At 44.7% G+C, this 142,852-nt stretch overlaps 4 protein-coding genes across 6 annotated transcripts in view; 2 read left to right on the top strand and 2 right to left on the bottom strand.

Moving 5' to 3' along the window:
* Positions 1–28,945, top strand: part of EPHA1 (EPH receptor A1) — a gene marked incomplete at both ends in the record, with an annotated part of 32,854 nt that extends 3,909 nt beyond the window's left edge. Inside the window, 16 exons of the mRNA XM_084225422.1 lie at positions 10,911–11,186; positions 12,829–13,219; positions 17,855–18,010; positions 18,916–19,248; positions 20,440–20,564; positions 20,667–20,826; positions 23,293–23,389; positions 24,170–24,225; positions 24,502–24,624; positions 24,728–24,913; positions 25,317–25,378; positions 25,761–25,970; positions 26,560–26,709; positions 27,357–27,550; positions 27,851–28,006; positions 28,867–28,945. Coding sequence (XP_084081548.1) covers positions 10,911–11,186; positions 12,829–13,219; positions 17,855–18,010; positions 18,916–19,248; positions 20,440–20,564; positions 20,667–20,826; positions 23,293–23,389; positions 24,170–24,225; positions 24,502–24,624; positions 24,728–24,913; positions 25,317–25,378; positions 25,761–25,970; positions 26,560–26,709; positions 27,357–27,550; positions 27,851–28,006; positions 28,867–28,945 — 2,754 coding nt within the window. The remainder of the gene's footprint in view (positions 1–10,910; positions 11,187–12,828; positions 13,220–17,854; positions 18,011–18,915; positions 19,249–20,439; positions 20,565–20,666; positions 20,827–23,292; positions 23,390–24,169; positions 24,226–24,501; positions 24,625–24,727; positions 24,914–25,316; positions 25,379–25,760; positions 25,971–26,559; positions 26,710–27,356; positions 27,551–27,850; positions 28,007–28,866) is intronic.
* Positions 28,946–33,382: 4,437 nt separating this feature from the next.
* Positions 33,383–45,753, bottom strand: ZYX (zyxin). Of its 3 annotated transcripts, none has more exons than XM_084226667.1 (10): positions 45,639–45,753; positions 42,106–42,363; positions 38,272–38,471; positions 37,192–37,284; positions 36,383–36,889; positions 35,934–36,075; positions 35,680–35,849; positions 35,346–35,524; positions 34,965–35,085; positions 33,383–34,568 (listed from the first exon to the last, which is right to left on the bottom strand). In XM_084226667.1, the coding sequence occupies exons 2-10, from the start codon at positions 42,350–42,352 to the stop codon at positions 34,458–34,460; spliced, it is 1,770 nt and encodes a 589-aa protein (XP_084082793.1). In that variant the 5' UTR covers positions 42,353–42,363; positions 45,639–45,753; the 3' UTR covers positions 33,383–34,457. The 3 variants fall into 3 exon arrangements, with proteins under 3 accessions (XP_084082793.1, XP_084082792.1, XP_084082794.1); XM_084226666.1 differs by lacking the exon at positions 45,639–45,753 and adding an exon at positions 42,826–42,922; XM_084226668.1 differs by lacking the exons at positions 37,192–37,284; positions 45,639–45,753 and adding an exon at positions 42,826–42,922.
* A 34,523-nt stretch (positions 45,754–80,276) lies between these two features.
* FAM131B (family with sequence similarity 131 member B) lies at positions 80,277–86,587 on the top strand (the record flags this gene model as incomplete). The annotated part of the gene is made up of 6 exons (XM_084226498.1): positions 80,277–80,381; positions 81,790–81,825; positions 84,293–84,386; positions 84,979–85,176; positions 85,497–85,640; positions 86,043–86,587. Exons 1-6 carry the CDS (start codon positions 80,328–80,330, stop codon positions 86,585–86,587), a joined length of 1,071 nt encoding a protein of 356 aa, XP_084082624.1. The 5' UTR covers positions 80,277–80,327.
* Positions 86,588–101,195: 14,608 nt separating this feature from the next.
* CLCN1 (chloride voltage-gated channel 1) lies at positions 101,196–136,617 on the bottom strand (the record flags this gene model as incomplete). The annotated part of the gene is made up of 23 exons (XM_084200945.1): positions 101,196–101,591; positions 102,083–102,169; positions 104,076–104,180; positions 104,806–104,844; positions 105,622–105,704; positions 107,120–107,225; positions 107,346–107,560; positions 108,063–108,196; positions 108,887–109,100; positions 109,226–109,336; positions 110,656–110,725; positions 112,153–112,302; positions 112,755–112,839; positions 114,134–114,235; positions 116,670–116,754; positions 120,170–120,295; positions 123,016–123,094; positions 126,559–126,636; positions 127,415–127,548; positions 127,652–127,780; positions 129,270–129,401; positions 129,911–130,064; positions 136,429–136,617. 23 exons carry the CDS (start codon positions 136,615–136,617, stop codon positions 101,196–101,198), a joined length of 3,003 nt encoding a protein of 1,000 aa, XP_084057071.1.
* Between the last annotated feature and the right edge of the window lie 6,235 nt (positions 136,618–142,852).

The following is a 142,852-nucleotide window of genomic DNA, read 5'->3' as shown; positions in this document are numbered from 1 at the left end:
AGCTATTTCGTATGAAGCATAGTGGGGTAGTCCCTCTGGTGTCACAACCTACATCAGTGAAGGTGGTTTCCTCTGTAGCAGCGGTGCTGTGGGAGTGGTGGAAGGAAGGCACAAAGAAAAGGGAATTTAGGGACTATGCTGTGGTAGTCAGCTCGTATGTTAATGCACAGTTTCAGTTCCTCATCCGTGCTCTTGTGTTTGTAGCAAGTCCCAAGCTTCCAGTGGAGAGTCCTCACCCTTCCTGCTCTAAAGTAGACCTGGATAGAGCCTGTTCCTTACTAATTTCCGTAACTTTCCTCTGTAATGTGCTGTGGCTGGTTTAAATCCACCCCAGCCTCCTCCTACTTCCCGGCAGCATTGCTGGGTGAAGTAGAGCCAGACAGTGAGGTTCTCCTGTACTGGCATAACTGCATTTGTTTCATTAGTAAAGCTGTTTTGGTTATTATTAGTAGTATTATTACACCCTGCTCAAAACAGGTGCCCTAGTGAGACATACATGTAGATCATGTTTTGCCCATTGTTCCTTTTGTTGTCTCAACTCTCTGTGTGGTAATTTTACCCCAATTCTAGGCTCCAGGCATGTTCAGGATAAAGTTTGCTTCTTGAAGAGATTGAACAAAACAACTGAAAAGTGTGTTCTGAAACCAAAATCTGATAGAAAATAAAACCTTTATTACAGAACATCTGAGTGTTGCACAGTAAGTTCAGAGCAGTGTGAGGAGTTGGCAAATCCTTCTGCTTGTGCTATTTGCTTTTTAAAATATGTATATTCACAATGTAATTGTAACTGAGAATTGTTGAAAATTATGGGGAACATGGCCTGAGAGAAATCAAAACTAACAGATTAGTATATGGATGTCTGATAAAACAACAGAGGATGAAGAATAGATCCATTGACTTCTCATGAGCAAGTCTTTTGAGGAGATTTGTCTAGTTACATCATTTCCCAGTTACTGTTAGGTGGAAGTCCGACAAATTGCCACAAGCAAAAACGGAACAATGGCTGATTCTCTTGTAGTGAGAACTTTGAACAGGTGTTTCTGAAAGCATTCCTTCAAAATGAAGAATTAAGTATATTCAAAAAAGAACGGAAATTAATTCAGAACATTTTTTGACAAAAAAGGGCCAAGATTAGTACTGAATAATCTGACTAGGTTGATTAGTAACAGGCTGGAAACGTCTGAGCTGTGTTGCACACAGAGCTGAAGGGTGTACTTCATGTAACACTGCTACTTGTACCTAACCTCAGATGCCGGAGATCTCCCATCAGTGAGCTGGATTTGTGTCAATATACTTATCGCACAGAGGAGGAATTTGCTGTGGGGAATTTTCATGCTTTATATGGACAAGGCCCCCGAGGCATAGCCCACAAGAGGCTGGCTAAGTCTGTGGAGGCAGAACTACACCTTTGTTTTCTCCTCACTTGCAGCCAATGACAGAGGATGAAGTGGCTTGCCAGGTGTGGTTGTTTCATGGTCAGACCGTGGCTGTATCCAGGGCAGACAATGCTCAGCCTGAGAACACCACTCAGTTTTGGGCTGCGCTTCTGTAGTTCAGAACTTCTGCACCACATTGGCCAGCATCTTACCTAAGCTTCAGGGTAGTCTTTGAGTGAAAGTCTCTGTACTTTAAGTAAAGTGTCTGTAGAGTTTTGTTTGTTAAAAGGTTTGTGCTAGCTTGCTTTGTAGTAGCTATTTAGAAAGGGTTTCATTCACTTCAGGCTACTATTGGAAACTAGGCTTTTAAAGAGGCAGACCGTAGTTCCTACAACCCCCTTTTATCTACCTTACCACCCACCACCCCCCTCCTCTAACATATTCCTTGATAATTCTTTTTTGGCTTTGAAGTTCTGCCACAGCAACACCAGGTGGGCATAGAGAGGTGTGTTACAGTACTAGTGGTAGATTTCCACCTTTTAACATACATTAGAGAGCCAATGATGGCCACTTTGAAGGTGTCAGGAGTACAGAATTTGCTTGCTCTCACATTTCTTTAAGACTCCTCATACTGCACAAACAGCCTAGCTACCTGAACTGGTTTCAGATACCACTGAAACTTCAAAAAGGACCTCTCAAATCCAATCATGAACAAATTCACTTATCAGGCATAGTGGCACTGCTTCTTGGCAGTTTGTAAAATGACATTATAAAAAGTTATTAATCACTAATTTGCTTTCAAATATAATTGCATCAGCTGTGAACAGATTGTGATGAGGAACAATGCTTTCCTCTTGCCTTTTGCTTTTAATAGACAAGGTCCTAAGCCACCCCAGCCGGGCTTTGAAGTCAGCCTTGTTCTGAGCAGGGGATTGGAGTAGAGAACCAAAGGTCCTTTCCCGCCTAAATCTTTGCTTTTGTGTGATAATTTAGAATTGTTTGTTCATTAGAATTCTGAGCTTGAATTTTTAGCTGAGGCACAAAAGGTCCTCATGATTTTATGTTTTGATTTTTTTTCATTATTTTATGTAATATCTATTCCTATAGATTTTCTGTATCAGTTTATGTATGTCTACAATACAACATACTGAGCAATCCAATATTTATCTTTAATGTTGTGATTATCTCACTCCCAGCTTGTGGGGCTATCTTGAAATTTTCCTTTTATCCACAATTTCCAATTTTTGTCTATGTGACTAGTATTTGCATAATCCAGTCATACTCCCATGAGTACATGTGAGTACTTAAGTTCCAAGCCATTTGTGCTGGAGAATGCTGCACACTGGGCTTCTCAATATGACTTTCTCTCTATATATTGTTGAATGAATTGTAAATTAAACATTTTTTTTAGCTACTACATTTTCTTGGGAGATGTGCTTTCACCAGTCTTTGCTTTTAAAAGGGTCCTTTTTCATAGTGACTTCATTTTTAACTTGGATGTATGTTATTTCAGGAATCACATGAACTCCACTGCTGCCAAATTGTGCCATATTTATTACATATTAAAAGTTTGGAAAGGCTTAGTTCTCAGCTGGTAGCTGCTTTGTGGAGCTTATTTTTCCCAACTTATATTCCTGCTTGGATCATAGCATTATTAAAGCTTACCAATGACTTTCTTAGTCTCCTTTCCAGGCTGCTATTGTTGTCGGTCTTTTATTCACAGTGAGGAGGAGGACATAATTGTTTTCCTGCCTATTCCATACTCTTGCTCATTTCCACACATACTTCAAAGCATTGCTATCAGTTTCAAGCTTTCTTTGAGTTTCCCAGTGTGCACGGCACTTGATCTGCTCAGCTTTCCTAAAGTCTACTTTCAAACAAGACTAAGATGGGCATGTAATGCCAGTGGCCTAAGTGGCATTAGTATCCCAAAGGCTACCAATGAATAGCCACTAACTACAACTACTGTGGCTCCAAAACCACTTGACAGCTTTGGAAATTATGTGATGATTTTGTTCAGGAGCAAGAGTTCTGAGTTCTGCACCTCATATTCCATGGAAAGTTTAATTATGACCACAGCAGTTGCCAAAGCTATGTGAATACAATTTGATTAAGCCAAAAAAATTAGATCTTTTTTTTTTTTTTTTTTAATGCTGTTGCTGTCCTATTAAAGTCCAGGCATAGTTGAAACTCTACACTGATAAATTTTTAGGTAATATACTAGATCAAGTACCTGTGACCTGTCAGCAACTTCTGTATCACTGACCACACAACATTTGCATGCCTTCAGGTTCTAGCAAGGTGAGGTTGTGTTCCACCAGACTCAGCGGTCCCAGATTTCAGTATCAGCTGATGGTTGTTTTCTGTTCCACCACTTCTTGGTCTGACAGATAGTCCTGGTCACGAAGGAAATAGTGCTATGGGGCACACAGCCTTCAACCTGCAAGCAAGTCCAGCACAGCACTCCTATCTCATTAAACCTGGGCAGCTCACTGAGTCAGACTCAATGATCACTTAGTCAGACTTGACGATCTCTTACTCAGATAGTCTTGCTTGGAAGAGTCTCAGCCAGTCAGCTTTTTGTAGCATCCAAAGGTCGTGTGAAAAACAGCCATCAGAAAAGCTCTTCTGTGCACGTCTTCCCACAACTGTTGTTCATGCATGTCCTTTAGGAGCTAACTCAGAGGAGTGCCATCACCTCTGAAGCTGGAGTAGAGTAGCAGTGTACACTTCACTGCTCTCAGTTAAGTATCAGGCAGAGGGGATTAGCTCCCCTGAGTGAACAGGATCTGTATAGAAATAAGGGAAATATGCTTAGGAAAGTCAACAACTACCTGGAAATGGGAACAGCTGTGGCTTCAGGGTTGTATCCTGACATGACCTGCTGCTGTTGATCTGTGGACTGGTGGAGAGATATTTGCTGATGAAATCCTGTTAATTGAAAATTAGTTAATTTGTGTCAATTTGGGAGACAAGGGAAAAAAATTGTTATGCATATCCAGGTATGCTTTACTCAGAAGTGTGAGAAGAGGGAATACAAACCAGTGAGATGAGAACGAGTGAAGTGTAAATTAATAGCTATAGGGAAGGCGAGATTGCATGAGCCACCAGCTAGGCAGTCTAGGAAGGAGTCGCTGCCAGAGACCCAAGTAACAGTCTTGGCCAGTGCACTCAGTGTTGTGACCTGAAGGGCAGAAAAGAGCACATTGTGAACTGAAGATGCTGTACAGCCATGACATTCATCACCACGGCCGCTCAGGCACTGGGTGGTGACAGCCCTGTTGCCTGGCAGCTTCAGAAAGCTGCTTCACTCTTTTATAGCTGTTGAATGAGTGGACAAGGTTCACTGAACTTCCTCATGTCAACACAAAAGCAGCACAAGTCAGCTGGAGCTTGGAGATTACCCTGCCTATTGCATGGTCCTCCAAGAAGACTAACAGGCTATTTAAAATAATAATAATATTAAAACCCAACCAACCAAACAAACAGAAAACCCAAACAAAACAACTTCTATTATAATACCAACTAAAATACTGGTGAGTTCGCAGGCAAGCAATTAGAAAGAAAAGGCTTTACATCTTTGTTGCCTGTTGTCTCCTCCAAGGATGAACCTATGCTTTGAACTGTGATTCTCACTATCTCAGAGGCAGATCTGCAGAAAAATATTCCCATGATTTATTTCTCAAAAGGTTATTTCCATTGTTTCCAAGGCCTAGTTTCTGGCTTCTCTTTGCTTGACCTGAATATTGCCAGCTCCTCACATGACTTTCAGGCTCCCATCTCCTGCAGCTTCTTTTCTCCAGGCAGGTTTGATTATCACCATCAAGGCATAATTACCCCATCCCTGTGTGGGATTCCACCTGATCCATCTTTAAAGGAACTTATACAAACAGAGCAACTATTGCCCATCACCATCAGACTAATTTCCAGCTTCTCTGTAAACACTAGAAGTACACTTGACACACCATACAAAACCACAGCTCACAATATAAAGCCCTTTACCTTGAAAAAATTTTTAAAAAGTCACTTCCATTTACAATGGATTCTATGCAATGTAATGCAAAAATAACATGAGAGCTAACATTTGTTTTATTGGTTATGTGGCTTTAGCCATGAATTCTGAACTCTTAAGACGCACAATCTGATTTTTCACTCCTGTCCTTTTTGTAGTTATTGGTACTGTTAGTGAGTGGTAGTAGAGAGAAGTGTTCCAAACCAGCTAGGTGAAATGTTGGACTAGAGTATCATTATCACTCATCTAGCACCATCTGTTTTGACCAGAACTGTTTTCATGCAAGACCTTAATGTGGTCAGGCAGTTCAGAGAATGAGCAGACAGCAGAACCTGGGTTTGATAAACAGGTTCTGTAATCAATGCACTGGCGTTTGGTGTCCCACATGAACATCTTATCTTCCCTTAAGAGCATGAGTACCAGTTAAATTGAAAGCACATGGGTGGGATGGAGACCTATGTGCTAGTGCCCTAAAGAGCGAGTAATTACATAATGGAGTTGCTCCTCCCTGAAAATAACCAACGGATCATTGTGGGGAAAAAATATATCATCCCACCCATAAAGATACTGTAGATAAGTAAACATCTCTTCTGTGTTCAGTTGTGTCAAAGGCTCCACGATGATGTGATGAAATTAAAATTGCCTGACCATAGCCAAATGATCAAAGAAATAAGAGCTGCCTCAGCTGTTCTCAGATTTAAAGTTACAGGACTCATGAAGTGTCTAGATGTCACCACGCTTCTTTCATCATCATCATCATCATCTAAATTGTCTTCCACACCAGCAAAAGAACTTCAAAGAGTATTGAGAAACTTTCAGTAAAGGGTCATAGAAGCTTCAATTCTAGAATACACCACTGTGGTGATGCTATTTTTGGTTGGCCGGTCCAGCTTGCCTCCTGACAAATTTTTGTCAGATGTATTTCAACTGAAGAGAAGCTCTTCGCTGTATTAAAACAGGTGCCAGCAAGGTGCCTCTCTTGTCACCGGCTTTCCTCTGAGGAAACTGCACTATGATTGTAGCACAGCTGTAATTACCTTCAATGCTGAATCTGTTCCAGGAAGGTTTTTTGGTCATGGTAGCATGCAAATGCTATACTATACAAAAATCAAGACACTCCACAGGCAAGATTGCAGCCAGGGAAAGGGAATAAAAACTGTTCACATGTGGCACATGTTTTCCTAGGTGGTTTCAGGCTTGCCACACCAGTGATGTATTGTTGCTGAAAAAGGTTGCTGTTTTGGGACCTTGCAATTTTTCTTCAGGAAGAGATTTAATGGCCTCTCAATTCTGTCGAAAATTAAATTAGATTGAGACACACTTACTATGCACAGGTACACTGTAGCTGGCTTTATTAACTCAGCTGGTCTTTTCGTCTTAGTGAAATTTTCTAACCCAAAGTTAAACAAGTCATTAGATTTCAGCACATGAACTCTTTGACTTTTCCAGTAGGAATTCTTATTAACTTTTCCAGTGGTGACATGCATCTTGGTTTAGTAACTTTAAGCCTACTGGCTAGGCTTGCCTAGCTTTTGCTTCTGTAAGTCTTAAAAGTATCACTGTGCCTTTCCTTGGGGGGCTGCAGATCACAGATTGGAACTCACTGTGCTGAGGTAATGTGAAAGCAAATGAGATAGAGGTCACAGCAGGCAGGAAGGCTCTTTTTTGAAAGGAGACAGGGCAAGTTCCTGGCAAGCTGGAGATGGAGACAGTATTCTTACTGCGAGTCACAAGCTCTTATGACTCCAGTCTCAGCCTACAATTTGCAATACTGTCACAGTCTGCTGCCTCTGCCTCTGGTAGCCTACCTCTCCATTAGCAGGGATGAAATTTGTATTTGTCAACATTAAAAGCTTGTTTCCTTCCTTTTTTTCCCTATTAAAAAAGGCTAAAACCAAAAGAGACCCCTTCATTGATGCCTGCAAAGCCTGAGACAATGGCTCCAAGGCATGCAAACTGTTTCTTATACCTGATGGTAAATCCTAGGAAGAGTAGCCCACAGATGGATGAAGGAATCACTGCTTGTCCTAAATAGGATCCTTGACACAAACCTAATCTAGAGAAGGCTTATTATACAGAAAAAGCAGAGTAAGTATTTTGTAGGCTCCAGAGCCTCAAACTGTATAATCATTTCAGAGTCAATAAAGGCAGATATTAAAAGGCACATACCTTATCTTATCTTATCTTTGGATTTTTACTCACATGGCAGACCAAACCAATACTGTTTACTACAAATATCTATTGCTGCCCTTCCAGGTTGTCATTGAAGTCATTCTGAACTGCCTTTATATAGACAACTTTCTTCATATGGAATCAAACCAATATGAGGAAAGTTGCTTCTCTTTTTTCCTTTTTTCTGAACTTGCAGTGTTTTGAGGTTATTGACACAGTACCTTTGCTTTGAGGTTGTTTTTCACTTGACTTTAATTGCTGTGCTGGAATAATTTTGCTCTTTATTACACCACCACACCAAGATTTTCAAGAACAAACCTCTGGAAGTAGGTGCCTGTGTTAGTATATGGGTTTCTGAGAAGCACAGGAAACCCATCTGTTCTCAAATTCAATGGCTACGAACTTAGACGTTTTAGGAAGCCAAGCTACTAACCTATGGCACTCTCCTGAATGCATTGGCATTTGTTTTCTTAGCAACTTTTAAAGAATTTTGAAATATTTTAAGAGTTTGAAGACTAGTTTAAGGACAGTTTAGACTCTAACTTAAAAAATAAGAGTTTAAAAGACATTTTAAAGAATAACATGCAAAGACTTTAGGAACTCTTTAGCTTGCTTGGAGCAGGGAATTGGGCTAGATCTTCAAGGGTCCTTTCCAGCCTAAATCTTTCTATGACTCTGACTCTTATGAGAAAGTTTTCTCTCACATCAAAAAACCACAAATTCACTCACTGCTAAAATAAGGTAATCTGACAAACACTGTTCTCCATTTCTAGAAGAATGTTACCTATTCTATGGCCAACTGGAATAAGGCAACAGGTGTCTGAAACGCAGTGGGTAAAAAGTTATATTATCAAAGGAGGTTGATTAAATGTCATTGGCAGACAAACTGCAGAGGCAAGTAATTAATATTGATTGAGCCAGACTTTACCACACATGTTTATTAAGAACATTACATTAAAAGTCAGAGGCATACATTTTGATTTTGCAGCAGATTCTTTGAGGATGGGAGACAGTTGCCTGGCAACTTCTGGTCTCATCACCCTTTCATTAAATGTTGTATGTAACAGTTTTCCTCTACTACTTTGAATTTAAAAGCTTCACTGAATAATGAAAAGAAGTCAGAAGCATATTTAACAATAGTTCTGTATTGTTAGCATAAATAATATCCTCATTTTACTTCCTTTACCCATCAGCAGTAGAGTCTAGAAAAAACATGTCTGACTCCCTTGTTATTTCTTTGCACCACACTGCATATGAAACTGTGCAATTGTCAGTGCCAAGCATCTTTGCCCTGAAGAACTGAGTCTGGAAGAAGCTGGGCTGAGATGAGCTAAGAAATACAGGAGTTAGCAGTTGGATTTTTTTCCAGCAGTATAGTTTAAAGGAATTTTTTTTTGTTGTTGCTAGAGTTGTCACCACTGAAAATGAAACTTTGGTCCTGTATCATGTAAGTTTTGAAAATGTATTTCCTTGACAGGCACCCCAACAGCTCATGTCTTTCAGTGAGACATGCAAAAACCACTTTCTGGTGACACTTGTCTGTGGTACTGCCTTGGGATAAACTGCTAATGGAAAGTTGTCTAACTCTCAGCCTCCAAATGCAATTATGCTTTTCCCAGGCAGACACACATTTAAAAATGCTTCTAAAAGCCAGTCCTAACACTGGCAGTGTATGAAAGCCAGTTTGCTCTTATTCTCCTTCCTAACTTCTTTTCTTTTACTTCAGTCTATTTCAGGATGCATTGTAAATTCAGTTCTGTAACATTTTCCGGAAGGTTTTCAGTTAAAGTGATTGTCCCTTCTGCTTGATCAATTGGGATTGATCCATCAGTCTCTTTCTTTGTTTTGCTATCATAAATCCTTTGACCTTCAGTGAGTGAAATAAGTGTAAATCCTGTGTGCTGCAGGTCTATGCCAGCTGGATCAGATTAAGAGGGTGGGGTAACACTAGGGATTAATTATGTGGAGAAAAAAGGGAACAAGAAGGGACACATAGATACCATCCCCAGAACTTCTTGGGAGGAGACTGCTAGTATGCACTTAGGCAAAAGGCTGAAATCATGCAGAGAGGAGCTTGTGTTATCAGCAGGACCTGCTAGTTTGGAGAAGGCTCTCCAATACTTTTCAGAGTGGGGCTGTGTAGGAGGTATGCTCTAAGTCATAGCATTAAAGCAGAGCCTCTTTGGCACTCTGTGGGTCCATCTCTTGTATTCCACTAGTGGAGTGACCTGGTCTGTGGGTGAGTACAGGAGGTGGTGGTGCTGAAGAAATGTGTGAATCTCATGCTCAGCCCATGAGATTTGACAAGTCTGGAGTAACACAGGCCTTGTTTAAATTGCATCTTAACCTGGGGTGCGATTTAAAACCAAGATGCTTAAACTTGTGCCAGTACTTATGTGGGCACTTGCTTCAATTTAATTTGATTAAACATTTAAAGCATAATGAGAAAGGCAGTCTTAGCATTGGAGGAAAAAGGATGTAAGTTATTTTCCCTGTGGACAAGACCTTGCTTTCCAGATTTTCAGTTCTCATATGTGAATTACTCAAAAGAGAATGTTCTTTGACCTATGGTAAGGAAATAAAAACTAAAGCCACCTAAAATTTGGCAAAAGCAAATGTTAAAATCAGTATCAAACTTTATTAGATTCATGCAAATAGCATTAGTAAGGTCATATAACCAGCTGGGCCCGTGTCCTCCTCTTGGCCATTATTTGCCTGGGGAAGATGCAGAACCTTAATGCAATATGAAGTTCAGGAAAATCAACTGAGTTTTAATAGTTAAATTAGGTTTTGCAAAATATCCCACTTAAAGAAGCGTGAACTCCAAGTTAATGAGTGCTTGCTCTAGAACAGTCTTTCTGCAATTTACCTTACCATTATTATGCCAGGCCATCTTTTCTCTCACCCCCAAATACTGTGCATTATTTCTAGGGGCAGATAATAATCCTGGTCTGGTAGGTCCTACTGTACACCCTGGATGTAAACTGTGGCAGAGAGGAGTGGCCAATACATGGAAGTAGTGGGTCTTTTTCTCAATCTCCAAGATAAGGCAGTGCATGAAAGAAGTAAACTGGAACCAAGGTAGGATGAAGGGGATGTACAAAGGTCTATGTAAGTCAGATCCTAATTGCAGGATCCTCTTTGCTCCCTATGTACAGAGTTTAGGCAGCCAAGGGGCTCTAGACCAGATGCAGCTTTTGCTGAGTGTATGAGACTTTTCAGCTGGTGAGACTTTGAGCCCCGAACCCTATGCGAGAACTGATTTTTAGGCAAGATTTTGTCATACTTGAAGCGAAACTTATTTCCCACACCTGTCTAACAGTATGTGTTTTCTTCTCCCCTGGGAGCAGTGGAGTGAAGTGCAGCAGATGATAAATGGTACCCCGATCTACATGTACCAGGATTGCAGTGTGCTTTCCGAGGGTGACACTGATCACTGGCTTCGCACCAACTGGATTTATCGGGGTGAGGCAGCCTCGCGCGTTTATGTGGAGCTAAAGTTTACTGTGAGGGACTGCAAGAGCTTCAAAGGTGAAGTGGTGACCTGCAAAGAGACCTTCAATCTCTATTACATGGAGTCTGAACAAGATGTTGGGATCCAGTTTCGCCGCCCACTGTTCACCAAGGTCTGTATTGCTGGGGGTGAAGACTGAGTCATATCTTTCAGCTTAAACTTGTCATATCTTTCAGCTTAAGCTAGGTGTGTCTTGCTGGCTGGGACAGGCCAGGAGAACCAGCATGTGGGGAAGGGCAGGGATAGTAAGTGTTGTCCTTAGAGTAAACTTTACCCCCAGTGCCCTCTGTGATGCTCAGAGCAGTCTTTGCCACAGGAGGCATAGGAGGTTTCAAATGAGATCAGACCTGTGTTCTGCGTAACCTCTTATTTAACCAGACACCATGTAGGTAAGGATTCTAAAGGATTGTGACAGGGCTGGATGGTTAAACCAATTTTTAGAAATAATAAAGCAGAGACCAAAGGAATTTTACTTGCTTTAGGGAATAAAACAAGATTAGACCAAGCAGAGAACAGAATCCAGTTCGGGTCTCAGTGGTCCTGATTATTTACTCTGATTGCCATGAGGTTTAGGGTCTTGTGTCATACATCTAGAGGTGATGGCTTGCTACAGTGAAGTTCTCCCTGGTGTGAAGGTATTTAGCACTGCTGTATTCCTCAACGTTGTGATCTCTTGCCATAGAAACATTGGAATTGCAGAATAAAGAACCTCTGCTTTTTTTCCAGAGGAAATTCTCTAAGCCAATTCTGTTCTAATAGAAGCCACAGACCTGAATTATTTGACTGCCCTTTCCTTTGCAGTTTGAATGGGATGTGATGGAAACAAAGAGTAATAAAGGCCACCACAGGCAGAGCAGAACTCTGGTAACTGATTCCCCTCCCTCCCCAGTGCTCCTCCACCTCCCCTGCAGCCTACAACGTGAATTTGTGCGATACCTCCACAATTCCTAAACATGCCTTATGATCCCTGCCAAACGCAGCTGCTCTACAGAGCCTTTCATCTCCAATCCAACTACAAGGAGTGGGTGGTGTCGTACAATGGGAAGGGGCCTGCGGAGGAGAGGATCAGTTATCAGGCTCTCCCACCAAGAAGAAAGGCCGCCCCACCTGCAGTCCAGCTCTTCCATGTCACAGGGTGTCACAGAGGCCTTTCCCATTTGCTCAAGCATGGAAAATATCCTCACTCACTCATTCACTCTTACCCTTTGTTTGAAGAGGCAGTGGGAATGCAAAAGCACGGGAGCATTTTTCACCCAAGTACCTACAGTGCTGAAATATGCTGAGTGCTGCGCAAGGAGCACCTTACAGTAGATTATCTGAACAGCAGACACTACAGCCTAAAAACAAGTGGCTGTAATTTCCTGGTTGGTTTCAAAGCACAGCTCTTGAGTAGTGTTGTGGATTTACTGCATGCAATTTGCAAACAAAGAAAATTATGACAGAAAAGGGGCAGTTCTTGAAGACCTCTGACTTCAGAGACTCACAACACCGGGTACTGTAGAAGACCAGTGAATGACTACAAAGCAGTTGAAGGAGATGATGGATGGAAAGTACAGAGGCAGGAAAATATGCCCACCCCATTTTTAACACCTCTTCCAAGCACAAAGAAAGCATGCAATACAGTGGCATTAGAAGCAGTTGACCAGACAGCCCCTAAAAGTCCTTAATATAAAAGAGGCCTGGGAGGAATGGGTATCTCAGCTGCTGTGGCCTGTTCAGATGGTAAAGCTGTTGTCTTTCTCTTTTTCACGTAGCTCAACACTGTGGCAGCAGACCGGAGTTTCACAAGCAGGGACATCGAGTCGGGGGCCATGCAGCTGAACACAGAAGTGTGCCCCATTGGGAAGCTCTCTCGCCGGGGCTTCTACCTGGCCTTCCAGAACTCTGGGGCTTGCGTAGCGATGGTGTCTGTCCGAGTGTACTACAAGACTTGCCCGGAGGCGGTGCGGGGCCTGGCTCGCTTTCCAGAGACGCTGGCAGGGTCAGAGGGGCTGACAGAAGTGCCTGGGGTCTGCGTGGAGGACGCAGCTGAAGAAGTGGGCTCTCCCCCCAGGATGCACTGCAGCACTGACGGGGAGTGGCTGGTACCAGTGGGCCGATGCCTTTGTGCTGTGGGGTTTGAGGAAGTCGATGGGAGCTGCGTAGGTGAGTATGCAGACACTAGCTGTAGGCCATGGGAGAGGTTCCAGAAAGCTAGAGATCAGAGTATCTGTAAGCAGAGAGTGGGATCAGGAGAGTAAGTGTGGTCTACCTCTCTCTTGCCTACCCTCTGTATCTTATATCTTTCCTTCTCCTTAGCTTCTCTTTTTCAGTTGTGATTTTTCTCCTCATGTGTCAGGTGTAAGACCTGCACACACCTCTCCACTCCCTCTTGGGCTTCAGCCAGGACCTTTCAGCTCTGGAGCTAGTTTCTGCGAGCTGTAACTGTGTGATTGACACTGACTCACTCAACAACTGGTTCTCAACCCTTGAACAGCAGCCTTGTTCTCTCAGGGCAGATGGGTCAGACACACAGAGCAGGGTATTTGTCCCGTGACTAGAAAGTTGAGAGGCAGAGGGGACAGGTTTCTCCTCTGTCCCTCGTTCTTCTTGGACTGGGATGGCTCTTCTGCCATGGGAAATCATGTAAAGCGTATTGCACAATAGCGTGGTGCCTGCTCTTCTGAAGAAGAGCAATTAGCAAGCAAAAGAGTCACCAGGGTGCTGGAGTCACAGCAAGCAAGGGTTGTTGGAGTAAGAAGTGCAGGGCTCTCCCTTGGCTGCAGAGGAGACAAGATTCAGCTTCTTAAGGCAACTTAGTTTGACACGTGTGGTGTTTTGGGGGATATGTATTACTGCAGGGAGAGAGGTAAAAGACAGCAGATCTCCGCTCTTGTTGCCAGAGCTGCGTGGCACAAGGCTAAGGCCATAGGGATCCACGCAGTGCTCACAGATTCAGCAGGTGCCCCGTGTCTCTGCTTTGCTCTGCTACAGGGAGCTGGTGTCTATGAATCCCTGCTGCTCGCTGCTCGTTTTGCTTGGGGAGCTGGAGAAGGTTGAAGCACAAGATCCCCGGCCTCCTCCAGCAATCCCCTCTCCTCGCACAGCCCAGCCAGTTTTTCCACTTAGGTGCTACAGAGCTCTCCCCGCCCTCCTGAGAGCACTCCTCTGGGAAGGGGCAGGGAAGCTGTCATGTCTGGACAAGCCTCGACTGCTATCGCAGCACAGGTTCATTCTACATCTGTGCTTTCATCCCACTCCGCCCAAGTACAGCTGCAGCCAGAAGTATGTTTTGCAGGATTAGTAGGGACTGGGGAGGTCTCCCAGGAGACGAAGGGAAGAGGGGAGAACCTGGCAGGAGTAGGGAGAGGTACTTCATGACCAGAATAGTATCTTATTGGAGCATCAGGGGAGAAGGTGAATGCAGGGGAAATATCTTAGGATCTGCTCCCTCAGCAGAAAATACCAGACTGTGCAATTGACTGGGAGTAATCTAGCTCAGGATAAGGACTGAAATCACAGCTTTTACTTTGTACTCAGAACAGAGGAGGACTTCTTCAGACCTGTAAAGTGTGACAGGATGGAAGACCTGGCAGCGTCATTTTGATTCTGAGTTTTGCCTGGAGTAGGAGCAAAAAAAAGGGGAAAGCTGCACCTTTGCCTTTTAACAGGAAAATGAACCTGACCTCTGTTACCAGAGACAACAGAAAGCCAGAGAATCAGGTCCTTACCTAGTTGCCTCAATCTCTCAGTGAATTCCCAGCTGTATAAAGCTCTGCTGGGTGCAGAATGGCTCAGCCACCTCACAGTCCCAGAAAAGCTGTGCCTGCCCCACAGCATTCAGACTTTGCTGCCCATAAACCCAGAGCTCGTGATTAACTTCCTCAACTGTGTAATTTGCTGTGCCCCGGCCTGTGCTCCGGCTCCTTGCGGGGCTCTGCAGGGCAGCAGGTGAGCCGAGCTCCCTGGCAGCCCCGCTCTGGTGCCTGCAGCCTTCCCGGCCTGGCTGGCAGACTCAGGAGGGGCACCTGCAGGAATAAGGAATGAAGGAATAAGGAATGAAGGAAGCGCCCCAGCCCTCCTCTCTGCCCTCTGGTGCTCGGTGAGCAGGCCCTTTCCCAGACTCGTTTTTCCCATCGTGCCGCCCGGAGCGGGTGCCCAAGGCCCGGGGAGACCAGCGGGGCTGGGCGGGGGCCGAGGCTGCTGGCTGTGCGCCCGCCTCCCCCGCCCCCGGGCCGGCCGCGGGCAGCCGCCCCTCCACCTCCGCACCCGCGGGGCAGGGCGGGGGGATCCGGGAGCACCGGCAGGCCCCTCCGCACCGCCGGCCCCAGCGCCGGGCCGGGCCGGGGCCGATCCGCGCCGCCCCGGGGCGGGGCCGGGCCGGGCTCCGCGGGCCGCTGCCGCCCCCTGCCGGCCGCCGCCGCCAGCCCGTGTCCCCGCTGCTGCCCTCGCCTCCTGGATCTGTCCCTGCCAGCCGAGTGCCCCTCCGTGCAGCTCCCGCCTTGCGGCCTCTCTGCCAGGCTGAGGGCTCCCGGCAAGGCTTCTCCCGCCTGGAGGGGCTCGGCACCGCCGGTGGCACAGCAGGCGTGGGCGGTGGGCTGCAGGGCTGCAGGGCCCACCGCCACAGAGACGCTCCTGGGGTTACCTGTTCTGGAACACGAGTCTTATGAGGAGCGGCTGGAGGAGCTGGGGGTGTTGAGCACAGAGGCTCAGGGGACACCTTATCCCTCTCTGCAAACACCTGAAAGGAGGGTGTAGCCAGGCGGGGATCAGTCTCTTCTCCCAGGCAAGTAGTGACAGGACAAGAGGACATAGTCTTTATCTGGTTTGGGTTCGACATTAGGAAGAATTTCTTCACAGAAGGGGTGATTAGACATTGGAATGGGCTGCCCGTGGAGGTGGTGGAGTCACCGTCCCTGTAGTTAAGAAAAGACTGAGTGTGGCACTTAGTGCTGTGGTTGCAATGGTAGTGTTCAGTCACTTGCACTTGATGATCTCAGAGATCTTTTCCAGCCTAATTGATTCTGTGATTCTTGCAAAGGTTCTCAACCTCAAATTTCTATAATTTACTTGCGGACTGTCTCAGCCTGATAAGAGTATATGTATATTGTGTCATATCTGTGGCAAGTAGTATTATACAGGCAACATCAGAACCTCTGTGTTGTACATGAATGTGGCCATGCACTTCCTTTGTTTTTCACGTCAAAGCCCTCCTGGCCCAAACTGATCCAATGTCAGAAACTATCAAATCTTATGCTGGAGCAAAGGGGCAGGAGGCCTCAAAACTTTCATCTTCAGTCCAGCATGTAGAAGTGTTCTCAGTTGTGAGCAGCCTGAAGATCAAAGTAACTTTTACTGCCTGTTTCTCAAAGGGATTATTTGATCTGGAGTATAAATGGAATCTCTTTGGGCTGTGACAATCAATACTTGAGCCTTGTAATTATTTTCAATGGCCCTTGCAATCATTAATCACATAGTTGCATGATTGTATCTCAGAATGATAGATTTTCCTGAGTGGTTCTGTCATTTCCCGGCATCAGAAGGTGCTGGTTGCTCCTACTTGTGATTATTTCTCTTTTCTGGGCTCTTCAAGAATCCCTTCTGCAGACTAATGATGAGTAGTCTTGTTTGGCCTGTGTTAGTGGAAAGTTTTCAAGGTCCCTCAGATGTTCCTCTTTGTCACATAGGAGGAATGGCTGGGTTGGTTTTTTTGTCTTCTGGATAAAGAATCCTTTCCTATGCTCCACCACAGTAAGCCTTTTGTGTGAAGCTGCTGAACAGATGGTTTTCTCCATTGAGATCTCCTGAGGATTACACAGGACATTGTTGCTTTTATAGTAATATATAAAAAGGGTCATTCCCTCAATGTGCAAGTTAAATGCAAAGTGGTAGCACTGGCAGAAAATTAGTGTATGCATTTCTCAACCATCTGATTAGCAATAGGTTTGTTGTTTCTTTAGCTAAAGAAGTTTTGATTCATTTAGCACAGGCTGGCAAACCATTAAATTCACAGGTTGTCTTAAGCCCCATCACTGATTTTCTCCTCCCTGCTACACAACTGAAGAAGTGAAGCATTGACCTTGAGACAGCTGGTAAGCTGACCAGTGCTTCTGTGCATTGAATCAGTAGTAACACAGCAAAACCAGGTAGTCAGATGTTTTATTGAGAGAGTGTGGCTGCTCACTCTGGTAGGACTGGAAGTAGAAAACATGTGACACCTATTCTCTTGCAGTCTGTGTTGGCTCCATAGCCAGTTCCACTCAATGCTGTGAGGTGAACTGAAAGCTTCCTAGATATTCCCCAGGGCCCTGCCAGGTGATGCTCTGGTACAACACTTGAAATCAGCAAAGATGCTTCTGCCAAAAAGCCTACTGGCTACCTCATATGGAGTCAGCAAGCAGAAGGCTCTTAGGAGTGCAAGGATTTGTAGCTACTCTTTATGGTTCTTATTTGTGGTGTGGAAAGCTTGAAGGACAAGGTGAGGACCAGTCTGGCTTTACATTGGAGGAAGATTCTGAGGTTGACTGGATTCCGTATTCATACAGCCTCTGTGAGGAATTAGATCTACTTTTTCAGTCTGAAAGTCCTGTCATAATACTGATGCTACCTTGAATTGCCTCTTCTCTCTGTCTGCTCTGACATGATTGATCTAGGTGACTGCCAGATGTCGAGGTGTTCCTTCCAACCTAAATATTTCTGTGAACTAAAAAAATGGAGGCAGATAAAGGAGTGTTCAAGAAGTTTTTTGTTGATCTGGGTTGATTGATTATGTTATGTTGGCTTATGTTTGTCCTTCCACAGCCTGCCAGCGAGGGTTCTACCGCCACTCCCTGGATGCTAAACGCTGCCTAAAGTGTCCCCCCAACAGCTTGTCCAACGAGTCAGGGGCTACATCTTGTCCCTGCAATGCAGGCTTCTACCGAGCACCTTCGGAGGGCCAGAACATTGCTTGCACCCGTGAGTTTCACACAGAAAGAAAGAACAATATCCAAACAGGCTGAGGGATGACCTTATTGAGAGCATCACCACAGAGAGGAACTTGGGGGTACTGCTGGACGTGAGCTGGCAGTGTGAGCTTGCAGCCCAGAAAGCCAAGCGTATCTTGGACTGCATCAAAAGCATGTGGCCAGAAGGGTGAGGGAGGGGATTCTCTTCCTCCACTCTGTCTCGTGAGACCTCATCTGGAGGGCTACATCCAGGTCTGGGGCACCCAGTACAAAAGAGACTGGGACCTATTGGATCCAGTCCAGAGGAGGGCCCTGAAAATGATTGTAGGGATGGAACACCTCTCTTATGAGGAAAGGTTGAGAGAGTTGGGGTTGTTCAGCCTGAGAAGAGAAAGCTTTGGAGACATCATCTTGTGGCCTTTCACTACTTAATGGAGCCTGCAAGAAAGATGAAGGAAAGGTTTTTATACCAAGGCCTGTAGTGACAGCACAAGGGACAAAGGTTTTAAACTGAAAGAGGGTAGATTTAGACAGGACATATGGAAGAAATTTTTTATGAAGAGGGTAATGAGACACTGGGACAGGTTGTGGGTGCCCTATCCCTAGAAGTATTCATGGCCAGGTTGGATGGGGCTTGGAGGAACCTGGTCTAGTGAAAGGTGAAACCCTCCCATGGTGGGAGGGTTGGAACTAGAAGATCTTTAAGGTCTCATCCATCCCAAACCATTCTGTGATTCCACGAACAATAATACGGGGGAGAAAACAAAAGGTTGGAAAATGGGGATGAGAGATCAGAGAGGGATAGGCTGGCGGGGAGAGAGGGCTCCATTTGAAATGCATCAGCAGAAGGGAAGCTGTTGCAGAACTTTGGGCATTAACAGCTGGATCTAACACTTCCTTCTGTGCTCCCTGTAGGCCCACCCTCAGCTCCCCGCAATGTCAGCTTCTCCCTCCTTGGCACCCAGCTGAGTCTGTGGTGGCAGCCGCCCAGTGACCACGGCGGGAGGAAGGACCTGACTTACACAGTCTTCTGCCAGCGCTGCCATTTCCTGTCCTGCGAGCCCTGCGAGGCTGCCGTGGTGTTCTCCCCCAGTGCCTCTGGTCTCACGAAACCTGCAGTGGACGTGGATGGCCTAGAAGCTTACACCAATTACACATTCACTGTGGAAGCCCATAATGGTGTCTCAGGAATGGGACCTGCTCCACAGAGAACTGCTCCAGCTGTCTGGGTCTCAGTTGGACATGCAGGTTAGCAGAAGCAGAGAGAATTTCTTCCTGCTCATCACGAAAAGGAAGAGGAATCTCTGTGAATATTTAAGCTTTCTCCATCTTCTTCTTCTGCCTGACACACGTGTTGGTATGGTACAATAAGGATTCTAAAGTGCCTCTGGAATGTAAAGTCCATTAGTCATATTCCTTGCAAATCAATGTAGCAGAAATCATTATCCACCAAGAGCTATGAATCCATCAAGAACTTAACAGAGGTGAGGAGGATGAAGCCCTCCCTGTCACACAGTCCAAGTATTGTTACCTGTGTGACAGGAAGAATGAAGGCTGTGTCATAAAATATTTCCCGTGACTCAGATATTGCAAAACACCAAACACAACTGAAACCCTGGTGTAACTGGAAAATAAAAGGTTTTGAAAGCATGGAGGGATGAGGATGTTAAACCTTGACACATTTCTGTAGGTTAGCTTCAATCTGGCTAGTTTGGCTGTCCTGTAAATACTTTCCAGAGCACCATGAAATGTGATTATAGAAAGGCGACATCATGGTGCTCAACAGCCCTTGGTGCATTCCCCAGGTTCTAATTTAGTAACAAAATATGACTTTTCTTCCTGATGCTATGCGGGGGCAGCACAACTCTGAGCTAGAAAAGCAGAGCTACTTTTGGCTTGCCTCATCACTTCCTGATGATGATGAAGGACAAGGAGAGAACCAGGCTTAACTCCTCAGTCCTTGCAGACTCTTGAGAATTATCTTTTTATTCATGAGCAGCATGCATTTGCAGTCAGCTGAGAGATTTTGAGCATTGAGTTTCACTCTACCCTTATGCAACGCAGCTGCATTCATAAATCATTACGTAGGAGAGTTGTGCTACTTCTGCTGTAGGAGCATAAAATCCTAACATTTTTATTTCAAATTGGACACTTTCAGTGCAGTCCTGGGATAAATGTAATTTCTTGGAAGATGGATTTTGTTTTGAGGGCCAAACACAGATATGCTTCCACTGTTTGGGCAGAAGCACACTATTCGCAGAAAGCAATTAATTACAACCAGAGACCTCCCTCTCCTTCCACCACACAAGAGAAAAATGACAGTGGCAATGAGACTCAGTTCCAGTTGCATTGTATGACTAGAGCTTCTGGTGGAGAGATGACATAGTTTGCAATTTGTTTGTACTTCTCCCTCATGTTCTCTATTCTCTCCCACTGCAGCTCCAGTGACAGTATCCCAGTTTATTCTGACACAGAGAGATGACAGCAGCCTTTCTGTTTCTTGGCTTGCCCCACGGCAACGCAGCCGGACCTCAGTGGAGTATGAGGTCATGTTCTTTGAGAAGGTAAGGCCTGCCTGATTTGCTCTTCCCCCTTTCACCCAAAGGGTTGGAAGTATCCTCTTGTTCAGCATGCATTTGTTACTTGATCCTGTTTGGTTCCTGCAGGGGGAGGAGGCACGTTACACAGTGAAGCACCTCCTTGAGCCGAATGTCACTCTGCGAGACCTGCAGCCCGACACAGCCTACCTGCTCCGTGTGAGATCCATCACACCCCTGGGGCCTGGACCCTACTCCCCAGAGCAGGAATTTCGCACCCTTCCACCAGGTAAAGGACAAGCACTGGTATCTCATCTGAGAGAAACTCACTTCCCTATCAGATTGTATATTCTCATGGTTCATGGATCTCTTTTTGTGTTCTGCTGCCTGTAAGGCAAGACACCACTCTCCTGAGTTCCTTGTCCCCAGAGTTAAGCCTGTTGCTTTGTAAAGACAAAAGACATTTTTCTTGCTTCCTCGTGGTCTTATAAAATTTGCTTGCGCTTTCCCCTTTAGACCTGATCAGCCTCAGTTTATTGTGCTGTACTGGCACAACACTTAACCAGACCTTTATTTAGTTTTTGAAAGACATTTTAATTTTGGCTAAGTTTGAGTGCTGGTCAAATGATTACCATATGTCTCCTTTTGTGTGCCAGTTACTAGTGAAAAGGAGAACTCAGAGGACCTCAGCACTAATTTTTCCAGCTTTATCAGTTCCACTGTATGTAGTCCAGTTCCTGAATGTAGCTCTGCCCAAATAGATGGTATGTGCCACTGAAAAAAGTTCTTCACCAAAGTACAATGTGCAGAAGGCCAAGCTATCAGGGCCACAAGAAGACCTTTCTCCTGTGTCAAAGAATATCTTACATAGGCCTGACGTCCAACCTCCTCTTTCCCTGGGTCACCCAGAAGCGTCCCCTTAATCTAAAGTTTTCTGTAGTGGAATTTGCTCACTCTTCATTCCACAGACTCCTATTTGACCCTATGGATAACTTTAGAAATACATGTATTGAAGTGCTGCATTTGATAGACTAATTTTATTGTAATGAAATAAGGACATGAGGAAGAGAGCTAAGGCATACCTTGATGTAACTAAATAGTTAAATTAACAGTGTAAAAGCTGATAAGGAGTTGGGATACCATTGCTGGAATATAAAGGTTGGGCCCTTTTAGGCACCAGGAGTTTTTGGTAAAATCTTCATGAAGTCACAGTGACAAATGATGATAACAAAAATGATGTTTAACCAGTTAAATAATGTACTACACAGGCCCTGTGAAAACCCTACCCTGTAAATTATCAAGCAAAACTGTTTTGATTAAGAAAATACTTTCATCAATATTATGCTTTATTTCAAATGAAAATTGATCACCTTATCATGTCAAGACAAAGGCATTTTGAATATGAAAGGGGTTAAAAAGAAGTGCCTGCAAGGTTTCATTTGATGAGAGTTCTTGTTTGATAATACTAGGAGCATTTTTTAGCTATTACAGTCTATGAATATTAGTGTAGCAAGATTTGCAAGAAGTGGCAATTTTGTATTTAAATCTGAATTTGATAATTTTGATCCTTTAAATTCCTGCAGAATTCCTGTGTATCTAAATGCTTCTCCATTTCATTAATAAAGATACTATTTCACCTTCCAAATCTTAGCTTTTTGATTTTAACAAAACAAGTACATTAGCTCTGTCTCTTGATTTCTGCTTAAGTAAACTAATGATTTTTAACAATTTTAGTGGGATGAGTCAGAGAAAGAATGACTAGTGTGTTAATTAGGCTTTATGGATGCTGGCCATTCAACTAGATGTTAGGAAACACTTCCCCACACAGGTCGGTGTATCATTTGTTCCTTGCTTTAAAGTCTTCTAATTTATTTTAAAAAATTATTTGGGGATTTTCTTTCTTCCAGATGTTTCCCGAGTCTCTTTTGGGAAAATATTAAAAATATGTAGGTTCTCATTACTTCTCCATTAATGCATTTCAAGTTCTTAATTTTGTTTTTTTAAATTATGGGAAATAAGTTTTAAAAAGACCGGCAGAGGTAATGTAGCATTTTCTCTGATGAATTCAAATGTACTTTGTGGAAATGCCTAGCTTTAGCTTGAGAACCTAAATGGAAGGAGACAGCCTGTGTTATGTGAACACTCTCTCAAAGCTATCCAATCACAGAATGAAACCACCTGATGCTCAGTTTTGAGAAAATAGGAATATGATAGACTGCAAGGTTGTAAGTCAGTACTTGTTTCAGGAGTCCTAAGCAGTGAGGGGCTTATGATAGGGTAATTAGGCAAGGGACCAGCTCCAGATATTGATGGGAGGGGAGCATACAATTAATTTCATAAACAAGAAGAGAGTCACTTTAGACTGTTGGGGAAAATCATGTCTTTGCTTTGCCATAGTATAATCAGGTACTCAGCTGGAAGAAGGGCCTGATCCAAACAGATTGTTGGAGAGGACTGGGGGGGAAGGAATGTCTGTTCTTCACTTTTGAAAGTGTCATGGAATTTAAGTTGGAAATCAGACATAGGGATAAATCGCTCAACTGGAAGACCAAGACTGTAGATAAGAGTCAACCAGGTAACCAGCAGAAGGTGCTCCATGCACATGAATAACAGTGTGATAGGCCTTCCATTTGGTGGCTCTGCTGCCTGCAAGACAAGGGGCTGTAACTTGCCCAATGCCACTAGCTGGTGGTATGTTCCAAACAAATACATATTGGTCTTTTAAGTGATATGGCCTCTCTCTTTGTTTCTGCAGACACGGGAGCTCTGTCTGGTGGAGTCATAGTCTCTATTATCTTTGGAGTTCTCCTATTTATTGGTCTAGTTGTGGGATTTCTCATGTTTCGGCGAAAGTAAGTATTGAATTTTGGTATTGAAAAAGGTATAGATGTAGGAATAGCTGAGCTATGGGAGCTTGAGAAAGGGAGACCTCTACCTATACAATATCTCACAGGATATTGTATAGGTAGAGGTTAGTTAGACAAGAAAAACACCACCATGCTGCAGCATGATGGAAAGGGTCTCAGTAAATAATTTAGATTAGCAGGAGTGGAGGGATTGATATTGTAAGATAATGTTTGCTGTTGGGAGCAGAGGAATATGTTGTGATTTCTCAGTTTTGTTGTAATACAGCAGTATGATATTGTTGTCATGACAGAGGAATACAACCATGGTTATGGTACAGTTATTTCTATAGCTGCTGATCAGTTCAGTGGTAATATATGTATCCAGTAATTTCAAATCATTTTCCATATACCATTACTGTTGGGGTCCTCTACCCACATACAGAATTCTACTTTCCTTCTCAATGTCAGAAAGGCTGCTGTTGCTTGGTTTTAAGATGAGATATTCTACTGAAAGTGTACAGAAAACATGAAATAAACAGAGATTCATCTGTAACTCAGCACAAAACTCCCTCTATGAAAACAAAGCTCTATTTCTAAATGTTAATGAAGCATCATATTTTATTGCCAGCTGTACTGTTCCAAGTAGGTGTAGTGTCTGGTCCCACTTTGCTCTGTGCTACCCTGAACTCTGTTCCTAACCAACTAGGGCAGACACCTTGGAACTCTTGCTTTTCCCTTTGCTGTCTGCTGACCATTTTATTTTCATGACTCTTTTTGATGTTCCAGGAGGGCTCGTCGGAGACACGCACGGCCGGATTACAGTACTTCGGGCTTTGAGCGAGGTGAGGGTCAAAGGGGTAATAAAACTGGGGGGAAGCCTAGAATGTGTTGGAAGGAATGGAAAGAAACATTAGTTTGAAACCAGGCACTGACATGGCTTTTCTGATGTAGTTTGCCTCTTCCTACAACAGTTCTAATCTTCAACCTAGGTTTGGTAGATTTTTTTAGTGCCATTGTCAGAAGCCCATGGATTCACTTCTGCTTTTGTAGTTATGCTTTAAAAAGGTTGTCCAAAGAGTTGACAAGTTAATTTGCTCTTTTGTTTTCCTTTATCACAGAGAAGGTCTGGTTGAAACCCTATGTAGACCTGCAACCATATGATGACCCCAGCAGAGGGGTGCTGGAATTCACAAAGGAACTGGATGTCTCTTGCGTCACTATGGAGAATGTGATTGGAGAAGGTGAGTTACTTATTGCTCTCCTTGCCTTTCAGTTTCCCCACACTGTTGATTTGCTGCATATCCTCAAGTTCATCTGTGTCATTTTGCCTCTGGTTGTCTTCAGGGGAGTTTGGGGAGGTCTATCGTGGGTCCCTGCGACTCCCGGGGAAAGAACGTATTGTGGTTGCTATCAAGACTCTGAAGTCAACATATTCAGACTCACAGTGGTGGAACTTTCTGCGTGAGGCAACAATTATGGGGCAGTTCAATCACCCGAACATTGTGCGTCTGGAGGGAGTTGTTACCAAAAGTAAGTAAGAGTGTGTGGGAGAGAGTCCTGGGATGAGAGCAGAAACTGGCACATTTCTCATGCCTTTCTTAGAGAGTTTGTTCTGGAGAAGGCAGGCATTGTCATGTCAGAGAATGAGGAAAGGAGAGGTATGGATTTCCAACAGAGTCCTGAGGCACTGTTAGGAGAGGTCTTTTAGGGCTGGTGAGTAGATGAGAAGTCTGGATAGTGAGGGGTGCTGCAGGCTCATATGTGCATTACAAGGAGGAGTACAAGATCATTGGGAGATGTGTAAGGAGAAGGGGCAGCCAGCTGTGGAGTGTTAGCTGGGTGGGATATGGTTCTCTGTATTGGGGGATATGGAGAGCATTGAAAGGTATGAGTAGAATTTGAAAAAGGCTGAAACCTTCTTGTCTTCCTCAAGGGAGGCCAATGATGATCATCACTGAGTATATGGAAAATGGAGCACTGGATACCTTCCTCCGGGTGAGAAAGTCAAATCTGTAACAGGCTTGTGTACTGCCAGAACTTGCACTTGTCCTGGGTTTAGGACCCTAAAATAAGACTAGAAGTAAGATCCAGACATCCGCTTACTTTCTGCTTACTGACATTTCCAGTGTCAGCAGCAGAAGCTTAATGCCATCCAGTTTGTTCAGTGACGAGAGTGACGTCTTTGATAGTTGAAATGCAACTGCTTAATGATGGCTGGAGACCAGCAGCAGTCCCTTAGTGAGGACCTGTTGGGGCCTTTGGGCTGCAGCATTGCCTTTTTGCTTGCTCACCACTGCCCACTTTTGTATGTTGATAAGGTCACTGACTAGAAACCAAGCGGATTGATGTCACTTCTCTCACTTCTTCTTCCATGCAGGAGAATGAGGAAAAATTTAGCCCTGTGCAGCTTGTGAGCATGCTGCAGGGAATAGCCTCTGGCATGACCTACCTTTCAGAACACAATTACGTGCACCGGGATCTGGCTGCTCGCAACATCCTGGTAACACGCAGTCTCCAATGCAAGGTGTCTGACTTCGGTCTCTCCCGAATTTTGGAGAATGATGCAGAGGGAACCTATGAAACCAAGGTAATGCAAATCCAGTCTTTCAGCCTTGTCAATTAACTGTAGGCTCTGAGGAAAATCTGTAGTAAAATTGCAAGTCGTGCTGTGGATGGTTCAGAAGGTGGTGCTTTTGTCCCTGGAGTCCAGGTTGATTTTGTTTGCTAAGAAATTCAGAGGGACTGTGGTGTTAAAATGAGAAGCAAAATAAGAGGTCTGATCTCTTTGACTCAGTTACTAAATGACTCAGTTACTAGCTTTGAAGATAGCCTTGCTGTGATCAGAGTTTTGGACTAGAGTCATCTCCATGTCTCTTTCGATGAAAGTTCCAGTAATTCTAATGTGTGATGTCCTTCAAAGCAGGGCTGTGACTGGTGTCAGGCTCTTACTCCCACAGCAGAGATTTTGTGTACTGTTCAACTGAACAGAGGGCTTAAACTCATTTACTTTCCAAGAATATTTCTCTCCTTTTGAGAAATTTCCCTGGGGTGGTTACATGTCACTTCAAATAAAGTGGGCTCAATCTCGGAACCACTTTGTAAGGTCCTTGCATGAAAACACTGGAGAAATACAACTTGATATATGCTGGATACACCATGTTTCTGCTGTTTTACAGGGTGGTAAGATTCCTATCCGATGGACAGCCCCAGAAGCCATTGCTCATCGCATTTTCACCTCAGCCAGTGATGTCTGGAGCTTTGGAATTGTCATGTGGGAGGTGCTGTCATTTGGTGACAAGCCATATGGGCACATGACCAATCAAGAGGTAACAGCCATTGAGTTCAAGAGCTGATTTAAAAGATAAATGAGGCATGAGGGAAAAAACTTTTGTAGATCTACCTCAGCCTGCAGTCTCAAATTTCTTTTGAACGCTTAACTACTGTGTTTCCCTCCCTGCCTAAAATCAGTGCCGCCAAGTCAAGGGCGATAAGTATTGAGGTGTCTACAGCAAGAAGCCAAATTAAAGAGTGTTTAAGTCAGCCATGGCATTTGGATCTGGGGATACTTTGTTTTCTCCTTCCTCTGGCTCTGGTGCATTATGTCTGGTCTTATTCTAGGCTCAGCACATGCTGTTCAAATTATTCCTCAGAGTCTGGTTCCTCTTCTCTCACTGTGCCAGGACCATTTGGTTCTCGCTTTTCCTCACTTCTCATGAACATGTCCTGGGTGGCAAATGGGAGCTAAACTAGTAAAGGACTGAAAACACATGCATATGCCACTTAAGTTTTTGGCATCCCTTAGGTGTTTTGGTCCTGTGCCATGCTGCCCAAACCCTGTGTCATACGTGTGTAATCTACACCAACCCCTCCCTGACTGCACATTGTGAAGTGGGGAATGGCTGCTCCCAGAAGTCTCTGGCTTCTCTTTTGCACTCTCTGCTCTTGGCCAGATTTCTCTGTGTCCTTTGTGCAGGTGATGAAAAGCTTAGAGGATGGGTACCGGCTCCCCCCGCCTGTGGATTGCCCATCTATCCTCTACGAACTCATGAAGAGTTGCTGGTCACACGATCGGATGAGGCGGCCTCATTTTCAGGAAATCCGGGCACAGCTGCAACATTTCATCTCAAGTCCCCAGCTCCTCCGGCCTGTTGCAGACTTTGATCCCAGGTAAGCAGGCAGTCACCGGAGGAGGAGGGGTTAACTGGGACACTTCACCTCTCTGTCCCCAGCAGGAGGAGAGGCAGTAAGAGCCATGCAGACTGGAAAGATGCACCTTGAGAGCTCCGTGTGTAGAAGATAGTGGCCATCTCTGTCTCCTGGTGACAGAGGGCAGAGCCTCACTGTGCAGAGGGCAGATTAGTTGGCTCAGCCCTGGCAGAGGGTGCTTGCTTCCCCTTTGGTTGCTGTCTCCCAGTGCTGTCCATTTCAGGTGGCTGCCTGGCTTACGAAGGGTTTCTGTGTCCCTAGGGTAACACTCCGTCTCCCCAGCTGCAGTGGATCTGATGGGATCCCCTACCGGTCCATCCCCGAGTGGCTGGAATCCATTCGCATGAAGCGCTACATCTCCAACTTCCGCACTGCCGGCCTGGACACCATGGAGTCCATTCTGGAGCTCACTGCTGAGTAAGTGCAAGCCAGGCTCCCACAGGGACCTCAGGCTGGCTGAGTTGCTGTGCTCATCCCTGTGCGATCTCAACAGGCACTCATATTTACTTGGAGGGCTTCTCTCCTTCCTTCTCCGTGCAGTTAAATGGAAGTGGACTGGCTTCTTGACCTAAAAGGGAAGAATCAGCCCAGAACTGGGAGCAGCCCAAACTGTGAGACTAATTCCCCAACTATCATGTCCATGCTTGAGGCTCTTCAGGAGTCTTCAGCTGCTCTGAACTCACATGAGACACAAACAGCAAAGGGAAAGAAAAGATGGTCAACAGATCTCTAACTTGACCGTCTCCCCACTCTCTCAGGACTTTGTAGGATAACTTCCTTGCCACAAACTCCATATAGACAGTAATATCCCCCCCACTCCATCAGCCAGGCACTGTTGTGTCATAGAGCAAATCTTTCTGGGCTCCTCAGAAGGACTCAGAACACAGCTGTGTTATTTTGTCAGGGATGTTCAGCCAGCTCCAACCAGGGCAGTTACATGAAACAAATTAGCAGGCACAGACCTGCTGATGAAGGGTTGAGACATGGCCCCTATCACAGAGCTGATTTAATCACAAGTCCTGATTTACTGGGAGCACAGGCCTAGCCACAAGGTAGAAGAGGTCAGTTGACTGGGTAGGCAGAGGTAGCCAGGGAAGGGCAGGAATATCTAGGAGTTTCTTCCATCTAGGGAAAAGGTAGGTGCACTAGGAGGCACTGAGGAAAAGGAAGTTTTCTGAGCTAATGCTGAGTAACTGTTTCTGCCCTTACCCACACCCTTGTCCCTAAGGAACAAGAATATCAATTCATTTTTTCCTTTATTTTTGCATTTCCTTCAGGGACTTGAAACAGATGGGAGTGTCACTTCCAGGCCACCAGAAGAGGATCTTGTGCAGCATCCAAGGCTTTAAGGAGTGATCAGTCGTTGCATTCTTAAGCTTGAAAAATGCCCATCCTTACCAGATATCACTTGGAATCATTCCTATGGCAATTGCTTCCAAATGAGTGACTGGACAAGCAAAGCAAAACAACCAGAACTGAAAAAGCTCGTGAGGCAACACCACCTGCTCTCATTTCTGTTCCCCCTTGCTTTAGCTCTACAGCAGCCATCAGTATGTTTCAGAGCACTGGTCTGAGAAAATATTCTGTTTTCTGCAGTCCACTTTGTGCAGCGCTAAGTAGGCCCTGTAGTCCTCATACTGGACTTTCAGACCCTCAGTATATCACATGAAACGCAAAGTGGGTGGAGGGTGGAGGATAATGTTTTAAGATTGGAGATGAGGGTTCAAGATAGACTGGGACATTCAGGGAGCAGGCACAAGAATACAGACAGGTAGAGAGAGACAGGGCTCATTCACTCCTTGGCATACATTCCTTCTCACTTCAGCACCCTTCTTTCTTATTTTGCATCAGGAACAAACTATTCAGTCTTCACAAGGCTGCTGGTAAGGCATATATATTTTTAAATGCAGCTGTTCTTGCCTGAACACCACCCTGTGGTGTACTTCTTTCTTTGGAGGAGAAACTGGGAGTAGAAGCACACCCCGCTGTAACTTGTGCGATCACATCACCTCAGCATGTTGCTGTTTTGCACATGTACACTTCATTGGGGAGATTTACATCTCTCCAAACTGCTTAATACCTTCTCTTATGCTGTGGACAGAAAAGCCTATACATATCCATTTTTCTCTGCCCCTTTTTAAAAGAGACACTAGTCTTGTTTGGCTGGAATAGGGTATTTGTAACAGAAAAATGTGTAGGTGGTCTGTCTTACTCCTTCTCTGTGGAGGAAATGTTATTATTTATCAGATCTCAAGACAGTTATAGTCTGTAAATAATATTTTGTAAATAAACCTGTGGCAGAGCAGGCTGTGTTGGAATTCTTTGGCTTATTTCAAATGTGATTGAGACCTTTAGCATACATATCATGAGTCCCAGCAGGGTCCTTACATCCATCTTGTTTCAGCCAATGGTCTTTGTCCACTTAACTGCAGATGTAACATGGAAGTGCAATTGCATTAGGATTAAAGGACACCTTTGCAGCTGATCACTTCAGATTTTTTTTTAAACCCATTTGCAGGCATATCTATCTAACATCCGAGTCCATTGTTCTACAGATCCTGTGATCATTCCTAAATCATAAATATTAGCATCTAGTGCTGTGTTTGATGAAAGACGTGTGAGTAGTATTTCTTTCTCCTGCAGACTAGACTGTCCAGGAGAAAGTCTCAGGAACATCAGTGAGAATTTTTCTTTCTCCCACTCGGGAAGAGTAGCTACCTCAAGATTTATTTTTCAAGTCTAGGTTGGTGAAGGTGAGTGCTACACATTCAGCAATTTGACTTGCTAGAGATTACAGTGTTTCCATAACTGTATAATGCTCTAAATTCTTAAGGCTATAAATTAACACTGCTGCTTCTGGGAAGGCCTTGCTTAACCATAGATGACAGGAGGGCTGAGAAGCAGAGATCCAAAGAACTGCAACCTGATGCAAGAAAGCTGGTTTCTATTCAACACAGACCATGGCTACCCAAGTCACTGTAACTATAGCAAGAGAGAGAGCTGAAAAACAAAGCTCTGAGTTTTTAGTGTATCAATCTTAGCAACAGGTGTCTTAACCATGAAGTACAGGTAGCCAGTAAAATTGCCACCTGGCAGATACCCAAGGTAGCAGATAAGCCCTGATGAGGCTGACACAAGACTATGAGCTTGTGTCACGCACATGTAAACTTTGGCTTTTCACTGCAGGTGATAGGGAAGTGGGAGTGAGTGACTGATCCATCAGATATTTGTGCTGCCACACAGAGGCACCTTAACAGAGGGGAGAAATGAGAAGAGAGGAGATTCAGGAAGCTGAACCAAGGGAAAGGCAGAGCCTCACGACTGGGGAGAAATAGTCACAGGTGCCAGTACAAGCTGGGGACTAGAAGGCAACTTTGGAAGAAAGGACTTGCTGGTCCTTGTGAAGAGAAAGTTGCACCTGAGCCCTTTAGCAAAAGAAGACAACAGTACCTGGGCTGCATTTCAGCAAATGCATCACCAGTAACTGGAAAGAGGCCATTATTCCTCTTTATTTAAGCATTGGTGAGACACCTGAAGTGTTGTGTCCAATTCTGAGGTTCCCAGTACAAAAAAAAGGATATAAACTTAATGGAGCTAGTCCAGTGAAAGGCCACTGTGGTTTTGAAGGGATTAGAGCATCTGTCATGCAAAGAGAGGCTGAGAAAGCTGAAAGCTGCTCAGCCTCAAGAGAAGAATGTTTGGGTGGCTTTTATCATTGTCTATAAATACCTGATGGGAGTAAAAAAGGAGCCAGACATTCCCCAGTGGTATCCAGTGAAAGAAGCAGCTGTGAGAACACACCAAAATGCAGCACATTCTGTTTGAAGGTGAGAAAAACTTACAGTGAGTTGTTAACACTGGAACAGATTATCCAGGTCTCATCCTTTAAGGTATTAAAAAGCAACCTGCTGTGGTTGACCCTGCTCTGAGCAGGGAGGTCCCCTCCAACTTCAAGTGTTCGGAGCTGCTGAATCAGCTGGCCTGGTAGAGAAAAGGCTGTTCAGTTCCATGTCCTCAGGGTACAGCCAGCAGCAAGCCTGAGCACGTATTCCCAATAGGCACTCATGCACAGAAAATCCCCGAGTCTATAATGTGTGCACGTCTATAAACGCGCACACCGTTCATGACTGGCCGGAGGCAGAGAGCAGAGCAGACATGCAAGCACAGCACAAACAGCCTAATCCTCTTCCCAGCTCTGGCTGATCAGGATGAACCTGTTAGAGGGAAACATATACATGTACACAATGGATCCCTCTAGTGCCCAAGACCAGCCATCCTGCAGCTGGCTCCAAGCCCTGGAGCCTGAGCTGCTCTCCTCAGTTGCTGGCACCAGGTTACACAAATCCTCAAGGCCTGCAGCCCTGCTGCAGTGGTGGGCGTGCACACACACACCCTGGAGCCCTCCAGGAGTTAGCTTCAGCCATTGGCTCTACCCAGCAGCTGGCTCCAGGATTCCCTGGTCTCCCAGTGTCCTCACACTCAGATGCAAACTCACTCTTTCAGCTGGTCTCCAGACTCACGAGTGGCTCCTGAGAGCTTGAGCAGCTCACTCCCACAGGTCTTCACAGCATTTAGCCAGCCATGCCATGTCCTGGCTCTCAAATCTCTTACCTTGCTCACCAGCTACTCTGACTTGATTTTGCTGGCAATAACAGAAGGACATACACACTCACACAGTATGCATGCACTCAGGTCTGTCCAGTTGCTGACATTCAGATCCATTTGCACTGAACAGATTCCACGCAAAGAACAGCAACAAAATAAAAGCTACTACGAAGGCAGGACAGATCGCACTGATGACACACAGGGCATGGCCAGACAAGTGTACTGTGTACGTGCAGCCACCTCCTTCTGCGCCTTCTTCCTGTCAGTTTTTCCCCATGGCACTTCCCATCCTTGATCACTCCTGTTTCCTGCCTTTGATCTCCCCCCCTACACATCCCATGCCCTCAGAGGGGAAACTTCCCTTTAACCCACAAGGTAATCATTCCCATTGACTCCACTGGCCTGGTCTCCTACCCAGACACCAAGGCTATGGTCCTCCGATAGTTCTGGGAGGAGCAGAATTACTGCTTCTCTATCCCAGCATTGTTCTTCCCTGCACTCCTTGGTGTTTGTGGGCACAAACTTTTAATAACATGGTCCAGAAACAGCCTCTCACAACAATGCCTACAAACTAGCAACGACTACAGTAAGAAAAATAAATGGATGATTTTTTCTCTACTCATTCTATAGAAAGCCTCGAGACATTTACTGGATCAATTTGCAAGGAGTCATTAAAGATTTTCCCCAAACTGGCAAGAGATCAAGAGTAGGTTTCAGGTCTCTGAAGTGCAGAAACATTGGTTCTTACCACAAAGAGAAGTTTCACCTGCAGTGACTGTCACAGTACCATTGCTTAGAACCATAAACATCAAGCACACTTTCTGAAAAGCAAGAGTTAGGGGCAAAGCAAACAAAGTGTGCACTTTTATTACAATCCACTTCCATTTCCCTGGAATATCCACCTCTGAGTGATATGGAAAGCAGACTACAACATTGCTGTATGGAACTGCAGTCTTGCACTGTTTTAAACAAGAGCTACTCTTCAGGCACAGAAAAATAGAAGTCTGGAAAGGAGACTAAGAGGTAGAGAGAGAAAGGCCATGTTCAGACTCCTGCTCTCTGGAGGCTGGGTGGAATAGCCTTATATACATTTGGCAATGTATAAAAAAGCTGTGCAAAGGCAGTTCTAGTGCCAAAGACAGCAACTCTCATGGGTGGCTGAACAAACACAGCAGACACAGGTTAATGGAAAAAACCCACACATTTTATTGAATGCAAACAGTGGTTGGACAGTGTTGTTATTCAAAATGCTTGTTCAGTTTGAGACAGTTTCTAGTCCAGGAAATGGGGCTCGGTGCAGTAACGCTCAGAGCCAGACAGTACATTGCAATTACACCGCAGCTTTCACTGACAGCCGTGAAAGAAACCCTACTGGAACAGGAGACATTCCTCAGTCTGCTGAATCCTCATCCACGCACTGAGACGCCTCCTCACCATGTGCTGCCCGTCCTTCTGACGGCCTCTATTTGTAAACATGCATTCTTTGGACCGCTTTGCTACTCTGGTTCCCAGCCTGGCTGTCCAGAAACCACACTGGGAAACAATTCATTTTGGGAAGGGGAAGAAGATTTTTTTTTTAAAATAAAGTTTCCAAACTCAGAAACAGAGTAGTATTTCAAACACTGCCAGTTTAATCTGGCTAAGGGAAAAAAAGACAAGACAGTTAATCAGTAAAATCCATTAGAGACAGAAAAGCTATAGCAGGTTAGCTTTTTCCAGCAACAGTAACAGATTCCCACTACTTTATGCCTCCACACTCTAACCCAGGTGAGGGAGCAGGCAGAGGAAGACATCCTGATAATGAGGTGTCACAAGATATAAAATAAAAGAAGTGCTGCCGAGAGGCAGGCTTCCACCTTCTCAAGTTAAATCATCGTTCTTGGCTCCATGGAACTGAAGAATGCTCTCAGCCCTTCCCAGCACCTGCCACCAGGCTCTTCTTGCTTCTTCCACCAGGCGGTGGTGGAGGTCTGATCTTTCTCCTCCAGAGTCTTGAGGGAACAGTGATTTTGCACTCACCTTGATCACAGCCCCCAGCCTGGAATACGCTGTGGCCAGGAAGCGGTGGCAGGAGAAGAGGTCCTTTCTTGGTGGGTGTGCAGAGTGAAGTCTAGGAGCAGTGAATCCTACATGAGTGAAAAACTGTGCTGGCATAGTCTCCATTGGTAGCAGTCTGCCTTGTCAGGCAGAGGGGTAGGACAATTGCAGGGAGGGGAGGAGTACTGAGTGCGGGGGTCTCGAGGGAATGCCCCCTCCGAGCTCCTCAGCGCGCTGTTTTAGCGCGGACGGTGTGACACTTGATACACAGCACGTGCCCATCCAGAGGAAAGCACCCATTCTCATCTGCTTCAATGGACAAGGGCTTCCCACAGTCCTAAACAGGAAAAGAGGGAGCTCAGTGATGGCCAAGAACAGGGTAAAGGCATTCAAGGACATAAGAAATGCCCCCTCAGGGTCAGGACAATCGCTCACAGCCCACTGCTCTGTCCCTTGGTGGTGCTAATGGGGGATGCTGTTTTGAGGGGAGAGCAATCCCAGCAAGTTCCCCTCCTAAAAACAGCTGATGCACTGAGGTGTTAGAGAATACAACAACCCTGCATAGCCCCTGTGTTCATGCCTGTGAACGTCAAATCTTTTTCTGAACGTACTTCAAAAACACTCTAGATTAATTCAAAACAACTTCAATGTCTGGTCAGCACAGACAACATAGGTGCCCAGTTGCTGGTGATAGGCACAGGAGACACGGAAGAAGTGGGGCCACCAGGCTTACCTCACACTTGTAACATTTCATGTGGAAATTTTTTTCCAGCGCAACAACACGCACGGTCTCATCCTTTCCAGGCTCTGGCATGATAGGTTCACTACAGACTGAGCAGCGTGGAGCATACTTCCTGCAACACAGAACCATGAAGGAGACCATGACCACCATGGGGACATTCAAGGGAGGCATCTCAGTGCTGTTCAGTGGCATTAGCAGCAGAGGAATAATAAACATCTAGGTGGAAACACATCTTCATACTTTGCTGACTCATTTTTAACTTCATGTCTGACAGACGACATGGGCAACCCAAGCCCATGCTGCAGCAAAGAGAAGCAGGTGTGAGGGAATCTGCCCTCTCTCACACACCACATGCAGGTGCTCTCTCCATACCTGTGGTAGTCATCCACACAGTGAGGCTGGTTGGACTGGTCCACAATGAAAGAGGTCCCCTCCAGGGGCGTGTGGCACATCACGCAGGTGAAGCACTGGGGATGGTATGAGTTACCAGTGGCCTTCAGCATCCGGTCTGTGATGGTCTGCTTGCAGACACTGCACTTTTCCAAGGTGCTCTGAGCCCAAAGAAAACAAGTAAGACACATTAATCCAATCTCCCACCCCTGAGGCTACACCACAGAAAGCAAAGATGGAAGGAGGAAGGGAAAGCAAGCGAGAACAACCACAGTGAGCTCAGTTCTCTCCAGCAGCTTTCACCCCAGTGACTCACAGCATAGCAGTCCTCGCAGAAGGGCTTCTCATCCACATTGTAGAACTGCTGCCCCTGCAGCTGCTTCTCACATTTGAAGCAGGTGAAGCATTCCACGTGGAAGAGGCGGTCCAGGGCCCTCACAGCTGGCTGGGTTCGTGACAGGGGCTTCCGGCAGAAGCCACAGAGCTCTGTCAATGGAAGGGGAAAGGGATCAGGAGAGATGAAAACCCATCACAGTCTTGATCCTCCTGCCGTCCATTGAAAGCACGCACCAGAAGTTGCAGCTTCTGCTGGGGGTGGATGCTCCATATCCTTCATTAGTTTCTGCGTCAACTTCTCCAGCTCTTCTACCTCCTTCATTGTCAGACAGGAATTCCCCCTAGGTGGATCTGCACTGGAACCTGTGGGTCTATGCTGCAGGAAGAGGAAACATTAAATCCCAAAGACAGAGTCCCTCCCACCTTGTCACTAACTAACCTACTTCCCTAGCCTTTGCAGGTCCTCTCTGTTCATCTCTAGGAACAATCTGCCACCCACTGTGCCTGAGTCTTCCCACCTTCACAAGAAGTCCTACCCCTCTGCACTACAATCTCTATTGTTACATCTCTCCTTCAGATGGATAACAGCCTCCCATAGCCTGGGGCAGACCCACCCTCATCCTCCCAATTTCACTCCCAGTGTGCCCATCCAAAGACAGCCATCCCAGGGCTCCTTCCCTCACCGTGTCTCTTGCAGCAGCAGGTTGTTCTGTTGGGCGCGGCTTCTCCTGCACTTGGGGTCTTTCCTTCTGCTGGGCATAGGTGAAATTGGGGGGCTGTGGTCGAGAGGAGAGGCCTGAAGGTGAAGGGGCTGTGAACTGAGTCTGAAGGGAGGTAGGGTATCTTGTAGAATTTGAGGGAGCCATTGGAACACTGTCACCTGATTTGGACACAGACTTAGGAGAGCCAGCAACAGGAGATGGGGTGAATTTAGGGGTAGGCTGAGCAGAAGGGAGAGAGGGGGGTGGAGGGACTGCTGCTTGGGGATCCTTGCGTTGCTGTGGAGCAGCCCATGGGGTTGGGGTGGGGTTCAAATCCACCCCAGGGGGCTTGAAAGATGAGCTTCCACTTGGCTTTGGCGTGAACTTGGAAGGAAAGGAATGAGGAGCATCTTTGGGTGCAGATGGTATTTCCACAGGGGCTTTTGGGGCCAATGGTTTCTCCAGAGAACCTGTAGATCCCGGAGTTATCTGTAAAGAGAAGCAGCAGAGAGAAAACAGGCAGGTATCAGCAAGGCGGAAGAGAAGATATGCCATCTATAGCCGTGAATCAGCCAGCAGCTATCCCAGACCCAGAACACAAGGGGTTTCCACGCTGTGACACGTTTAGCAGTACTGACAAGTTGTAAAGATCCATGTTTTCCAGTCCTTCATCGACACTTCCGTGCTATGGTTTATCCACATACTTTAATCTTCAGTAGCACCCTTCTCAGTACCTCTGCTCAGCAAACCAGTCACCTCCTCTTCCACCTGCAACACTCTGGACAGCTCACCCGGGATTTGAAGGGGTCATTCTTCTCCATGTCATCCAACATTACAGACAGTGACTCAATCTCAAGATCAACGCTGCTCATCTTGCCACGTACCTACACGGCCATCCATGAGGAAAAAGGGAGCAGAGCATGTTACAGGAGCAGCCACAGAAATGGGTGAATCATTCCCTTACAATAGCTTATTTTGGTACTTTCAACTGTGGTACAGATCTGCTCCTTGCTTTGAATGGATAAAAAGCTGGTGAGGATGAACAGGACACAGTCTCAAAGGTTTACAAACAGTGGGAAAACGCACAGCCCAAGGAAGCTCTTAGACAGATTTAGGTGGGAAAAGACATCTGGATGCCTGTCCAACACTCTGCTCACAGCAGGGCTAATTCCCAAGCAACACCAGGCTGCTCAAGGCCCCATGCAGATGATTTCAAAACATTCCCAATGATGCAGGTTCCACAGTCTTCCTAGGCACACGTGCCAGCAATGAGCCACCCTTGGAGTGAAACAGGTTTTCTTCTGTCCAAGGGGAACTTCCCTTGCCACAACTTCTGTCCATTGTCCCTTGTTGTGCCCGAGTAAGAAGAATCTGTCTTCTCTCCAGCCCTCCTTCAGGTATTGCAGACTCCAGTCAGATCCCTGCCTTGGCAGCCTTTTCTGCTCCAACCCCCAAAGGCTGCTGTGACCTTTCACTGGATTGCATCTCATTCAGTATTCCAGAGGGGTTATAGATCGAAGAGCCTGACTGGATGCAGTCCTCCAAGATGCAGCCTCACTAGCACAGAAGGGAGGAGTATCCACTGTCCTTGTCCTCCTCTCCCAGGTGCAGCCCAGCCTGTGGCTGGCCTTCACTGCCACAAGGGAGCATTGCTGGCTCGCATTCAACTCTCTGTCCACCAGGAACCCTGGGTCCTTGCCCACAGAGCTGCAGCCCAGCCAGCTGACCCTAACCTGCGCTGGTCCAGTGGCTGGTAGCATTTCCTGCCTTCCCAGGTTCTCAGGGCTTCCTGCTGCTGCGCTCAGACAGTAGCAAGAAGACAGAGCATCACACACAAACCCAGACACCACACTTCCTTGGACCTCACTCACCTGTGGGGCAGGAACCTTGCTCACAGGTCCTTCATCGAACATTGGTGGAGGAGGAGGAGGAGGTGGAGAAGGAGGAGAAGGAAAAGCTTCATCTGGGGCTGGTGGAAAAGGTTCTTCAAAGGGTGGTGGGGGTGGTGGAAATGCACAGTTTGAGAAGCTTGCATCCTCCCCAGGTGGAGGAGGAGGTGGCAGAGGCAGGTCTGTGGGGAAGAATGAGAATAAGAGCAACTTCAGATCATTTCTTACTCATAGCCAGAAGGGTTCCTGAAGGTATTGCAGCAAGCAGGATCACAGAATCACAGAGTGGTTTGGGACTGAAGAGACCTTAAAGAATATCTAGTTTGAACCTCACTGCTATGGAAAAGGATGCCACTCACTAGATCAGGATGCTCAGGGCCCCATCCAGTGCTTGAACACTTGCAGAAATGGGGCATCCATACCTCTCTGGGCAACCTGCTCCAGTGCCTCATCACCCTCTGAGTAAAGAATTTCTTCCTGACATCTAATCTAAACCAGCCCTCTTTTAGTTTAAAACCCTTGTCCTTTTACTATCTGAACACAAAATCTCCATCTCCCTCTTTTTTATAACCCCCTTAAGACAGCAGAAGGACATAGTAAGTTCTCCCCAGAGCTTTCTCTTCTCTAGGCTTACAAACCTCAGCTCTCCCAGCCTATCTTCCTAAAAGAGGTGCTCCCATCCTTGGATCAGCTTTGTGGTCTCCTCTGGATTCACTCCAACAAGTCCACGTCTTTCTTGTGCAGAGGACCCCAGAGCCAGATGCAGCATTCCATGTGGGGTCTCACAAGAGTGGAGCAGAGAGGCAGAATCCCTCCCCCATCTGCTGGTCGCACCCTTTTCAATGCAGCTCAGGATTCCATCAGCCTTCTGGGCAGCGAGTGCACACTGGTTTCCCTGTACTCAGGGGATCTCAGCACCCATCAAGGACAACTGAACTCCACAGGCTGTTTTTCACCTTGTCCAAGGCCTTTCATAATCATTTAATCTGTCCTCAGTAGCTGCTGCTACTAGTCACTGGGCAGAGTTGTTGTATTTTTGGGAAACATATCTCGCTATGCTCTTTGTCTCATTCCTTCCTCATTTGTCTCATTTTGCATCTTGTCTCATTCCTTGGTCCCCAGCACACTCTTCTCTTGCCAGTAGCTGGGCTCAGATTATTGAACACAGGGTAGCATACATGGAATGCCAGTGGACAACCCAGGACTCTGGAGAGCCTGTTCCCACAAAAATAAGCTGGCATCTCATAGCAGCATAGTAAACACTACAAGAAACAAGTGGGGGGAAAAAAGCAAGCTGGACCAATTACCCCTCATGTGTATAAAGAATCTTTGAAATGTCTTTGTTTTTCTGGGGGGTAAAACCAGCTTTGATTTTTGAGGCCAGTATGTCTTCAAACTCAATATACATTATGACATGAGAAATTTTCTAAAACCCTTTTAAGCAGGCTGAAAGGCACCAGAGCACTTCAGTTTTCTAGAAAACCCCACTGGCTTGCACCTATTCATATTTGCCAAAGATGACCAACAGGCAAAACCAACCATCCTCTACTACAACCTGGACATATAAATGGGAATCCTCTTCCCTTCACCATGTAGGGAAGAAAGCATCCTCATATCAACCACACAGCAAAGAACATTGAAGATGAGGAGGTGTAACTTCCACTTGCCTTCTTCCAGACACCCACCTCTCTTCCCAGCTAGCCCCAATGAGCAGTAGGGTGAAAGACCAAACTTTTCACTGCAGCTATTCCAAGTGCAACTTTAACAGCAGTAATCAAATTGTCTCATCTTTATATCCAGCTGTTGTCAACAGGCTTTATAAGGACTTCTCGTCTGTAACCTAAGGGAGACGATACTGCCCTTTTAGAAAACGAAAGCCAAAATCTTATTAGCCTGTGGAATGCATAAACTGCCCTGGTATGCAACACCTCTTCCAAGCAAGCCTTCTTGTGCTGCAGAAATTCTGCTGGGGGAAGGAAGTAATACTAATTTTTTTTTCTTTGAAATTACAGTTTGGGACCAAGCATGTACATGCTTGCCTTTTGGTTTATCGAAACCATAAGAAACAAAACCCTGATCTGCTGCCACATTGTTTCACATGCACTAAAAGCCTGTTTTATGAATTATTCACAGGACAAGAAAGTTGCCCACAAAGTTGTTACACCAGATTTACAGAATAATCAATACTAAATATAACATTCCTACAGCCATCCTGTCATTTAAGACAAACAGTCCAACTGCTACAGCTCTGTATCATACTACATTTTGTTTGGGGAGTGCAAAGAAAGGCACAGAAGGACTGAAGATATGCACCAGAGGAGGATCAAATCAGATGCATTTCTCTCATGACTGAGTTTTGGTGGCTCATCTGTACTTCAGCTGTCTTGCTGGCAGCCCTTACCCAGTGATGACACAGCAGCTTATGACAAATGGTTCTTCTGCTAGTTTTTCTGTCTAGTTACTCCATAATGCCCACTTTAACAACAGGGGAAGCAGAGCAAGCAGCACCTAACACTCCACTCATGCTGTATATCGAAAAATAATTTTTAACATCCATCTGTCCACTTCAGGCAGTATTTGCCTCAGTTTGAGACCTTCTGACAGACACATCCCTAATCCAGACACCTACAGCAGAAAATGACAGGTCCCACGACGGGACCTTGGTTTCCACAGACACAAGATTCCAGCCAACAACATACAAGAAATAGGTCATTACACTTAGCTGGTACAATTTCAGGAGGCAGAAGCGGCAGCATGTCCTTGTGACTTCAGAAATGGGAAAAATGGCTTAATCATTTTTCACCTCTAAGCACAGTCTTTCTACCATCAGGTCAGCTGCCCACTAACTTAGCACACTAGCCTGGAAAAATCAGTGTTGCAAGTCTCTGCTGAACAGTGAAAGAAAATAAATTTAAACCAGCAGCTAGCATTCTCTGAACATTGTGTGTCCTGACTGAGGCACACCCTTTTACTTGACAGAGCCTTGGGGAAATAGGCAGTATCAAGCATTAGCCAAGGGTCCCTACAGAAATTTTTGGTGGTCCCATGCTGATCAAGTGTTCAAACTACAGAGTAACACAACAATCCTAAAGGACATAAAACCAACCAAGCAACAAAACACTGAAGGAAAAAAACCACTCCACCACTGCAGGAAACAAAAAAAGGCCACACAAAAAAAGAAAGAAAGAAGTAATAAAACCACAGCGAAACAAGAAGTCCCTTAACACAGGAAAACCCAACCCAAACCACTAGGAAAAAGTACCAACTGCAGAAGCCATACAAACTAAACTCTAAGTCTCACTTCCTGTTTATCATCACTGCCACTATTTCTTCACGCAATTATTTCTCCCTTCTCTTTTCCAGCATCAAAAGTGGCAATTGCAGAGTCCACAAGAAGGATAGTCAGAGATAACCAACTTGAGCTGGGACCAATCAATAAGAAGGAGAAAAGAGTGATTCATCACTACCAGGGTCAACGTCTCTGCAACATACTTGCTCTCAGACACGCTGGCCAAAAACTGACTGCCATTACACAACTGTGCACCCAGGGAATACTGTGAAAATTCCACTGCATTCCTCCAGCATCAGTGCAGCGCAGGATAGCCTCCCCCCTCCTTTCCTAATGGAGACACTATGTACTTGGAGATCTCTTTCCAATCCATTTATCTCGTTATGGAACCTGCTAGCCTCTACAGCAAGAATATCCACCACTTATAGCAGTTATGCCCCTGTTCTCATCTTCAACCCAGCTACAAACCTCCCACCCTGAGAAGTCAGAAATGCATATTCACATCTGCCATGCCAGCCTCGACCTACCTTCTGCCAGCAGGGACACGGGTGGCAATGGAATCTCCCCCACCTTCCCTATCTGAGCACGCTGGGCACCAGGACCAGGAGGTGGAGGCAGCGACTCTGACGCACCCCCAGCCTTGAAGGGGTTCACCTTGGGCTTAGGAGCAACCACAGGTGCAAACTTCTTCTGTGGGTTGTAGAAGGAAGGGGTAGAAATGTTGATGCTGACTGTGGACGTCATGCGGGTCCCTGGGGCTCCTGGGGAGGCCATCTTCTCAGCACCTAGCAGGAGAGAAGAGGGAGGAAACCTACATGAAGTCATCCTCGGGCCAGAGTGGGAATTAACGGAGAAGAGTATGTGAAACAAAGGGATAGAGGAATTTAACTCAGGCCAGAGGCCGAGGTGCCTGAGCAGTGCGCTTACAAGACCAGCACAGGAAAAAAGGAAGAACAGAAACTGGAGGCAGCACGAATGAGCCATGACACTTCACCATTTCAACTCAGAATGGCATTAACCACGAATGGGTTCTGGCAACAGAGAAAACCCAGATTTCCACTGCACTGTAGCCCTGCACCTGTGGCGACCCGAAGGACGGTGATCCGCCGCGCCCCAAAGGATGCCCCCAGAAGTGGAATCAGCATTTCCTCTCCCCCTTCACCCGATAACGCCGGCCGGTTCCTCTCGGGCTCAGCCTGTGACAGCGCCAGAAATGCCCCTTCTCCCCGGCACCCCGCACCCTTTACCTCCGGGCCCCTCCATGCCGCCGGAGCCCGCACGGCCGGGCGGGAGAGGCTCTCCCGGAGCTGGGCGATGCCAGCCCGCGTCTCCTGCCTGCCCCGGCCGGGCTCCGCCGCCCGCTCCGCTCCGCCCCCGCCAGGAAGCGCTCCCCGGATGCCGCCGCCCCCCGCCCGCCCGCGGGCTGCGAGGGCCCCGCCAACGCGGGATGCCCGGCCGGGCCGGCTGGGCGGGCAGCGGAGCATCCCTAGCACTGTCCCGGTCCGGCGATCCAGGCCAGCAAGCTCCCCCGTGCTAGAAGCCTCCATGGAGCCAGACGCTTTGTTGTAAAGCCTGGCATGCCCACGGCCCTTCTAACACCCCAGCACAATAGGGCTGCCGTCAGCACAGGGGCGCCGTGCCAGCTTTCCGCGTTGGCATGTCCGAATCAGCGCCCCTCCGCTGCCGGCCTCTGCCACGGACAATAACAGCTGCTGCCACAGACAGCCCTGGTGCCACAAACATCCGCCCAGCCCCGATAACCCCGGCTGCTGCTGAGAACTGCCTGCCCCATTGTGAGCGCTCCCACGGCTCCGTGCAGTGGCACGACACAGCAGCAACCTGTCCCGGCCTCCCCGGGTCAACAGCATGTGGCAACACAGACAAAGTCCGTGCTGCTGAACTTTTCCTTCCCTTTGTGCGGTGCTGATAAGATGCATACACTTGGACAACTCTTCTGGGAGTTTCAAAAGGAGAATGAGGCTGCAACAATAAGCAGCAGCCAAAAAGCTGTGCTGAGCATTCCCCCTGGATTCAGAATTGGAAAGGGCCAAGGCAGAAGAGTAATTAGCAAGGTCTGTCCTCATTCCTCCAAACTTTTAGAGGTCAACAGACTTGCCAGTCAGAAGGGACTGACCAACTCCCTCCATTCTGCACCAAGTTGCCACCAAGCTTCAGAAGCTGTTAAAAACACCTCCAGCCTTTTTTTAGAGACTTTTGCCTCCTTCTCCATTACTTCACTAGGGTGTCATGAACCACTTGGCAGTAGCTCTACCAGATTTGACACGATTATGAGCAGAACAGTACAGTGACAATGTCACTTCTAATCACAGGGTTAGTCCACACAGTCCAGGGACATTAGCTGCTTTACAAAAAAACCCACTGGCTTTGCAACCAGCAGCTGCCATCTCCCTGAACCCAAAGCAGCCCATTTCCCAGTAGGCTGTGTCGCACTTAGGGCACTTGCTGCTCAGGGCTGTCTCCACCCAGCAGCTGTCCCTGCTCATCCTCACTGCTGGTTATCAGTCCACCCACACACAGACCAAACCGGCTGAGAAAGCCTGGCCTTGCAGAGAGTCCCCCCCTCCGGCCCCGGGGTGCTGCCAATGCCATCCAAGCCTTAGCAGAACCACACAGCTCACACGGGTCCTGTGGCGCAGTTAGTGAGAGCTGTGGGAAAGGGAGTGTCACGCCAAGAGAACTAATCTCAAATCTTTCTCATCCTCACATTTACCCCGAGGGAAGAGATTTTTCTACCTGCTCTAACAGCATTTAGGATGACTCAAGTGGAGCTATGAAGAAAGATGCCCCCAAAGGCCACAGTCAGGATACCTAAGTTGACTCATACACCGTTTCTTTCTGAGAGCAAGAAGAAGTAGGAGGACAGAACCAAGGGACACCTCCTTTAGCAAGAAGGTCAATTCCCAGCTCTCATGGTGGGTCTGCCATCTGTTATACATCGAGACAGCTTTCACTTCTTTGATGCCGTGACACCACTCTCAACAGCTCTGCTCCTTTCCTGGGGTAGCAAAAGCAGGAGGAACCTGAAGAAGCAGACAGTCAAGTGACATTTTTCACTTCTGTTGGTAAAGGCAGTTTGGCAGCAACCACGCTGGGAGCCTACAGCTCCACACATCACATCTGTACTTCCCCATCGGCCAACTTCCTCCCAACTGAGGAGAGCCAGAGGCGAACAAAAAAACCAAAAACAACCAAAAAAACTCCACCAAAACAACAACAACAACAACAAAAATCCCCACAAACAAACAAGAATACTAAGAACGGATTAAACTGATTCAGGAATTATGCTGCTTTTCATCCAGAAAGTTCTCCCAGCCTGCCCCAAAGTTACAAAGCTTCAAAGAGAGCAAAGTCTATCAGCTATGCAAGCTGCAAGGTAAAGCCTCAGAGCAACCGGGCTGGGGGAGGGGGTTACTCGGAGCTACTAACTTCTCTCACAGATGCTGGGCTTGTCTCCTCCCTAGGCAAGGGAGGGAAGAAAAACAGGGAAGGAAAAAAAAAAAAAGCTATGCAAACATATTCAAAACGTTAGAAAGTTCTACGACTTTGCAAGTACTTTCTCAGGGCACTCCCAGGGAGCCAGAAACTCATAAATTAGGCAAATTGCATGCACAAAGGGCCCCAGATTCCTCTCTCGAGCACATCTGGAAAAAGGCTCGCGAGGTGTCTCGGTCATCCAAGCTCACACAAAAGAGAGCTTGTCCCGAGCAGAGCCCGGCAGCACCCCCTCCTTCTCCCCCGCTGCTGCCGGGGCTGTGCGGGAGCGCTGAGTCGCCTCCATTCCACCGGCACGGAAGAAAACTCACCACACACACACACACAGAGACACACACACACAGACACACACACAGACACAGACGAACCTGCTTTTTTTTGTGTGGAGGGCCAAGCACCACCTCCCCCCCGAGCCAGCACCGAGAGCGAAGGGCTGTGTCCGAGGCGCAGAGCCGTGCGGGAGGGAGCAGCAGGAACCCGCACCCCTCCCCGCCACCCCCGGGGAGAAGCCAAGGGCTTTGTCACCAAGCCGAGCGAAGAGACTCACCTCAGGGGGAGCGGGAAGTGCAGCCCCGGCAGTGGCGGGGCTGTCAGGGCCGGGCTGCTCGGCCGCCCCGGCCCGCCCGCCGGGAGCAGCAGCAGCAGCAGCGAGAGGCGGAGGAGCTGCCGAGCCCCGGCGCTTCCTCCCAACTCGCGAAAAAAGCCTCGCCCAGGCAAAGTTGTTTGACCATAAAAGGCTCGAGGCCGCGGCACAGCTGAGCTCACTCGCTGGGGAATGTGGCAATGAGGTAACGGGGGCCGGGGCTTGCCGGGGCAGCGGCCCCGGGCCCTGGCGGCGGGGAGGGGGCGAGCGCTCTGCCCGCCGACGAGACGCGTCCGTCGGGGCTTTCCCCGGGGCCCGGCTCGCTGCCCGCCCCCGCACGGAGAGCCCCGCTCCTCCCGCCTCGCTAACCTTGGAGCTGCCCCCAGCCCGCGATTTCACTTCCAGTCGCTGAGCTGGATTTTCGGAAGGAATGCGGCGGCTCTGGTGAGTCAGGGTCCCTGCTGGCCTCCTCCCCGGCCGAGCCAGCTGTGAGAGCATCTGACTCACGCTGCCCCGATCTGCCAGAAATTAAAGCAAACATCAGATGACTCCACCGTGCAGAAAAGCGACTTGTTCTCCTCGTACTGGCTGCAAGGCAAACACTATTAGCTGGTTTATATCAAACACTATCCACATGAATTGCTTTGTTGGATTGCCAGTGCTGCACATCGGTTTTATTTTTATCCCAGTGCTCGCTTGGGGCTCAGCCCGCTGTAGAACAGGGGCAGCCTGACCCAGCCCAACACAACGTAATTTTCAACCCCAGCCTTTGCTGGGGTTCTTCTTGCTTCAGAGCCTCTCACGAAGGAGGAACACCAATAAAGATATTTCCTGTGCTTTGTGCAATCATGGCATTTGACTTTGGAATCTGGCCTTAATTTCGGGGTTAATACCCGTACTGTTGCAAGTTCCCTGGAGAATTACTGTATTTGGTAATGCTCAGGGGACTTGGGGCTCGTCTGCTCCAAGGACTTAACCTATCAACACAGGTACCTTTCAGTACTGATAATTTACTTGCAGGTTGAGTGAGTCTGCCACAAACCACACCAGTGACACTCCCAGTCTGCGCTGCTGCAGAACTCTCACATTAGAGAGCTATGCGAAGAGATTCGTCCAAGGTTTAAATCCAGTGTAAACAAATCTTTAATTTTACACGTAAAGTTCGTACAAAGAGGTTGTATCTTTTATTTAACCAGGTGATACAATTGGAAAAAGTCTCTCAGGTTTTTCAGTGTTGCATACCATTTGAAAATGCCACCCATAGCAGTGCCCAGCACTGAGCATCTCACTCCTTACACAGCTGCAACCATTGAACCACTGATCTCTAGCTCTTATTTTTTAGAGATATATAGGTCTTCTGTGGCTGCTAAATAATCCTGTTTACTGCTGCTTTTGTAGGCATGGCACCAGTTCTGTTATCTCCCATGATTAATACACCAAGTAATTATGTAGGATAAAGAATGTATCTCTGTGATGGGTCTTCTAGCACTGTCGCTTTTCTGCTGCAGACAACCTTCCCTCTTGTTCAGGTAAAGATGTCAGTGCAGAGCTAAAAAGAATTCACTGCGTAATTGTGAACCAAATTCTGGAACATCACAACACGCCCTACACAATGAGCCTGACGTCAGAGAACTCTGCCACTGTTCCCTGGGCTAGCTCTGACTTCAGAGAAAACAAAGAATGTCTCAGACTGAGATTAAAAAAGTGCTGAGTGAATATAAAAAAAAAAAAATCTATGCTTTCGTACTTTCTGGTCACATTCCCATAAATCCAGATACCTGCTTTTTCTTACCAGTGTGTTGATGTTAAAAGCTCATGAAGGCAGATCAAGGGAAGTGGGAATAAGAAAAAGAAAAGCAGCCCTCTTAGACATTTTGTATGAACTCCTATGAGGAAACAAATGCAAAACATGTGTTTTCCAGGCTGCATGTGTGAAAGCTAGAATCCTCAAATCAGAATACATCAGAATACACAGGGGGAAACTAATCTGATTTTGTGCCTTAAATTCACACAGTGAATTTAAAGTTTGTGCTTTTGTAATTGGAAATGAAGATTAACTAACTTCCCTGTTAGTTCTCATTCCTCCAGAAAGAAAATAACAATCTCCTTATGCTAGCAGTCTTCCCTCATGCAATTATTGACTTGAAAGAATAGGCATTTTTCTGCTGCAAATGAAATGAGGCACACAGTTGTATTCACATTCATTAGCTGAAGCAAAATCCTAGTCCTGAAGAGGCATTTAGCTACCTGGGTACAGAGATGGATCAGCAGGTATACTTGGCTTGTGGCAGACCTTGTTATTTCTGGAATTAGCAGCCATCCTCTGCATTAGTCGCTTTGGCTCCTCCATGCCATGAATAAAAGTGATCTGGTGTTTTGGAGTGTATTATGGAGTGAATGCTACTGTCACCAGGGGTGAAGTGACAGCCCACTACAAAGCAGGTGTTGGAGGGATTTGGAACACGCAGTTCTGGCTGGGTGCTTCTTTTGAGGCCAGTGACAGGAAGCAAGCCCTGCTACTGGCCATCAAATCAAAGCTTAGAAATGCCCAGAGTTCAAGGCAGCCATCTCAGGAGGACTAAGCTTTAATGGAGACAGTTGCAGAGAATCTTTGCTGGCAATTCAGTCACGTAACACAATGAGTAAATAAAGAATGAGACCACACAGGCGTGGTGTGGCAAATTCATGTACTGCACTGGGACGAAGTATGTGCTAGCGCCCATAAAATGAAAATAAAAATAGATGTAAGAGGAAAAAATAAGTCCTTTAATGCAAAAGGAAGAATTATTTGCAAGAACACTATTGGAGAATTAAACTTATCGGGCAGAAAAATCTTTTTTGATAGCCAGGTATGGCTTAGGTAGCTGCAGATGGGAACCTTTGTGTTCAAGGTCAGAGGAAAGCAATCTGGAATCTGGACAGGGTGCTTTACTTCTGTTAGAAATGCAAAATGTCTGCATCTGTATAATTTCCACCCATATCAACAGATCAATTAGTGCCATTTTATCTCAGCGTGAGTTAGTTAGCAGTTAGTGACGCCACGCAGGAGCCCATGCTTTTCCTAAGCAACGAAAAGTTCTGACTCATATCTGTGTGGAATCTCTGATGCTTCTTTAATCACATAACTTCTGTTTAGTCTAACCACGTTTTATTGATTAATGTTAAATTGCTACTTAATCAGCTTTCCCCATGCTGCATTAAATGCTACGTCTGGGCCAACTGGAAGGGTTGGGAATATATAATGGATCTGCTTTGGTTTCCAGGACAGATAGTTGGGTCTGCACTGTCCAGGGCAGGGCCAGCTGCAGCAGATTGCCTGCCTCCAGATGTTACAGCTGGGTGATCTTAGAGTTCTTTTCTGAGCTGAACAATTCTATCATTCTGTGTAATTCACCCTGGTAGGAGGTCTCCTGGGATCTGCTCTGCTCCCACGGCACAGCCTATCCTGGCGTGCTCCTCGCTCCCTGCCTCGAGCAGGGTGTTCTCTGTGTGAAAGACAACAAGTGGCCCAGATTCCCCCTGCCAGGCTGCTGCTCACACCCCTCGTGGAGGCCATGACGTGTGCAGGGCTGTCTTTTTCCTGACCAAACAGCAGTTCCAAGTTGGAGTGCCTCAGTGCCATTGTGGGCTGCGTGTTGACAGCTGGGTGCCACACACAGAGCTGTGCTGGGGACACCAGAGCCTCATGAGGCAGCAGTCCTGACAAGCCTCGTCATCTCCCTGCCTCTGTGCAACTGCAGGAACACTGTGTGCAAAGGCCATGAGTGCTGGAGACATCCCTGGATGACCAGGGACCCAGGACATACAGCTAGAGCATCTCTCTTCAGAACGGGGTCTGCTGTGCAAGGCTCACATCAGGAGTGCGTGTCCCCAAGAAGGGGAGCTGCTCAGCAGCTGCAGAGAGCCTCTGTGATCTCTCAGAAGGGCCACTGTGGGTGCTCAAATCCCACTGGAAAGGTGCTGCATGGTGCACACACACTTCAAAAGGCATTCCACCCACACACACAGTTAGATTGTCCTGACTGAAACACCAGAATAGGCCAAAAGCTGTAAACAGGAAAAAAACCCCTCAAACCCTTGCTGTCTTGTGAAACACTTTTTTAGTGGGGTAAATCAGCCATATACACATAAGAGGGAGCAAAATATCCCTGTGGTATGACCTTGGTCATGCCAGGATATGTCTGGCCATCGGAGCAGCCAGGAGAACAGGGGGCTGGGGTGATGTCTGTCCGGGGAAGAAGCTCCATTTCCAGCAAAGCTAGCAGGTCTTTCCTAGACAGAGCCATGACAGGGGCCCTGGGGCAGGAGGGGCAGCTCCCAGATGAGTTACCACTGCTGTTTCCTTATCTCCTTCCACCAAAATTTCCTGCTGTTTCTCAGCAGGCAGTGGCCTGCAATTCTGTGGCTCCCGGGGCTGGCTCACTGGCAGGCTTCCTTCCCCTCACACCGCCTCCCACACCTCCTGCTCTCCGCTGCTGGGCTCTGTGCCCAAAGAAAAAGAGATGCAAGCAGGTTGTCCCAATGGATATCTCTTCCCTCAGGTGCTGCATGACCTGTTCTGCAGCTCTGGAAGGCTGTGAGATGGCTCCTGGGGCATGCCCGTGTGTGTGGCTGAGCGTGGATGGCCGCCAGAGCCCATTCTGCTCGGAAAGCTGCCATTTCCACATTCCAAGGCATCCTTGCCATTTCCTCAGCTGTGTGCCCCACCCCTTGCCACCAGCAAGACAAGCAGTGACGTATTTGGCTGTTCTGTGGCAAATATTGCTGCTTGTCAGAACTGTCAAAAAACACATCTGTCAGCCTGCTAATTAAAGAGTTCCTGTGTGTGCTGCAAGCCTCTTTCCACCCAAGTACCACGCTCCCATGGTACAAGTCTCCTTCCTTCACTAAGGTAGAGCTGTAAGCGTGGCACAAACAACCCGTGCTCCTTCCTACAAACGAGTTTCATCAGATGGAGGTACTCCTGGGTGTTGCATCCTGGTGGATTTAGACAAAAAATCCCAGGAGTAATTCCGGAGTGTGTCTGTGTCAGGGGGAGGGTGCTGTTTCCTGGGAAAAGGGCTCTTTCCCCCCATCCTCCCTGTGACAAATCTGAGACACAAAAGCAGGTTCTCAACTCTTGATCTCTACTGAGCCTCCTCCCATGTGGTGCAGTAGAAAGTCCTGTTGTGGCTTCCCAGGGCAGCACCTGGTACAGCTGCTGGCTACTGGAGGGAGAGAGATGCCAAGCTACAGTCCCAGTAGCATTAACCTGGGACAAAATCCCGGTCCCTCCAGTCTGTCCCAGTGCTACAGTTTTCTTTCATAAGAACTGAGCTAGCCAAATAAGCAGGGACAGGCTCTGGAGAGTGCTGACTTCAAAAACTGACTCCAAAACTCTGTGTTTTGAAGTGTGCCTACAAAGATGTGTCATGTGTTTGCCAGGACATGCTGGACTTGAGAGCACATGAGGAATGCACTAGCAGATTGCTCTGGTGAGGAAAAATGAAGCTTGATATAGTCCCTGCCTGCATTATGGTACAGGGTGTGGATCCTGCAGCAAACCAGCCTCTCATAAAACCAAGTAATTATTTAACTCCAGACTGGAGTCCTGGCAAAATCTAGTGTGTACACAGTGTAGCTGATCACGGAACCAAGGCCCTGGAGCAAGGCAACAGACCAACCAACCAGACAATACAGGCATATGGTCCAACAGTCTGCTTGCAAAAATAGTAATAATAATAACAAAAGCCAAATGTTATCCACGAGCTGCACAGTAAAACACCACTTGAGTACAGCTTTGAGAGGTGCAGCCCCTCAAGCCCATGCCTTCCAGTTATCCAAAAGCAAAAGGTGTGGGGCTATATGAAGTTTCCTGCAGTTCCCAGGTTTAGTGCATGTGGGTACTAGTGCCTTTGCTAGTTAATTTACTGATGGTATGAATAGAAGGATGAGCAGACAAAAATATTTGATTATTTCATGGGGTTTTCAGGAAAATTAGCAGAGCCTTCCAGTGCATTTACTGTCCTTCCAGAGGCAGCTAGGAGTCTGGGACAAGTGACAATGTATGGGAGAGAGCTGTTTTTTTCCAAGCAGAATATGATTTTCGGTAGGTTGAAAATATAAAGTGCAAGAGGCCTTTCTAAAGATCTGTGCTAAGTTCCTGTAAAGTGATCGAGCACGGTATGAAAGCCACTGACTGGAGGATAGGGTGGTAGCAGTGCCAGTGGCCAGCAGCTAATCCAAGTGATACTGAGAGATCAGCAGCCACAGCTATTGCTCAAAAGGCAGGAGAGGTCCTCAAAAAGTGTTTCATCTTTTTACTGAGTCACTGACCATTTGCAGGTACTCTGGTGGAGGTGCATTTCCTTCTATGAAGGCGTTCTTCAGTTGCTTTGGTGAAGGTCAATATGATGACCACGGTACTTGGCAAACCCGACCCTTTGCTTTCATGGCTCATGAAAAAAGTCATCTGGAACCTTTAACCTTATCCAAAACACTTGAGTTTCCCTACAGACCACTTTAGATGTGCATTTGGCCAGAGGCAATCTACATTTAGGCTTCATCTGCAAACGTACTTCTTCCCTGGGATTCTTGAGTCCCAGGTAATGTCTGTGACAGTGCTGGCTAAAGGCTGGGAGCAGCAAGTAGTGAAAGATGCCTGGAAACTAAGCCAGCAGAATCTCACCAAGGTGCTAATGAAAACAGGCTCAGGTTATGAGGAGAGCCCTACCAAACATTTTCTGCAGTGACTGATGGTTTCAGAGACAGTGTTAGACTTGCTGCTGCCAGAGGAAATGAACGGGATGTTTACAAAGCTATTTTAGTGTTGCTTTTCCTGGGCTTCCCACCAACAGCTTTCTTTCCAACACCTTGGTACATAGTGTTCAATGCCATGAGAAGAATTACTGAGCCCTACCAGCACTAATCCTTTTGCTCCCTGTTTATTTAACCTTTGCGGCTATGTTTTCCAAAAACTCTGTCCTCCCAAGGTGGTCATCAAGCCTCTATCTTTAAGAATATTTAAAAAAAAGAGAGACCTGGTAAAAAGGAGGGCTATATTTGGTTTAGAAGTAAAAGAGAAAATACTGTGAATTTGTGTAAGAGTGTGTCAAATCTGAAGCAGTGCAAGAGCCATATATTACATCCAGTCAATGTACAGACAAGCATTGCAGCCTCGGCTTTAACACCCTGAAAGGGAAGGAGCTGCCTTAGTTCCACTTGTCACTCGCTTTGGACACGTTGGACAGCCTGCATTTCTCCAATGCAGAAAAACAGCTCCTATTTTCTCCTGATCCAAGAAAGAGGAAATCTGCAGAGAGGTCCAAATTTAAACGCACATATGGGATACTGCCTCCCTCTGAAGTTTCAGGAGGAGGCATTCCACAGGGGCTAGACTACACACTGCCAGAGAGTCTTCTTGAGGAAGGAGACTGGGAAAGGTAGAGGGTACAGTTCATCTGTGAAGAATATGATGAAGATCTGCTTGATACTGTTCATTGCCTCTAACTTCTTAGATGATATCACTGCAGACAGATATCAGCCCTTTGGTGCCAAAAGCCCAAATTCAGCTTAATGACCTTAGCTTGCAGTCAAGATTAGAGGGACACTAAATTGTAGACTTTTTTACTCTTTAATGTTGCATATTCTCAGGCCCCTGGCTTGGTTTTGAGGCTGGAATGACTCCCTCATTAGGCTCAGAATTCATTTTGTCTTTCAGTCTACACTGATGAGAAGCCTACAGTATGCTGCATCCTGCTTTGCTGTCTTAGCAGATTATACCAGAGTCCAACAGTCTCCACTTGTGTTTGCTTTTGACTCAGAAATTGTTGTTCTCCAAATCCCTGCACCTCCAAGCAAGGAATGGAATTTCAAGTTACATAGTTGGTGCCTGAAGAATTCCACTCTCCTAAACATAGCAATTATTTATGTGACTCCAGGGACCATGAGAACAGAACTCTCCTCATCTACAATAATTTCAACTCTTTCTCCCAGCTGACAGTAAACTGAGGAAGAAGTGGTAAATATAAAAATATGATGTTATCTTACCTATTGCAGATTAAAGTGAATTTTGGGGAGATAGAAAGGAAAAGCAGCCTTCTGTGAGAGCAGATAAAAGTTAAGAGGCTTTGCCTTAGCCCTGTATTGACACGTAGCACCTGCACAGACTGTGTGGTGCAACAATAAACATTATAATTCCAAGATTTTCTAGTAGCCATCTCTTGAATTGCATTGGTGGATTTCTTTCAAGAATCAGCTATGATCCCAGCAAGTCTGAGGATGGCATGCTCTTTCCTGAGCTGCTTCTGATAGGTGATGCCTCCTTGCCAGAAGTGCCATCAGGAAGTCAAGCGTTACAAGGCAGTAAGAAGAAAAAGCAGTGAGGCAGCTTCTTCTGAGACCCTGTTCCTCAAATTTCAGTGGAGAACACAGAAAGCAGCAAGGTCCAAATGTACTTATCAAGGTGGCTGCCAGCAGGTAAAAACATCAGACTCAGAAGACTTGTAAACAGATGGGAATGGAAAGGTCACCTCCAAATAAGCACAGAGGGAAGCATCCTGGATCCCACCATATTCCTTATGGACTGCAGCACAGCAGAGCAGGTAGATGTATTCACATCTTCCAGAAACAGCAGCAGGCCTGACTTGATTCCAAAAATAGTTTGAGTCAATGTTGATTTGCCAGAGCCTACTCACAACAGCTGTGTGCTCTATGCTACAGAGTAATTTCTGGAGATTTTTTTTTTTTAAATAGGAGGGCCATTCTGCCAGTGCATGAGTGAACAGTTAAAGTCGATATTTTGCTTCAGGATACATAATACTGTCATTATTCCAGACATTAAAATTCGGCAGCGAGGACAAAATCAGTAGCTTTTAAAATAAGAAGTACTTTTCTTTGTTCAGACTTGCTTTAACAGTTTGGGGTATTTTTGTATGTTTTTATTAAGATCTGTAAAATTACAAAACCACATTGCAGAAAGAAACTCCCCACCTTATTTTTAAAGCAGTTAGTATCCACAGTTTTTCTGAGCTTCTAGGCCCCCATCTCCAATATATCAAAGGGAGAGAGTGAGGAGATGACAACTGATATTTTGTAAGGCTAAAAATATTGTGCCTTTTTACATAACACTGGGAATTTAAAAAGCACATTAACTGCTTGCAGATTATTTTTAAAAATGCAGTTTGAGCAACACCACTAGTATAGATTCAACTGACATTTAGGAGAAGGAGTTTCACTGCTGGGAAATGAGACATTCAGTAGAGGATGAAGTAAATGTTTAAAAAAAGGCAAAAATAAGACTCAGACTGCACCAAAGATATTTTCACCCTAATATACATCTCATGTCATTGGGGGTGTCTCTTTTCTGAATATCAAGTAGCCTTTTCGACCTTCCAAAGCAACCTCCCCAGACCTCCCCTCTTGTCACTACCTACCTGATGATGAGGAGCCTTCACAGGCTCAGTGTCACTGCCAGATGTTCTACAAATTCCTTTTTTACACTCCTGGAAGTTCCTTTCTTTTCTCCTCCTCACTCACTGGCATCTGCTGAGCCCTTCCTGGCAGGCAGGGAGGGGGTAAGAGTCCCTTATCTGAACTCACTGATCTTCCCATTTCACTTGCTGCTGGAAAAGCCCCAGGCCATGGCAGAAGAAACTGGAATTTCAGAGCCTGGCCCAGCCTACCTCCAGTCTCACTCTGTGTGAGCAGGCACTTAGCTGGCTCAGACACAAGGTGAGGACACACGAGGATGCAGAATGGATTTATGAAAGATCCTTGCCAGGAGGGGGTTGCTGAGTGGGTGAAGTTTGTGACAGATGAGGCAGCCTAGACGTGCTAGTTGAGAGTGCTGGGTCTCCTGCTGGAGTAGCAGGTGATGCATGGTCACATGCAGTAGGTCACTGTGCTACCAAGGCGTGGGGGAGATGCTACCAGAGCAAGCTGCACCACCACAGCTCCAGATGGTAAGTTCCTGTCCTCTGTCTTCCATAAAGCCTTGAAATGGGAACTGTACAAAAACGAGATCTTAATATATCTAGAACTCAGCATGACACTTCTGCATGACTCTGCATAAAAACCGAAAAGGGATGAAGATGCTGAGAGAATATCACACTTCCTAAAAACCTGCAAACCAGTACTGTTGTTCTGAAAAACCACAAAGCTCCAAAATCTGGAGAAAAACTAATGGAAGGCAAATATCAAGGTAAGGTGAGAAAAAAATGGTGAACATTTATTGAACATTTATTTCTGTACCAATACTTCAAACCCAGGTGTTACACAGAAAGCTGATTGCATTTTAATAAAATACTGCCAAATTAAGCAAGGTCACACAAGGGGATCTTTGCAGCAAAGCACGCATGTGAGTCCTGTCTGTTGTTAAGTTACAGGTGGCCCACTCCTTGGCAGGGCTTTATGAGTTGGGAAGACAAACCTCCCCACTGCAGAAATTCTAATTTGTTTCAGAATTTTTTAAATTTCACCTTGTGTTGAAATAAGTGTATTTTTAAGGTATCTTGTGAACATCAAAGTATTTAATTCCTCTGGGTAAGACTGTCCTTAATATGGGACACTCTGCCAAATGTTCAGTTTCCAATAGAAGATGCCATGATGTCCCAAGAATGTGTCTCTACTGTGGCAGCATAGGCCACTTTGAGAATTCATCATGAAGAGGAGAAAATATTTTATGGTGAAAGAGGAGAAAATAATGGTGCTCACCATTTCATCTCTTCAGCAATATGGGATAAAATACCCAGGAGGAGTTTTTGATAAATGCACTGTTGAGGGTGTGGACTGATTAGTTCTATCTCAGCACTGAACTAATATGCTCCCCTACAGTTTTTTATGGTCTCTGGGTGCAGGAGGAACAAGATCAAGTTTGCTGGGGTGTGAGTGTAGGTAAGCATGAGCTTATATCACAATATGCAATGCAAACATATCCTACCTCTCTCCACCTGTTATCCCTTCAGTTGATTCACACAGCCTCAAATATTTTCCCAGCTTGAAAGGACCCAGCCTTTCACTTACGTGAGACAAGTTGCACCACTTTCAGGATCTGAACAACATTGGCACTGCTTTTTTTCCTTCTTTAAAACCTCATAAAAAACCTTTCTGTTTGTCTTCTGCAGCAAAGGAGCTCTGAAGAAAGAAGAACTGCATGAGTCATTTTGCTATCTCATTTCCTTTTCGCTCCACACGAAAATCCTATCAGTAGCTAATACAGCTTGATGCAGAATTAACTCTTATGGCATCTACTACATTACCTCCATGAAGCAATTTCTGAGATCTCTGCCAGAAGTAGCTTTTACTGGGGAATCCAAACTGCCAGTGGCAGGAGGCCAGCAGCGAAGCATACTGGAGCAACAGCCCCTGCAGGACGATTCCTGCCTCTATAGATCTGATACAGATACTATTTTTGTAAACATCTCCTACTCATGAACTTCATAGGCCTCTGCATATTTTCCACAGCTGAAGACACATTTTGCAAGAAGCATGTAGGAAGTTTCTCCATGTCTTCTGTGATAGTAGCTGGTCACAAGGTATTACATAAGGGTTTTAAAAAGGATCAGAGAAGAAGGTGGACATTCATTTTCCAGAGTCTTTTCATGGGACGATAGACATGGTTGCCAATGACACCTCTGAGGACACAACAGGCAAAAGGAAGATATTTTGCATTATTTGGTGCTTGGCGATGTTTGCTTGAAAGTGGGACATTAGTTGGCAAGATATATATTGTTTTTTCTTTTCATTTTAGCTGGTTTTAGTGGTAGCTAAGGAAGATGACAGGGACACATTACCTACTGTGATATAATCTGCATCCGTGATAATTAATTGATGAAAAGAATAAATTTACTCAGCAGGTAAGACAGTGACAATAGCTTTGTATTTTATAAGCAGTGTTTCTTTGGAAGATGCTGTTCCAGTATTTATAATTTATAAGATCTTTATATTTATATAGAGATATAGGGAACATCTGGTAGAACAGGTTTAATAGATTCATCAATGGCTTATAGAAAATATGAACAGCTGTCTCTTAAAACACAAACAAACAGTTAATTTACAGCATAAATTGGTCTTCAAGGATATGATGGAAGCCCCATTTTAGGTTTGGAACAGGTTGCTAAGAACTAGACTAGTTCTAAAACTTCTTTGCTCTGTGCTGTTATCAGCCCCTCTATCAGGCTAGTGACTCTATCAGTCACAAGGTGACTATTTTTAGATTTGCTGGAATTGTGTTTTCCTCCCCACCCATCCCTGCCCAGACTTACAGTGACCACTCTGTGTGCAGGGCATGGGGGAAGAGAGGCATGGATCCTTGTCTGTTCCCAATTCACCTTGGCATACAACCCAGAAACAGGTGCTCCTCACCTAGGAGCACATGCTTATTGATTATGGGATCTCAGTTTCTCTGCTGAATTCATTGCAAAACTGCAGGAATGGAGGAAGAAGAAAGTCAAGGGATCTTTATGTGGCACTTCCTCCAGCAGCATCCTTGACCTAGTTTGGGCAGCACTGAAGCTCTGTTTTGCAAACAGAAGTTGCTAATGGCAGTGACCTACAGAACACAACAGGTCAAACATTCCTTCCCTTTTGCCAGCACAGCCCTTCACAACAGGGGCTGTGGAAGGGGAGATTTTCAGATCTGCAATAAACAGAGGGGGACATGATTTCACCCATCATAAAAATAAATTAGGAAGTTGCAAGGGGCTGTTTCCTACTGCTCCTTTCTTCTGAGGTACCCGGCTTTGAAAAAGATCTATCCATGTTTCTCTCTAGATATTTAAATACCTCCCTCTCCCAAACCTGTACAAAAACTTACATTTGTGAAGATCTTTCAGACCAGCATTTAAATCAGCACTTATCAAACAAATTTTGTACACAATTTCCTACACAAAATTGCAGTTTCATTGTTTAAGAACCAACCCACAATGCTCAGAGAAAATATCCACAGCCTGTCAGAAAGTGTATTTCAAAGAAAACAGAACTGTTTATGTTCTGTCATTTACCTTCAGTTCCTTGAAGCAGCAGTGGGAATACTGTTGCTCATGAAAGTGCAAGGACAAAAACTGTGGGGGACAGTTAGATTTATGCTCTGTTTCAGTCTCTTGTTCAGAGATGCAGTCTTGTCACTTCCCTCCTACAAGAGAATTCTTATGAAATCACATTCTTTATTAAACCATGTATTTCTTCAAAATGTAAAACACCTACTTTTCTTTTGGTGCTATATGATGAACATTTTTACTGATTTTAAAAAGTCTGTTATTGGCTTGATAAAAACTAGAAACTGTTCACTGATGATGAATTCCCTATTGCATAGAACCTACTGTAGAGAAGAGCTGAGCAACTGGGTGAAAGCTGAGTCTTAACAAGATCTTCTCAACTTCTAATGAGAATGAAATTGACTTTAAATATGGAGATTTATGTAAATATAAATAACACATAATATTATGTAAACATGATAAATAGAGGTGTGATTAAGAACCAAAAGATGGTGAAGAGTCTATCCTTTCATTAAGCTGACTATATCAGAAATGAGAGATGAAGCATGGCTCTAGGCGCCAAGACAGGCACTGCTTCCAGCAGCTAAGTGATATTGATTTCAAATTAAAAAAATGAGGGAGCTGGTGGCATCAGGACATGTGAGACAGCCACAGGACAGACCAATAGTTCTGTGGAGTGAATGAATGGACACTTGGGTATAATCCTTCTTTCCAGTTCTTTTTTTCTGCTGTGCATGTCTGGCAGCAGCATGGGTGCTTGCCAGATCCCGTGTAAGCTACCACCTCACTAAAGCAGCAGCAGACAAACCCATGAAGAACTGGAAAGCAGCTTTTCAGGCAGGGTAAGTGCTAGGACTTGCTCACCTGCCTGTGGAATCACACCCTGGGGCAGAAGTCAGAGCAGGTTGATGTAGATGATATTGTAGCTTAATGAAAGGAAAGCCAAACGTGCATTTGCTAGGACTTGGGATACGACTTTGAGCTTGAGATAAAGCGAAAGACAAGCTCAGGGGGAATAAAGAAAGAAGAGTCAATGTGACTTGTCTGAAATCTTCACTGAAAAGGAAACCACAGCAGAGTTCACTCAGTGCACAAAAAAGGTTCACAGAGGAACAGATTTAGATTTGGTGGGTGGGTGAGAGGGAGAAGGGGATTAAAATGAAACCAGACTCTCTGAATAGAGGAAAAGAAATTGCCCACAGCTGTGTCAGTAATACATCTTCTTAGGCCAGGGTGAGGCGCAAATGCTGTTTGGTGGGGTTTGGTGAAAATGCTGAGGACAGCTGTCCTGATCGATCAGCCCACAGGAGACTGTGGGTGACAACAGCTGGCTGGGCAGCCACCAACTTAAACATTTACCAAAGCAGGACTTTTGTCTTAATAGACCACTCTTCCTATTGCAATCTGCTTTTGCTTCCCTTTTCCTCGCATTTTTAGCCCTAGAGAGCTGCTTTTTAGAGATGGTGAAACACCTTGGTTAACATCCTGCCATTGTTTCCCAGTAATTTTACAACCTAGGTTAGAAGAGTGTAGACATGACGGGAAAAGTATCTTTAGTAAGTCATTCAGAAAAACGAGATGAAAACTGATAGGTTTGGAAATATATGGGGGAGGTGGAAGGAGTGAAATAGGGAGAGAATTGTAACTGTGGAAAAACTTCATCCTCACCAGGGATCTGATGCATTGTACCCAGTGATAAGCATTGTAGCAGCAGAGCAGACTGGCCTCGGGCACCAGAGAGGAGGGGACTCTGATCTCTTACACTTCAGCAGCGACATGTTCACCATACATAGTAATACCTTCAATATCATGAAGAAGGTAAAAGATAAAATAGCTCCATGTATTCGGACCGTGGGGGTTTTTTCTGCCTTTGTTTTTCCTGTGTAGATTTTATTTTGTAAATTGACTTTATCTGAGTAGACTTCCCGCTTATCGTTTCAGAGGGTCAGGCAAAACACATTCTGTCTGAAGCCCCTTTTTTCTTATTTTTTTCCTTCCTTAGGCTGACTGTAAGGTGTGAATGGAAAAATGAATGAACTTACCTATTCTTTGGTACTGCTGTTAATGAAGAATAATCAGCTGTCGTGAGTGACTTCTCAGCAATGCTGACAAAAACTGAATTTTCCAAGCACAAGGACGAGATCAAAATGGATCATATGGATCAGCAAAATTTAATTTGCCATTACTAGAGATGGGTGGAAGGATGCTGGTGAGATCAGAGAGGCTTTTTGGGTGAAGGAGACACAAAGGACCAGGGAGAAATTGTGAGCATTTCAGAGTGAAGGTGGACAGACCAGACTGGAGTGAATCCGTGGTGGTGGGGAAGCGGCCCAGGAGGACACTGCCTGTTGATGGTGCCATCAGGTGAGAAGAATTTGGGCTCTAAACAGAACTGACCTGACCACACCTTCTCCATCTGCAGAGATCCTTCCTCACTGCCATGTTAGCGGGGAGAACGTGGGAAAGGTCTCGGCGAGCGTCCTCAAGGCTGGGCTCGCTTCCTTCACGGCTATGCGGGGCCAGGGGCAGAGGCCGGGCGGCGCCGCACGCCTGAGCCCCGCGGCCCGCTCGATCGGACCGTAGGGAGCCACCGTCCTCCCGCCGGATGGCTGCTGGGGCGGCTCCGCGGGCCGCCTGCCCCTCGGCAGCTCCCGCAGTCCCTGCGGGCTGGGCTGCGGCGGGACGGCACCGGCGCCGAGCCGAGCCGAGCCGAGCCGTGCCGTGCCGGGCTGGCTCAGCCGCGCGGGAGCGCGCCGGGCGCGCCCCGGGGGAGGCGCGGCGCGGCCGCTGGGGGGCTGCCGGTAACTGAGTCGGGTCCGCAAGTGTAGTTACCGGGAAACCGCGCCCGCCCCGCCTCCATCTATCCATCGATCCACGTATCCATCCATGCAACCATCCATCCCCAGCGCCCCTCGCTGCTACTGCTTCTTCTTACGGGGACGCGCCAGCCGCTCACCCACCTCCCCCCGTCCCCACTTGCTTTACTCTTACAGGGACAAGCCCGCTGCCCACCCGCCTCCCCCCTCCGCTCCCGGCCTGCGGCACCGCCCGCCGCTCACCTGTGCCCGCCCCGCTCGCCCGGCGGGCGGGAGGGGCCCCGCTCCCCCCCGCTCTATGCGCATCCCGCGCCGCCCGCACCTGTCCCGTTCCGCCCGCCCCCCGGGGTCCCTCGCCTCCGGCCCCGCCGCCGGCCCGTCCCGCGCTCCCCGCGGGCAGAGGGGCGGCCCGGCCCGGCCGGCGCTGCCTCCCCTCCCCGGGCCGCGGAGGGCGGCAGCCAATCGGCGCGGCGCTGCCGGGCCGAGCTGTTTACCCAATCTCAGCCCGCCCCCCGTCGGGGAGCCGGGAGCGGGGGGCGGGCGGGCAGCGGGGGCTCGGCGGCGGCACCGGCGGGGACGCGGCAGCGGACGGGGAGCCGCGCGGGGCGCGGCGCAGAGCGCGGAGGCGCGGCGGGGGCAGATGCCAGCCTGGCCCGCGGGCTCCCCGCCCGCCCGCCCGCCTCGCCCCGGCGGCGGCACACCGCGCTCCTACCTGACCATGACCCCGCGCCGGTCCCCGCTGGGCCACCCCGGCGTTTCCCGCTGAAGGGACCGGCTCCTTCCCGACCTCCGCCGCTCCCCGCCTTCTCCGCCTACTCGCTGCTGAGGCTGCCGCCTCTCCCCGGAGCCCCGCCGGAGTGATGGGCTGCATCGGATCCCGCACCGTGGGTAAGGCGTTGGCGGGGACGGCGCCAGAGGATGCTCGGGCAGCCGCGGCCCCCCCCGGGTACCCGCACGGCAGCCCCGGCAGGTCGCCCCTCGCAGCCCCCCTCCGGCTGCCCGTGCAGCGCCATTAGCTGCGTGCGACCCTTCCCCACCTCGGTCTCCCGTGGCGTGGCGGGGCTGCGCGGAGCCGCTGGCCTAGGTGCTGGCGGCGGGACGTGCCCGGGGCCGGGGGTCGTCTGCCCCTGTCACCCGTGACGAAAGGTCGCCGAACATGTGGGTCAGTGCGGCGCCTCCGGAGAAGGGGGTGGGTGCGGGGCGTGCCGTGCCGTGCCGTGCCGTGCCGTGCCGTGCCTCCCGAAGCGGGATCAGGCGGCCGGCGGCTGGCTCCTTTGCTCGGTAAGGGTTTATTGTTATCCGAGGGTACATAACGTTGCATGATCTGCACGTCTTCTTGTCTCCCCCTTCCCCCTGCGTAGACTTCAATGGAGAAGAGCAAACAAAACTGAATCCCTTCCCTCTCGCAGAGCTATTGCGAGGGGACACGGGGAGGGACCGCATCCTTCCGCTGGGCCACGCCATGCACATTTTTAACCAAAAGATCCCGAGCCTTCAGGCTGCGTAACCCATCTCTCCCCTCCTACACACATGCAGATACCAAGAGGTCTCTTGATCTTTAAGCAGAGGTATCTACAGGTAAACACAGCATTCTGGGTACACTTTCTCGCCTTCAGGAAATTTTTTTTCTGTGCAAACCACAGGTACAGCTCTATCAGTTACATGGGGATATATAATTCAATATGCCAAAAGAATCTCTGAGAGCAAAACAGAGTTCATTTGGCAGTACATCGTGCTCCCAAGCCGTCGGCTCTGTCTCTCCCAAGAGCTCACGGGCATCTGTGGGAAAAGGAGACCTCTGAGGACATCAGATTTGCACCACCGCCCCAGATGGAGGGACTGTGTCACCTCGGAGAAAACCTGAGGGACTATGTCAAAGCCTGATGCTGTGACACTTCTTGTCTCAGTGGGAAAGCCCTTTGTGAGCACTTGCAGGGAGCCATCTACTCCTGCAGCAGCAAACTTTAAACTACAGAATCCAGTTTCTACTTCAGGAATTCATTCCTGTATCTAGCCTATGCCTCTCAGTGGTCTCAAATGTCCTTATGACCTAGAGAAATCTCTTACGTGTCTACATGGCAAAGATCACTGCAATAATTCCCTTGAGATTCCTCAAGCTCACCTGGATCAGTGTCTCTATAGCATATCAGAAAATGTGTTGCCTCCATCTCCTGCCTTGCCCCTATCCTGCACACACCCGCGCTGCTGAGGACATTATTATTCTGTTAGCTGGGTAATTATTGATACGCCTTTCATCGATGTCTGTCTGAACAGGCAGCGTTAATTCTTGGTCTCTCTTCTTTCAACAATGCTGTTGAAATGAAGAACAAACATGCATTTGGTAACATCCACTCTCCACTGCGAAATGTGGTTAAGGTGTCGCACAAACTACAGGTGTTTGTTCCTGTGCTTGGCAGCGTTTTTATGATCTGTGACTTGGAGTCTATGTTACGAAAAAACCCCTGGTATAACTGAGCTGTTGCAAGTATCATTCTCATATGATATTATATATATATATATGTTTGTATATATATTTATAAATGTCATACAGTTGTGTGGGCATAGATGAAAACAGAAAATAGCATCTATGCTGTGTCGATGGGATAATGATAGCTGAAAATTCACTTTGCAAATTGCAGTCCTTCAATACAGACCTTAATGGTACAGATGTTTGACTTCTCATATGATAGCAATTTTTGGTTCATTCTTGATGGTGATAGCTCAGTGGACTTTGGGGACCTATTTATACACTTAACTGAGGAGTTTTTCTTGCCCTGGTGTTATGAAGGCGTGTGCTAAGGGGGATTGCACAGCTATGATTCTGGTCTCTGTGGGAGTCAGATATGAATGTAGTAATACTGTCTGATGCCTCCTTCATGTGAAACTTTTACACTGCTTTGCTTTAGAAGGGACTTTTTCTCCTGTCAGTCCTAGAGGCTGGATTTAGTGAAGGTGGGATCCTTGAATGTTAGTTGGACTACTCCACCTAAGGAATTTTGTTCAGAAGAATTCTTACTTGGCAGCCTAGATTTTTGGCTCCAGCCTTCCTGGAGTTATTGAGAGGATTCTTCAGACATATTTTTTTCGAGCTGGAAATCAATGCTTTGAAGTACTAGGTCTGAGCTCTAGGATGTAGTTGGAAACTAACATGCTAGCGTTGAGTAGAGCTTTGTGTTCTGTCTTCCAAGTGTATCTGGTTAGATTTTTGCAGCATTAGTTCAGTATACAGCCTCTTTTTGGCTTGCCAAGACCAGGTAAGTCCCAGAGAAGGGAGTGCTGTTCCTGTATTGGTTTTACCTTGGAATTTACATGGAGCAGATTTTGAACTCAGAATTCAGGAGGTTTTAATTAGTGATAGAAAGCTCATAATCAGTCACATTTAGTTTATTCACCACACAAGGGCCAGTGCAGGATTGTGCCCTGAGCTTGCTCCGGGCCTTTTTCCATTCCAATTTTAAGCAAGCCACATGATTTCTTCATCTCCCGCAGGGATGTTTTACTATGATCTAGTTAGATGTCATAGTTTGCACATGTTTAGTGATGTGCAACTTTAAATTTTCTTTCCTAAATATGAGTTTTCTGGTTATTTCTCTCTGGGGAAAAGTAATTGAGAGGGTCATAACAGAGCAGCTCCATATGTGATAATTTGAAATAGAGTCATAGAGTATATTTAAATTTTACAGAGGACACCAGAATGGCAATGATCACGTTATGATTTCCTAAGGTATGGAAAAAGCTGAAAAGTGATCTTAAAAGGCTAACCTGATATCCAATCACCTTCTCCACAGTCACATCTCAATGTCATACATGTGCTTTGTGTAACATGGCATGATAGCAATTACACAGTGAGAAGTGGAGGTGGCTTCTTCCTCTGGTAATGACTGCAGGTCATGTCGGTGATACCCCATCATAGTTCCTAGAGAGCTGCCTAGCAACTCTCATCATAGCTGGGTCTCAGTTTCAGGAGTATAGAGGAGAATTTTCACTGAGGTTGCTGGACAGTTAAGGCTGTAAAATCCACCTAGGAACTTGTAGATATTTGAGTGCCGACCAGCTAAATGCCAAAGATCAGCTTGGTTGTTGTCAGTAACTGAGTTAGCCAAGTTTAGGGTTTCAGGTCTGCATAGGTGTCTAAATGCATTGCAAGTGTACCTTTGACTACAGCTTAGACATTTCCTAACACTGGCTGTTCTGATTAGTGTGGCAGGGTTTCTCTTAGTTCCTTGAATGGATTCAAATTAATAGAAAGCTCAAGCCTGTTAAGCTCAGGATTGCTGTCTCTTTTTTTCCAATGATTTCTCTGATTTCTCTCACATCTTTGCTCAGAAGCCTACAGCAAACATGTTTTGTGAATGTGATGTAAAATGGTGGGAAAATATTCCGAGATATTACAAACTAATAGTACTTTCGGAGTGTGGGAGAAGAGAAACTAGAGTTGCTCACACTGAGGGTCAGGAAAAGCTTTTTGACTGTGAGAAGTGTCAAGCCCTGTAACGTGTTTCCCAGAGATGTTGTTCAGCATCCATTCTTTGAGGTTTTCAGGACCAGATTGGATAAAGCCATGAGTAATCTGGTCTAACCTCATAGCTGACTCTGCTTTGAACTGGAGTTTTCACCTCAGGAGGCACCTTCCAACCCAATCATCCTGTGATCCTGTGCTTACTTTACGGTCTAAACCCTGGAGTGGTTGCCTCTCTGAGTCAGGTTGGACTCTGCTTTAGTCTTGCTCTGCCAGAGGACCTCAGGTCTTCCACATATCATCAGTACACTCCTGCAGGTTGCCCCCATCACCCCTTTCCTTTAACTCCTGAGAGTGCCATGTGTCACAGGATTCCTCACCACGATAGCCCCAGCTGTCAGCTGCAGCCCTCCCTCTCTGTGTGTTTTTGGTCTGGCAGTTTTGCAAGAAGCAGCCCAGGCAACAGCTAGGCTGGTGCACAGAGCATCAGTCACTGACCCTGCAGGCTGGAAGAGGCAGCACTCTCCATTGTTAAGGAATGGTTCAGGCTCTGGGTCAGGTGTGACTTGCCAAAGCCAGGTACCTGGCTGGCTGGGCTCCCCTTCACTGGCAATGGTCAGTGTCCTGTCAGAGGCAGGAGTGTGTACTTCACATCTGTTGCTTTCCCACTGGCTGATCTCTGCTAAGTGTAAATGAGTGGCTCGTAGCCCCCACAGCAGGAGAGATGGAGTCGAAGACCACCCACTCCTAATCCAGCCACTTTGGATTCAGCAGAGTGGGAGCAGGGTAGGAGGCTGACAGGAGAGGGGTAAAGCAGCTGGAGCAAGCAGTGAACATCCCCTGCATTTTTCTCCTTACTTATCCCCCTCCACAGATCTGTAGGTGTGTGAAGTAAGATCTGGAATGGCAAGTGTGGTCTACACACTTGGAGCGTGAAGAAGTGAGACATCTACTCTGCATGCATACCTCACACATACCAAGGATGTATCAAGGTGTCCAATTCCTGCCTCCTTCACCTTCAACGTCTGAGTGAGTCAGTGAAAGGAATAAAGAGAGGAGAAGCCTCAGAAAGGAGATGGTAATGCAGAAGGAAACTGAGTCATGGAAGTAGGAAGAATTTCATTTAGTTGCACGCACACAGGTGGAGGGGGAAGGAGCACAGAGCTCTGTGTAGAAACTGTAGGTGATGTGAGTAAAAGAGTGGGAATACATGAAAAGGGACATCGAGGTATCTTGTTCCTCCCTTACGTGGGATAGGGACAAACAGAACAGAGGGACAAAGTGACACCTTCAAGATCACACTGCTTTGTGGTTGGTCTCACTACACTACTTGTATTTCTTCCCAGTCTGGCTTTTCCTCTTTCGAGCAGTTTTCAATCTGATCACTTTCAGAAACTCAAGTAGAGGGCTCAGGGATGAGAACTTGTTTCTGCCAGTAAGATTCTGAGCAGAGACCATCTCCCAGACCTAGCAGCTGGCCGTCCTGAAGGCTGTACAAACAGGGGATCTCTGAGACCTCCCTCTCTGCAATACAGGTGGGTGGTTTCAAAGTTGTGGTGGGGGGAGGCTGGCAAAGAGCATGATTGCATAAGCCTGGCTTTATAAGGAAACAGTCCTGAAAAATACATGTGCAAGGTAAGTGTGTGTTAGAAACAGTCATGAGTAACAGAAAACAGTCTTTGGCATGTTGCTGATTGATGTGAGACTTTTGTGTGTGTACAATGCAGCAGATATGATTCGAGGAACAAAGTGAGGAAGAGCATACTCATTTTGTGAACTCCTATGGACAGTAATATTGCAAGAATTATGAGAGAAATTACCAAGGAGCTGATGGAAAAATGGAAGTAATGAATTCATTGGCATGATAGAGCTGGAAGTCTTAATTCTATAGACTGATGTGTATTGAAGCAGAAGAAGTGAGCTGATCAGTAAGTGTTTTAGGCCTGCTTTCTTGGGGGGATGTAGAAAAAATAGTTTTCAGGTAATTTAATAAGGTTGTGTTCTCCAACAGCAAACAACTGTGATTTTAGATTGATACTTAAGCAATTCAAGATAATTCACACTCATGGGTTTTTAAGCACTTTGATAAAAAGTGAAAGCTTTATTTTATAAGGTCTTGAAATAGTGAAGAAGGTCTCGAGTGAAAAGCTGGGGTGTTAGCACAACTTTAAAGGTTTTGTGAGATGACCTATTTAATTTTATCGATTAGTTAAATTTCCAATAAAATATTAGAAGGCGAATATATCAGTGAGAATGGGCTTATACAAAACAGAGCCTGTCAAGCTAACTTAATTTCATGACTTTATGAGACTCCCTGCAGCCAAGTATTTCTCTGATGGAAGTACTTTACCTACAGTCGTGGTAAAGGAGGAAAAATGTGAGATTGGTAAAAGATACAACCTCTAATAAGCCAGCGATCAGCTTAGAATCACATGATTCTTAGTTAGTTAATGTATGAGTACAGTACATTCTAAGTGCATCTAAATTCAATAGATAGCAAAATAGTAACGAGGAAAGAATCATTGTTGAAAAACCTGTGGCTCTAATTTTGCCAAGTACCGTGTGATTTTTACATCATGCGCAAAATCCTGAGGGTGATCTAAAATCCTGATAAACTTGATAGTATTTGCAATGACTAGAAGAACTGCTAAAAATGAAAGTAACAAATGGAAAGGATAAATCACTGATAGGGAAGAGTTTGATTCCTTTTAAGTACTGACAGACAGTGCGTGTTTCAATCTAACCAAATATGAGTTAATCTAAATATCTAATGGCAGAGTGTGAATAGTATTTACAGGACCAGAACTCTATGTTGGAAAGCAGTCACACTAAATAAGCTTATAGATATTGGAACTGGTAATCAGTAGGTCAACAGCTACTACTGAGATGTGCAGCCAAGGAAACTGATGTGGTTCTTTGATCTTGAATAGGAGGAGAGAAAAGCATATTTTCTCTGCATTTGGCACTTGTGAAAAAATTATTTTTCATCTAGTTTGTCTAATTCTATTATTATCACTTTGAGAAACACCACAAAACTCAAGTATGACAAGAAAATAAACATAGAACCGTGAATAAAAACTTACAGAAGTGACTTGATGACAGTCCTTAAGTGTTTGACTGAAGAAAAAAACTGCCTTGAAGTCATCTGACTCTTCAACCTAGTACAAAACTGTTAAGATGTGAGAGAAGGATGGCATGTACATTCAGATTGGAAATGAGGCAAAAATCAAACAGTGAAAATACTGAATTTTTGGTGTAATTTACTGAGAGTTGTACTGAGCCCTGTGTCACATGAACACAATAAAATCAAGATTTTTAAAAAAGGCTCTCGTTCAAGCCCAGCAACAGAAAGTATAATTTACAAAGGGAATACATTTAGCCTCTCTTGTTTTAAGGAAGTCCAAGTAGATGAAGAGGATGTTTCTCTGTGAGTTTAAGCTACATATTCCCAAGTCCAGGAGTATACCAGACTTTTAAATGAAACATAATTTTTATTTCCTGAAACGAATGGGGTTATATTTGCAGATGCTGATCAGACATGGCTCATGGGGAAAGTTTCAGTTCAGAATTTCTAAAGCCTGATGGAGAAAACAGTTTGGTGACCCAAATGGTGACCATATGGATCGACATTCCACATAGGAAAAAGAGTTTTAGGGTTTATACTACTGAACATTTATGTTCAGTGGCCAGGATGGTGACAGAAAGCTGTGACAGGCAGAGGAGGATCAAAGAGGCTGTGGAGGCAGGAAGCTCAGCAGGCTGCAGATTAAATGTTTACTTCAGGAGCTATTCAAAGAGCCTGTAAAAGGCAAATAACTTGCCTTTTGCAATGGTTAGGAGGACTTAGTGTGTGGTGTTACTACTAAAGAGGCTTCAGGTGACTCAGAGATTACGACCATAGCGGAATATCACCACCCTCCACCCCCAGCCTCAAAAACCCAACAATTTTGTATCTGTTCATTGTGGAAGAAGTTGTGGAATTTTATCCTGTGGAACCTTTTCTTATTTGAGATGCATCACTTCAGCTTTAGATCAAAGCCTCAGTGAGGTTGTAGAGCAGGTAGACAAAAAAGTGGTCAGATGATGTTCATGTGAGACTTCTGGAGAAGTTTGAGGCTGAAGGAGCTGAACTGCAGATTGTTATCTGCAAGAAGATTGCAAGAAGATTGGAAGGTAGATGATGTGATGCCAGTTTTTAAAATGATTTTGAGATCTGGAGAACTGCAAGCTAGTAAACAAGATATGCCTAGAAGGCAAGCTAATAAACATTACTCTGAAAAACAGAATTAGTGTAAGCTTGGAGAGATAAGATGTACTGAGAAAGAGTTAACCCTACAGCTCTTAGTTGATATCACAATTTATAAGTCTTAGAAGGGGTCAACAAGCAATATTGACAAAGGAGGTCTGGTGGCAGTAGTCCACTTGGATTTGCAAAGCACATTTGTAAAGGTCACTCCACCCCAGGCTGTTAAAAGACATAAATCTGCTGTTGAATCAGAGAAGTTCCTGAAGTGGCTGGGTAAAGATAGGAAACAAGGATTAGCAGGAAATGTCCATTTTTCATAGGGATATTTTTTCAGATTTGTGCATATCCATAAATGATATGAATATTTTTTTAGATATGTGCATATCTGTAAATGACATGAAAAAGGGGAAGGGCAACTTAGTGAGGTCACAAACTATGATAACAAAGTAATCATTTGGGGGAGCAGACAGAAAACTGCATGGAGTGATTTGAGAAAGGATTTCACAATATCAAATTACTAGGTTATTTGATTTCACAATATCAAATGACATAAATTATGGGTGAAATTTGATGTGGGTAGGTGTAAAATGATGCACACGGGCAAAGCAATTCTGGAGTGACATTTGCAATGATGCAGGTTCTGAGTTTGCTGTTGCCATGCAGGAATGGGATCTTGCGGTTATAATGTGTGGCTTAATGCTTAGTACCACTAAAAATGCCAATCAAATGTTAGCAATTAGGAAAAGAATGAGTGAATAAAATGAGAAATAGCATTATACTATGCATCTATCCATACGGTTCCCTTGTTTGGATATTTTATAATGCATTGACCCTAATGGTCTAGTCCCATTTCAGAAAGGCCATAATCAAACTGGAAAAGATGCAGAAAAGGGTAGGAAAGACCATCAAAGGCATTGTGTGGCTGATATGAAAGGAGCCATTTAAATAGGGATTTCTCAAGTATGGAAATGAAATGGTTAAGGGTATGACAGATATCTAAAAAATCATGAATTTTCTCTGGGATAGGAGCAGCATGGAGAAAATGATGAGGGAAGACTATTTAATTATCAATTTTAAAACAGAGCCTAAATATCAAACAAAACTAGCAAGTGGCAAGTTTAAAGCAAATAAAAGTCATCATTTCTTCATGTAACACAGAATTCAATTGTGGAAGTACTTGACAGAATGGTATGGGTATTAAAAGGGTTTTTTTTTTTTTTATTTTAGAAGTGAACAGATGAATCCTTTAAAGATGACTAAATACAGAGACAATGTCTGTCTTGGGAGCTACTTGAGGTGTAAATTGTGACAGGCTAGGACAGATATTCTGGGAAAATATCACTGCTGTTTCCCCTGTTTGAATTGTTCCCTGTCTTACACATCCACTCCCGCTTTAAGGACAAGCTGATACCCATCCCAAACAAATACTAAATACCTCCTTTCCCACCACTTCCCAAAAGAAGAAGAGAATGAAGAAAAGAAACTGGAGAGGGAAAAAACCCAATCACTGAGGAGTGGGGGGTGGGAAGAAGAAAACAATAAGAAAAGAGAACAGACTAACAGGCTAAAACCTGGAAAACAGGGAACCAAGGGGGAACAATGAGCAGAGCACCCCTGTATTTCCATGATATCCAGGAACTGGTAGATGCTGCCTAGTCACGCCCTTCCCAGAGTACAGGAATAGAAATTGCACTTACTTTCTAGGATTTTCTAGCACTTACTTGGGATTTCCTCTTCTTGGAGCTGGACATATCCAGCTTGGTGATAAACAGGGTAGTTGATAAAGAGGACCCAGAATTTAGTAGGTCTTGGGATAGAAACTGTACAATAAAGATGTGAGAAGTGCAGCCAGAGTCAAAAGAATGAGTTTTGGAGGAGACAGAAGATTGGCATGTGTGGTGTGCCAGTCTCCCTCTGACTGGAGAAAAGGCCTGACTCAGGGAGTCCTCTGAAGAAACTTGTGCCTTCTGCTTGATGAAGGATTCTCCCAGATGATGTTCCCAATGGACCATCGAATTAGCTCAAAGTAGAAACTGGCCGCTGGGGTTCTTCATTCTCTTCTGACAATGTGTGGTCCTACACCCCTGTATCATGGGTCTCAGGGGCTGTTAACCCTGTGTTGGGGTTTGAGGGGAAGGTTGAACAAATGATGTGCATACCTGGCAGAGAGTGATGGCTGTTCCCTTGAGTGGAGATCAGAGGGGGCTCCTGAACAGTAGGTACCCCCTGTGTAGGCGTGGATGCCCTCAGGGAGAGTGGGGACAATCATGGGGTGGCATTAGGGGTCTGTGTGATGGTGTTTGGGATGGTGAGGTGTGGCCTCACCTGGGCAGGTGCAGGGCTGGGCATTCAGTGCCTGCAGCTCTGCCTGGTGAGCTCAGCCCCTGCAGTCTCAGTGCCAGCAGCTCTCGGTCATTTTCCCCAGTTGCTTCAGGAGCTGTGGAGTTCTGTCTGGAGAGGACACCTGAAGCCCTGCTGGTGGCTTTCTAGGATTGGGAACAGTTTCTCTTACCAGATACCTGCTGGAAATACAATACAGCAGAGAGGAATCAGACCAGGAGGTTCCTGGAGTGTGTGTAAGAATTTCCTGACACAGCTGGTGAGTGTGCCAACTAGGGAAGGCACCTGCTGGACCTGTTGTTTGTGAACAGGGAAGGACTTGTGGGTGACGTGGTGGTTGGAGGCTGTCTTGTGCATAGCCATCACAAAATGAGAGCGTTTTTGATGCTCAGAGCAGTAAGGAGGGGAATCAGCAGAACTGCCACCTCGGACTTAAGGAAGTCAGACTTTGACTTGTTCAGGAGGCTGTTTGACAGAGTCCCTTAAGAGGCAGTCCTGAAGGGCAGAGGAGTCCAGGAGGGGTGGATGTTCTTCAAGAGGATATCATAAAGGTGCAGAAGCAGGCCATCCCCATGTGCTGAAAGGTGAGCTGGTGGGGAAAAAGACCAGAGCTTAGTCTGAAACTCGGGAAATAAAGAGAGTGTTTCACATTTGGAAGAAGGGGCAGGTCATTTAGGAAGATTACAAGGGTGTTGTGAGGTTGTGCAGAGAGAAAATTAGAAAGGCCAAAGACCAACCAGGATTTAGTCTGACTGCTGCCATAAAAGGCAATAAAAATGTTTCTGTAAATGCATAAGCAGCCAAAGGAAGGCTAAGGAGACTCTTCATCCTTTATTGGATGTGGAGGAAAAGATAGTGAAAAAAAGAGAAAAAGCCTGAGGTATACAGTTTGTTTTTTGGGGACAGTGGGGGCAGGGAGTCAGCAGCCTCAGAGCTTCCTGTCTGACCACTGCTGCTGTCCCAAAAGCAGATGCTTTGTGAGGACTGTGACCAAGTGTCTGATGGCTGTGGTGGAGAAGGGTGTAGCCCCCTGGCTGTAAACCCTGGGGCTGCCAGGGTGCCACCCCGCAGCTGAGGCTGGGCAGGTGAGGAGGGTGCAGCCTGAAACTCACAGGCTGCCACTGCCCCCACGTGCTGGTGTTTGGAGCAGGCTCTGGTTTTGTCCATTCCACGGAGAGGGACCAGGAGCATCCCTGAGCTGGGAAAGGTGCGTTGTGATCTGCTGGTTGGCTCTCAAGGAGCACTGGGGTGGTTCCTCTCCCCCACTGCTAAGGATGAAGCTACAGCACGAAGATGGCACATCTAATAGTATTCCCGTGCTCCAGGACAGTGCCCACGTGACGTGCTGGCTACAGAGGGATTAAAATTTAAACACCTATGGAGAGCAACGTATGCAATTGCCTGCTGGATATTACTTCTGTAAGGCTGGCTGCAGGCCAGCCAGGAGGGGCTGCTACCTTGGTTCATATCGACGTTTTCGTACTCACTGTGCTGAGTGAGGGCCCTGGGGACACATTCCCTGCACTTCAGAGAAGCAGTGAAGAATGAGGATAAACCCATCGCTGCTGTTCACGCTGGCTGATACTTGTTCTGCAAATGAGACAGTGCTCTGAGGTCTGGTGTTTTTTGAGTTTGTGTTAATTGGATGTGTTTCGTTTTGCAGTAACTCCCTGGCCCACATGACATGATGGCTTCTCAGAGCAGAGCTCCTTGTGTCTAGCATTAGGCTCTCTGCTCATCTTTTACTTAAGATATGCAGTAGCCTTTAGTGTTGGTTTGACAGTGTTTCCGGTCAAGAAGAAAATTGTAGGTGTTAGGGCTTTGTTCATTAATTCTGTCTTCTAAATAGCTCTGGAAATGGATCTACCTGCAGGGAGAGGTAGAATGGTCTGGAAAAGTACTCAAATGATCCAAATTCAAAGCAAAGATCCTGAGAACTGCCCATCTGATTCCTAAGATTAGAGACATGTCAGAGCTGTAGGTGTTTCCATTTTTTATCAGAAATTTGAAAGACATCTGTTTTGTGGACACCGAGACATCTCTCTGCCTTGATGAGCACCAAACTGTTCAACTCTGTCTCCTTCACCTAAACAGTTTTTTTTTCTGTTTCTCCTCCACAATTGACCCTGTTGGTGGGTGCCAGCAGCAGATAACTAATTTTTATGCTTCCTTATGCAGTACAAGCTAGAATTCCTACAGAGTTAGGTGAATAACTTGGGTTGATGGATTTCTCAGCTTTACCTGAGAGAATTTGAGTGCTTCCTTCAGAGGTTCACCTCAGGGACAGCTCTGGTGGCAGAGGTTTATTCCTTTCTTTGATGACCTTTTGGATAGCTTTGATTGGCTCTGTGTAGAGCAGGCAGGGAGGGAGAAGGTTTCTATGGTTATTCCAGCCACCCATCTGTCAGTCCTTCCCAGTAGTTTCAACTGCTTTAATTTCAACCACATTTGACAAGACACGATGATGTTGTGTTTGACAAAGATGCACACTCCCACGAGTATCATGAAAATTGGTATCTGGGAAAGAACAATTTAAAGACTGATCATAATTACTGCAATTACACTTGTTGTTTTCTTAGTTGTTCGGGGGTGGGGGGGGAAGGGAATGGAAAGGAATAATTGAACCATTTACTCTAAATATTCATCTTTACCAACATTAATGCTGGCTACCAGTATCAAATGACAAGGTTTCCGCTCTCTGCTGGAAAGTAACATTTGAGAAACAGAAGAAAGTGTGCTAACGGGGGATAATAGCAGTGCCGGAAAGTCATTGCTTAATTAAAATGTTTCTTGTGTTAATTGGCACGACACATCAGAAAGCAAATAACTCAAATACTTGTTTGGTGTATGGTGTAGATCTTCACCAGCATGATGTTCGTAAGGGAAAAACAAAATTGAACTCTCAAATTCTCTTCATCTATTTGGTGTGGCACAAAATAAAGACAAATTGGAGATGATGTTTAACGTCCAGCACAAAAGTTACAACACAATAGATTATTAAAGGCTGTAGATACAGATTAAAGTCATAGATGAGAAGCCTGATTCCAGCATGGACCTTGGTAAATGAACAAAATGTAGACACAGGTACCAGATATAGAATCAATTAATGCACAGTGAAAACAGCAATTGAGAAAATGTCAGGAGGAAACCTAAGGAGAATGTGCTTGTTTAGATTAAGTTTTGAGTAATTCAAAGCAAGGTGAATTTCTTATGGTCATAGAATGCAAAGAAACTGAAAATATGATGAGCTAAGAAGCTCAGCGTCTTCATGGTAAATTAAGGTATGTGGCAAAACGAGCTGGAGAAATAGTAAAAAAGTAGTAGCAATAGATCAGCAAGGTGAGGTGCAATCATCCAGATGATTTTTGTATTTTTCCAGTGCATTCATCAAAATGTTCACTTTGCTTGGGAATGCTTACTACACGTATTCCCTACTTCCTGAGAGTCCAAAGTTACAATACTCAAAAAACACAAAATAAAGCAAGAAGTGGGGAAAAGGATATTTTCTTTCCCTCACATTTTTTCCTGTTTAAATGTTTTTCATCTTTATTATTTAGAAAGGCTTGACTTAAAAACAAATCTTGATTTTTACCTTAACAGTACTGTAAGAGAAAGAGGGATGATATTTTCCCCCAAAGGCTTAAATGACATGGGTTGGAATGTTGCGTCAGTTGTAATGGAGACATCTTTTTCTTATGACTGTTTTTGCAGACTTTGTTTTTATCTAATTTGTGTTAAAAAATACAAAACAGCCATGATCTGAAATAATGTGGCTTAATGTATTTTGACAGCTTTCATTTTCCCTCTGTGCTTCATGTAATCAGCTTCCTACCTTTTCTTCAGCCATCTACTGAGTCTTCCAAAACAAGGATGAAATCTGTGATGTTAAAAAACCCCAAACCAAATAAAAAAAAATTTAAATAAAATGAAGACAACTTTTAAAAGTTCAGTGAAAATGAATCCCCTCTATATCCTTTCTATACAGAAACAATGACAAGGTCAGAAACCCAGTTATCTTTCAGCTTTCATCACCTCATTTCAGAACATCTGAATGAGAATGATAGCATGTTTGTAAAAATTCCACTTTAAAATTAGCTTTATGACCCACTCATTTTAAGTTTCTTATCAGCTCTATATGGAGAAGAGCAAATACTCTTCTGTTAGAGGTGATTGATCATAGAATTACAAATGGAATAGTCATGATGATTAGCAGAAGCTGGAATGGGAGATGGATAAGAGAAATTATACTGGAGAAGAAACATACCATTACAAAAGAAAAAAAACCTCTGTACTAATTGCAGGGAGAAGGAGGTTGACAAGAGACTGGATAAAAAGAATACTAATTTACAAAGTACTGCTTTCAGTTTCTGTTTTCCCACTTTACTCTCCATACTTTTTTTTCCAATTTTCCATGTTTCTTTCCTTCCATTTGTCAGAGCAGAACTTGTTTTTTCATGTCTTGATCTAACATGGGTTAAAGTTGCTCTTGCTATTTCTAGCAGGAGATAAAAAACCCCACTAACCTTTATCCAACTTTCAGTAAGAGAAAGTAATGTTGCCCCAGGCCCAACATCAGTTAGACATTTTCTTTTCAACCAGTAACTTTTCAGCAGATATGACTGCATTTAAAACCATTTAACAGATGTTAAAGAGTTATTTTCTCTTAATGTATTTCTCTCCTAGTACCTGTGAAACTGTTTGGACCAAGAATTTATCTTCAGAAATTATTCAGTCTCTATAGAGCCTGTAGAATCGCATATTACTCATTCTTTTTCCCTGAACTAGGTTGATGAGCTGTTTCAACTGGAGAGAAACAGTAGTAAATAAATTCTGTAGGTCTTCAGCTCTGCTATTACAGAACAGGTGTGGACTTGGCGACAAATAATTGTTTGATGTTCTTCAACCATTTGATGCTACCATCTGCCAGAATAGCATTAATACTGGGCAAGACAGAGCTCCTGGGAGACCTTATAGCACCTTCTGTGACCTAAAGGAGTCAGGTCTCCAGCCTGGAAGCTGGAGAGGGACACTTTACGAGGGCATGGAGAGATAGTGCCAGGGGAAGTGGCTTCAGAATGGAAGAGTGTTGGTTTCAAATTGATAATAAGAAGAAATTCTTTACTGTGAGGATGGTGAGGCACTGGCACAAGTTGCCCAGAAGAGCTGTAGATGCCCCATCCCTGGGAGTGTTCAAGGCCAGGTTGGATGTGGTTCTGAGCAATCTGATCTAGTGAAAGGTATCCTTGTCTGTGTCAGGTGGGTGAAGCTAGATGATTTTTAAGGTTCCTTCCAACCCAAGCTGTTGTGTGGTTCTAGTAATATTTTTTCACATTCTAACACTTGAAGAAAACCCATCAATGGGCTTGCAGCGTTGAGAGCAAAGGCTGAGTGTCATTTGTGGAACTCTGGGGCTGTCAAGTGACACGTGCTGAGCAAGAGGCTCCTCTTTCTTTGGCTGGGGCAGAGGTGTCTTTGCAGTGCATGCCCAGAACGGTGCTGCAGCCCGCTTGCAGTGCTTGCCAGGGTGGCTCCAGACTCACAGAAGGGCCACAGCACTGTGCTCACAAAGAGCTGACAGTACAGGAGAAGACCTGGGGTGAACAGAGATGAAGCAGGTGTGACACTGTTACCTGCACCGAAGGGTTCTGTACAGCTGCCTCCTGCTCAGGAGAGGGGACATATCTCCTGCCTTTCCAGCAGCCCTGTCTTGCTCAGCTCTGTGGCAGGAATGCCCCAGCTCTCCCCTTCTGGTGTGCAGCGTTGCAAGTGGAGGGAAGGAGCACAGACAGGAAAAGGCAGCTGGATCCCAGTGTGCAGGGGCAGCCTCCTGCTCTGCTCTTTGCCGCAGTTTTATCCTCCCGCTGACCTCTGTTGGCACCCTGATCACAGTCCACCCCTCCATTCTTCCTTTCTAGATTTGCTCTTCCTGGCAGTGCTCTCCTCCTTCTTCCCTTTACCCCTTTCCTGGTCAGGGGGACTGAGGACAGATGTATTCCATTCTAAGCCAGACTTACAGCTGCTGGTGCCTGGGTCTGTCAGCTGGGCTTTCACAGCTCTGCCTGGAGCTTCCCTTTGCTATGAGACAGACTTCTAGCCTTAGAAGGTTTACTTGGACCCCAGATATAAGAGGTTCCCAGTTGTGGTGGCAACAGGCAACTCACAAGTGGCCCATTCAGCCTTGCTCCTCTTGCTTGAGTACAGGAATCCCCAGATCTCCCTCTCTTGCCTTGCTGGACTCAAGGTTGCCAGTGCAGTCTGTGGCAGTGCAGTCAGCAAGAGCTCAGTGAGGCCCAGTACATGGATGTGCTTGTCAGGAGAACCAGCTAAGAGGATCACAGCCCTGAAGGGTGGCGTTTGTCATGCTTGTCATAGCCATGTCCTGCCTTCTCCAGAGATCTGGCTGTGTCTGACCTCTGTGCTCGCCTTTGTAACATGCAGTACAGGAATCCTTTTTCTTTTGAGTTCCCTGAGAACAGCAGCTTTACTCAGCCTAATTAGAAACATATGGGGGATGCTATTAATGCACTTGGTTCTGATGCACAGAAATGTACTTTGGATGTGAAGGAAAAAATATCCCTTAGTTCTCTCAGAAGGGGACCTTCCTGCACAGCAGAAATTTGAGGTGTGAAGGTGTGGTGGACACCACCATATGCAAACAGCGTTGTCTTTCTGATGTTTTTCATATTGCCGTGTTTATCCTTTTTAGGGGACAAAATCAGGGTTTTTTCGCATTTTGAATTCTAGGTGATGACTGTCTCAGGTTTCCCACCCTTAAGTGCCTCCATGGCTCCTGCAGGCCTGTGTGGGGTGGACTGCAGCCTCTCTCACCTGTCAGAAGATTTGTACTGATGAGCACTCCAGAAATGTGCCAGAGCTGCTAGAATGAGCAAGGGGCTTTACACATGTCTGTGGAGGAGAAATTTGCTATAAAGAGTAAAAAAAAAGTTAGAAGGTCATGAAAGTAGAACCATTGACATTCAATCCAACCCGACTAGACCTTGCTGAATTGATCCCAGGGATAGATGATCATTTTGACAGCTACATTTCTTGACAGATTCTAGGAGGCTTGGGTTTAAGGATAGTGCAATGGTTCCTCCATGACATAGGAGCAAATGACTTCAAGCAGGGTTTGAGGATGGCACACAGGCTGAAGGCAGAGTAAATTGCTGACTGCACAGAGCTGTCCTGGTTACCTGGCTGACTACTTACATGTGCTTCTTAGCATTTAGTTTCACTTTTTACATTTAATATTATTTAATTTTTAAATCTTAATAAAATTTTATAGTGTGTATTTTGTATTATTGATATTTAAAATTTGAAGTGTAATGGCAGGTGTTACAAGGGTCTTTTATCTTGTTGAGGGTGGCAAAGCAAAGGCTCCAGCAGCTCTAAGCTGATGTCCAACCAATTCAAGCCATAATGGTGAAATGCCTTTTCCAGGGATGATGGTTTCATGTTGAAAGGGGTATTAAAGGAATTGGTTCTTTCCCAGTCACACATCATGGCTGGATGAATCTGCACTCTAGCCAAGCATACATCACGCTTGAGAAAAACACGAGTGACTTGTCTTCCTATGGAGAAAGCTGTGAGAAATACAATGGTTGATGAGGTACAGGTGGTCTGATTACAAATGGAATATCTGATTTAAGTTTGTTGTGGCCCTAAACTCAAAGATTCTCCTGCTTGTTTAGCTGAGTTGGCTTAAGACTGGTAGAATAAATTGTAGTGGCATTCAGAAGCCTGACCAGATGTGTTCCCACAGGAAACGAGGTGATTGCAGTAGACTGGAAGGGACTGAAAGATGTGGACCAAATCAATATGGACAGCACGAGTTCACTGCATGGCAGCAGCTTCCATCGACCTTCCACTGAGGTGAGTGCCTGGCCCAGAGCTGATGAGCCAAGGGGATGAGAAAGTTTGAATTCTGAGTTCAGAAATGGGTGTTGTGCATCATCTGTGGGAGGGCTGGAATGCCAGTGAGCTCCTGAGGATCATACCTGGGCAGTTTGGCTTGCTCTGAACAGAACTGAGTCACTCCCTTCACAAGATCCATAGTGAGTAAGAATTTGCAACTGAAAGTGCTTTTTAACCAGTCATGATGGGAGTGGAACACAACATGAGAAAAACAGTGACAGTTCTGACAAGCCTGTAGGTCTGCATTCCTTGAATAAGGGATTCACATTGGAATGTCCAGCACTGTGTTTGTCCCACCTTCTGCAGCACAGCCATGAAATCTTTTGAAGAAACACATTTGTCTGCATTTTGAATTTTAGAGATGCATTCACTAGTAACTCGCAGACAATTGATTTGCCATGCAGTATTTTAAGGGCTGGTTCATTGAATACAGCTGGTTCATTGAATGCAGCTTCTGCATTCTTGGATACCTGAATTTTCAGCTTTGTAAGGTTCAGAGTATGCAATGATGATTAAGAGATAAAATCTATTTTAAATGCATAATATTTGAAGAATAACAAATAATGTTCACAAATAAGCTTAATAAATAACATACAGTTTGCAAAACCTTGAAAAATGCTAATAGGTGTACATATATATAGTATTTTTATTTTGTTTGTGTACCTTGCTGGCTTGGAAAGTGCCTTCAAGACACTTAGAGTTTCATGGAGTCCTGGCAGGAAATTGTTGGGCCCAATCCTGTATGGAGAATTCAGTCAAATCAAAGCAGATCTAAAAGTCAACGAGCATAAACCACACCTCAGTGAACATTTTGATTTATATGAATGGCTACCATAGGTGTAACATGAGTCATCTAAATTTTCCTGAGCGTCTCCATCCCCAAACCCAGGAAGTTGAGATGAGTCCTCCCAGCTGAAGGAAACACACTCTGAATTGGTGATGTGGGAAATTATTCTGGCTCGCAAGGGGCGAGTGAGTCAGAATGGACAAACCAAAACACTGCAGGAGAAAATAATTTCAGCAGCATTGAGTTGCTTGCCGTAGGACACTCAAAATACAAAGGTGGTGTAGCTCCTCCTTGTGTTAACCTCAAAGTGGTGCAACCCACACTTAGGAGGAGAGCCTTGTGAAAAGGTGCTTTTCTCTTTCCTACTCTGTCATTCCGTTCTCTATTTCACCTTCAAACACTGTGACACTTACAGGCACCATATTCACCAGCAGGGAGTGAAACCATCTTGAAGGACAAGAGTTTTTAGAACCACACCAAATAAAGTAGTGCCTGTTGATTGTGGCAAACTACTGGAGTTGCTTGGCTGCTTGCAAGTTGTCTGTTACACTGACGTGGTGCCTTTCTTTGCTTTCTTAGCAAACACGGACGGATTTCTCCTGGGATGGCATCAATGTGAGTATGCAGTGTGTCACTTCTCAAATTTCTAGTCATAGGAGGACCAGGATTTGTCTGACATTGGATACAGTGGAGGCCAGAATGGGAACATGGCTGAAAGTCCTTAGTGCTGCTGAAATTCTGGGAGTTGTCTCTAACTCAGAGGATGGTGATAGATTTTGTTTGCTTCTGAGTCTTTCACTGTCTGGCAGGTATTTTGATCTGTAGGTGGCTGTTGAATTGCTTTCATCCTTTTGGGGACAAGTGTGTGCCATTTCATATGTTCTGTTTTTGAGATTTCTGGGCACTGCTACATAAGGAAGGTGTCTGTCCAGCATATTTAAAAAATAGTAGTCCTTGATTAGAGCACCATTTGATTTTCTCCAGGAGTTTGGGGGAAATGTCTCCCTCATTGTCAGTTGCACACAGAAGTAACAGAATTCTTTATGTCTCCTGGGGTAGATGGTGAGTACCAGTTAACTTCACTTAAAAAGCAGATGAGAAACAAGCAAACACTTTAATTACACATGTTCCTTTTGCTCTTAATACCTGTGCCATGAAAAAAAAAAAGGTTTTTTTTTTTCTTTTTCACTAATGCAGAAGCAGCATCCTGAGAAAGGAATAATGCGTATTTGTTCTACTGGACTTTTTAAAAGGGTACTCATAAAATATTGTAACATAAGTTAACTTTATAGTTTTGTACACTTGGAAGGCCAGGATTAGCAGCTACATTTTGAGTACTGTGTTTTCAAATTCCAGATTCTTTCGAAACTTTTAAAATGCATGTAGCTTTCTTCTTTACTGTGATTTGAGAGCACTTGGGACATTGAATATAATTTTAAACTAATTCTCACCTCTTTCATTGTGGCACTTATGGCTTGGGATCTTTTGTCTAGGATCAGTTACAGAAATAAATTGTGTTGGAAAATAATGGTGCATGCAGCAACTGTCTAGAAGACTTGTCTTTTTTTTTATCTCATTGCACTTATGTCTAGCTGAAAGCCAAGCACACAAGGTCATGTTTCCTTAAAGAAAGCAGAAGACAGTTTCCTTACTTGCAGTTTGCCATTTTCCAGCCCATACAGAATCCATGGAGCTCTTTTGTGAGGCAGCTCTTAGCCAGTGTAATTCCATAGATCTTCTTTGGTACCTAAGCTGGATCATGAATTCCCTTCCCTTCCCATTCATTCCTGCCTTCATGTCACAGCTCTTCAACCTTGCAGTAGTGGGAGCCCTCTGCAATTTACTTTCTTTTTTTTGATGGGTTCCATGAGGCAGCTCACAGCACAGCCCCCAGGCTCTCCTGGAACAAGTGGGTGGATACTGAGCAGGAGCACCCAGGCAGGAATGACCAGTGGGGGCATAGATGGACTTTCTACAGCAAGCTTCATCACCAAAGGAAATGCTTCATGGAACAAGGGCTGTGCTCTCACTTTTTACTGTTCTTCCTCTGCTTTCTGATTTCTTCAGCTCACGTTACACACGGCACGTTCCTGCCTCCACAGTTACAGGATGCCTTAGCTGCTGCATTTACACTCAGTTTCCAGAAAATCTCACCTCTCATATTTTGGCAACTGACTGGAATTATACACATTGTGAGATCTTTACAATGCCTTCCTTTGCCTCCAGTTATTTCACTGCCCAGTTACTGCTCCACTCACTTTTTGTGAGGGCTGCAGCTATGTCCAAGTGCTTGTTTTCTGTCAGGATTTAAAATTTCCAGTGTCATAGTCACTACTTTTGAGTATCCTTGTGTTTGAAACATTCTGGCCTTGATTTTCAGAGAGGTTGAAATGAAGAGCAGAAGCAATGTTTATTTAGCCCTTGTGAAAGTTAAGCCTCCTATGCAATGCCTGGCATCTCTGAAGAAGCCTGATGAATTCATCTTGAGAGATTATTTTTGTGATGATGTTTGTGACGGCTGCCTGTCCCAATAGTGCCCTGTCCTTGTTATTCAGGGACTGAGGATAAAATTAGAAAAGACAGTCAAGAAAATTAAGCAGAGCTGTAGACCAAATTTCTTTACAGATGTAGGTGCTTGAAACAGGACTCATCACTGATACAGTCATGATCACTATAAAGTACCAAAAAATTGGTAGTATGATGCATATATGTTACATTACTGTGGCTTGCCTATTGCACTGACGGCTCTCCACTACAACATCCCTGAATTGTCCAACAGCCATGTCTTGCATCTCTAACAAAGAGTTGGGAATGGTGCAGTGTGTCTGTGGAGGGCTGGCAGCTGCCAACGGGAGGCTTCTCACAGGCTCTTTCTGCCTCTTCCTCTGGCCTTGCCCCAGTCAGTCCCAGTGCTGTGCAATAGCCAGTCCTGGTTAAATAGCCTCTCATTTTCCTTTCCTTCTTTTGTTCTTACTGCTTGCTTCTGCTCCTCATCTGCCAACTACCTACTGTTTTCTCACTTCAATTCACTTCCTTTTTTTCCTTCCTGTATATCATTTCTTCATATTCTCTCTCTTTTCAGCTCTCCATGGAAGATACGACCTCCATCCTTCCCAAGCTGAAACGCAACTCCAATGCTTATGGGATTGGGGCTTTGGCTAAATCATCTTTCTCTGGTGAGGTCCTCAAAATTTGACTTTATCCTTAGCAGCTTCTCTCCACAGGCCTTTGTGCCTCTTCCCATATCTCTCTGTCACTCTCGCAACTGCTCCTTTCTGGCTTTCGCCTTTTCATGGCCTTAGAGGAGTCTCCACCACCGTGGTTCTAAATATAGAAATCTCACGGCTGTTGCCCTTTTAAAGAACAGATTTGTCTTACTCCTGCTGGCTTCTCACTGTGCACCCCTGCTCAGACATCTTCAGTTGCTTCCCCTCAGTCTTGGGTTTAACCCCATTTTCTGTTTCTTAGTTCGTTCCAGGCTTCATCCTTCATGCCCAGCTCTATCCTAAATGGATTCTAGGCAAGGAAGGAAATGGTCTTTCCTATTTGGGGTTCCCCTTTTTCCCCCTTCTGAGAGTTTGTCCAGGGAAAGATGGAGAAACTCCCCTGGAGAGTGATGCAGTGAGAGGTGGGAGACCCAGCCCTAGTCACGCATCCTGTCAGGACAGGAGGGGAGAAGCTCCGCTTGTAAGAGAGGTAAAAACCCCGTCGGGCAACGCCGGAGCTGTGTAATAGCCCTGCCTTGTTTCCCAATGTCTGGCCCCTTAGGGATATCTCGCAGCATGAAGGACCACGTGACGAAGCCGACGGCCATGGGGCAGGGCCGCGTGGCGCACATGATCGAGTGGCAGGGCTGGGGCAAGGCGCACAGCCAGCAGCAGCAGCGCACGCACGAGAGCGCGCGCAAGGACGCCGACGCCTACTCGGACCTCAGCGACGGCGAGAAGGAGGCCCGCTTCCTCGCAGGTAGCCCTGCCTGCTTCCTGGCACCTGGCTCGGGTTGGTTGGGGTGCCCCCAGAGAGGAACCCCTGAGAGATTCCGAAATGCAGAAGCTTGAGCAAAGCGCTCGGGAAGGGCTGTGGCTGAGGTAGAGGGAGACTTGGGTGGTTGGGATATTGCCAGCGGAATGCAAGGTGAGGAGGGTGAGGGCCAGCTGTGGGTGATGGGTGTTGCTGAGGTAGGACCAGAGCGGGACAGTGTGGCCAAAAGATGGGGTAAAGGATGATGGCGAGAAGTGGAGACTTTAAGGCATCTTTGCTTCCCTTCCCTGTCTCCTTTGGCACAGGGGTGATGGAGCAATTTGCTATTTCTGAAGCGACTCTCATGGCCTGGTCCTCCATGGATGGTGAGGATGTGAGTGTAAACTCAAATCAGGACAACCCAGCAGGCAACTACTCTGAGAACTATCAGGAGCTGATGGAGAGCCAAGGTGAGCTCCAGTGCTTCTTGCTAATCTTAAGACATCCCCTTGTTGCTCTCTTTTGCTCTACCCTGTTTTATTCTGTAGCCCCAGTCAGATCGGCTAGAGTCATCCCTGTTTGTGGAGCTGTCTCCAAGGAATCTAATCTTAGCAGTGAATTTCCAAAGCCCAGTTCCTTTTGCCTTTTTGGAGCACAGCTGCGGAAAGCTACCAGCTCTTACAGTCAGTTGTGGGTATCGAGGTCACCTGCCGACTGCCCGGAACTGTTTTCTCTTTGCCTTCATTCCCTCTAAAGGATTCACCCACCCCGTGCAGTACATTGCCATGCTCAGGCACACGGGCTGCCTGGATGAGCCGGCCTGGCCTAGGGAGAGTGTCTCACTGTGTGTTGTTTGCCTCCTTTGGTTGCAGAGCACATGGCCCAGACGCAGTATGACAGCTGGCCTCACTCCTACGTCTCGCAGGGCATGTACTGCCTAGGATCCTCCGACGCCTGGGAGGCCAGTGACCAGTCCCTCATTGCCTCCCCAGCAACTGGCTCCTACCTGGGCCAGAATTTTGATGAGTCCCAGACAAACCTTCAGGAAAGCATTTTGCTCCAGAGCAGCTTTCTCCAGCAGCAGCAGCTGCAGCAACAGCGGCAGGAGCAGAACTTCATCCAGAGCACGGGGCTGGTCCACGTGTGGCCCCTGCAGACTGCTCAGGGTGGGGGTGGAGCCGAGTCCAGCACGTACATGGAGGACCACATTGAGGATGAAGGGAACCCAAGGCTGGAGAAGGCTCCTCTCCTAAACAAGAAGCCCTCTCCGGAGGAGGATGATGCAGTGTGCCGGGACCTGGAATCTTTGTCTCCTCGAGAGGAGATGGAACATGCTGCACTGAGCCGCAAAGTCTCAGATGTCACCTCCTCTGGGGTGCAGTCCTTTGATGAGGAAGAGGGAGAAACAAACAACTGATGCTTTCTGTGAAGTACTCATCATTGCTGAACAAAGAGAGGGGTGGCAAGGAATGCGATTACAGGGATTCTTCTCTCCAGCTCCCCATATTTCCAAGCAGACACACCTTCCATTCCTGACATTTAATTATTTTTTTAAACGAGGAAAATCTCAAAGTGATTGACACATAAAAACTTTTTCTTCCCCTCCCCCATGGACACATATTTTGGATTTTCATTGCTCTGGGCAACATGTGATGTGCTTGGAGAGATCTGGATTGGTAAATAATTTCTAAATCTTTTTAATACAAAGTCTTGGCTGTGGATACAAACTCTTCTGGTACTGGGGATGTGGCTGATGAGACAGGCTTGGTGTAGGGAGCAGCTTTGTGGCTAGAATTCATCTTGGCAGAATGGACGTTGCTCTGTGGACATGGCCCCCTTCTATTTTGTAGAATATATGAATATAAACTGGTTTAAAATGAAGCTGTGGCTTTGCAGATCTAGATTGCACTAGGGTTGGGATTGTGGCTGATGAGGAGGATCAGGCCATGACAGAAGTGCTGTGTAACCAGATCCTCAGTAGCACCTTGATGCAGAGCTGTAGGGTTGATGGTACGAGCGGTGCTCCCGGGGCCGGGGCTGTGCTGCCAGAGTGGCTCTGTGGGCACGGCTCTGCTGTGGCATGGAAAAATGGGTGCAGATACAAATCTAACCCTGCTCTCAGATATTCATGCTTTGGTCTCTTTCATTTGTTTGTTTCTCTCTTTGACATTTCTGCCTTCCCAGGAGCTGGCAAGAGTGGTGTGTCCTTTTGGCAGTGGGCACTGGAAGCCAGTGGAAAGGACATTTTCAGCTACGGAGACAGTCATAAAAAGCTGACTCTTGCAGGGGGCTTGAGGACATGCCCATCTTGGTGCTGCTGCTGTGTCCTTCTGTCTTTTCCTTGCCAGCAGAATGGGAAGACCCAGAGTGTAGGCAGCAGGTCCAGGAACAGTGTGTACAGCTATGAGATGACAGATACCTAGTTTACATTAGAGTTTTCAGTTTTTGCACTTTTTTTTAGCCTTTTTATATTCTGGATAAGCGTTCATAACGAAGCAGTTAGTAATGGGAAAGGCCTGTACTCCAGACATGACTTAACAGAAATACTGCACCTCTCCCATTTCTGCCACTCCTGCAGTGCCAAATATAGCTGGATGAAAAGGAGTGAGAGGAAATTTTCTCCTCCTATTTGTCTTTTTCATTTTCCTGCCTATGTTTTCTTGTTTTGTTTTCCTACCCCCAAGCAGTGTAAATAATGCTCAGTACTTGGTCTGTTTGTTTTTCCCTCCCATCTCTTTTTTAGGTGTGGAGAAAGCGGATTTCAGGACTTTTCCCATATTTGTACGGGGTATATATTTTTTGTTTAAAAAAAACATGATTCTCTGATTAGGGGGAATTTGGTCTCTTGCAATTCCTCGCCATTTTTTCACAGACCTCCTTTTGGGAGGGAGAGGTTTTGAAAGGAAATTGTTTCACTTTCAGCTCTCACCAGAAAGTAAAGAGGGGCAAAAGCAAAAATTGTATAAGGTTATTGATTTTTGCTGGAGGACTGAACAGAACCAGCAGAGATTACCCAAGTGCTGAGTTTTAATTGCAAGACCTCTTGCAGAGAAGCATCAGCAGAGCATGGGTGTAGATCATATGCTGGATCTTATGAGCAGGAATTTGCCTGGACACTGCCATACTGTTCCAGGAGCAACTCTTTCTCACTTACTCTGACTCATATTTGCTCTGTTTAATTCATGATACGTTTGTCTCTTCTTTGCCTCCTCTTCAGGCTTGGTGTGTTTTTTGGATGACAGGAGAGTGATACATGCTTCTTTCCTGCTTCAGGTTCAGTTCCTGCATATTTTCAGGGAAGAATGTCTAAGGCGAACAAAATGTGACTGAAGGAATATCATCAAGTCTCAGAGTTTAGACAGCTCCTGGCAAGCAAAGCAAATTATGTCCAGGAATTGTGAAAAGTAGGAATGGGACTCTCAGGAAGAACTTTACACAAATCAGCTTTTTCCCACTGACACAGGCAGCTGCAAAAAGAGGGACTCCTTTTTCAATACCCAGGTCTTTGCAGCCAAGTCCGCTTCAAGCAGATCTGTCTTCCCTCTCTGTTGCACCTCTAAGTGAAAGACCTCTGGGATGTTCAAGTTACACTGGTAATTTGGTGTAGGTAAGAGAGAAAAGTTTTTGTGACCCATCTTTTTTTACGTGTTTGCTTGATCTCGCTTCCGTCTTTCTGAGGTCACTCTTCTCCTGAATGATCAGCTTTCAATATCTCTTCAAAGATGTTTACACATTCAGGTACTAACCTCCCCTGGACAGAAAAGCTTGATAAAAATGATCTATAGTTCTTGCAGGGCCAATGGTAGCTCCTTGTCCTGAACTGGCTTGGGTCCAGCTGTGGAGCAGGGCCTGGGAAATCACACTAGCCAGAAAAGGGAGATGGGGCAAGTGCCAAGAGCACTTCAGCAGATGAGTAAATGAGTAAGTTTAAAGCTATTTTTATTTCTCTTTTGAAAAGTCTTTAGGGAAACAAAAATGATTGGGTGTGTACCTTTGTGGGAGATTTGGGTGGCTTGTTGTTTCTCTCTCCAAACCATTTTGTTCCCATGTGCCTCTCCAGGACCAATCGGGATGTTTACAGTAACTTTCAGAGTAGCTTCTGATGATCCCTTTGTGTTGTTTACAGGACTGGGACAAGTGGGTCAACTTGTCCAGGGCTTCTTTTTCTTTCAGATGGACATGTGGTACATTTACTAAGATGTCTGATTGATGTGTAAAAGATATACCTTATCTCCATGGAAAGCAGTGAAAGGGAGTTATCTACATAAGGAAAGGTGTGAAGAAAATTGCCCATACAGAAAATTCTGTGGAGTCCAATAGGAAGAGAAAATCTGTAGATTCTTCTAGCCTCTGTGGAATTGGGATAAAGAATTATACCCTGCTGTATAGTTCCATAACCTGTTGTCTTAGAAACCTGTAGAGAGCCTCATTCTCTGTGAATGCAGACTCGTTTGAACACCACTCTGTGTAAAAAACCTTCCAGCTTACCAAATTCTGTTGTTTTTTTTTTTTTTTCATAAATGTCTTAACATTCTGTGAACAATAAAATTGCAGCCTTTTCCTGAAAGAAAGAAAAAGGCTGTTTTCCATACCTCTCCACAGTCTAAAAGAGCTAATTGCTAGGAGTCTGACTAGAGAGAGCAGGTCTTCTTGTCCACACTTGCCACCCGAGTGAGCAGCCTGAGCTGAACTGGAAAGGCAGTTTGAATCTCTTTGAAAGTGGAAAATTGTTTGTGTAATCTGGCCTTTTCTTACATAACAGGCCTACTGCCTGTGTGTATCCAATACCAGAGAGAGAGAGACCTGGAACCTCCTGTAGGTTTCCCAGAAAAGCTGTTATTATATAGATACATCTATTCAAGCATATGGGAGGCACAGGTGCTCTGTGAGCGAAATTTGGCCTGCAGTCCCTTTATCCTGGTGAGGAGGGATGAGTTGGAGAGAGTCCAGCCAAACAGTCAGAGCCCAAATTGTGTTTGTGAGGCTGTAAATAAGAAGGAAAGGTGAGCTCAGTATCCTTGATCTGCAGTTACTAAGAAACTGAGCTCTGCTGTTTGTTGCCACAAACCCATTATGAAGCAAAGCTGCACTACAGAAAATTTTGGATATTCTTGAAGTAGTGGAGATAGAAGATTCCCATCTTTCCACCAAGCCTTTGTGTTCAGTAGGAACTTGTTGAAATTACTGTGCTAAACATGAAATAAGGCTTAACCAGAAGTGACCCTCATTTAAAATCTTCTACTGGAAGAAAATTCTCTCTTGTTCCTTCTCCCATGATTGCTCATACCTGATTAGTTATACTCTTTCATAAGCTTTTCTTTTATATAAATCTGAAGCTTCCTTTACAAGCCTTCTGGGTTCTCTTCAATTCCATTACCTCAGGCTCTGGGACAGAGAAGTTCATCTGCTTCTTTCAGTTTCTGTGCCTCTAAATCATCATCTTCTTTTGGAAAGCTGCTGACAAGTCATCCACTTGCTTTCCCCCTTAAAAAATGGTAACATCACCTTTCAAGACATGGCTTGGTGCAGAGAACAGTTTAGCCATGCTTCTAAGCTGATCCAGCGGTGAGCTGCTTTGAGGGAAGAGGAGCTCTGCTCTGACCATGCTCACCTCCCACAGCCCTTGGGAAGGTGCTGCTGCACATCTGGCCCACACCAAGCCAGAGACTTTTACCCTGCTATGAAAGTGAAGATGGAGGAGCTGTGAGCAGGGGCAGAGAGAGTGATGTTCTCAGCAGCTGGCCGTCCTTTATATCAGGTTGGAGAAACTGGGAAAGTGCACTTTGAAATGGCATCTTCATGATGAGTCTAAGCTGCTCAAAAGAGCTGTCCTGCCTCCTCTCTTCCACCACCACCAGCTCTGTACTTCTACTGCCTATAAAACACCAGCACTAACACTCATTTGGCTGCTCAGGAACTGGCCCCATTGAAAACTAACCCAGTCCCCTGCCTAAATAAAGGTTTCAGTGGGATGAACTCTTCATATTGCTTCTCTTGGTGAGGCAGGCATCACTGAGGGCTAGTGAAATGTGTAGATGGTCATGTGGAAGACTGGTTGCAGATGCAACTTAAATTGGCTTAAGCTGATTGTGGTATGTCTGTCTGAAAAGAGTAAGACCCACTGGGGTACCAGGAAGGACATTATTCCCCATTTTCTTCTTTAGTGTTTTCCTTGGAATTTTTAGTATGCCCTTCCTCGATTTGGTCTTTGTTATTTATGGCCTGTTGTTTCCCTCACTGTTCCCTTCCACAGGCCCCTTTGAGGTAAACCCTGGAGACTGGGCAGAAGGACATGAGTAACTTGATATATGCATGAAATTAATAAAATTAACATGCACAAATCGTGTATGCACTCAGTGATTATTCCCCCTGGCAGCTAAAGATACTGACAAGTCTTACCCTGTAATTGCAAGAGGGGAGACTTGTTGAAGAGTGAAGCATAGCTGTTGGAAGGGATATTTATCCCTATTTTCAGGCCAGTTCCAGTCTAATATGAGATACAGAAGAGTGCTTCCCTCCTAGGCAGAGCCTGTGCGTGCTGAGCCAGATGTGCACTGTGTACAGCAGCAGTGAAAGATGTTCAGTGTAGCCCTGGAGAACTGGAGAAGGAAAGTGTCATGCCTGTTTGACAGAGGTAGGAGGTGTTGTGATGAGGCAAGGGTGTGTGCAACAGCACAGGCCTGTGCACCACTGTGTGTGGCAGAGAGGGAAGGACATGGAGAGAAAGGCTTGGAAAAAGGTCCAGAAAAGCTTGATGTCTTTTGTTTACACAACGCAGGTAAGAAGCTTCATGGCAAGCTCCCAGCAGAGTGGACTGAGGTACAGAATTGCTATACCAGCTGTAAGTCCAGGATTGTTGCAGCTTATGGTACTCCTTAGTCCGAGCCACACTTTTTTTATTTTTTAAGACAGTGATAGGAAAGAGACCTCCCTGAATTTGGGTACCTGCTAGCTTCTTCTTCGTTGTCTTCAAAAAACAGTTCACATTGTGCTTCGTTCTTCAGGGAAATTTTATGAGAAACACACAAAATAAGAACTTACTCCTTGCCCAAATGAAGTTAGTGTGAGTTCTGATCTCACTGGAAAGCCAAAATACCTAAATTCAGCTTAGTTTGCCTTAACTGTTGTATTGATAATTGCCTAGAAGGAGAAGCAAACTCAGATAACCTGCCTCTAAATGCTACAAAAAGCAGAGCAACGTTGGCAAAGTCTAAGCTCTTCCTTCTAATTTCTCCCAGGTGGATTTTCCAGCGTTCCTTGTTCAGACAACTCTGGCATATCTTTTAAACTAGTTGTTTGACTTTTTCTAAAAGAAAAAAAGAAAAGAAAGGAAAGAAAAAAAAGATAATTCCAATACAGAGATTATCAGCAGCTTACAGCTAGAAAAATGTAAATAAATAATACTTTCATCTTTGATTTTCCTCCCCTGTAGCAATCTGACAGGGAAAGATTTCTATGCCATGGCTCAGGGAAAGGAAAAATAAACAGGGAAAATGTGAGTAAAATGGTGCCTATTAGAACTAAATGTACGTGTAGGACAGCCTACAGTCATTAAAGCACAGTCTCAAATACGATTGCAAGCTGTAAAGTCAATGTCAGGTGCCTCTTTTGTACCATAGGCTTTTCCCAGGCTGAGTAGTAGTGAACCTGTGCAGAAGCAGAAGAGCTGGACTTGTGTGCCAGATCAGTGTCTGCCTCTGTCTCAGAATATGTCGTGGAGCCTGGGGGCACTGTGCTCCCTGAGCAGCACAACCAGCTCCATGGAATGGCTGGGCTAAGGCAGGAGGGTTACCAGGTTCACAAATGGACACGGAAGATCTGCGCTTGCAACATCAGGGTCTATTTACATCCTTGCACTGACATTTTCCCCAGCATAGGCAGACCAAAGTGTTATTTTTTCCTTGGAAATGAAAAGAAGCTCTCTGTCAGTGTTGGTCTGCACAAAAGAAAAGAAATACGTGCTGTATTTTTCCGGTGCAGATACACATTGTTGGAAGAGGAAAAATTTAGTCAGGCCGTGATTCTGAGAAAGAGCATGTTTACTGAAACTGTAAAGACTCGTTCAAGAATGTTTTCAGTGCAGATACCACAGAATCACAGAATGGTTGGAAGGGACCTTAAAGATCATCAAATCCAACCCCTCTGCCATGGGCAGGACCTACCCACTGATGTGTAGTAGCTGCTGTCTTCTGGGAAGAGAGGGGTTGCAGTGTTCTGTGGAAAGAATGCTCCTGCTAGGATCTTCCTCATCTCCTTCAGCTGGGGACATTTTAAATGCCCTCTGAAACCGAGTCTTGTTTTTGCTTTCCCATAAGGGATCAAATGTCCATGCTTGCAAGACAAAAACATCTAAAAAGGCTTTTCTCCATTATGGAAACATGATTGTGCATCAAGATTTGCTTCTGATAAGATAAAGGCATGTAGTCCAGATTCATTGGCCTTCTGGATTCATTTTCATTGGGCATGGAAATCCAGTCATGACTGGATTGGAGGCCACAAGGTTAAGAACCCTCTTCTAGAGCTCTGCCATGTTCCCATGAGGCAAGTGTAGGTGGATTTCCCTTCTTTACAGATACTGCATGCTTGAGCAATGTAGCAAGCCAAAAGCTCTTTTGCAGGTATATATTCTTGTTTGGCTTTAATTTTTCTTCTTTGATTTGTGGATGCTGTGCATGATTGGAGGTCGCTGGGAATCCCTACACTATAAAACTGGAACTCAAAAGTAATTTTACAGGGAACAGGATTCCTCTTGTTCAGCTCTTTTCAGACGTGGGTGGGTACAGGCAGAGGATTTGGGAGGTGTGAGGGTGGTGGATGGGAGTCTCAGGGGTGGCATGAGGAATGGATTTCTGAAGCATGTGTAAAAAGAACTAAAGGCTTAGGTCTTCAAATGTTGTATTCTCAGTATCTGAAACTCCTTTAGCATAAGGGTATGGGACAATGGAGGTTGCTGCAAAGCTGTTTTCAAGGGCTTCCCCCAAGCCTGTACGTGTTTTCTGTAGCGGGGAGGCTGCATGGGGATTGTCTGTATCCTTTTCAGCTAGTGTTTACAGCGGTGCATTGATGTTTGGGGAGAAGGTACTGAATGGAAGTAAAACAAAAAGGGTAAGGGACCCACTACTGAAAGCTTTCATCCTTACATTGTCCCACACTAGCCCTTAATAACTAAAATGAGTCTGATTTGCCTTTGGTCTTCCAGCTCCAAAACGTTTGCCTGAAAATTTTTGTTGGATATACTTCGCATGTTTTGATAATGTGACTTATGAGATAAACTCTTCTACAAAGCTATATATAAATACATCCATGTGCAACCACCTGCATACATGTGCACACATTACATATAGACTTAGAGAACTATATGGCACTACACACCTCCATGCCTGTACGTGGCAGCAACCACAGTAAAGGAGGGGAGGTAGCTCAAAATAGCATGTACAGTCCTTTATGGAGTTGTTATTAAACAGAATGTGGTCTTGCCCTCCTGGCTGGTGGAAGTGTTTTATTTCTGTGGGACTGGTTCCAGGGGAGTTGCGTCTCAGGAAGGCGGATCCTAGGAAGAGGGGGGTGGGTTTCAAGGAGATAGCCTGATGGAGCACATTGAAAAGGATCCATGGTGGCTTGGAGAAGCACCCCAGAGTAGGAAGTATCTGATTTCTCATTGAGAAAGAACATCACATGTTTGACTATACTGGGCTAAAATCTGATGTGTGTCTGTGACTACCAGGACATGTATCCTAGGCCAGATTTGAGGATAGAAAGCATCCCATCAACACAATCCTCTAATTCAGCACAGAGTGAGATTTCCTGTTCTACTGAGTAAGCATTTTCCAGGTGATACATACAAGTTTTGTGCCAATACTGGTGAGATGCAGACACATCTGACTCAAGAGTTGGACAGAAATTTCACAACAGCCCATTAGGACACAGAAAGGTGTCTGATGCTTTGGTTGTAAGAGGCACTGACATTGGGTAGCACGACTCTGGGTTCACATTTCAGTTTTAAATGCTTCTCAGCCCGCTGTCCTCATAGCAGACTGCGGAATTGGTCCACCCAGAGGGAAGGAAACATCTCTGCACTTCCAACACTGTTGTGTCATCTGCTTCTGATGCAGGACATGAGGTAGATCCAGTAGCTTGTGTGCCATAGTTTGTTTGCCATGTGAGACTTTTAAATTCCAGCCGTAAAAGGTATTATTTCCTTGTCAAGATACTTGTGCTTTTCAGATTCTGTTTCTTCCAGGAGCTAAGCAGTGTCTCTTGCCCTGCTCAAGGCATAGCATATTTTACAGCCAGGGCTATTGCACTGATTTTTGCTTTCTGTGTTCTATTTGAATTTAATTTGCTTCTTTCCAGTTTACCTGCTTTTGCTACCAAATAGATTGCCACCCACCACTTGGTATGTATGTCTGCAGAACTACATTCATAGAATTAATTGGGACTTGCATAAGACACACTTACTTAACTGCTTTAGGTTTTTGTTCATTGTTTTTGAGGGGTTTTTAAAATTTTGGTTTTGTCAGTCCTTGTAAGTCTTCCCTGTACTCTCTCCTGGTTTTGTGTGTGGTTTTTGTTTGTTTTGGTTTTTTGTTGTTGATATTGTTGATGTTGTGGGTTTTGGTTTTGGTTTTTTTTTTTTTTTTTTCTTTCCCCAAATGGCCTCTAAACTACTTTCTTCTTGAAATGTAGTGTGTCAAATGAAATCAGTTTATATGTTTAAGACTTGAGTCCCTGGGAAAACAAAATGTCTCTGGTCCTGGAAGTCATACCTCTGCATAGGAAAAATGCCTTTTTTTCTTAATTTCACATTTTGCTGCAAAGATGCTGTCCAGCTGCTGAATGTTTCACCTAAAAGAACTATTTTGTTATCATACCAGATTAGACTTACCCCTCAGTTCAGTTCATCTTCTCTGGATTTAGCTGCTTAGCCCCAGCATGAACCTTGTTCTATGCTATCTGCCTGAGGCTGTCATCTCCACTTTCTGCTGATTTCTTTGTTTAGACTAGATGGCAAACCTGCCATATGTTTCTCTCACGTTGCTGTTTTACAATACCTCATATGTTACTTCTAAGTGATTAATGAGAAGGGTAACTAAAAAGGGCATAAGAGCATTCTTGCTGTACACCTCATTGGATCTGCACTTTGCCAGCTGCAAGGATACTTTCTGCATGGTTCCTCAGACAGATCTTATCTTCTGTGCCAGAGAAATTGCCAGTTTGAGTTAAGCATAGGATTCTGTGACATGTTTGGTCACAATCCAGCCATCTCAGCTCCCATTTCTTTTCACAGCACTTTGCTTAAGTGCACTATAGAGGTTTGAGGGGGAAGAGAAAAACAGATTTTTTTTTTACATTTCAAATGTATTTCTCATAAAAATTCCATTACTGTCTTTTGCATTTGTTTCTGTGTGGAAAAAAACTGAAAAGCTTCTACCTTGAGTTTATGTGGCTTTAGTTCTGAGTATATCTCAGTATGCCTTGTAGCTTTCCCTTCTGTTCTTCCAGCTGAGTAGCCATTCAGTAAAGGGTCAGACACTAGCAGCATCTAGGCTGTTGCTCCTCTAAAGTAGGCAATTCACATTTTCATTTCTCTGCATTTTGTTTCATTTATGAATTTGCTACTGGACTTTTCCTCAGCTGGACATTGTCCTCCATATCAGGAGCAATTCTTCAAGTTGGCTAGATATGTTTCTGTAGCTGGTTTTACTACACAGCACAAGATGTTTGCACTAGCAGCACACTGAAAAGGCTGGAATGGGAGCAAATGCTCATTTGAAACTCCAGTGCTTGGACTAGTAATAAGTTTGGGTGAGACTTGACCTCATTTAGCCGTCACACTAATCCCACTAGTGTCCACAGTAGAGTCTTGTTTGTCTTGCAATGAAACTGCACTGGGACTTGCTGACATCCAGCAAGCTGAGGGAAGGAGAGATGTGGCTCAAGGCACAGGAAACTGAGTTGAAGAGTTTTCTGTTGCTGCACAGCCATGGTTTGACAGAGGTGATATTTGTGCGTGTGTGCCTGAGTGCACGTGCACAGGGTTGTCTGTCCAGTGGCTGGGACGACACACAAGCACAGCCTGTGGCTCACAGTCAGGACCAGTTTAAGCTTGTCTCCCACAAACACAGCATTAAAAAGTTTTGCATCACGTCTTAAGACCCTAACCCTAATGCTCAGGCATGGCTTTTATGTGTAAATTTTAATTACTGGTCTCTAGTGTTGATTATATTTTTATAAAAGCTGTGCCCAGGTATCTGCTTATGTGGCTATAGGCAACTTAGTGCTTGCTGTGACTGTATTTTTAATAGTGTGTGTTTAATTATACCCTTCCTGGGCTTGGACTAATTTGGCAAAGAGGGATCTTCTCTTGCTCAGCTGGTTTTTGCTGATCTTTTACTCTTTGGCCACAAAACACACACTTCTATACAGTATCTGCATAACTGGGCAGAAGGGGGATGTTGTTTTTATGGACTCTGTCTCTCTGTTTCTGCCTGTACTAATTGTTTTTGCCCATAGGCTTAGAAAACTAGAATTTCCTTAGTCTCAAATGGCAACCAGAAATGTTCCTTTGTTGAGGCAAATCTTTCTTCTTGTTCAGTAGTTCATCCCCTTGTGTTTCCTCTTTCATTCAGCTCATGGCCAAGTCTCTTAGCCGTGTCATACCTACCTAAAGCCCCGCTTGTTGTCTTACCATCCTTAAGTCTTCCCTATTTTTATAAATTCTTTACATTGATTTAAAAACAAGACTCTGCATTTAAAAACAAGACTCTGCTTTCACCCTTAAGTGCCATGTGAAAGGAAGAGTTTGGTTTTTTGCTAGATGTGAATTTCTGTCTGGATGGGAAGACCTCACAGCTGATACAAACTCTGGGGATATTTTGGGTTGAGAAAAAAAGGTTTTTCCCTGTAGCTAATAAATCTGTGCTATTTGGATAGGATGGGAGATGCAGGTTTTAGAGTGACAGATCAGTGTGACTTTGTTTGCTGGACAAAGCTTTCAAGTTTAAACTTTGAGGAGGTGTAGTGGGATAGCCTGAGAGGGCACAAGCCTAAAAGTCCCTTGACAAAGGTAGACTTAGTATTATTTTACTGCACATTTTGCACCTATTAATGTACTTGGCAGCAGCTCAGTGAAGATTTTATTGATAAGATGGAAGTGGAAACAACTTCAGCCTTTGCAAGCCATCTTTGCAGAGTGTTTTTTGTCCCATCCTGGCTCCTTACACATTTTCATGTATGAATAAAGGTGAGAAAATGGTGCAGATGGATGCTGCTTCTGTTCCATGGGTGGAGGCAATACCTGGAATGGATCTTGAGTAGTGTCCACAAAGAGCAGCAGTTACATCCACCTTTCAGCTCCCCCCCAGAGAGCAATCCTGCTCCTCACAGTTACCCAGGGACAGCTAAAGGCAACAGGAGTGGAGAGGTACCTGTGTGTGCATGTGTGGGCACACGTGTGTTCTCTTGCAATCTCAAGTGATGAGCCTCAAGAAGCTTTCCAGGTTAGCCAGTGTTTCACTCCCCAAGCCTCTCCATGTGCATCATTTTTTGTTCCAGCTTCATCTCCCCCAGCTCACAATCTGTCTGTCATGACTCACACACTCGCTGGCTTTGATTTAGACTCCCATCTGCTTTCTCAGCCAGTCACATCCCAGTTCTTCTGTAACACACTGTAGGAGAAGTGTGGGACTGGAGCAGAGCATATCTCTGTATTCAGGAGAGAGCAGGGGGAGGTGTGCTGACTCCAGCCTCAAAGTTTCTCCTTGTCTCATCTGTCTCAGTGGAAGCCTGTGCTTAAGCTGTAAAATATAAGCCTGCACAGTAAGGCTGGGGATGACTTGGAGAAACTCATCCTTCTTGGGTGTGCTTGGACCCTCAGACCAGATTTGGTCTCAGTGTTGTCACTCACTGGATATTTATGCTTTTGTAAAAGGAATGTCCTTTCTCCTCTGCTTATATAAGGGACTATCACAATTCCCTGAGAGAAAAAAAAAAAAAAAAAAGGAAGCAGTTGTTTTGCCTCTTCCCTGCAGGCAGCAGAAGGTGACACAAAGGTAGTGGGGAGGCCATGCTGATGCCTGGCAGACACAAAGGTGCCCCTCTGGTGGAGCCAAGCAGCTGTTGTGTGCAAGGGACCTGCCCTCAGATCACCACTGTCTCCTCACAAGGACAGGGTGGCTCCCAGAGCACAGACCATCATCATCATTAAGGCAGGACAGGCTGTCCCCAGTTAGCTTGTCAAGGGTGATCTTGTGCCTGAAACAGAACAGACCTGGTGGGCTCTCAACTCCAGACAGCAAGAATAAATTTCTCTCTCTGCAAGAGACTAGCAGGGAAGATTTCCTTCTACTGTAAGCTTGTCACAGACTCTCCCACCCATAAGCATCATCAGAGAAGAATTGGTGCAAGGTCAATCCTTGGAATTAAAGCCAGGAGGGAATTTTCCTTTGGTGGCTGGGTTAGAAGTAATGGTATTTTTGACTTGCTCCTGAGACAGCTTATGGAAAATCACGTGTTAAAGTAGAACTGGTCACTCTAAGTTAGATAATGCTTTACTAATATCAGGAAGGGGAATGAGATTACCCCCAAGAATGTATTTTCAGAGCCTGGATTTCTTCTCTGTTGCTGATAAGTGGAAACACATCTAATAGGCTGCTTGGGACTGCACCTAAGTGATATGAGGCACCAAAAATATGGTAGGAGAAGATGTAGACTTAGAAGAAGCTGCAGAATACACAGAATTTGGTTTTGCCTGTTTACTGAGAAAACCTCACAAGAGCGGTGAATTAAACAAAGCAGCACCTTACCTTTGGATGCCAAGGTTTTGCATGCATGACACGAACTGACAAGACGTTTTTTTGCAAGATGCAGATCTGCTCCAGATTTAGAACTGGAATACAGAGGGATGCTGCAGACAAGGGTTGAGGTCTCTGCTGTTAGTCACAACAGAGACAAGCTGGCAAAAGTGAGAGCTGGAATTCTCAGATCTGAGGTATGCAGAAATATGTGGAAAGCAGGCAGGGTAGAATTACCAGGAAAAGAGAGCAGGAGTTTTCAGAAAGAAACCTGTTTTCAAAGTGTAGAAAATGTGTCTTCCCTCTGCTGTATTTCTTGGCAGCCTGCTAACACTCCATAATTATTTTTTTTCTTGAGTTCTTATATTTTAAGACTATAACTGTGGAAAATTGTGAACAGTGATTCAGAGAGACAAACAGTTATTTGAAATATAGGTACCTACATGCTGTTTTACTCCTCTTCCCCCAGCACTGAGGATGCCCTCACTTAAAGATTTTCCCATTCTGTTTCAAAATTTCAGAGATGATGGGAAAACAAAGAAGCTTTTTTCTCTTCCAGTGTTTTCTAAAGCCTTGGCTGAATTCAAGACATGAGACATGCACCAAACACTTCCCTCCCATCTGTTTTTAGGGCATGGCTCAGCTATAGGACAGAGGAGAAGCTCCTAACTGCATCCCCATCCAGGAAAATCCCAGAGTAAAAATTGAGAAAGAATAAAAATGTTCTACATGGGAATGTTTGGGGGGGGTTGCAAGATAAGAGCCAGTGAAAAGGAGCTGCAGCAGCATGGACAGGGTGGCAGTCAGAAGCGGCAGTATGCTTCTAGGCTGGAGGTCTGGCTGTGGTACACTGCTGCATGCAGGCCTGGTAGAGCCGGAAGGACGGCACCAGTGGTGAGTGAGAGCTGATCCTCCTCCCCTTTCCACATGGCAGATTGACCCAGGGCATCCTGGCTGTGTCAGCAGTATCCATGTCCTGTTACAGTGTGCTCTGCCTGCATCAGGCTCCTTGCAGTCCAAATCTGACACCTGCACACGCCCCAATAGTCCAGCAGCCCAACAGTCTGCCCAGAGGGAAAGCATCAGAAGAAAGGGTCAGTCTGATGTCCCTCCTCCCAGCTGAATCGTTCCTCTGTGGGGATTGCAAAGAACATCCAAAAGCTTCTCTTGGAGGAGCAAACGCAAGAAGACTGGCTCACTGAAGAGTGTGATGGACTGCTACCCTCACACCAGCTATAGGGGAACATCATCTTCATCATCCTCATCTTCATCCAGGTCAGTGGTACGTAGGTTTATGTCCTTGAGGATGTCTGAGATGTTTTCAGCAACTCGCCCTGTCATCTCCATCTCTTCCAGCTCGGTATCTGTGGCATAAGCAGAGCTGGGGACTTCCCCCTCTTCCTGTGAGTGTGAGGGCTGGGGGGAGTGTGAGCTGGGGGGCAGAGGGCTCTCGGTGCCCAGGTCTGCTGCTTGCTCTGTTGTCACCGTGCCGTTGTCCTCCCGGCCCCACGCCTGCGCGCCCTGCCCGACCTTGGCGGTGCTGGAAGTCCGGCTGATGTCGCGGAAACTGGCAAGGGGAGGTCGGAGACGGACCCCAGAACGGGTGGAACCCTCTATTGCCTTCTGGAGCTGAAAGAAGAGAAACACTTCAGAAATAAAAAACACGAAAGGGAGGCTGACCCAGCCCTACCCAGCAGAAGTTCATCTACTCCCCAGGGTAAAGGGAACACAAATAGTGTCACAGCTCTGCCTCTGGGGCCTGTGGAGATAATTTTTTACACTGGTGATGTAATGAAAAATTCCATGGTAAACAACAAATTCCACACCTCTTTCAGAAACAGTAATAGCCACTCAGTTAAGCGTGGCTATTAAGCCTGCACTCATGCAAAAGATGAACCTGTTAACATCCCTGTAAACAACACCTGCTGCCTCTGAAATGCAGTCATTCATTCCTTTACGTGGCTTCCAAAGAGCAGACTCAGAATTCAACACTGGACTGAAAATGTAGCACTTGCCGTTATATATATTCCCAGCTGGAACTCGCAGCACCTGTGAGTTACTGCAGTGATCCGCAGGACACTTGCAGTTATTGAGGAGGATGGCAGAGGATGTGTACTCACCTCTTCCAAAGCCAGCACTCCCCTCAGCTTCCCCATGCTGGTTACGTAGGCATGGCTGAGGCCCAGCAGTGAGAACAATGTGTGTGTCTAGGAGCAAAACCACAAAAGACCATCTCAGGGGCTTTGGAAATGGGCAACACAGAACTTGGTGCTAGAGCTGGGATTCAGGATTTAGAAATAGCAATCACAAAGGCACAAAACTGTGCAGTTATCCCAGTGAGAAATTACATCTTCCCTTCCCTTTTGTATCTGCCAAATGCTGCTCTTTGCTCCTTCTGCTGTGCAGCTGTAGTTGGGACTGTGCTGATGATGGAGAGCACATTCTCAAGGTCATTCTCATCCTGCAGCTGGTGGAGATTCACATACAACACAACACCCTGTGTTGTGCATTTGGAGACCTGTGCAGATCCTGTTTCATTTTGGGGCTGGAAACTGAACTACCATATGTAATGTCAAAAGCTGCTTAGGTTATTTATTGCAGTGCTTTCCTTATCAATAGAGGATCTCTTTTTTCTTGTCCCAGAATATTTTCTGTGAAAACTTAAGCTTGTTGCTGCTTATCCAGTGCAGTGAGAACACTGAGAACAGGTTATTCCCTTTCTCTTACAAAGTCTCCTTGAAAGGACAGATATCACACTGCTATCAGTCTTCTTTTCTTCAGCCTAAATATACCCCATTATTTTACTATTATTCACAGATCTGGGTTTCCAAAACTTTCCACATTTTCAGTGCTCATCCCTGGTTTATTTCCAACCTCCAGGTTCTTGAAGCTGAGCTCTAGCTGGACTTTACCTGTGGCCTTACATGAAATCATTCTGTCACAGCTAGTGTTTGACCTTTTTTTTAGCATCATGAGAAACTGAATGTCATATTCAAGTGTAAACTAGGAAAAATCTAATTTCTCAAGAATAAGACATTTTACTCTAAAGTAAAAGAAAATCAAAGAAAAGAAAACCTGGTTAAATATAGCTTGGTCATGATAAATTTTGGTATTCTTTTCATTTTCAGTTGTCTCACATTTAGCTCTAACTGTGCATATTTCACATAGTTTGATTATTTATTCCTGGGTTTTTTGGTTTTGGGTTTTTTTGTGCGTCCAAGTTAAGTTGATTTGTCTGTTATTTCAGAGTTTCTCACTTGCTCTTCTGTATGACAGGTATGAAACTTTCCCCATGATCAGCCTTTTGGTATAATTTTTTGTAAGCCCATATTCTCAAAGATAAATGCTAGTGGTTTTCAGATTACTTCACCTACCCCTTCAGAAAACTCATCTGAACTACATGCTAGCTTATTCTTATTTTGCTCAAGGCTGAGATCTTAACAGTAATTAATTAATTTAGTACAAGGCTTATCCTGACCATTCACATTAAATATTGATAAAGGCATGCACTGTGCACTTTTGCTTCAGTAGACTGTTTTCCCTTTCCACTAAGTGAAAGCCCAGTCCTATCTTCCTCCTGACGGACAATGATCGCTTTACTCCCCTGTCATCCTGTGCTGACTCCAGGTGTTGCATGATCCAGCTTCTTCTTTCCTTGTACTCAAGTTCCATGAAGAGCCTGTGACACAGGCAGACTCTACACCCTGAGTAGAGGGTTTCTGAAAACTGAAAACCCTCTGAGAAACACCCTGAGGAATCCAGGAGTGCTCATTCCAGTGCTGCACACTGACAGGGCAGAGTGTCAACCTCAGTGTAATGCCCCAGCAGCAAGGCACACAATGCTGCTGTTAATGTAGCAGATTTTTTTTTTTTTTTGTCCAAAAGCTTTTTAAATAAATGGACTCAGACTTCTTATCACAAAGGCTTTCATTTTGCAGGAGATTGGAGATACACACAGAAGAGTACAGGAACAAGCTCCCTTCTGTAGCTCGATGTGAAAGTGGCTGGTGATAGTAGTTGTAGGTGAAGACAAGGAGAAGAAATAAGTCACAGACTGGACTTTGAATGAGTGGAGGAAAGCGATGTATGCCTCAGGGAGACATCTGCACTCACCTTGTGCAGGGAGGTTCTCTCCACCAGTTGGAAAGGGGAGGGATCTACGCGGCAGCTGTCAAAGCACACGCTCTTGTTCAGCTCCTCCTGTTCCCAGGCATCTATCTGACACAGGAAAGAAGGGGAGTCACTCTTACAGCTACCTGCAGCATTGCTGACTTGTGTACCCAAACTAGTCCCCTCCTCCTGTTAATGCTTCTTCCTTCCTGTGTACAGCATTCATCTTGTCCATTCTATCTCACCCCTGAGGTTTCCTGTCCCTTTCTTGCCAGATGCCAAGTCCCTGTGGAAACAGGGCAATTCAGAGATTTCCTGAGAAGACTGGGTTTTGTTTTCTCCTTCTTAAAAAGGGAGTGAACATCTTTAGCTTTTCTTTCTGAGTGCATTGTTGTTGCAAGATAATTGATCCCTTGTGTAAGAAATGAAGGAACAATGTGGGCACACAGGAGGATTTAGATGAGGGGGCACCTATGGAGGCCTCTAGTTTAAAACCCTGCTACAGCAGGGCTGACTTGAAAGCTAGATCAGATTAGGTAGAGTCTTACCAGCACATCTAGACAATCTCTTCTCTTATGGGTGAGACTTGCCCACTGTGCCACTCCAAGAAGAAAATTACTTTGGCTATGGCTTTATTTGGCAATCACTGAGGTTCCTGGAGTATTGCAAGTGATAGGAAAAGGGTACAAGTAGCACTCACATGACCTCACTCCATTTCTGCACCTCATCTTACCTCTTCTGGTGTCATTGTCTCAGTGACTTCCACTGGCTCCTGTAGGAGAAAACACTGTTCAGGGCAGCCAAAGAACCCACAGTTTCACAGAGTACAGAAAGGGAAAATCTGCACAGCCTCCTCACCCCATGTGGTCCCCTTTTTGTTCCAAATGGTGTATTAGATTTTCCAAGTGCTTAGATTTTCTTTATACTCATCCCTTATGTGGTGTACTCTGCCCTTGCTTTGCTTCCCTTGCCAGTGGCAGTTCACCATGGAGTTCTGCTGGAGCAATTCAGGTGCCTAAATATGGCCATCTAATACTAATTTACATGCTCTCAGGATATCCCACATGGGGTCCAACCTCTGCCCTGGAGTGGATGGGTCTCCCATAAGCTCTCTCTGTTATCCCCAAACCCTGTGCAGATGTGTCAGATAACCAAGGGCAAGTTTAACATGGCAAGAGCCAAAAGCCTTTTTTTTTTTTCATTTTTCTCCATCTGTCCAAAACTGTTTGCCAAACGGAAGAGAACTGCATTTCATTGCATGGTAGCCAAAATATCGTTAATTTTTTCACTGAGGAAAGATGCCCAAACTCAATCATGATGGTAGCCTGGGACCTGAGCACAGGTGAACTGACTCTCTAGGAAGATGCACACTCCTTTACAGTAATCACAGCCTTTCTCCTTGGAGGGAGTTCCCCACTGATGCTCTCAGAATTCAGGACCATAACTGTGTCCATGCTTTAGCCAGCCAAATGCTGAACATCTCAAGTTTCTAGATCCATTGCATTCCCTTCCTTCTTCAGGGTACTACCAGGCTCTGTGTAGCCCTGACCTGGATGGTGCTCTCTGTTTCATGTGGCCGGCTGCAATGGCACAAGAGCTGCTGGATCAGTTTCCTCAGACTCCTGAAACTGCCTGAAGGATGAGAACAAACACGTGGATAAGAGAGAAGAACAAATGAGAGACAAAAATACAAAGCCCCATACCTAATGCATCCTCTTAGCCAAGGCAGGCTGGGAAATGCTATGAGTGACATGATAGAGCTGGGCGGGTCACAATCTGGCATTCAGTCTGTAAGATGGTGTCTGGGGCATTCCAGAATGAATATTCCCATGCAACAAAACATTTCAACAAACTGAATGTGACAGGTGCCAAGGGATGAGGAGTCCATGCGTTCTGCCAGCGGTGGAATGATGGGAATAGAAAAGACCAAAATGATACCTCCCAGGTAAGGAGTTAGCAAAGAGGAGGAGACAGGGCCTGGTGCTGTTGTGAACAAGGCTGTGGAGGAAGTCTGGTCAGAAACAGTGATAGCTGTGAGCCTAACTAAAAAAAGAAAAGCAAGGTCTCATGAATTCATTCCTGTTCCACTTCCTTTGTCATTCCTGGGTCACCCAGTTCTAGCTTCACGTAAAATGTTTCACACACTGTCCTTGTTTTCATATCTGGTTCTTTTTCTGCTTTGGTAGGATTGGTGGATGGTGACCCACCACTCCACTGCTCTGGAAGCATAAAGTGGATTTTTCTATGCCTTAGAGGTTTAGTCACACATGAGGTGTGTTAATGAACCAGAATGTGCTATATGCTCTATTACATGTAACACTTGGGTGCCTGAAAGCACGGGCTAAAGCCCTATCCTCTGTACTCATTCTCAAGACTGGGCTACATCTCTGTGCTTACTCACTCTCTGCATATTTCAGGATGCATAAAGGATAAAACAACCCACCATCCTGCATCACATATATATGAAAAATGAATCAGCCATGAGCTATGAGTACAGTCTTGAAAGCAAAGCTAATACAGGCTGGGGTGTGACACAAAAGAGCACAATACATCAATGTTTGTCCATCACATTGATGCAGCTGAATCAAAGAGATGTGTGTTCAAGGGAGGAGCCTTTCAGTTTTGGAGATGGCTGAGCAACAGCCTAAGCTACTCAGAAACTTAGTGCAGATGTTTTCAAGCTGCTTTCCCCAGGGAGATTTACTCATGTGCTAAAGGAGCCAAAAATGGCACCATACTGTGCAGACTCTACAGAAAATGTCCAAGGATTGTTATTGCAAAGAATGGAGTGGGGAGACAGAGAGAGTCCATCCTTACTGGGCCTACTTATTCTGTGCTGCCTGAGGGATCGTAACAGAAGATATTTCCAGGTACATTACACTGATGCTGGGCTGCACTGACAAAGTGTCCTTCAGGAACAGCAGAGAAAGCTCCTCCTCTCAGTCTCTAGGAAACCAGCCCCTCACACAGACAAGTTCACACAGTTAGCATGAAAGCATCCCCAAGCTGGCTAGGATGTGGTTGAGCCATGACAGAAGTTACCATACCTGAGTGTTGCTGGGGCTCCAAGGTTTCAGGCATTTGTTTAAGAGGACTTGTGGGGCCATTTGGCTCCTCTGGGTAACTGGGAGTGGGACTTGGAGGCCGAGGCAGCTGTTACAGAAAGGAGAGAAAATAAAGTCCACCTTGTGCCCTTAATTTCTCAGCCTCCCCAAATGCCTAACTGCTTCTAAGCAGCCTCTACATTACAGTCTGTCCACTTCTGTCCCTCACCTCTCCCTTCTCCTCTGTATCCTCATCCTCATCGACATAAGCAAAAGAGTCGTGCTTCAGCTTGGGCAGGTTTGCCCAGGGTCCATCGTAGGGTGCCTCGTTCAGCTCCTGCTGCCTTTCTCTGCTGAGGAGCCGCCGCCGCTCTGGGCTGATGTGTGTCTGCAGGAGAGCCTGCAGCTCTGACCGCTCCACGGAGCCCAGCAGGATCATGGACTCTGCACAACACAGCAGGGAAGCCGTTAAACCACCTCAAGGTTTTGAATGTCCCCTTCCACACATCACCCCTTTCTCCTTCCAGCCTCTTCCAGGTGCTCAGGCTCATACTATCTAGAGCTGTACAGGAGTCACTGACCCACCCTGTGGTGGCTCCTAGGCTGTGGGGCTGTGGAAGGGACCTCGCTGTCCTGAGCTCTGCCACCCCATGCATGCTTTTGGCTCATGCAGGATCCCAGGAGGACCCTGTTGTCACAGTTCAGTCTACAGACTTCCCACACACCTCCCTTATGTGCTGGATCTGCTTCACTTCCCACACTCCAGCTTCTCTGTCTGTCCAGCTGAAACAGCTGTCTGCCATACGTCATCCACAGCAGGAGATTTTTAGGATTTTCTTTTTAATGTGGTAGGTCACACTGCCTGCTTCACACCATGTTATTTCAAAGCTAGTTTCTCCAAGCTGAGACAGTCTTCAGGAAGGACCCGTTTGTCCACATTGCCTACCTGGCGAGTCCACCAAAGGCAAAGATTTCACTGTGGTGCTTTGGAGTACCTCTTGCAAATCTCGGTATTTACAGTTGGAGGAAACAAATTTCACATCTTGGACCATAATATCCTCAACGAAGATATTGTATTTGCTGTGAATTTGGGGAGGATAAGAGGAAGAGTTAGCATATTAAAAATGTCAAGCACATTAATTCCCTAAAGAAATACCCAAATGACTACTTTTTTTAAAAGTGCTCAAAATACAGCTGCCAAATGATCTTCTGTGAGAGTGACCAGAGGACTTTCCAAAAGGATAAATACAGATTAACTGGATTTCCATTACAGTTGTATTTCACTCCGTTACCCCTCACCATAAAATACACACATGTATACATATATGTATAGATGGTTTTTATATACATACCCATGTGTATGATATATACTAGAGAGGGGAAGATATTTATAGGAATAACGGAGTTTTGCTTCAAGCCAAATATCCAAATAAAGTATTTCAAACGTTTGCTGGGGAAAAATATCCAAACCCCACTGAATTTAGATAAATGAGACTCCTGATTTTTAAATTTTTAAGCTGAGGCAACTTGGAAATATTAATGCAAATTCAGTAACAATGCAGGTCATTGAAACTTGTGCTTTCAGTGAAAAAAAAGAAGAGGACTTTTCTCCATTTTTATGTAATTCTACTCCAACACTTGTTTTTTCTTACTGCAGGCCTATTGTGCCTTCTTAATTCCTTTGTAGTACCGGACCCTTTTCATAACCTTTTACTCCCCTGTGGTCTTAACCTCTCCTGCTTCATTTCCTTGCCTGTTTTGCTACTATACCTTATGTGATTCCAGCCCAGGTCTGGCAGGTAGGGTAACTTCTTCACCTGGATAATGCTGTCATAGAGGCTGGGCTGCAAACTCTGGGCCACCATGTTGGCAAGGATGACAGCCACCATCATGGGCAGGATGTGAGAGATCTGACCTGTCAGCTCGAAGCAGATGACAGCGGTGGAGACAGTGTGGCTCACCGCTCCTGTCAAAGCTGCTGCACCTTTCCCAGGTAGGAGAAGGAATAGGGAGAGAAGAAGACTGTCATATAGAAACAGCATATCATGTCGACCAGGAAAATTACAGCAGTGGGACAAGGTGAAGAAAAAGGAAGGTGTGGAGGCTCACCAATGACAGCATACCCTCCAGGTAAGATTTGGTAGAGAATGTCGTCAAAGAGGATCCCGTTGGGAAAAAGCGATGCCATGATTTCCCCGATGAGACGTCCAAATGCAGCGCCTGAAAAATGTCACTGACAGTTATGGAGTTAACGTTTAGGGAACATCCAGTCTGTGCTGTGCAGCTGTGCTGGGCAATCACTTGGATATTTTCTAACAGAAATGAAGCCAAACCTTACATTAAAATGACACTGGTAACTAAAGAGTAGTTCTCAGTTACAAAATACAGAAGTTAGACTCCAAGAGGAAGAAAGGGTACTAAGATTGTTAGACACAGTTGACCCCTTGTTCATCCACTTGGGCACACCAGGCACAGCAGTAGCTGTGATTCCCAGGCTGGAGGACATATTTTCACACTGTGTGCAATGTCAGTCCAGATCACAGTTGAGGCCCTTTAGACTCTCATAGTGTGAATGTCTAAACATTAGAATCACAGCTTACAGAGGAGTTTTTGTGGGAACTGACTTCAGGAGGTCTTGTTCTGACCCTTGCACAGAAAAGGGCTGATTTTGAAGTGATATGGAGTCACCCATGTCTTGTTCAGACAGGTTTTACAAGTCTGCAAGGATCTCTTGGACTGCTGGACACAAAATGGCACAGTGTTCCAGAATTGTATCTAAAATGCTGAATGCATAGAAACAAGCAATTTCTTTGCATTGCTGTCTAGGTCTTCTCCTAATACAGCCCTGATGTTGGTTAGCCTTCATCACTGCAAAGGGCATGGTTACTGCCTCATGTTCAGTTGCTGCCTGCCAGAACTCAGAGGTCCTTAGAGCACCCTATTTCATTTGAGAGTTGTGGGTACTTAATGCTGAACATCATGAGTTTGTATAGTTCAGTCTAACACAGCATTTCTTTCTAGAGAGAAAACATCACATTAACATCACATTATTTTGAAATTTTTTTTTGTGTTGTTATTGGAATCAAAACCAGTTAAAAGTCAATAAACTTTTTATGTTATCACATTTCAGTCAGAAGAAAGGAGTTAAATTACATTGTGGGTACTAGTTTTGAGGTTATCTCTTCTGGCTGGCTTTCAGGGGTGAAAGGAGCAGCTACTATTAATTGTAGGATGGAAGTTCCTCTGTAAGTGAAGAGGCATAGAGATTAGAAGGCCATGGCTCAGCATGTCTCCCCAAGTGTGGCCTTCCTTATGTAAAAGGGGAGGGATTACCTACTTGGCATTTGGTTTCAGGGGGTTGAGGAAATGTCAAAAGCAGAGACCCAGAGGCTGGTCTATGGACTGCTAATGAGGTTGTCATTGACATCAAGTGATGACTCCTCATATTCCAGATGAACCCTACTGGGTGTGTGTCTCTCCTATTCTCTCCCCCTGTCAGATGAATATGCTGCAAAACAAAATTGAAACTCACAACTCACCTAATACGAAAACAGGCATGAAGCCTCCACAGGGGATTGGCATCGTGGTGGCAATAACAGCCATGCAGAACTAGAACAGAGGCAGAGGGTGCAGTTGTTACTGAGCAGCAGTAGCATTTCCTGCTGCCCCACTCTGTGCCCCCTGGCTACAGAGACCAGAAAGCTGCTGAGGTGTAGTACTGCTAACTGAGCTCTGTCTTTGCAGTACCAAACCTGGCCAAATACAGCTGAAAACTGACTATACTGCAGTGCAGAATCAGGCCAGGCCTTTGCCCAGAGTCATAATAGCACTTTCTTGGTTATGTGGTCTATCCCAATGCTGAATATATCCAGAAGAAAACCAAGAGCAGTTATCTAGTGATTAGAGAAAGCCTTTGGTTAGCAGGACAATGCCAATTAATCTAGTGACTGAGGGTACAGCTCCTCCAAAGGCAGAGGGGCGCAGGGCAGTGGTCCCCTCCTCCTTTCCACTCCTCTTTTCTTCAAGTAAACAAGATGTTTTCTGCTTGGTACACTGTGATAAGAATTATCACAGAAGGAGAACTCTTAACTACCTGTCAGATATTGGTAGAGTTTTACTTTAGGTGGAAACAGTTGTGTCAATCAGTCATTAATAGCTGTTCTTGATTTACCGAAATTTTCAAATGACACTGCAAGGTGGCCTTAGCTCTTCTGTCTCTTTGCAATAAGTAAATAATAAAAGAACTAGCACCTATTCTATGATTTTTTAAAATCTGTCTATCTATCTATCTATCTATCTATCTATCTATCTATCTATCTATCTATCTATCCATTTATCTATCATCTTAGGAAAACCTTCTTCTTGCTACTTTTATTTTGAACATTGGAAGATGATGTTTTCTTCTTTCAAATGTCTTTATTTTTTGCTGTGTCCTATGTCAATTACACAGCTGATCCTTTCAGAGGCTGAACAGTTGCAACTTCCACATACCATGTCAGCTCAGAATATTTAATCTGCTGTTGCTTTCTGGCAAGTGAACAAAACTGTTTCCAGCTGCATTTCTCCATCAAGTTTTGATGGACTGCTAACAAATCCTTGAGCCCCACACAACTATAGATTGTCTCCTATCTGAAGTCAGGAATATCAAATAGACTGTATCAGATTTTGTTTAGATCAAACACAAATTATCTGAGAGCTTTTTCATCAAGTATTTGTTTTTGTGGAACCTGAGAAATCTTTCCTGATTTGGTTTATCCTACCAGCTACTACACAGTGAACACCAAAGGTCGTTCAGCAGGATGCATGAGGAGGATGACCTAGGGAGCAGAAAAGACTACTAAATTAAGGAAACTATTCCCTAATAATTTTGGTCATTCAAGTTGGACAAACAGCACATCAGAAGGTGTAGGAATCCATTGCAGCTGTAGTGCTTCATTCAATACCTAGCAGCTCCTCAATGGCACTTCACAAACTGCTTTACAAAAGGGAAGAACATTCAATCGGAATAAAGGGTTATGGTGAGCTGGGCTTCCTACCTTCACGAGGAAGAAAAGCAGGATGGTGACAAAGACACTGACTTTAGGATGGATCCAGGCAGCAGATTTCCCTAGGATCTGGGTGTCCCCAGAGTGTTTGATCCAGGTATAGTTATCAAAGAGAGTGCTGATGGCTTCCCGTGGCATCAACTAAACAGCAAAAAAACAGGTATGAGTCATGAGATCAGATGGAGTAAATATTCTCTCTCTATTACAAGGAGGCAGAGGAGATTTTTACTGTGGGAATTCATGACTATGAGACTTAATTCACATTTCTAATCCTCAGGAAGACAGACAGAACTTTACTCAACAGGTGAAGAGATAATTACTTTTACACACAGGGTAACATCTTCCTTATCATTTGCTTAGAAGAGTGGATAATTGCTTTTACCCATGGGTAACATCTTATTATTTGCTTTGAAGAGTGGACCTTTTCAAGTTTTCTATGAAGGAGGTAGCAGAGATCATATAGTGCCTCCTCAGTCCAGACTCCTCCCATATCGTTCTTCCCTTTTCCCTGACACAAGGTTATTGGGGCAGAGGGTAAGGAGACAACATTCCAAAGAACTGCACAGAATTGAAAACACAGTTTCCAGTCTCACCTCTCCTGCCATGAACTGCCCGAATCCGTGAGGAAATGTCACAGATGCTATACAGAAGGTTATAACTGCAGGGTATATCAGTCGGCTGTAAAGGAAGAAAGGTATTACAATGTGGCCTCACATTCTGCTCTTGCAGCACCATCACTTCAGGACTAGGAATTCTATTTCTGTGAAGCTCTCTGTATTTGTATCCATTGCTTTGGAGTGCTGTTACTGGCAGTTTAATGCCCTGCTCCATTGTGACACTTCACAAGCACTGAGACAGCATGAGCCCAAACTGCTTCCCTGTGCTGGACTAATCCCGTCATGTGTCCCTTGGCAAGTTACTGTTTCCTACAGGAAGTGTTGGCTGAGATTTAGGAAGACAATATAACCTTTCATTTGATTCAGTCTAGGACCTACAAAATTTTGAGAAGTCAGTGAAAAGTAAATTCCTATTTTTCAGGCTTGGCTCTACTTCTCTATTAACTTGATTTGATAGCCCTGCTGCTGTTTGTGGGTAAAGGCTACATGATGAAGAAAGACATTTTTCCTTCCACATAAGAAAGTAAGCTAATTTGAACTTCTGTTTATTTAGTGGTTTTCTTCTGGTCAGGCCTGCAACTGGATAAGAAAAAAGTCTTCCATGCCTCTCGACTTCAAAAATTCTCATAGTATCAGATCTTTCTCTGAAAAGAGGCTGAAGACATTTACAGCTAGCCACCATTTCTTGTACAAGTTATGAACTTTGGAGGTTAGGACTTTAATACAGAAGGGAAAAAAGTATCTTCAAGTGTCCTGTAAAAACTTTATTGTCAAGACTTTTATTTTATTTTGCATTTCTCTTCCATGCTGCATTTCACACTATTTGGCTACTATCAGTTTCAGCTTTTGGTTCATAACAATTGAGCATATTCGTTGCATTTTTGCCAATACTTTGATTAAAAACCAAAGATGTATTTAAAAAATATAGTTAGATTTCAGCTGTATTTAATTTTCCTGAAATATAAATAATGTTGAATTTTTCACAGATCATAAAAAACCCAAACAAACCAGAAACAGCATGATTTTAAAAAGCATGATCATTGATTTTCTAATTAAAAATATTTTCTGTCCAATGAATAGTTTGCCTTATCCTCTTAACAAATATTGCAGAGTCTCCCTTCCAAATCAAGAAGCTATTTGAAACTATGGCGGCTGATCAAAAGGAAAATCCAGTGCAGGAAAAATTCTCTTGATGTTTGCAGAGATCTTACTCTCATACAGGAGCAGTTTCTCATATTTTTACTTTTTTAGACATGAAATAGGTCTGCTGTCTTCCAGAAAGCATTTGCTACTATCCAGTACCAGTAGGGTGTAAGAATCTGGTCCCTAAAGAGAATATCTTCACAAGCACTCACTATTTGGTGAGAAACTGGCTCAGGGCTTTATGACGTCGGATGCCCAGGACCACTTGGCGATTGAGATAAACAAAAAAGGCTCCAAGGAATCCAGAACATATGCTAAAACGGAGAAAAAGAATTAAAATCATGCCAAACAACAGATAACACACAAACCATCAACCAAGAAAATGAGTTTAAGTAGTTTAATCTTCAGCTGCTCGTGAAGTCTTTTGAATGTCAGCTAGAGGACTCCTGCAGCAGCTCATTTGAAGATATTGACTCCCTGATGAAAGGGGAGAATTATCTTGGACCTCTGTCATGCACACTACTATTTTACCAATTTTCTCTTGCTGAGAGGGGACAATCTATAAAATGCTTTATAAAAAGAGACTGACAGTTCTCTCTGGGGGCTCGTGAAGAGCAACGGGGCAAAGAGCAGTATTGTCAGAACTTAAACCTCAGGTTGGAACAGAAAATAGTAAAAATGAGGGGAGTTTTAAGTCTGATTCAGTAAAATTATACGCCTACAACAATTACTAAAAGTGATAGGAACTCTTGTGCCTAAAGCAAAGTATATCATCTCTATGATCCTAATCACTTAGGCTTATGCTCCTGATTTTAATAAAGTAAGAAAAAAGTGTAGTTGTCTAAGAATTGGTGTGATCCTTAGGCTCTGTAGCTTAATGAGACTTGGATAAATAGGGCCTAATACTCAAACATGAAAAGAAAAGGAAGAGTGAAAAAAGACTGCATTTAGAATTGGTAAAGGGAAGCTTTATTTTAGGTGGCAAAAAATAACCCACGTAATACTGAGGATAAAGACAATATTTTCATTCTATTAATTTCTAAAATTAATGAACTTCTGCTTTGTTATAGGTTATGCATACATTTGCCAAATCTCATTCAATGAATTATTCAATGAATTATCTTAAAACATTGTACGTTGAAAATAATCCTGCTTCATCATTTAAAAATTGCACAGAAACACGTTTAAACTAAATATAAAGCTTTTCACAGACAAACCTTTCAATGAATTACTCTTCAGTATTTTAAGCCAACACTGATTAGAACAGTGTTTAAAATAGACCAGTCCCTTAGGCAATATAAGCCTAAAGACTGCACAGTCAACTGAATTGCTCTATAATATTTTATATTAAAATATAGGTCTCTCCATTCCTGTCTATCATTTTATCAGTAAACAGGAAGTGCTCCTTCTGTATAGATTATGCAAATTAACATTTGGTTACACAGAAAAACATGATCTACCCATTGATAGTGCTTGTCCCACCTGATGGTGAAGAAATATGTTGGGTAGAAAGAGAGTTCAACTTTGAGACTTAGTGTTAAGAGAATTGGGAGCATTCCAAGTTGGCATCAAGACTTTATCCAAAACTTTCCAAGCCTTTGGGGTTGTTTTTTATTTTAGAGACCACATTGGACACCCAGGCATTTGAAAGCATTTGAAAGCAAGTTGTCATATATTCCTTTCCTAGCCTATGTGCAATGCTGAAAAAAGCCAGCTCTGTCAACTCTGTCCAAAACATAGTGACAAGAAGTTTTGCCTTCTAACAACCAGCTGTAAAGTCACAAGGATTATGTTTTTCCTTGCCAATCTAAACCAGTAGATTCCTCCAAGTTCATTAGGCAAGTCTGTTTAAGGGAAGAACAAAGTGAATACATGTTGCTAGCAAGAGCTCCTGTGTATTCACAGATTTTTCAATATAGCTGATGTCTTCAAAAACCCCACTTGATTTCATATTCAAGTAAATTAGTGGGAGAGCAGCCTACTAAAATAGGCTGGAAAACCTCAAATATATTTCTGGTCTTGGATGGAAGTCTTGCAAGGGAATATGTTCACAACACCAGAACAGGCGTTTGTTCCTACAGTGTATTCCTTTCATTACTGCTCTGAAGTGATTTCCCTAGAGCCTCCCTCAAGCTCTAACCACATTTTTCCCCACAGTAATTCCAAATTCATCTTTTCTCTAGTATTTCCCAATTTTCATTTTTCTTCAGTTTATTCTTTCATTTTCTCCAAATGAATGATTATTCTCACTGGATCCAATTACTGTTGGTTACCCTTGTCACCATGTCAGGTATACCAACCTCTCTCAAAAGGGAAAATCATTCTGAGCTTGTGAAAAGGAAACTTCAGGTTAAACCTTTTGTTCCGTCTGTGTCATGTGAAAAGGCCATTCTTGTTGGATCAGTTCATTTGGGGATAATGTCAAAACAATTAAAGAGCCATTCAATAGATCTATTCCCAGAATTTTGACCAAGTTAGACTTACTTTTTTTTTTTTTTACCTCCGAGCCTAATTTCTGAAAAAGCTGCATGGAAATAATGAACACCTTAATAATACCCATATTTCCTTCCTTAGCCATTGTGATACACTGGTACCATTTCTGAAGGAAGAATTCCAACAAATATAAGACTTATTTGCGGCAACTAAAGTGACTAAAAGTGATGTATGTAACTTTTTGGCAGAAGAATTCCTAACACAGATCATATTCTAACCTTTGTAGGGCAAGGTGTCAGTTTCCTGGAAACTTACCCTATTATAGCAAATGCTGGCAGCTCTTGCAGATCAAAGGGGAAATCCATGCGGAAGTTTGTTCTGAAGAGGGCTGTGATGGTAACTGTGAAAGACAAAAGGTAGAGGAGGAAAGAAAATAATGAGGTGAGAAGTTAAGTACAATAAAAGCTAGGGGTAAGGACAAGGAAACTTGTTTATACATGCTCCGGTGGGGTTTCTTGACATTATATACAAAATTACAGACTGGCAGACTGCTCTGATTTAGTAGGTTCTATTTCTGAGCATTTGCAACTCTAGCATTCTAGATGGTCTAGGTTTGCTTTCAGAGAATGTAGGCATTATTTTTAACAACAATCCCTGATTTTTAAAGGGTTTTCTTTTCTTTCTTGTCTTCTACCATCCATTCATTATTTAAAAAAAGCTCTTCCTGGTATTCTTACTGACTGAGAGGTCTCTTTGCTGAGGCAGGCAGTGCCTGCATAGCTGAGGAAGCTGTATCACTTCTCACAGTTGTGATTGCCTTCCAGAAATAAAACCCAGAACTTCACTTAAGTTACAGCTTCAAAATTTTGACTGGTACCAAAACAATGAAAGGCTTAGAGATGTAAAAGATCAGCTAAGTCCCATCTTCTCTAGCTCACCCCTCCTGGTAGTGCTACTCTGCTACAATGGAATGTTCAAACCTGAGCTGCTTTTGTCTGGAGGTGCATTTTTATGGGGAAATAATAAACCTCTGTGTGCCAACAGGTGAAGGATAAATCAGCAATTTAATGCAGACTGGAAGAGCAGCTGAATGAGGATGGCTATAAATCCCACCTTGCCCTGAATGAAGGAATTATTTGTTCAATGAGGAAATAAAAGAAGCAGTGAAAATCTAGCATATGATAATAACAGGAAGCATTAGGTACTCGTTATTTGGTCAGACAGCACTAGGTTAAGAGCAATAATTTAATGAGGTCTCAGTGGGTTACATTACCTAAGACAGCTAAGCCTAAAACTGCATTCTAGTATCCAAATTGGGAAGATCTTGCTCCCTGTCTCTTCCCCCTGCTCCTTCCCTCCTGGTGTACTATTGTTCTCCTCTCCCATCGGGCCCACTCTGACACATCACTGCCTTCTCTGAGCTCCTTTTCCTCATTAAAACCTGACATAAATCTTATCTGCTCTTTCCCTGGATTATTCCTTTGCCAGGGAAGTGAGTTGAATTGAGGGGAAGAACAAGCCCAGGTGGCACCAGCGAGGGTTAAAAGAACACTCAGGGATGGAAGATGGTGAGAAGCAGGGTGCCCTCTCTTTTGTTAGAACAGCCCAAGAAAGGGATCATCTCGATTCAGTTTTAGGAAATGGATAGTCCAAGCCACTAAATGGCAGAGCATTAAAATGTATAGTGAACTCATTTTCAAAGAGTTTTGCTACAGGGTGGCAGAGATGACCAGAGGAAAGGAAAACAGGCACAGCATTTAGTCTGGGTCTTTCTTAGTTTCATCTCTACTCCAACAGGAGAGAAAGAGATTTCCACAGAGATTCATCCTGCCGGTCAACATCCTCTTTCCTGAGTGACTAAGCCATCCTGAAACTAAATGTCGAAGCCCTTTTTTCTCCATTGGCTACAAAATGCACTGCTTTAGAGTATCTTATCCAATTCTTACAAGGCTAGAAGTAAAAAGGAATAGGAGAGTAGTTAATTTAGTGAACGTTTATTTAAAAATAGATTTGAACTTTAGGATAACACTGAGCCATGTGTAGAAGGAGCCAGAAGGAGCAGTAGAAAGGCAGGGCATGAAATCCTATGGCAAGTAAGATGAAAGCTGGGGACATGGTAAAACAGAAATCCTGAAAATTGCAGAAATCCAGCCTTCCATGACTGGCAAAGAGGAACTCAAGCTGCAGCAGCCAACCAGACTGGTTGGCAAATAACCAGATGTTATTTGGAAAGTACAGATAATGGTGTAAGGCCAGCCAACAAAGCCATGAGTATCAAGAAATCAGCAATGATTCTGTGGGTCTAAGAAATAAAAGAATTTTGGTGAGATGCTACACAACTTACTTGCATCTGTCATTCTGATGTGATCACTTCCTTACCTCCTTCCTCATGGTAGCAAGCATAATAGAACATGAACAGAGACTGAAAAGACTGGGTGTGTAACTTTTGAAGGGAAATAAATGAGCAAGAAAAGACATGAAAGGCAAGTTAGAGCAGATATGATAAAAGATCATAAAATAATGAATGACTTAGCTAGATAGAAGTTCCTAGTTCCTTAATACAAGGACAAGCAGACTGACAACACAAAGAAAATACAGAACAGTGAAAATGAATGATTTTTCATAGCCAGCTGGATCATGGAACTTTTTAACCTAGACAGTCAATGAAAAAGAACTTAGGGAGCCATTAGTATAGGTATTAAAGCTGTCTGGATGATTTTGAAGAAGGGTCAGGAGTCAAGATGATTCAGGATTAAGCTTATTTCTAGTGATTTGAAATTAAAGTAATTTCTATGGATTTGAGAGACCAAGAAGGGAGTCAGAAAAGACAAAGGGAAGGAAAGGAAATTATCTCTTGTTATCTGTCTTTGAGTTTCTTATATTTTTCTCTGGAAAGAACAGAAAGATAGGGGCTCTGGGTTTTGTGTGACAGACCCAAAGGTTAAATACAGCTGATTTTTAGGCAGTGCTACACAAAGAACAATGTAGTCAGTTTCTATGTTCAGGTAGAAAGTGTAGTCGTTTTCTATATTCCAGAGAATATTCAAACCTCATAAAAATCCAGCCCTCTGAAGTCAAGAGAGACAAGTTGTAGCAGTTATAAGTAAGTAAACTGCCCACATGGAGCTCAATAACATAGATGTAATTTCAAGAATAAAAAATAAAAGCATTATAAAGAAGAAGTTTACATAGAAATGGCAGCCTTCTGCACCAAAACTCTATGCCCACAGTGGCTGAGATGCTCTTCTGAACAAGCCTGACTTGTGCAATTTCTGTCTGCAACAAATGTCACTCTCATGCTTTTCAGTTACTTGAGACACTTTATTTTTTCAGGACCTTCAGTCAGATCCTACCAATCCTGTACTCTCCTAATCATTGAATCATCTCAGTTTTCTCGACTATCTGTTTTTAGTCAACAGATGACCAAAGCAGGCCATGAGTCTTCCAGCAAGGATTACATCCTGTGTGATGGGATTTCTCAGTGTTTGCAGCCTGGATGATGTTCTGAGTAGAGAAGGATGATGTTCTGAGTAGAGGCAAAAAATCCTACATCAGCGGGCCTTTTGCTTGCTGAGGGCTCATATTCTGTAATTTATCAGTTAGATACACCCCAGCTCTCCTAGGAATAGGTTGGGCTTGACAGCTGACAAGATGGCAAGACATTTCCCTTTCTCCTTCCTTCTGTGCTGCTGGAAGTCTTGTGCTGTGGCAGGTCTCAAACATCATAAAAACATTGTGGTTTTGAGAAAGATGGAAAATAATGCATGAAGAGAGCAACCTCTCTGCAGAGAGAGCAGGAATGGCTCTTAGCTTACCTGCATCCTTGTTCCAGACAGCCAGGACTCGGAACACGAAGGCACTAAAGGTGGCTGCAAAGAAGCCTCTCCAATAATTGCGCACAGCAAAGTAAGTGGAGGTGACCTCGATGCTGAAAAGAACCCCTAGAAAGGGTTGGAAAGGGAGCAAAGTTAAAATAACAAGTGTCATGTTAGAAGCATGAGAGAGGGCTCTAAATAGCTCTCTAGAGCAGCGGTCTCCACACTTCTTTGATCATGCACCCCCTACCAATAAAAGGTTTTTGAGCATGTACCCTCCCCCCATATGTGTATTTATTTAAAAATAATGTGCATGTACTACTGTACTAAAATATTGTGTACAATATCAAACATGCAAAAAAAATAGAAAATAAACAAGGATGAGATAAAGATGAAATAAACATAATTTTTAAAATAATTTTGTTTTATTTATTAATGGAACAAAAAATTTTGTTCTCACTAAAATGGAAATATTCTTTACTTTCAAAAATCTTAATGCTTTGTGACACAGGGAGTCTAAGGTCTGGTTCCATGTTCAATTATTTTCATACTTGGTCTAAAAAGAATATCTCACAAAGACACCTAGATTCAAATGGAAGAAATCGTTGGCTGTGCTGGCTAAATCATGATACTATTTTTTCAATCCCACCCACCACATATGCAAAGATTTTTATTAAAATTTGGGTAAATTTTCATCCTCCCTGATGTCAATCATTTGTGGCTGCAAAACAATCAGATTATGTTGAATTTTTATTTTTTAACAAGTGGGTTCAAAACCCACTGAAAATCATAATCTTGAAGATTTTTAAAAAGGTAGAAATTTCTGTTTTCAAGTTTTTTGAGTATATATAAAGTGACAGTTTTTGTAGCTAAGACATTTACATTGTATTTGGCAACAGATTCACAAAACCTCCACAAGTTTCTTTTGAAAAGCAGTTTCTCACCCACTGTTAGAACATCACTTTCACCTTGAAGTACATTAAGTATGTTTACTTTTTCAAAAATAACTGCTAGGTAGCAATCTACTGACAGACACTTGTCATCACAGAAAGGATCAGCAAATTCAGAACGCGTCTTTTTGTAAGAAAAGGAAAAGGTGCAACTGGACTTTAAATTGTATTATTCTTTAAAGTTGCTATCAGATAACCAGCAAATGCCGGTAGGATTTTCATGGTCATTTCCCATCTCGTTATGAAGTATGGTAAAGATTCTACTCTTTCAGGGTCTTGTTTTTATTAAATGAACCACATCAACAACATCCTGCAGCACTTTGTGCATGTCTGGCTTCCATCTCTTTGCTGCAATAGCTCATCTTTGAACACTGCAGTGCATGAATTCCAGGTGTAACGGTGCCTAGGAAACCTTACCCCCCAATTCTTCTCTTATTTTGCTCCACCAGTTGTTACATGTGCAGAGCTCTTCCATAAAACAGTTTTTATTAAAGAGGTGATTTACTGTTGAGAATACAGCATCTGTAGTAGATATTCCTTTCAGTGTGCAGAAAGAAGTTCTGCATTTCAGTATTGAAACAGAATCTGGAAAATACCATAATCTGAGGCTTTTTAGAAACATCTGTACTCCAATCTAGCTGCACAGGAAACCTCTCCTACTGTGTAATTTGTACAGACTCTTGTTTCTTCAAACCTTAAGCAATGTCTGCTGTGCATCTTCCAGCAGTGTTTATTGATGAAGGAACACATTTTAGCTTGCTGCCCTATTGCTTTCTGTGGACGATCACAGCTAGTTTTACATTTCATGGCAGGAAGAATAAGCGTTTCCCCTGTGTTATGTGGCATTTTCTCTTTTTCTGTGAAGCAAGAGACCTGAAGAGAGGCTTCTCTACACATTTGTCATTAGGTTCAGTGGAATTTTGTGAAGTGTTGGATTGAACGTTACACGGCTTGACGCATCACTGAAAAAATTGTAGAGGTTTGTCTTCATGCTCTGGATGCCTAGATTTGAAATGTCTTGCTAATTCTGATGGCTTCATACCCTCATTAGTTGACTTCTCAAAGAACAATACACACACAGGGTGAAGTTCATTCTTAACAATAGCAGATGTAAATTCATACTTAAAATAACCTTTGATAATTTTAATCTTTTTTTATCCGACTTCCTCTCAGATCTGATTAGCTGGCCATTGTTTGTACCTCATAATGGGACTGAATAAGGGCCTGTGCTAGAAGTGTCAGCTCTGCCATTTCTTGTCATTTCTCTGTGCTCACATTATTAGTATTATCTTCAATCCATAGCCTCTTTGCAGGAACCTTTAAAAGCCACTTTTCCAATTAGTGAGAATTAGTTTCATTAACAGTAGATAATATAATCCATAAATCCACTTAATCCAGTGTGGGCACACATCAATTGCAATTCATTGCAATATGCTGAAAGGGAATAAATTATTAAAGGCACCATGGTCAACTCCCCATTGGGAGCAACTCTACACCTCATGCACTGCATGTGACAAGTGGCCATGTGACATATTAGGGCACCACTGCCAATAGAAATACTTGATATTAGTGGAGTTTAATCTATTTACTTTTTTATATTAAAAAAATAGAAATTCTGGTATTTCCTTCCCACACCAGCAGATCACCCTGGGGTATGAACACCCCAATTTGGAGACCATTGCTCTAGAGAGCCTTCTCCTCTTGCCTCCAGAAAATGGACAACATGTGGAAAAACTGTCAGAGATGCTGGGGAGGTTGAAAACACTAAAGGTAAGTGTCTCTGTCCAAAGTAAATGTCACATCAAAAATGTGGTGCAGGAGAGGGGCAGAGGAGAAGAGGACTAGGCGGGAGAGGATTTTGGTACCTGAGGAAAAGGAAACAGAACAGCCACTTGCCTCCAAGTGGTGTCCCAAAGCAGCAGCCAACACCCACAGCACACCCCACAGTCAGGACATCCGTGTAATAATAGGGCTGCTACTGGTGAAAGAGACAAAGAGAGACAGACAAACAGAAGAAAGAAGGAAAGAAAACAGAGAGTGAGTAACAAAATTGGCAGGTATGACTGCATGATGTCACCCAGCCCTGTCTCCAGTCTCAGAGTTATAGCTATGCTTATCTTACTTCTCCCTTCTGGATGGCTTCAAAATATAGAAAAGCCAAGACCTGGCACAGGACAGGCATATACCTAGAATCACACACTCAAGAAACATGAAGAAGGTAGCACCACATTTTCCTTTGAAACATACACATTTCTGTAACTGTGGAAGAAATGTCTCCTAGAAAATCCTCCAGAGGGTCGAAGGGGCATAAGTAGGTTTTGCTCCATCTCTTTTACTTTAGCAGGGAATCTCAGGATGCACATGTGCCACAGAATGCCTCAAAAAACCTACCCTGTGTTTCAGTGTGCACAAGGCACGTGCATGTCCAGAACAGAGTGTGGGCTGATGGTGAAGGTTCTTCCATAGGGTAGGTGAGTGGGTGACAGATCACCCAGTAAAGCGTTGTGCTGTCCTGGCAAAAATGGTCATATTAATAAAAAAAAAGTAATTGGAAGGTATAAAAGGGAGAGTCTTTCTAAGAGACTGGGTACCATTTGCTTGTCAAGGGCTAAATTAGCTTTTTAAATCCATCCTCCTTAATACACAGGGTGGTATTTACCTGCAACAACACCAAGAAGTTATATGAAGTGAAACTGCAAGCTATATCCTGGACCAAGCTGAAGATTACATGACTCCCAGGAAATGGAAATCACATTTGGCAATTTGATGCAAACCCAAAAGAGGAACTAGGGCTACAGGAACTATGGTAACTTTCTGTTTGTTCCCATAATACAATGTTATCACAGACTCACAGCAAGCTTTAATCCTATGTTTCTGAATGCTTCTCTACGTCTCTGTTCAGAACTGGGCTAACTGCAAGGTTAGATCAAGGGTAATGGGGATAAGGGTGCTGTGGATCAGGCTACTAGGACAGGCTTCAAGGGCAGTGATTCCCCAGCATCTCTTGACACCTGTGCTGCCCTGAACCACCTTTGGGACAAGGGGAGAAATTCTTTTAATGTGTAGATAGAATTTCCCTTGTTGCAAGTTGTGCCTGCTGTCTCTTTGTCCTTTCACTGTCCTCTGAGAAGACTTTGGCTATTTTGTCTGACATCTCCTTTATCTAGCAAAGGCAGCAGTTAGATCAGTCCCTGTTTAGCCTTCTGTTTTCTTCTCTAGCATCTCCCAGTCATCTAGGTATGATGCCTCCTGGAGTCTCTGAAATTATGTTAATTCCAGGTACGAAGAAAGAAACAAGAAGTATAGACTTCTACAGAGATATTTTTACATTTGGAGGGTTTTTTTGTTTTATTTTTTTACCATTAAGACAGATACCATTCTCCTGTATACTTTCAACGATTCCACCTGACTGTGGTCTGATCCTTGGTTCTGAAACTGCTTTCTCTCAAGGCTTTTGGCAGACTGACAAATTTTGCCTTGAAGCCTCAGGCTTCAGCTCAGGCTGTCTACATCTTGCTGGACTGCCCACATATGCACAGCTCCCAGCCTCTCTCTTGCTTAGCCTGATTTTCTTTCTGGCATATTTTCTCAAGTAACCAATTGAAGAACTTCTGATCCGTAGCCCACAAACTATGCTCCTTCCTTGATCTTGCTTTTTTAATAGCCAACCAGAGTAAAGATCAGTATTACTGCTGATGCAAGACCATGTTGCATTTGTCAGCTAACTCATCCATTTGAAGACTAACAGGAAAGCAGTGCATGGAAGAACTAAAGCCATCTTAGGAAAAAACATAGCATTTAAAACCTCCTTATACTTCTGGGCACAATAACCATGCAAAGAGGTTCAGGGCAGCACATGGGAAGAGGGGGAAGTGAAATGAAAGACAAATTATTTATTAATATGTTTCCACTGCTTTAGGAAGAGACCTCTGTACATGTGCCTCTGTTTAAAGAAATTCAGTGAATCAGAAGAGTAGTACAAATGCATGAGGGAGACATAAATTGCCAAATTTTTCCTCCAAGTGGGATCATGGAAAGTTGTGAAGGGACCACTGGAGTTGTCTCCCTGCTCAGAGAACTGTTAGTTCTGTTAATTCCAAGGTTAGGTCAGGCTCTTGTCCAGGTGAGCCTTGCACATTTCCAAGGGTAGAATTTCCCTGGGCACTCTGAACACCTATGCCAGTGCTGGACCAGCTCTAGGAGAAAAGAACATAATTTCCTTTAACTGAGTCAAAATTTCCCTCATTGCAAGTTGTACCTGTTGCCTCTTGCAAGGTTGGCTTTTTTTTTACTTCTGTTCTTTACTTGATCCTTATTGACTTTCTGGATAGCCCTTGGTACTCTTCAGGTGGAGCAGTGTTAATGGCTGGCAGGGACTGAACAAGCTGTGTCGTTAGAAATCAGCACTTAAATAGGTGTCCCTTTTCCTGTAACCTTCCCTTCCTTTTGCAGCACCAGTTGCACGTGAAAAGAAAGAACTCGTGTTGCTGAAGTGGAGAGGTATCTGTGTAGAACCTTGCACGAGAGCAGGAAGTCTCACAGCAAGAGGTCAAAGGAACTGTACATTAAATGTCACATATAGGAAGACACTTGCCTCCAAGAGGAGCCTTGAAGCAACATCCGACTCCAACTGTGCAAGCCGGCACCAGGAGGTCGAGCTGCCTATGCACATTCTGGAACAGGGAGTGCAGCCAGAGACGGGCATGCTGGGGTTAGAGGGAGCAAAGCCACGGGGTTAGGACCCAGAACAATGAAAAGAAGCAACAGCCAGCAGCACAGTCAGCCATTGCTATTACAAATAGCAGGCTCTACACATTCTAGTGCAGTCTTTAGTACTGTCAGCTGGTCTCCAGCAGTGACATCTGCCCCTTGTGCACAGACAGGATCTACTCAAGGAGAACAGCACCTCCAGCTGTATTACACAGTCACTTTCTGCTAAGAGCCTGCACATAAAGGAGTTCCCACATTTATCTATATGTGCAGTTAATAGATTTTTTTGTACAACCAGTCAATATGGTGATCAGCCTGCAGAGGCTGTCTGGCAATAGCAAAAGCACAGAGACGGTGTCAGTGTCTATAATTAGCAATGCTGTATAAATTTGGCTTAAAGACAAATTGATCTTTGTCTGCAGCTACTTTTTTATACAGTCAATGATCAACAGTGCAAAGGCATCAATCACAAGATTGAAAACTTGTCAAACACATACTCCTAATCAGTCTCTGTGTAATTTCTGGGCAACACTGGTGGTCTTGCACAGTTATTTGGACTGTATGCCTGGCCTCGCACTACTTTTGTTCAGCCTGTATTTTACTGCTCTAAGCAGTGCAGTAAACATCAATCTATGTGCTTCCCCTGTGTTCCATGGCCTAGCCACACTATGCTGGGTGTCTCAGGAGCTCAGCCTGTGGAAGAACTGTGTGCAGAGATATGTGCCTTACCTCATACACCCCACAGAAGATCGACATGAACTTGCTGAGTACCACAGCACAGATACTGGCAATATGCACAAAAGGACCCTGCAAGAGAAGAGGAAGAGAACGTTAGAGAGGGCTGCCCTCTGGTTACTGACAGCCATTTAGCTACTGCAGGCCTCATAACTTCTCTGCCATCTCAGCCAGTAATAGAACCATTAAGGTTAGAAATGACCTCTGAGATCATTGAATCAAATCTTTAATGCAGCATCTCTGTGTTCACCACTAAACCATGTCCCCAGGTGCCACAGCCATGCAGCTTTTGAACACTCTTCCAGGGATATTGATTCCACCACTGGCCTTTTCAATGCCTGACCACCATCTCATTGAAGAATTTTTTCCTAATATCTGATCTAAACCTTGCCTCGTGGAACTTGAAGACATTTCATCTTGTCTTGTCATTGGTTACCTGGGAGAACTGACTGATTCCCACGTGGCTACAACCTCCTGTCAGGGAGTTATAGAGAGTGACAAGGTCTCCCCTGAGGCTCCTTTCCTCCAGAGTAAGCAACCCCATTTCTCTCAGCCACTCCTCATAAGATTTGTGCTTTAGACTCTCCAATCTTCCTCAGTTCTCCTATCTCCATTTAATTTTTTTCCCTCTCAAAGACTACCTGACTTGAGTTCATTGGTGTTTCCTATATCATGGCTTTGAAAGTGGAAGGAAAACAGACAGTGAAAGATAGGTGTTGCTGGAAAGAGCAGAGCTTTGAGAAGAGGAATGGTGGTGAAAGTAAGAAAACATTTATAGATTCTTCTTTCACAGACAAGTCCCACCTTCCAGACCATGGTCACTACTGCACACAGAATCAGCAATATTTACCTCTTTCCCCACAGGCATGCCACTTCCAAGCCCAGCTGTGAGGGCCACAACTTTGGCCACAAAAGCTTTGAGAGTGAGATACTCCTTGAGGACCACTCCCCTCATAATGGTCTTGAGCTCTGGGATCCCAGACCCTGAAAACAACAGCAGAGCCGGGGATGAACAAAACCCACGGGCAAACGGAACAGGAAAAATGAGACACACAGAAACAGATCTTGCCCTGCCTTCTGCCCTCACCAACAGCCTGTGGAGACACGAAGTGGCAGAAGCTGGCTGCAAACAGAATCAGGCCCAGTGGGACGGCCACCCACACGGCGTACTGCAGGGGGACACTGGGGTGCAGCGCTCCGTACATCCACTTGTAGGCTGCAACACACAAACAGAGAGCCTGTCAGTGCCCACAGCTGCTCCAAACAGCCTGGCAGACATCAGAGAATCACACACTTGCTAAATGTGCCCATGCCAAATCTCTTTCAGAAATGGTACCCTCATGCTCCTTTTCTAAGACAAGCCCTGTTTTGAGTCCAAGTTCCCCAATAAAGCAGGGATGGATAGAAGACACTATTAATACCTGTGCACATGTGTGACATAAAAAGAGGCGTGTTACATGCAGCTGTGAGGACAAATCAGTGTGCAGAGTCTTCATTTGGCAGTCTGAGGGTCTTATGTGGGTTCTGAAGGACAATAAAATGGTCCACCAACCATTCCTTCATAAAAAACTAGTTGAAAAGTTCTGATTGTGATTTCCCTTCTAGAGCAGCAGAATGGAAGCTGTGCCAGCAGCTATTAGAACAGCAGTGGTACCACTGCTCAGCCAGGTACAACAGCTTGAGCTGCTGAGAATGCAAACTGAGCTGCGGCTCCTCTGCAACTGCATCTTCCCTGCCTGACCTGGCTCCCCACACAGGCTCAGGAGAGGCTGAGACTTGGCAGGGGAAAAGCAAAAAGAACCCCAAAGGGCTCAGCTGCAGGGAGAATAAAGAACAGGAACCCGCAGAGTAGATTATACCAGACACCTAATAGATGGGGAAGCTCTGGAGGGAGGAACACTGCACTGAAGGAATGTTGGGAGCTTTGAGGAACTGCAGCAGCCAAGAGGAAAAGGTTGGTGTATGTGTGGGCCAGTCAGGACTGGGACATGAGGGTAAGGACAAAGGAACAGTGCAGTTAACAGGATGTGGCAGTGGGTGGGGTGCTTATATGTGCACACTGAGATGGAGGCTGAAAGAGCTTGTAATTTTTGTTGATGGCAAAGGGAGACAGACCACAGGGAAAATGCAGGGAAGGGATATAAGACCGGAAGGGAATAGGAGATCTTTGTGAAAAGGACAAAAGGAGAGGGTGCTGTATGCCCAGATGGCAAAAAAAAAAAATTCAGGGCACTGTATAAGTAAAAATTGGAAAGAACAAAATCGAGGTAAAAAGCAGAAACAGTGCCAGAAGGGCATCTAAGAACCCCTTCCCTCATTCTTAATATTCTTAATACCCATGTTCTTAATATTCTTGGGGAGAAAGGGAAGCAGTATAACAGGAAAGGCCACAGTAACACTTCCCTGTGCTCCTGCATATTTAAGGGAGCAGAAAGAAAAGGGATTCAAAATAATTGTTTGTCTTTGACTCATCATAGACGTATCTCTTGTTTCTGCCCACTTACTTCCAAAATTCCCCCTGCCATCCCTTTAAAGAACCCCTCCCTAGCCAACCTTTACTACGTAGCCAGAACTTCAAACTTCCCTAGCAGTGAGGGTTGAGGATGGAACAATGATGCTAAAGGAGGAGCAACACTGGTCACTGGGCATTGTAACACGTTACTATCATTTACTGGCTGCTTTTGCAAGACCTGAACGGGACCCACCCTGTACGGTCTTTGCACTGGCATAATCCACTCCCCAGCTCACCAACGCCATGACCAGACCCAACAGAACCAAGAAAATCCAGTCCTCTCCAAGCTTCTTGGTAACATATTTCTGGATGCGTTTAGCACAGTCTGTGGAGGGAAGAGTGAACCAGAAAAACTGAGTGAATATAGATGAAGCTGTGTCTGTCTCTCTTGTGCTGAGAACTGCCTAAAACAAGGATTTATTTGGAGGCAGCATGGGCTTCATATTGAAGGACTGATACCCATCCCTCTCTCAGATAATCCTGAAACATCTAATGTAGTTTAAAAAACATTAAAAATAATGGGGGGGGGGGGGGGGGGCAGTGTACAGGACACACAGGGTGGAATTTAACATCTTGTACACTAGCAGCAAAAGTATGATACAAGGAGGTCCTTTTCCTCCCATTACAGAGCTCTGTTGTGGACTGCTTTTTTTTATTCCAAACATATCTTTTCTAGGATGAAAGCTCATATAGAAAAGGTTTTTCAACCCAATGAGATTAGATTCCTTTTCCTTCCCTCTCTGCTTCTCCCCAGTCACAATTGCTTAAATCCCATCTCTCTTGCTGGCCTACCCAATATCTGGTAATAGGGAATGAAACATGAATTGTCCCTACCTTGACATTTGGAATAGTGCTCTTCTTTGATCTGTACTTGACTGTCACGTTTCAGGGGTCTTCCATTGTTCTTTTGGGCCTGTTTCTTCAGTAGTGTTGCTGCTTCCTTGTCTGAAATGTTATCTGTTATCCGGTCTGTGTATCGGCCATACAGCTAGAGCAGCAGAAAACAAGAAGGATCACAAGGAAAAGGCAAGGCAAATGTTCCTGCACAAATTGCATTAAGGATGACAAGGCAGATCTACCAACAGTCTGAGATACAGACCCAAATGTACCAAGCAGGGAGACTGAGACACAGAAGCTCTCAGACAGATGCAGCTCATTTATTCTTTCTTCTCTGTTTTTCTAGTTTCTTCTTTCCAATCTCTCCAAAACATTTTCACCCCCTTTTTGGGAGTACAAGATATGATCACAGAATATTCGTTATTTTCTAATGTCCTGGGGGAAAAAAATGGCTGAGAGTTTGAGCATTTTAGCAATAAGAGCAATAAGGCTTTCTGAAGGTACAAAAGAAGGTCAAAGTAGTTCACATGAGGCTGCCATCCTCAGGGCTGTCTCATAGATTTCAGCAGCACTGTAAAACATCTCTGAAGGTTTTGAGAGCCATTACACTCTCAAACAGGCTGCAGGAATGTCCTGCATCTGTTCCTCCTGCTGCCAAGGAATGCTTAACAGGGCACACAGCCACTGGTGGTGCTCGTGGAGGAAAAGAAGCAGCATCATCTCAAAAATATCACAGGCTGCTGTGCACCTCCAACCATTATTTACCCAAATCAGCATTTTAAGTGCTCCTGTATCTCCAGTTCCTCTGAAATTCCTAATTGCTTAAGGCAGTCTGTTTCTTCAGATACTAAACTTGAAAAGCAGTTGGTTTTATGCAGTTCACAATCAGCTGCACACGCTTACCAAGGGCATTTCTTACACAGGTCTGCACTAAACTGGGCAGTTGTGCTGTCTCATCAACATCTTAAGGGAGCTTGAAGAACCTTGACTGTGCCCCGTGTTTGTTTACCAGATTCCCTGAAGAGCAGCTATCCCACCTCACTGTTTCAGAGAATAGGTGGGGAAGGTGTGCATTTGAGAAGCAGAGAATAAGCTCCTTGTCCTTGCATGCCCTTCAGTGAACCAGGTTTGGCTTTACTTCGGACCAGGTCACCACCTGATGCACTTCCCACGTGTGACAAGGTGACCCTTTGCTCCCTCCCCAGCACAACATCTGCTTCTCTGAGATTTTCTGAGTGGCAGAAGGAGAATGAGCCATGTTTTGATCAGCAAAATCAGACACTTAAGCTGGAGAATGACAGGACATATGACAGGGATAAAGCACAACCACACACTTAGGAGACATTTCTATTTGACAGTTCCTGCCTGCCTTTTTCAAGGTAACAAAAGAGATGTTCCTGTTCCCTTGAGATAAAATAGATACAGAGACTCACAGAAAGATTTACACTGGAAGGCACCCCTGGAGGTTTCTAGTCCAAACCTCTGCCCACAGCCTGCAGACTCCAAAGTCAGGTAAACCAGATTAGGCTGCTCAAGACCTCATCCAGGCAACTCCTAAACATCTACAGGAGTAGAAATTACCCAGCTTCTCTGGGCATCTGTTTCAGTGCTCTACCAATTAGTATTTCAACATAACAAATATGACTGAAGTTCCTAAGTATTTTATTTATTTGCACAATTCCTCAAGAGACACTTGAGCCATGTGCCATAGCTCCCTTTGGAAATCCTAGTGGATTTTTTTTTTTCTTCACAGAACCCCTATATATGCTTTTTTAAATCATCCTTTTCTAAAGATGGCTCACCTGCTGCCTCTGAAACAGATTCATCCTGTCTGAACAGCGGAAGTATTCTTCTATTCATCATTGTATTGGATGCTACACAAATTTAATGCAATTATTAACCACATGACTGCCAACACATTCTAACTAAATTAAACAGAGTCTTTGCAAGGAATAATGGCCATGCTGTGACCCCCTTAAAACAGACGGGACAGTGAAACATCAGGCTGAAGAATTTCATCTACAGGGTAACTGCCACATACAGAATGCAATCCTACCTAGCAAACTGTTCATTTTTTCTTTTACTGTGTCTTTCAGACAGAAATGCCAAATACTAGCAGATTTTAGACAAATGCATCTTCACCTCAGCCAGTGCATTGCTGTTAAATGGTCATGAGAGATGGGTTTATGTCAAATACAACTTAAACCCATGTCAAGTATGAGATTCAAATTAGAATCTTCCATCTGCCAGATGAAACAGCATGACAGTAAAATAGTATGAATGCTGAAAGTCCTCATATGGTATCTGAGTTCACTGCTTCTGCCTGGCTGTAAAATGGTGCAGTCAGGATATGGGAAAAAAAGGAGTTAGTCCACAGACATAAAAAAGAAACTGCTGTCCTGGCAAACCAGGTAGTCTCAACACATTTAAAGAATGCTTCACACATGTGCTTTGCTTCTCCAGGATTCTGGAAGTATCTAAAATGGTAGGAAATTGTGGGACAGAGAAAGAATCCAGAAATCAGAGGATGACCTTACAGTAAAAATGGGTTAAGCAAGAAATATCCACCCACTAGAAGATGCAAAATCAAAAATATATCACAGTAGGACTCTGACTGTTCCTTCTTCTGTTGCTCCCTCTCTAACATGAGGAACACAGGGTTTCTGAGCACCAGAAAAAATGAAGACAATTTTATAAGTTCTCAATTACCACCAAAGGGTTGAACCAGAAAAGGTCTCATGCCTACTTGGCTAAATGCTGAGGGAGACCACTAAAATGGTGCAAAACCAGCTGAAGGTATAAATACCACTGAGGATAGATGGGAGGAACATACATTCCCCCCCCAAAAACCAACCAAACAAAAACAAACAAACCAAAACAACCCCAAAAAATAAACCACAACCAAACCATCCAGGGAGAAAGCAAAACAAGGCAGAGTTTGTTTTCAGAGATGAAGCTTTTATCTATGCAAATGATCTTTTGTCTTGCCGAAAATTGGGGAAATTTCATTGTTTGAGTAACAGAGGAAAAGCTGCACAGAATCTCAGATGAAAAAATACATCACAAACTCAAGACTTTTCTGGGAGCTATTTTTTGAGGGGTCAGCACCTGCATAAAACTGCCCTCCTCCCACAGTCCAAAGCCCAAGCTCTTTCCCATGCCATTCAGACTGAACAATGCTTTCCTCACAGGATACTCCAGTCCTGAAATCCCTTTCCCCTGCTCTGCCAGTGCATCCTGTTTATGATCTGCTGGTCCCAGCCACTGAGGCAGCCTTAGCCTGTACTTCTTTCCCTCTCACTTCTGCCTTGTAGCCATCCTGCTATTCCTAAAATTATCTTCCTTAGGTGATTTTTTTTACCTGATGCATCACCAAGGAGAAGCCATGTCTGACCTCAAAGGTGAAACCTTCTGAAATGCAGCGCATACATAAATTTAAATGTCAATAAAACATCTCAGTCCACTGCTTAGACATAGAGCCAATGAGGCACATGTAAGGGACAGGGGACAGCAACAAAATAACTTGTTCCTGAAGAAAAGGTGGCAAAGAGGAAATCTAACAGCAGTGCTACTACCTAAAGGGAGAGAGGGGTTGGAGGGAAACATCAGAGCAAGATATCTCAGAGGGGCACAGAGATGGAAAACAGGGAAAAAGCACAGCTTGCAAGAAAGGAAAGCCCCTGCAAAGGAACACATGTTCCCATCCAGCCCCACTTGAGGGTAGTTCAGCACAGGAGCAGGTGCTCAGTGGGGCTGGGGAATCTTCAGTGTTGCAGATGTTCAGAACATGCCTGGAAAAGGCTCTGGACAATGTGACCTACCTTTGGAGTCAGCCCTGCTGTGAGCAGGGGCTTGGGCTGGAGAGCTCCAGAGGCCCTCCCACCTACCTCTCTCTGTGAGCCTGTTATTCTGTATTACTGCATTGCCTGATTTCTTACTGCACATCCCTCCCACTACCCCCATCTGTGTATTGCTGAGTGAGCTCCCTGCCAGGAGCACCCTTTCTATAGTCACAAATAGCACAGCTTTTAAATACTTCACCGGCTGTAACTGCTTTCTCATGCAGAAATAAAACAATACAAAATCCTACAGTGTAGGATAATGTATATTTTTAACAAGGTACATTACATCATGTTATATATTTACTGTCTGTTATATGAATTGTGAAAAATTTCTTCTTCTTCTTCTTCTTCTTCTTCTTTTTCTTCTTCTTCTTCTTCTTCTTCTTCTTCTTCTTCTTCTTCCTCCTCCTATTATTATTATTATCATCCTACTACTATTATGTTATTATCTATTAACCACTATATGGTTTTTGACTATCAATTATCTGAAGGTCCAAGACCAAGATTTCACTGTTTTGGGGCCTGTGTAAACCAAACCAAATCACATGTACAACAGAAGGCAACAGCTAGCAGAAAAAAGAGTTCAACAAAATCAAAATCTCTGTCAAATGTTTTTTCAAATGACAGTGGGGAAAGAAATCTTAATGCTTACTCTGTGTGAAAATGCATGAAAACATGTGCAAGGGGTCGTTTTTCATGCTAGTTTCATGATAATGAGTGTGCATGTTTGTACAAAGTACATGTGCATATTTATAATTTATTTGCATGTGCATGAATGACCAGCAAAATATACACAGCCACAGGAAACCTGGCTTAGCCAGAATGTGTTGGCCTGCGAAGTTCTGTGATAACTGTACATGCACACGTGTACATGACTGCTTATATAAAATATTTCCAGGGCATATTTATTTTAAACTATATTTTAAACTATAAATACAACTGTCTGGTTTTTAGATTACAAATTGCCTTCATGAATGCATGCTTGCTTGGGGATGTTTCTGCCTGAAGATATGCATGGGAATGGGTTTGATGGCCTTCTTGTTTGTATGTGAGATCATCTATCTGCATGCACAGACCATCAGGCCTCTGGACCTGAGCACAGAGACACTCTGGTGTCAGGGAGCAAGAGCACAGAGCTGGTGGTGTTGCCTCACTGTGTCATCTGTGTCTATGGAAGAATGGTTTTAGGTGTGTGGGACTGGCAATCTGCTGGATCTGTGTCAGCTGGGATGTTTCTGGGCATGGATGTACATTACTGGAGAAAGGGTTTGCATCTGGCATCTCCCAGCTCACTCCTGGTTCATGGCACACACACACAAAGGCGTTTCCTTCATCCACCTCAGATCTCCAGCCCCATTTGCTCCCCATGGGGCAGGGATCACCCCAGTGGAGTTCAGCCTTAGATGGGCACACACACCTCTCTACCCCACCCCACCCGCTGTGCTCACCCTCTTAGCGTGGCTGCTGCAGCCAAAGCTCTGTCTTGTGTTGGGGTAAATAAAGCCTAAACTGCTCCAGTCAGACCTCTGTCCATCTGGACTGCTGCTTCAAATAAGCCAGTGGGGTGGTTTTGGAAGACTTTAGTGGAGGAGACATGCAAACTCTCAGATGTTGTAGGCAGTTTCGGAAGAGAAATTCCTGAATATGGCCATGGAACTGATTCTCTGACCTTTGGCAATATGTGACACATAACTATCCTCATTGGGATGCTTATCTACTGGAAGATATTTTCTTCGTGGGAAATGTGCCTGTTTTCCTATCATTAAATCACATAAGTCTGTAGGAGACAATTAATGCAATCTCCTTCCCAATCATTTGCCATCCATGTAAGAGGATTTGTATTCATTTAAGGAAAAACATCCACTTTATGAATTTCACATTCACATGCTCTCTTCCTCATAATTTGACTGGATCCTTCATTGCACCAAAGCTGTCTTAGATCAGCTTAATCAGAACAGAGTGGTAGGAAATAAGACACCAAGACTCTGCTGTAAACCCTCCCCTTTGCAGGAGGCTGTCCCAAAAGAAGAGGCAAGGGACATACAGAGCATAATGAACAAAAAGCCATAATCAGAGTATAGCTATGTCCCAGACGTTTTTCTGAACCAGTGCTTGTACAAACCAGAGCAAGAGTCAGGTCAAGCTTAAGGGTTAGAAAATCCCTCACTTACAGTTCCACTAAGAGTTATCAAAAATACCAATATACATGCATGGATCTATGACCATGAAGGGCTTCTTGGTCAGAGAAAAGTCACAAGAGAGCTTTACTTCATCTACACAGCTGTACAGATACCCATATACATACATCACTGTTCTCTTTGGTTTTACTCACTCCTGTGCTTTACTTAACATCACTACACAGTTTGAAGGCAGCTGCAGCTTCTCTTTGCCTTTACAAACACATTAACGTTCTGGTTAATTTTCCCCATCCCAGCTTGCCCATTCCAGGTCCCGTTGCATCCGTGGCGGGTGACAATAACCCTGACCTGAATTACTGCTGGGATCCTTGGTGCAAGTACAGCCACGAGCGTCACAGAACACGAGGAGTCAGCAGGCCAAGGGGAGAGCTGCTGGCGCTGGGGATGGACAGGGATGTGTGCTTGGAGCGCCGGGAGCCTGTGTGACCCCGGGCAGACCCGTGCTGCCACAAACCATCCCGCTGTCCAGCCCTACCTGCGGGTAGCTGAGGGAGCTCTCCGGGGAGCGCCGGTCGTTCCCTGCGGGCCCGGCCTGGTGTCCCGCCTCCAGGGGAAGGCCGTACCGGGTGCATTTCTCAAAGCGGACATAGTCGTACTGCGGTGTGCCCCCCCACAAAGCTGGCTTCCAGCTGGCCTCCTGCATCTTGCTGTCTGGGCTCTCCATGCAACCGCTCCTCCTCAGGCTCCTCAGCAACTGAGGCGCTGCTCTGGGCCTTACCGAGGAGCACCTCGTGTTCTGGCAGAGAGCATGGCCTCCGCATTCTCTGCTGATCCTTCCTGTCTCTCTCTCCTCAGACCACTCCAACTTGTCCTGTTCCTGCACTCTCTTTCTCTCTGCCCCTCCTCCTCCTCCTCCTTGTGCCTCTCTCACTTTCTTCCCTTCCTGCCCAAAGGGTTCAACTATATTTATAGCAGCCTTCCTCTGCCACATGATTCCCCGGTGCCGTGTCTGATCTCAAGGCAGTAACGCTGCTGGGATTGAATATCAGGTGTGAGCAAGAGGGGAACTCCTGAAGGAGAGGGAGGGGGCCGGGGGAAGGAGGTGGTGTGACAGAGCTACGAGCACACAGGCAGAGAGCAGAGAGAAGGAAGCAGAAATTGTTATCCAGGATATCTCCTCCTTCACAGCTCCGCATCCCACACACTCTGTTTGCAATGAGAACAAAGGTCACTGGGCTTCCTCATTCTCTCCCCAGACACCAGGTGCCCCAAAGACTGAGCATCAATCACAAAGAAACCAGCAGCTATGGTGAGACAGAATGAGATGGGTTTTCACTCAGTGTCCCAAGACAATTTTTCTAAGCATACAATTCACAGCAGCAAGCCCTAATGGAGAAGTCAGGCATCCCTGTAAGCTGCTGAACATTACAGTCTAATCTCAGCCTTCCCAGGTGTTCTTATGGGGAATACTTTGCACTTCAAAGCACGTCACCAAACTGCTCTGTGGGTACTCAATTATAGGGGTAAGCAGAAGTTTAATTCTTCTTGATGTTCATTTTTCCACAGACTAGGGCATTCAACAGCTTCTCCTCTCCACTCTGCCACTTGTTTCTCAGCCAGGGAGAGAAGGAACAAGCTCAGCCAACACCAGTGAGCTACCAGCCAGCAACAGGAATGAGAAGCATGTTACAGCGGCTTGGCCTAGAGACACCTCCCAGTACTGTCAGTGCGCTGCCTAGAACCACATTTCTTCTGAGGGCTATTAATTAGGGAGGAGCAGAGAGTTCAAGATCCCAGAAACTGTACACGAGAAAAAAAGACCTCACATGCCAAGCTACTCATACTGAGTAAGAGGTTTGCAAGCAGGATGGGGTAAAAAGAAGGGCAAAACACCCTTTTTTGGGCCCAAAACAGTGGTCTCATTATTTCATTTTGCAGACTCCTGTAAAACACTTCTTCTTTTGCTTTTTTTTAGTCTGCATGGCCCTCAAGAGTAAGGTAGAAAGAAAGTCTCCATGAGGAAGACACACTTAATTTCTCGCAGAAACTACCTTCTCCATGTTCCTGCTAAGATATGGATATCCATTAGCAGTAAAATCCACATGGATAAGGTTAGTGTGTACAACCTACAAGTGGTATGAGGCCAGACAAGCACTGAATATTTACAAAAGCAATATTAGTGCTGCCCCAAAATTTACAGGCTCAACTGTTTCATTCTCACCAGCACTCACTTTACTGTCAACAAGCACTATCTTCTGGAGGAAGACTGTGTCCTATAGGCAGGACAAAACTTGAAATGAATCACCTTAAAGAAGAGTTTCTAAGTGACTGTGTCTAGGAAATCAGAGAAAAACATATGGTTGCCCTTACAGGTTACCATCAAAAAGGTATTTATTGCTCCCAACCTATTGAGATGCTTTTGGAAGGCCATTGTCATTATGGCTTATATAAAAAAATGATACATAGCACATACTATGTAGTGTATAAAATGTAAAAAAATATTTAAAATATAAGGTACATCATGCATAGGAAGCCTAAAAACTGAACACAGTCGAGCCCAGCAAATGCCAAAGCTGTAATACAGCAGCAGATCTTCAGCCACTATTATATGTGCTGGAGGAGAACACTCATCAGAGCCACTGCAGAAAACTAATGAGAACCTTTAGCTGAAAGGGCACTCTTCTAGCTCTTTTTTTTCAAGAGGCACAAGAAAGGCACATAAGAAATTGCTGCAGTATAAAAATGAACCCTCTACTGCCAGCTAATCAAACTCTACTGCCTGTCTTGCATGACACTGTTGTGGAATTTCCATGGGAAACAATGATATAATAACAGCCCAAAACAGGACAATTCTACCCTGAAAGGCTTTTTCCAAGAACTGTCCCTCTCAGCTTCCAAACTGGCCCTGGCCTCACTCACCTCATCAATAAAAGCATGAAGGACCCCAAGGCCAACCAAGTGACTCCAGATGCTACTTGAAGAAGACACCTTTACTATCCTCGCCAGGAAGACATCCTACAATCCCCCTGAGCCTTCACTTGTGCTTTCCACAGTGTGACACACCTCAGCCAGTGCATGGCAGTGCTGCAACTGCACAGCTGATCCTGAACAATCACTGTGTGCATGGTGGTGCCGATGCACTAGGGAAGACCCAGCTCACCTGCAGCTAAGAACCTCATACTCAACTAATTCCCACTTCTCATCAAACAGCATCTCTGCATCTAGTCTCTGTACCCAGATATTGTCTAACAAGAAAACAACTGAGAACTGAAATTCATCATTTCAATGCTTGGCAAAATATATGCAATCTGTAGAGATTCTGGATTTATGTCACAATGTTTCCTGTGTCCTGAGCACTAGTCTTACCATGCTACTGAACTTATAAATCAACCTATTTCTCCTTGGACGTGAAAGTGCTTTGTCAGCTCTCTGGAAATTATTAATAATCCTTGCTATTTCACAAGGTACCGATAATCTCTGTCACAGCCTCCAGCCTCACCAACACTACCTTAGCTAAATTCAAAGCAGCTACTCTCAATTTGTATTTGCTCTGAGATTTCAATTTGTTTCTATTTTACTCTCAGAAGAATGTGTAGACCCATCAGCTTGTCCGCTTTTTCCAGCCGGCGCAGCTGACCTAATGAAAAGTAAAGCTCATCATCTTTTCCATGTTTTCAGATCTGCAGATATAAACATAAACAAAGAATAAAGAGACAAAGAATAAACCCTAAAAAAATCTGCTTTTCTGCACTGCTGCTGCCCAGCAACTGCTGTCAGATCTCCCCTATCACTCTTCCTACAATCTTCTGCTACAACTCTTCTTTACATATTTTCTTTATTGCCTCTCCATCTTGCTTTCTATTTCCCAAGCCTTGCTCTGCACTTCCACCAGGACTCAGCAATGGAGTACTGCTGTTGCTTCAGAGGTTACCAGCAGACTCACGAGATTAGCGCAGAGCTGGAGGAAGATGTAAAAATAAGAGGAAGGTGTCACAACCATCTTGCACTAGCCACAAACACAGATGACCTGTACACATGGCTTGACTCCTCCTGAAAAGGCTCACAAAAGTTTCTAGACCTCCCCATGGCATGCAAGAGGAAAAGTTTCATGACCTGCTCATACACCTTTTTTTTTTCTTTGCATTTTACAGGCCCTAGTGTGTTTCAAGAAAACATGCTTGTGATAGATGAAAATACAGCTACAGTCCAAATTAGAGTATTAAATGACAATAAAGAAAATAATAGAAGCTGGAAAAACTGTCAACTGAGATGGATCTCTTGTCCAGTCAGGCTTCTATTTTTCTCCCTCCTCTCCTCAGTTTTCTCTCAGGTCTGCCTTTCTCTGGATTTATTTATTTTTCCTGAATGCTTTTCAGGATGCAGAAATACAAGTCCTAGCCTTCCCATCCTACTGCCTTGATAGTGAAAGCTCTGAGAGGTTGGTGGGGAGGGGGGGTAAGGATGACTGGAGACTCACACTTCTCCCATGGTCTGGTCCCAGGAGATTTATAACCTGAAATAATCCAAGTGCTATTTATCAGCAGTGACAATCAGAATGTTTTCTATGCCCTGCTCACACAATTATCAGACATCATACCAACTTCTGAGGCTTCTGTTTATGCTAGAGCTTTTTTTTGGTTTGTGCTGTAGCAGGTTCATCCTGAAAGATCTAGACCACTTCATGACCTCACTGTAGACAAGCCTTGCAGCCCACCAGCAGACTGCAGCCTCCTCTGGAGTGAAACACCACATCTATTTTTTCAAGCCTGCACACACAGTCATTATAGCAGATGGTGATGCAGAGCCCTCTGCCACCCCAGACTGACAGGAGTGAAATTTGCTGAGGCAGAGTTATAGAACTCTGCATACAGATTAGTGAAACAGTCATTTAAGAACAAAGAAAAAATAATATTCTGTGCTTGAGAAAGCCCAGCCCAAGAGGTACACAAGTCTGTGAAGAAGATAATAGAAAGGATAGTCTATAGGACAAAAAAAACTATAAAGATGAAGAAGGGAGTTTTAAAGGAGGAAGTGGAGAAAGGTGACAAAAGGATGACTACTTAACCTGACACAGTCTCTAAGAGAGAAACACAGAAGCAATAAGAGACAAAGCGCTGAAGGGCGTCAGGGGAAGAGAATCTGGACAGGAAGATACAGCAAGCATATTTTGCTTCAAGCAATACCTTCAGATGGAGCAAAAAAGAGTGAAAAAGCAGGAAAAAGACTTCAGTAGATGTCAGAAAAGGCAATGGCTTCTAGATGAGAACAAAGCTCTTGACTAGGACATTTTATTAGACAAGATAACCATGGAGGCTTCAAAGAGCTACAGGAGGCAATTAGAGCTTTGGGAGAGAAAGAATGCTGTGAAAAGGGCTGGGATGAGGGAGGGAGGCTGGAAGAAAAGACAGCTTTTATAGTAAAAGAAGGAAATAGATCATGGACTGAGGCTTGAACAGCAGCAAAAGATAGACATTTAAGCTGTGTAGGGGCACATAGTAAGCGAGGCTGGATATGGAGAGACAATGGCAGAGAACTCTCAGAGGACACTTGAAAGAAGGGTTGAGTTCACAGCAAAAACTAAAAAGAAAAAGACCAGAAAGTTTAAGGGCTTTCATCATGGAGAAATAACAAGATAATATGATGATATTCAAGTGGACATGTACTGACTAATACTAGACTGAGTAGAGCAGAATTGACAGAAACAGGGCAGATTTTGAGAATCATCAGCTTTTGATAACTCGAGAAGAAAGAGGCAGAATGGGGAAAAAATCTCACAACTGGCATCAGATAAATACTTACAGGAACACAAGGACATGAAGGAGCCATTGAAGTAGATGTTGGAATAGAGGAATTTGGAAGGAAACTTGAACAGATCAGGATAGGGCAGGATGGCAGTGCAGGATGACACGATATGACAATATGATATGCCATGACTTGGCAAAAAAAAAAAAGGAGCTTTAAAGGGGCAGGGTTATGTCCCAGTTCCAGAAACAACCTGACTGTGACAGTCTGCACAGAGCACAATGTCCACATTGATGGCACCATCTAAGGTAAATAACTCGTTAACTTGAGGTTGTCTTGTCCTGCATCACAATGTGGTCACAGGTTGGAACTGAGAGCAAAAATAACCAGCAGAGAGACTTAAATCCAGCAATAAGAGCAAGACAGAAAATCAGATGAAAGAGAAGACAACAAAATTTGGTTTTATAAATGGATCCAAACTCATTCAAAACTTTAAAGTGAATCTGACTGTCCTGGTGAGCTCTCAGGTAAACACCATCAGGCTTCAAAACTCGAAACAGAACAGCCTTTAGTAGAATAAAAATAAGATTATTTGATTATTATAAATAGAGAAAAATTCAAGCATGGAAGTTAGAAAACACAGAAATAAATATATAGTCTACACACAACTCTCCCTCACCCTCTATGACCTTGGTTGCAATTAAGTTGATGACCTTCTGAGCTGCTAAAATTTTGTGCTTACACTCTATTGCCTAGGAGATTGTTTCCATATCTCCACAGCTTGGATGCCTCCTCCCTTACAGCTGCCCCCTTCTAAAATTGCAGCCCTCAATTCCCTTGGTGATTCTCTACCCTACAGCACCCCGTAGCTTCTATTAAATAATTTCTTCTTTTCATCTGACAAAAGGTTTTCCAAATGAAGAGGTGTATTACTGGTGGGGTAGAAAATTGAATGTCTTGTCTTAGGATAAAGCTAACAAAGAACAAATCAAATAGGCACAGTGTGCATGCAAGTACCAAAAGAAGGAAAAAAGTAATTACGAAAAAGTAATATTAGACTGCTGAGAAGGAGAAAACTTTTTCTGACTGGATTGTGCATCCAAACGCAGCTAAAGTACAGTGAGAACTAGCAAACACTCAATTAACTGATTGAAGTAGATTCAGTGGATTTCCTATTTTCTAGGAGAATAATTTTTGCATCACAAACATTCTCTGAT

This window comes from Fringilla coelebs, assembly GCF_963513975.1.
Source record: "Fringilla coelebs genome assembly, chromosome: 2".
Classification (NCBI taxonomy): domain Eukaryota; kingdom Metazoa; phylum Chordata; class Aves; order Passeriformes; family Fringillidae; genus Fringilla; species Fringilla coelebs.
This window is presented reverse-complemented; position numbering and strand designations above follow the sequence as displayed.

Coding starts and splice junctions, on each gene's coding strand:
- ZYX (XM_084226666.1), bottom strand. Junction 35,850..35,933: donor AGCAGAAGCTGCAACTTCTG/GTGCGTGCTTTC, acceptor TTCCATTGACAG/AGCTCTGTGGCTTCTGCCGG. Junction 34,569..34,964: donor TGAAATGTTACAAGTGTGAG/GTAAGCCTGGTG, acceptor TTTCCTGTTTAG/GACTGTGGGAAGCCCTTGTC.